This window comes from Haemaphysalis longicornis, unplaced genomic scaffold (genome assembly GCF_048455015.1).
Source record: "Haemaphysalis longicornis isolate Haplotype H1 unplaced genomic scaffold, Haemaphysalis longicornis Haplotype H1 scaffold_6, whole genome shotgun sequence".
Classification (NCBI taxonomy): Eukaryota; Metazoa; Arthropoda; class Arachnida; order Ixodida; family Ixodidae; genus Haemaphysalis; species Haemaphysalis longicornis.
Window position 1 is genome coordinate 156,349,135 of NW_027526407.1, and position 144,179 is coordinate 156,493,313.

At 49.3% G+C, this 144,179-nt stretch overlaps 2 protein-coding genes across 2 annotated transcripts in view; one reads left to right on the plus strand and one right to left on the minus strand.

Annotated features, from left to right (window-relative positions):
* The first annotated feature begins 22,967 nt into the window (after positions 1–22,967).
* Positions 22,968–108,304, plus strand: Krt95d (phosphofurin acidic cluster sorting protein KrT95D). The gene is made up of 19 exons (XM_077672779.1): positions 22,968–23,310; positions 42,970–43,053; positions 50,520–50,609; positions 53,334–53,462; positions 56,914–57,076; positions 60,131–60,270; positions 61,193–61,252; positions 62,670–62,894; positions 63,689–63,709; positions 63,774–63,824; positions 77,741–78,152; positions 88,349–88,529; positions 92,048–92,090; positions 92,593–92,632; positions 92,843–92,966; positions 95,796–95,919; positions 102,782–102,860; positions 107,452–107,565; positions 108,031–108,304. Exons 1-19 carry the CDS (start codon positions 23,197–23,199, stop codon positions 108,147–108,149), a joined length of 2,313 nt encoding a protein of 770 aa, XP_077528905.1. The 5' UTR covers positions 22,968–23,196; the 3' UTR covers positions 108,150–108,304.
* Positions 108,305–141,305: 33,001 nt separating this feature from the next.
* The window catches only part of LOC144142013 (translocator protein-like), a 16,704-nt gene continuing 13,830 nt past the window's right edge, over positions 141,306–144,179 (minus strand). Inside the window, exon 3 of the mRNA XM_077673442.1 lies at positions 141,306–143,064. Within this exon, the coding sequence (XP_077529568.1) occupies positions 142,888–143,064 (177 nt within the window). The 3' untranslated portion in view covers positions 141,306–142,887. The remainder of the gene's footprint in view (positions 143,065–144,179) is intronic.

Consider the following 144,179-nt stretch of genomic DNA (forward strand, 5'->3'; position numbering starts at 1 on the left):
CATCGATATCTGTTCTCGCCAAGTCCTTTTTGCCGTGTTCCACTGCTCGCGCCAACTACTGGAACCTTTTGTTACTTTTGAACTTGGAACTGTGCCACAAGGGGGCACCGCGAGCACTTCTTGCGTATATACATATTTTTTATTTGCTATAAAAAATCAAGCAGCCATGTACCTTCAATTCAACGAACAATGCAAAAATTACTTACGTACGTTACCTCAAATACGCTTAGTAATGTTTTCTTTTTGCTCAACAAAGTTCTAATTCAAATTCAACCTTTATTTCCAAAACGAAGTTGGGGGTCCCCCAGGCGAGATGTGACCGCGACCGCCTAGAGGTGTCTGAGGGCCCGCACTCGCAGCGTAGACAGTAGCAGTAGTCTTTACCTTTTTTTTCCTTCATTATACAGAGTTTGACTCCAAGAGCAGGCGAGGAACAATATACACTGTCATGCGCAGATGAACAATCAAGTATAGCAAGTGCAGTAACACAGGAGCAAGAACAACAGTCGTAAAAATCGAAATATTTCTATACAGGGACACCATAGGCACGAAAAAGCAAAAAGCAAAAAAAAAAAGAAAAAAAGAAGGAAAGGAAAGAAACTAACGACACTTTTGATCAACATATATATAAAAGAACGGTGTGTGTTAACAACTTTTTAAAAAACAATTCCCTCTTTTCTTTTCTGGTGTAGCCACTTAAATTTGTGTTTACAATTTCCCATTTGTTTAGCAGGGAAGGGACAGTACATCTGCAGAGAGTACAGGTACTGCAGAAGATAGTCAGTTCGTCGAGGCGGAACTATAGCCACCTGTCACAACCTCGAGTGCTCGAATCACTCTGTTGCATTTTTAAATCGCACATGTGTTCCAAAAAAGGTCGGTATCTTTAATTTCAAAAGAACAACGAACACAATACAGTCGAGTCCACTTATAACGATACCGTTCATAGCAATATATCGGATATAACGATGAACAGTTATGGCACCGTCAACTTTTGTATTCTTTCCATGGTAAAATAAACCGCTTATTACAATGCTCTAGTGCCACGATACCGGATATAACGATTGAATCAGGTTATATTGTGCACCAAAAGTGACGACTATAATGACTATAATAACAGTGACGACCATAATGACGCGGTTGCTCAGCCTACTCAGATAGTGTCTTCGTAGGAGGCCCAATGCGTGACACAGTCCCTCGGGGACTTTGTTTCCGCCAAGGACATTTACCTCAGCTAGGTGAATCACCTGTAGATGCTCTTGGAAGGTTTGCGCCAGCTTCACACGCGGCAAACAAAGGTGACCGACTGTGGCTTCTTTTCCGCAAATTAGTAGTAGTACGACCTTTCTGGCATGCGAATAAAATGTATTGAGCTTTGGTCCGTCTTTTTATTTCGCAACCCGCTTATAACAATTAGCGGTTATAACGATGGGATTTCCTTGGCACTTCGTTGTTGTTATAAGTAGACTAGACTGTAAACGAAATTCATAAAGGCTCTTGACAGACATTATTTTAAAATGATAGAAGGGAGAATGAGTTGAGTGCGAGTATTGGCGATGTAGCGCAAACCCTTTTTTTCTAAAAGAGTCTTTCAATATTTTCCATGGTAGTGGTGCCCCATATAAGAGTACAGTAATGTAAGTGTGCAGCGAACAGCTCCCAAGCAACCACGGACGTTCATGGGACGTCCGAAATACAACCGAACATCCAAGGCCCAGTTTGGACGGCCACTGTACGTCCATGTTTGGACGGACATTTTCGGACGTACAGTGGACATACATGTACAAGTCCGAATGACATCTGCCAACGGACGTAAAAAGTTACTATGAAGCTTTAAAGGAGTACTGACACCAAATTTTGATACCTAAAAAATGATATAATTGGCTTCAGTAGTTTGTACAGATGCCTCACAGAAATTTTTGCAGCGATCCGAGGCCGGAATCACATCTAAAATCGATTTTGATTTTCCAGGCCGCGAGCTTCCACAAATCGGCAGCACTAGCGCAATCGCTTTCGGCGTGACGAAACATTGGCCTACGTGTCTGGCCGGTTCAGGGTGACGTCATATAGTCGTTTTCAGAACCGGAAACGATATCCTGCGCTGCTGTTGTCGGTGGTATTCGTTTGGGCAGGAGACGTGGGCGTAGCTGTGTGAGCAATGCTTGTAAACGTTGCGTGTTCGACGTCTTTGCTCTTCAGTTCGTTGCCGGAGCATGGTGTTCGGCAATGGTGCCGAAAACGGCGTGGTGCGTGATGTCGACGGGCACCGCGGCGACGCGGCGGTGCGCGTCGCCGAGCTCGCCCAAGTTGTGCTATGGCAAGCTCGCGGTATGCGAAGTACTGCTCGTGGAAGCCTGCCCGAGCAAATCGACGACGACGCCAAGATGCATTATTTTCCACGCGACGACATACAGCGCTAAACGTGGACTTCGTGGAGTTCGTGCACGCCGGCGGCCGCAAGAACTGTCGCCCAAGCCAGCGGGCTCGGGGTTGCACGGGTCACCTTGGGTGTTGGGAACTTAGTATCGTGGCGACTATTTGATCGCTGGTATCTGTACAGCTGCGAATGACCATCCCTTACACAACTTTTCACCACACTATCATCCCCCTTTTCGCATACGAAGCTTTATTTTGGCAATAATTTCCGTTTCTGCGATCGGTGACCAAGACATCTGCCGCGGCCTGTTTTGATAATGATGATGATGATGATGATATTTTGGCTGTACCCTTTGAATCGGGTGGGTGTGCCGCGCACACGATAGCCAGAACAAACAGCAAGAGAAATGCATGACAAACATAACGACAATAACGCGGCCCGAACGAGACACAAACATATGGCACACCAAAAGGAAACACTTAACACTCAGCCACATACGAGAAACCAAGAAAAAAACAAAAAAAAGCATAACATAAAGAAGAATCTGATAATGTACAATTAACGTCCCTGGGCTGCCGTGGCTAGAGGTGTGCGCCGTGTCGGTTTTGACCGGCGGCGGCGTGGTGGTCGTTTTTTGTCGGCGGCGGCGGCGGCGGCGGCGGCGCGGCGCCGGGTATTCATCGGCGGCGGCGCACGGCCAATTTTTGTTGGCGCCGGCGGCGCCGGCGGCGCCGAAACCGGAACCGCAAATTAAAAAAAGGCCAGCCATTAAAAAAATCGTTCCGCTACATCCAACGCGATTTGGACAACATTCAGCTGTGGTGTCACAAGCGGCACATGTCATTAAACCTGAAAAAAACCTGTACACATGTGTTTTACGAAGAAAAGAAATGCCTCGAAAAATTTTTACGCTATAGACGGGTACTCGTTACAAACTGTTGGTGAAAACTGACCAACGACTGTACTGCAGCATTCAGTTCCGAGTCCGCGAGCTCCTCCAGGTCGGAGACCCGGTAGTGCACAGTCTTCACAATGTCACGGCAGTTGACCAGCAAATCGTGGAGTCTTGGGACGCTTCCAAATCCGTCCTTGATGACCAAGTTGTGTAGGCCGTGCCCAACACACAGGAACCACAGGAACCATTCGGAAATAATCTTTGACTGTCGCCGCCTTCTTGCAGTCGTCTTGCAGTTTATGGACATCCATCAAGTGTCTCTGCATGTTCGACGTGCTTACGGTGCTCGCGTAGCGTTTCACGTTGCAGCTGCGGAGGAAACAGGCGATTATTTAAACTCTCACAACTAAACGATTAGGCTGCTCACAACAAACGGTTTGGCAGGCGCCTTGGTAGGCGTTATGAAATTCCGCCCCCCCCACCCCCGGCCCCCTCACCCGAACCCGAAACTATGCTAATTCCTGCGAGGTGATATGCGCGCATTTCACCGTCAATTTCAACGTATGTGAACTCTGAACTCTAGACGGGCGTCCTGATGTACGGTCGCGAAAACGGCAGCCGGTCTCGCGAGCACAACAGCTGAGGAGCGCACTGCACGGTATTAAGTCTCACAAATTTCACAATTCCTACGAGGCGCCAGCCAACGGTTCAGTTACTTAGAGAAACAAAGGAGCGCTACTTACGATTCGAAAGGCTTTGAGTCTTCCTTCTTTGAGGAGTTGGTCAAGCAGCTCTTGCAGTAGTAGTCCGTTCCAACTGTCTTCTGCTTTCCCCCCGTGATGTATGCTAGGCGTCCAAAATGTTTCCAAACAAAACTAGACTTCCCCTTCGAATGCAAAGGAACAATCCGAAAACTTCCAATCGGCATCTTAAACACATCGGGGCCAGGAATTTCTTCCTCGCAACAAGTTGCAGATATGTCGCCGATTCCATCCGCAACCTCAGTACACGCGACCGTCAAGCCGTCATTCCGGCGTTTCGAGGCCGTGGCTACCGTAGCAGAGGCCGCTGCTTCTCGTTGCGCCATTTTGCGCGCGAAAGAGTAGTTAGGCAATCCCACGTTGCTCTGGCTAGAGACGACACGCATGCGCACATGAGCGGAGAGCAGGGTTGCTTTTGTTTTCTGTTGCTTCATTATTCTCCTACGTGACATTGAAAAATGCCCGAGGCATGAAAAAAAATTTGAACAAAACACGAAATCTCAAACAAAGCTGGATTAATTTTTAAAAGTCATTTTTATTCTATATACGTAAATGCCGCGCCGATCACGCCGAAACAATACGTCGGCGGCGGCGGCGGCGGCGCGCCGATCAGTTAGTGTCGGCGGCGGCGGCGCGGCCAGAACAGTCGGCGGCGGCGCGCCGACGTCTCGGCGCACACCTCTAGCCGACCTGACGTTCAGGAACGGTGGACGAGCTCTACCGCGCATGCGCCAACTAGACATCAAAAAACAAAGAAAGCGACTTTTTTTTTTTTGCCGGACGTGACGTCATGGTTTTAAAAAATGGCAGCTGTTGTACGGTTACATGGAGGAAAGAAAAGGTTAGGAGAGGCCCTGACGTCACATTTGTGAAGCCGAGTCCCGCCATGACTTGAGCCCACGGAGCCCAGCACTCTATCCCATCATACTTTGCTGTCTCCGGTTTGATTTGACTAACATGGCGTCGCCCTGCCCTCCCGCTTCGAAGCGAAAACAGCTTCGTCGCTAATTCCTCGCTGCGATATCATGTTCTAAGCTGTTGATTTCGCCTTCAAATTGCCCATTCTAACCCTCACCCAAAGTTTCAATCGAAAAACGGCCTTCGTTTTTGAGATAGAAGGACGATTTTTCAGCTCTTAAGCCTGGCAAAGTAGCGTTTGTCGTTGTCATAGCAACATGCTCGCGGAATGGCGAACGCAGACGCCTCCGACGGCAGAGTTTTCAAACTGGCCTAATTTAAAAACGTTTGTCGTAGCGACTGCGTTGGTTTGCAAGCGTAGCGAGGCAGCGACATACCAAGCGCCTTAAAAATTTGTCCGTTCTATTTGCCCAAATTTGGCCGCCGCAGTTGTAAACGAGTAAGCAACATTGTCCATGGGCTCAAGAAAAATGACGTAACTTCCTTCACACTTTTCGCAATGCATTGGGATGCTAGGGGCCTCTCCTGAGTATTCTTTCCTCCATGTACGGTTACCTCGCTGCGATCTTCTCGCCGAGATTTTTGTCTGCCGTTGCAGCGGTGCACAGGCTTACGATTGTGCGAAGGCACTCTTTAAGAACTTCTGGACAGCACTCACGGTGGTGTGCAGCGTGTGATCGGGACGCTGAGTGTGTGCGACTGCCTAATTTTCGCGTAGTACGTTGCGACGGTGACCACGGGCGCCCTGCATCAGTTCTGCCGCCTCGATTTTCGAGAGTGATGAGTGCGCTCGCGACAGGCTTCTGCGCTGCATTTCATTAGATCACCGTGTTGAGGCCGCTGGGCGTCTCGTCTCCGACGTGCGAGTGCGCGTATGCCTTCAACTTCAAACGGCGGTGCTATCATGGCCAGCCGCGAACGATCGTTCGCACGAAACGACAGTCGCTCACCACACGGTCATTGTCTAAGAAATATCAAGACTGTTGCGACCTACAAAGGTGATTCCTACGCGTCGCTTTGGTTCGTCGAACCCCGTGTCTTGTAATTGCTGCATGCTGTCATAAGCTCCGGGACATTACATTCAGGTGGTCATGGTGCTGCTGCATATTCTCGCTAAAACATTGCAGAGGACTCTTGGCGCGCAGAAATGAAAAGTTTGTAATTATCCACGTTAGTTTCGTTGGTCTCTAGAGGGTTGCTTTCCTGAGGAGCGTATTGATGCGTATGTCGCGGTATGGGAGCTGTACAAATGCGTTGACGGATGTGGAGGGGCACACTTTGTAACTGTTCTTAGGGCGCTGGATATACGAGGAGTTCAAGGGTGTCTCGTCTGGTAGGTGGTTGAGGCGGGAGGTTTGGGAGTGATGGTAAGCTTTGTGCAGTTTAAGGTATTATGTACTTCCAGTTCGACCAACTTGCACGTGGGTGTCGAGAGGGCACCGTTCGGTCTGTGAAAATATTTATTTCGCCCCCACCATATTTGGTGCCCGTTTGTGCTTCTGCTATCAGCCTTCGTCGTGTTCTGCTTGATCCTACACAGTCACAAAGTTTGATAACCGTAGCGGGCCCCGCACGACATGCGGCAGTGGGCCAAATTAACATTCTCAAATGCTATTTACACAGAAACGTTGGGCACCAATTCTTGTAACTTGTTCCTACTGTGACTACACAGCCCTTTCACCATGATGCACAGCATGTACTGCAAGTCACGTGCTTTGTTGTTCGTATTTCAATGTATCTTAATGGTACAAAGGGCAGACAAAGCACTGCCCTAACAGGTGGTGTTGGGAGCATGCCGCATTGCTGACGACTGGAACAGGAACCGATTTTGTGCTCTACTCCAAGACAATGCACGCCAGGTGGCTGCATGCCAGAATTTGATACGACGAGAGTGCTGAAGTTGTATGGCACAAAACAGGAATGAGAAATCTTTGAGGCCTATGTGATAAAGATGGGAGACAGATGCACTATAGATTACTGAATAATTAGTGTGAAGTGTGCAGCAGCTGTAACTGCTTTTTACATGTGGTGTTAAAGCAGTGTCACATGAGGGTTTTGTTTACTTTGTAATCACTCTCAGAGGGAAATGAAGCTTCGTTGATGAAGCTGATTCCTGTCTCTATCCTTTCCTTGAGTCATGCCTGACATTTGACCAAAATTTCCATGAAGTCTCAACTAGCCTGCGTAGCCACCTTCATTCAGTTCACTGTTCTGATGCATATTTAAGCACAAAACCCTGGGACGTCTGCCATTAATCACTCATAAGAAACCCCTGATGCCCGCCAAACTCACCACTTCCACAACTTTGCAAAAAACAGATGCAAGCACAGCCATGACAGATTCCACCGTGCTTCCCAGTAAGCATGTCCCTTTATGAAGAAGGATGCATCACACCTCAAGTACACTACGACGCATACAAAAGCTAGTGATCATCTACCTCATCTGGACATCACGCCTTATTAAACTACAAGGGAATGAGGCGGCACGCACTGCTGCCCTCAAATTTACTAGCCACGGATTCGTAGAAAGCAGAAAAGACCCGCCAGATTCCCTCATCGACCTCTAAGTCCAAAGCCGTTGTAGAGATGCCTACAAACCCACACATACTACAACACAACATATTACCCAACACATGCCCCTATGAATGCCCACCCTGTAAAGGAAGGAAGGAGAGAGAGAACAAACTTTTATTTCTCAGGTACTAATTTGAAAGTTCAATTCACTGGATCCACGTAGTACTCCTGAATGCCTGGTCCTAATTTCAGTATTCAATTCACTGGATCCACGTAGTACTCCTAAATGCCTGTGCGGATCCTGTGCACGTGTTTGTAGAGAGCTTCCTGGGCAGCCTGGATGTTCACTGTCGGCGGGGGAGACAGCCAGAGCTCCCAGGAAGTGATGAAAGCGAGGGATTGGGTAAGAGATGGTGGGGTGTATTCCCCATAAGAATGAGCGTTGGATGGGTAGGAAGAACACCTGGGGAAGGAAGGATGGCCAGGGCGCCGATAGATGCGGTGAAGAATGTGATGGGAGGGGAGTGAAGAGGTTTGAGCCTGTCGAATGAGGCACGCAGCCTCACGAGTTAGACGGGAACTGGGGGGTGGGTACAGGGTGCGTGATAGGCGTTGGGCGTGTAATTGGTAATGGCGGGAAGCGCGGTGTTGAGTACGAACTATCGGTGGGTGGTACAAGGTTGGTCAAAACATGGGCGAACCCGGGAAAGGTACTCGGGTGAGCGCGTCTGCTAAGGCGTTTCCGCACATGCCAGCGTGGCCGGGAACCCAAACCAGTGTGAAGCGTGGCCGAGAATTCGATGCAAGTATCAGAGTGACGAAATCAGTGGTGTGTGGGTGGGTCTCATGGTCAGCGAAATTACGAAGGGCTGACTGACAGTCGGAGAAAATATATATATATATATATATAACATTAAGAGTAGTGTGCTCTATTGCAAGGGCAATAACGTATTCTTCGAGGGAGGTCGAATCCGGTGGAGACAGAAAGGAAAGCATAGCAGTGTCTAAAGAAGGGAGTAGGAGAAATGAAGCCGTGCCCGTTGAGTTTGAGGGGATGTAGGAGGTAGTACAGGGAAGACAGAGAGGTTAACCATCCAATCAACTGCACCCAATGCTTATCAGTGATTTCGAATAAATGCGTCAAACTTGCATGCGGAACACCTTACAGCATTTTTAACTTTCATTCATGGAATTATTTGTATAAACTTGTTGTACACTTATACTGAAGTGACCAGGCAGTATATTTGAAGGTGTGTGAACATTCGCAACTTAGAATACTGTGTGAGTACTTTTTGATATTCGATTTGCAGCTGTTTCAAATATTTGAAATTTACAAATAGTAGAGGAACGAATGTTTGCTCTATCTGAAGACGTGCAAACTTTCAAGCTTCACTACGTGGTACGACCTTGCAAGTTGGTTTCTCTGCATGACACCGAAGCCGTGCCAAAAGCCCAATGTAGATGCCTTGCACCCAACAAGTGTTTGCTAACTGTGGTGTATGTTAGGTCAAGTGCAACATTATGAGAGCAAAATTTATAATCTAAAATAGGTTTCCTATAAATATAATAGTAGGAGTGAGAAATAAAACATTATTGCTGGCTTGTTGGTAAGGTCCCACCGGTAACTAGCATGCCCAGCCTCCTTTCAGTCATTGAGGAGGGTGGGGGGGGGGGGGGACTGCTGCCTATCATATTAAATATACTTAATATGCTTAGTGTGTTCACAGTATTTTGAGGAACCCATATTTCTCCATGGCAATGTATGCAAAATTCTTCTTGCACTGGTTTGCATGTCTATGTTTTATTTTCTGTTACATTAAATTTTTTGTATGTCAAACACAAGTACCTGAACAGAGATGTGTCTAGTTCTGACTGCCCAAGCTGTCTTTTTTGGTGTAGCTATGCTTTATACACTCTAGAAACACCAAAACAAAGATAGTGTGGTTTGAAAATATTCAATTCACAGCCAGCTTTTACTATTCGTATCCAAAAATATTTTATTCAATTCACAGCCAAGTTAACTTCTTGTATTCAATTCACAGATGCAAAGCTGATAATCACACACCTCTAAATATATATACAAAAGGTAAGTTGTCGTTTGTAGCGACAAAAAACGCTCAGCTGCAGTGGCGTCGCTAAGGGGGTGCCGGGGGTCCCTGGGACCCGGGTACCAGCCCCTCGGTAAAGAGGGGGGTGCCACTTGTGCACCTACAATGTGTAATGCTGAAGTCGAAAACTGGAAGACAACTGTAACGAGACCACAGCTTTGGCCTGTTCAATTTACGTCCCCACCAGTCTATTCAAATTTGTTTCCTGGTACAATGAAGAAAGTGAGGAGAATTTTGGCATCCAGGAATGTCGCGGTAGTCGAGGATGGGTGCAGCTTGCGGAGTTAATTGGCTGCAGGGTGAGCGGAGGCAAACAAGGAATGATTCCTGGAGAGGGGGTGTGTCGGTATACGACTGCAATGCTCGGAGGGGTGTAGCGAGTGAGCTTGCTTTTCAATGGGATGACAGGGGGCTAACAAAGCCCTTTCATCACGTCCAGGACCACTTTTGGGGTGACGGACGAGATCAGTAGGTGGGGGGGGGGAGTGAAGGGGGAGGCATCCAAGCCTACGAGACTTTGGTCATGTGTCCTCGGCGGTCTTCTATGTGGCTTTTTTTACGCACATGGGATATTGTGTACGGGCTCGTGGTGAATGCTTAGCATTTTCTGGAGTATTCGCGGTGACGCGCCGGAGACCGTGTACCCCGGTCCGGTTGTCATATTTTCAGAAGGAAACCAAGGTGAAAATGACCTGGAAAAAAAAAATATGGGGAATCTTGAGGAATTGGGGACTGAGAATTAAAACGAAATGAAAGCAAGTGTGAAACATGCAATGAAGGTTGGTGCAGAGGAGCTAACTGTACAAATTAAGCCTGTGTTGGGAGGAGGGGTGGGAGCTCAGGTGTCCAACATTAGGCGAGACAAATGGGTTGTCGCGATTTCCCCTTGGTTGCACCAGATTCCTTCAGTGCTTGCACTAACAAACCAATTTGCAATCCAAGCAATCGCGAAGGATCTGATATCGGGCGTTGAAGCTCATATTTTTTATGTCGTTGACTTTCCTTCATCGTGCCCAGCGACGCAGCCAGCACGTGGCGATTGTACGAAGATGGCATTATATGGAAGGGGCGTATCCCATGTGGCCCGTGTAATTAAACTAGAACAACAACAGACGAGTAGCTTGTCGAACAAATTATGCAAAAAATAGAACAGTTATGTAGGCATTTTTTTTATTTACCTAACTTTTAATGAGGTAAATCTGTTTTTTTATTTTATTCTCCTGTAAGTTAAGAGCAATACAAATGAGTACCTGCATTGCGCATATAAATAAAGCGGATAGCCTTGTGTTCCTCTTCCTTCCATTTTATAATGGTTTTCGTGTGGCTGTCCCAAGGAGTTCTAAGTGAAGAAATACTTGAAGCTGCTGACCTAAATATTTTGCTTTGGTAGGTTCATCTTTCGAGGTGGAGGGTGAAAAAAAAAACAGGACAACGAAATTAAGTGCATAACAAAAAGATAAACACCAGGTACGTCGCCCACTTTCTATCATTAGGCATTCGATCCGCTGAGTGCTCCCATCCCGGTATATGGTCGGGAGACCCCACGATAATTGAGGTGGGAGTGAGGGGCAGTTTCTGTGTTAGTGAAAGCGTTCTGCTGAGTGCTTTGTGAACATTACTAGACAAAAAAAATGTTGAAGACTGTGCGACAAAGGACAGAACGCCCGGTGCTGTATACAAGATTTTTGAGCTGAGTGCCCCTCGCCATGCATTGGGGAGAGGAAAAATCTACTGGAACGACTCGGGCAGCACAACGACGACGTCCGGCTGCAAAACCGTTGCCCAGTACTGCAAAACATCAGAACGCAAAAGAGACTTCGGTGAAACGCTCCAGGAGCGTGACCTACTGGAGGAAAAGATGCAAATAACATAAATCCTTCCCTCCGAATCCTCACCACTTGTGTACACGCGGGCACCGCGCTCCACAGTGAGGCGCTTTGTGAGTGACCGGCGCTACAACGCGACCCCAGTCACCCCTGAAGGAAGAGGGAATCGAGATGGGTCCCAAACGTCTTGTTCTTGGTTATTACTTTTGGTTGGAGAGGGCGATATTATTTCCTCAGCTACTGGGAAAAGGTTGTTTCATCTAGGATCTGCCTTGACCTAGTCGACTGTACGACGACGTCAATGAAATCGTTGTCACCAACATATCGGGATGGGCATGACCGAACGGTTGTGAGCCAGTGTGTGGCGTCGATACACTCGGGCCTGTACAAATCTGATATTTTACTCAAGAGTTCTTTCTTTATCGCTTCGTAACCTCCTTCGATTCAGATTTCCTCCATTGGCTGCTTCACTGGTAAGCCCGAACCTCACATTTTATACTTTATACTGTGTTCATTTTCCCAAGACACCAATGTCAATTAACTTATTTGCAAATGTGTGGTGGAATCTTTTTACAACGTACGAAAGGAAACAACATCGTCGCAGACAAACATCCACACGACTAGCCGTGCACTGGCCGCTTAGACGACTCATGTACGGCCAGTCGTCTCTTTCCCCGCTAAATGTTCCCTTTCTATCTGCTTCCATTCTCAGTAATCACGTAACCATAGAAATAAAGAGACCCGACAATGTATCTATTTCAAACGTACTGAAATTCTCACTTAGAGAAATTTCCAGCATGCAGTTGCATGCTGCCGCAGAGGCTGCCTTTAGTGACAAACGGGCAGGCGCAGGCGGTTTTTCCGAATTTCTGGGGCGGCCGTTTCTTTCACATTTTATACCACTTTTCCTGCACAATACTTGGAAATAGCTTTTTTTTAAGCCCGGCTGTTAATTTGCTGGGACAGCTTCTATTTCTCCCCCAACCGTCTTTCACCAGGCTCCGCCTGTGATCCTTCAAGCGTAATTTGTTCAAGGTGTGTTCCTAGACACAGGAAAATTGATGAGAATGAAGCGACTATTTGCCTTGCATGTGTTGCCTTTAAACAGCCCTATCATTGCTGGCCACCCTCCTCCAGGCCCGCATGACGTCTGCATGATTTAGTCGGCACAGTGGGCTGTGAAGCTTTCCGAACGCCTCTGGCGACCACCTTATAGTGTCGTTTTCTGACGAGGCCCGAGACTCTCTCACACCTCTATTGCTCTTGCAGGCATCCATTTGATAGCTACAGTCGCAAGTGTGAACCAGCCTTCATATGGTCACAATAGAAGAAATTAATATTACCAATAATAACAATAACACTAGTTTTATTATTAATTGTTTTGTATATGTGAGGGGGTGACAAATTTTCTGGGCCCCGGATGCAAGTTTATACCCAGCAATGCCACTGCTTTGCTGCCATTGTCATCACTGCTGGAGAGAGAAATCTCACAAGCAAAACCTTATCCCTGACTAATTTCAGTTTTAAGTTGTAGTGGTACTTTTGTGTTGTTTGACAAGCAATAACTTATTTGCGGAGAAGAGAGCGCGTGGGTCAGGGAACAAACACGTGTTAAGGACATATTAGTAGAAATTAAGAAGAAGAAATGGACGTGGGCAGGGCATGTAATGCGAAGGCAAGATAACCGCTGGTCATTAAGGGTAACAGAGTGGATCCCTAGAGAAGGCAAGCGTTGCAGGGGGCGGCAGAAAGTTAGATGGGCAGATGAGATCAAGAAGTTTGCGGGGATAAATTGGTCACAGTTGGCACAGGACCGAGGTAATTGGAGAATAATGGGAGAGGCCTTTGCCCTGCAGTGGGCTTAGATAGGCTGGTGATGATGATGAACTTATTTGCGGTAAGATTGCTGCAGACACAGCTCAGTCACGCTAAACACAGAAGAAATGAAGTTGAAAGCATTGCACATCATAAGATCTGTTCCTAAAAGCACCAACTTAAATACAATATTGTTCTTCGGCATGTGACAGCACACATCAAGGACATATTGGGTAGTGAACTGTTCAGCGTGTGTTGAATGCATGGCATTATACCAGCTTGAACGTGCCCCAGAAGGGATAATTTTAAAAACGGCAACTTGAGAGGGCCCACGAAAAAAAAAAATGCTTGGAACCAGGGCTAAGTGCAGCTAGTTAATATTTTCTCATTCACTACTTGAGGCCTGGATGTGTATTATTAAGGCTTGGTTCCTACAACTGGTAACAACAACAAAAAAACCTTTGTCCTGTGCGCAGCCCTACCTCCCACCGGGCTGCATGTCCTATTATCAGCTGGCTTAAGGTTTCAGACCAACGAAGTGATTAGCAGACAGATTATTCAGCATGGTAGTTACTACACCTTCGCAATGGTGAACATTACCTGCCTGCCTCACGACTCCGAACATTATACCTTCGCACAGGTTAACTCCGTTATACTGGGACAAAAACACAGCCCTGCGGTCTACGTTTGGAGTGGCTAGCTTGGTTACGATGGGAGTGGTCATGCGCCGTCCCAGTGCCCTCGTCTGACGGCGTTGCTGCCTCTCGCCACAACACGGCGGCGGCGAAACGCCCAGCGGCCTCAACACGGCGCTCTAATAAAACACACCGCAGAAGTTCGTCGGGAACGCACTCATCACTGTCGTAAATCGAGGCGGCAGAACTGATGCAGGGCGCACGTGGTCACCGTCGCAACGTACTACGCTACGCGAACACACTCAGCGTCCAGGTCACACGCTGCACACCACCGTAAGTACTCTCCAGAAGTTCAAGAGCGCCTTCATCACAATCGTAAGCCAAACACCTATGCACCGCTGCAACGGCAGGCAAAAATCACGACGAGAAGAGCGCAGCGAGATAACCGCGCAACAGCTGCCATTGACGTCACATCCGGCAAAAAAAAGTCGCTTTGTTTGTTTTTTGATGTCTAGTTGGCGCATGCGCAGTAAGGCTCGTCCACCGTTCCTGAACGTCAGGTCTCTAGCCGTGGCACACCAGCGTTCCAGGCGGCGCTTTGTACGCGCAACAGCGCGCACGTCCACCACACCGTCGGCGTCCCCGAAGCCGAGTGCTTCCTGCAGGGTCGGAGGCGGACCACTTCCGCGGATATTGTCACAGTGTCCGAGACCTGCACAGCTTAAGATGAAGTGTTCAACGGACTCGTCACCCTCACCACAAGCACGGCACACCACAATGGACACCTGGTCGTCGAACGTTTTCTGGCGCACAAGAGTACGGAGGGCTCCCGCACGAGCGCAGGTGGCGGCGCAGGTGACAGCGCGCAGGTGGCGCCATCTTTCGGCCGCTCGCCGCACCGTGGTGCCGACAGTGCTGGGTCGGAGCGCCGAACGCCCGCTTCCGGTCAGCGCAGGCTTACCATTGCGGCAAATATCTGAACGCCACTTTTAAATTCAGCGCTGATAATAACTCCTAGCACAATTTTCAACACACTAACATCTAGTTTCTCGCATGTAGAGCTTCTTTTTCGTGATCAGATTGATTAGAAGAGTAGCGACAAGCTGTTGCTATCATGTTCTGCGCCGGTTCGAGCCGCAGTGATATTAAAAAAGGGACGACGGCAAAGACATCGCCGGCCTAATCGCCTGGCCAAATAAAGTTGTTCTGCCTGTCGGGTGACAGTGACTCATCCGAGTCTGAAGATTCAGACGACATGTCGACTGCGCAGGCGAGTCGCGGACGATGTGCAATCGTAGCAGGCGATGCGGCGAACGCATGGAGGAAAGAAAAACGTCCCTGACGTCACGGGTGAGACCGTGACGTAAGGCTTCCCGCTTGCAGGCTGGCCTTCGAACGGCCATTTTCCCGCGCGGCGACCAAATTTGAAATTGGTTGCAATGAACGTGCTATAATTAATTCTGTGTTGGCGGCTGACGGCTTTCGGTTCGATTTTCGTAATTACTAGGCCAATAGGTATTCTTTAGAGCATAAAAACTGAAAGCGAGAAATTTCGTGTCAGTACTCCTTTAAAGGGACCCAGAAAAGCCGTTACAAAAGGCCTGTATTGTCGCGTAGCACCAATATAGCCATGCAATGCCGTTGGAATTATTCATCTACATTCAGTATTAGCTGCGCGAGAAGCAATGAAGTGCACCTCTCCCCCCTTGCCGATCGATTCCTCCTCCCTCTCTGCTGCTTTCAAAGCAGCTGGAAACACTGGGAATAGCCACGTGACATTGCGGCGCTCGACTTCCGTTCTTGCTAGCTACATTCCTGCGCCTAGGCACGCGTCAATCGCTGCGGACCCGCCTTTGCCTAGGGATCGCGCAGGAAGGAGGAACAGCAGCCGGAAGCCAATGGCAGTGGCGTTGCCGGCGGCCGACCTCACCGACGATTGGCCGAATCAGGGGGGCAGCTCGCCGTTGCATCAGCCGCGATCGCCGTTGCGTCAACCGCTACCGGCGTTACGTCAGCCGCGGTCGGCTCGCTGCGGCGTCGCGCTCGTCGGCTGAGAACGGCGATCTTCAAAAATCGTTTACAAATTATCCGTACAGCGTATGGGGCTCACACTTGGCTCAAAAATCCCTCGTTATGTGTTCTACCACCTGAATGCATTTGATTGCCACCTTCACAAGGCTTTCTTGGGTCCCTTTAAATAATGGCGTAAATTGAATATAAAAGCGAAAACGAAAAAGCTACTGTGTTTTTCAATTAAAACGATTTTGTACATCAACACCCTGGCTTGTAGACTGCAAGTTTCATTTGCACATTTCTAATATTAAGCATAATTTTTAAAATTTTTTGAAGCACTTCACCAACTCCAACGACGATCTCTTTGGGGAAGGATATATAAGAAATGAGAACCGCTTACGAAACATGTAAAGCAAGTTCGTTTTGCCTCGGTCGTCGTGGGGTGCGGGCGTATTTTTCGTTCTTTCCTGCGTGCTGTGTCGACTAGGGAAGACCGCTCCCACGTCGCGGGTTCTCAGTGAACGGTTCGTTGGTTTCGCCGTGATTGCAGAGGGGCGGCCCTGCGTTTTACGTTGGGGTAGCCCCTTCCTCCTGGATGCCCCTACTGATCATCACCTCTGCCCTAAGGACACGTCATCATGGCGTCTTGGGAGGCTGTTCAGCCCCCGCCCAAGGCCCAGGTCTTCTATTTCGCGGCCCCGAAGGACGTCACCGTGGATGGCCTGGTGAATGCCCTAGAGGGAATCGTAGGCCGTTATGGCCTGGACACCCTGATGCATCAGGGTGGTTTCAAGTTCTGCGCGGTGGCGGCTACGGCTGCTGCTGCTCGCAAGCTAGCCGAAAAAGGAGCCGTTGTCGTGAACGGCGTTTCGTGTCCTGTGGCCTGCATGGCCCCGCAGGTCGTCTAGATGACAGTGTACCGCCTGAACCCCGTTGTAAGTAACGCGGAGCTTGCGGCAGCACTGAGACCGTATGGGAAGGTCCTCAACGTCAGCCAGCCGGCGTGGAGGAGCCTTCAGCATATCAAGACCGGCATGCGACTCGTGAAGATGGAGATGGCGAAGGCCGTCCCCAACTTCATGAAGATTCGAGGGTTCAAGGCCCAGTTTGAATACAAAGGTGTGCGAAGGGTATGTGCCCGCTGCGGCCAGACCGATCATCAATTTAGCGCCCGCAAGACCCCCTGGTGCGGCCGCTGCTCGGAGTACGGCCACGACGACGTCGACTGCAATGCCCAGTGTCGCCGCTGCAAGGGCAACCATGCCACCGCCGACTGCCTGCGGCCCCGCTCCTATGCGGATGCTGCGAGCAATTCCTCTGAGACGCCTCGCGCGCCACCCGGTCAGCAGGCTCTTGAGAGTGCAGGTGACTTTCCCGAGCTACCCCGGGCCTCATTGGGCCAGCCTGCTCAAGAGTCCAGTGGAGGTGCTGCTCTGGGCGTCACCGCGACCGACAGCCAAGAGATGGAACTGGAGAGCTGCCTGTCGCCTTCGGAGGAAGAGCTTGAGCCTGCGGCAGAAGCCACGTCATCGTCAACGACCGATACCTCCCTCTTCACGAGCCTCAGCTCTTCCGAGAGCAGTGATCCCGCGTAGCATGCTCAGCGCGAGCCAGGGCGTGCACTGGAGAAAACCATCGCTCTCCCTGGTTCCTCGAGCGGCTCGAGCAGCCGCCGGAAGGAACGCAGCAAGCCCGGCACGAGCGGCACGGCAGCGGTGGGCCGTCCTAATCACGCCTCTACGTCGCCTGTAGCTGGCCACAGTACGTCCAGTTCCAGTGATCATCCTACGCCAAAGGTTAAGGACTCCCGTCTCGCCAATCCTGTCAGCCAGGTCGCCGATCTGCTGGGTAGCCCATCTCTCCTAGAGCGGCTCGAAGCGTGCACCAAGCAAGGTCAGCCTTCTTCGGCGGACTCAGGTGATGCGGGAGGCACTGACGAGCCTGCTGGCCCCTCCCTCGTTGTGACCGACCCTCGTCTCACCAACCCGATCAACCAGGTGCACGACTTGCTTCCTCCCCGACCCTCTCCACCGGATCGCCTAGATGCATCCAAGCGGGCGTTGCCGTCGTCGGCCGCAGACACCGATGATGCCGACGACAACAAGAAACTGTGCGTCGAAGTCGACGTGCCGTCCGACGATAGTGAGTTTTGAGGATGGGAGGGTTAACGTGGTTTGTGCACTTATCACCTTATGCTGGTGCGTTTTAAATGCAGAGCATTTCAGTAACTCACGATGTCCCCCGCGTTGACGTCCGTAGTCGTAGTCCGCACCGTCGTTGTCCGCACCCCTCCCCGTACACTATATAAAAATATACTATCCGGCGCCTGGTTTCGATCCCTCGACCCTGCGGGCGGAACGCAATGTACATGGTGCTCTACCCACTGCGCCACAAAGCCGACACAGAATGGGAGGCTACGAACGCGCCTTATATCCTTGACCTATTCAAACTACGTCAAGAAGCTGCTGATACAACGCATTCACTACCACCAACTCCCCAAACACTAAACGTTAACGCAATACACCCACCCCCTATGCGACGCATTTACTCGAGTCCCCCTCGCGGGGAGATGGGCCCAATTTTTCACCTTGTCGGACAGGATGGCTTCGGGCGTAGGCGTTGTATTTCTGCGCGAGAGCTTGCGCCGGAAGGCTCATTGTACCTATGGGATAGGAGGGCGCGTGCTTGTAGTTGATTTTTTCTTGCTTGCTCGTCGCGTCCGAGCTGTTGTTGTGTACGCACCCGCGCAACACTCTGACTCTTCCTCTTTTTTCGCATCCCTAGACGCATTCGTGCTCGAACCTTACCCAACATTTTTGGGGGGTGATTTTAATTGTGTAACCGACCCTCAGCGTGATGTACGGGGACGTGGGAAAGGTCGTCCATATAGCGGTGCCCGGGAGTTAAAGGATGCGTGGGTGCAGCTCCACGGCGACATGTTTGTCGCTACTTGGGAAAGGGGACAATCTGGCAGTCGGCTAGATAAGTTTTATTTTCCACCCGAGCTGAGCTGCTACGTGGAATGCTGTGCCGCCCTCTCCTTTCCAACGGGGGCTCGTCGCGTGTCTGATCACCGGCCCGTGTTAGCGACGCTTAACCTTGGCAACTGTGCGCCCCGCCACCAGGCGTGGCGAATGGACGAGCGTGTGCTAACCGACAGGGACAGTTCAGCAGCCCTTAATGCTTCGTTGACTGCTCTGTGCGAGTTCAGTTCTCTGCCTTGGGATGAGTTGAAGGACCACTGGCGCGTGCTTTTAGTAAAGGAGGGTCGTGCGCGCAAGGCGCGCCGGATCGTCCAGAGAGGGGGCACCTTAACCTTCGCGATGCGGGACTATGTTAACCTGCTTAAGGTACGCTACGAGTCCCTCTTACGGCAGTCATCGCAAGCGGCGAGCCGTGCGCAGACCTCAGGCTGGCCCGTCTCGGACCCGTCTGTACTAAGGCATATTAGAGTGGGCTCGCTTGACGAGGGTGGGCTAGCTACTGTTCCAGAGGTTACACTCGCTGACGGGTCGGTTAGCACGAGGGCTGAAGATATAGCCCAGGTCTTCGTGGGACACTTCGCAAACCTATTCTCGAGCGAGAACGCGTCTTGGGATGCAGAGGATTTTGAGGATAAGCTTAGTGCGTTTTGTGGGGGGCTGCCGTGTGTGTTGATTCGCTGTGTGCTCCCGTGGATGCTGACGAGCTCGGCGAGTGTGTTAAAAAAATTTAATGGTGCGTCGGCGCCTGGGCCTGACGGGATTCCTGCTGTGTTTTACAAGAGGTTTTTCCAGGCCATTCAGAGTGCGCTCCTTGACATGGTGAACGGCTTTTTTCTCCATGGAGTAAGGCCAGAATCTTTCCGTGAAGGTCGCGTAGTCTTGATCGAGAAGCCAGGCGGGGATCCTACGCAGCCCCAGGCGTATCGACCGATCACACTCCTCAACACGGACTACAAGATCGTAGCATCTATTTTGGCTAGACGCACAAGTACCGCTTTGCCCGATATTATAGGCCAAGCGCAAACGTGCAGCGTACCAGGTCGCTCAATTTTCTCGTCCCTGGCGTTGACGCGCGATTTGTTCAGTTACGCGACAAAGATTAGCGCTTCAGGGTGCTTCATCTCTCTCGATCAAGCCAAAGCTTTCGACAGAGTGGAACACCGACACTTACCGGGCGTTTTGCGCCATTATGGTTCCGCCAGAGTTTGTGGTTATGCTCGAGCTTTTGTACTTGGACGTGAGCGTTCGAATCCTTGTCAACGGGCTTTTAAGCAGTCCGTCCTCTGTCACCCGTGGGATAAGGCAGGGCTGCCCCTTGTCGCCTTTGCTTTTTGTCATTTGTCTTGACCCACTGCTCCGCCGTGTTGATGCAAGCACTGACATCCGCGGCTTTCCATTGCCAGGCATAGGCCAAGTTAAAGTGTCCGCGTATGCGGACGACGTGTCCCTGTTCATTCGGGAAGAGGGCAGCTACCAAGCGTTAATGGGGGGAGTACGGTGAGCTGTCCGGAGCGCGACTGAACAGGGGAAAAAGTATGGCGGTGCGTTTCGGCGCATTTGCGTCTGGCTTGGCGGGCGACGTAGAATGGGTGACGGGTGTTCGAGTACTTGGCGTGGTTTTCCATTCCTCGGGTGAGGTGGCGCGTAGTACGTGGAAGCGCCTCCTTGAGACTGCAGAGCAGCGTCTTGCAGTTGCAGGAAAGTTCAGGCTTTCCCTCGGAGAGCGAAGCTACATAATTAAGTCGTCCGTCTCGGCGGCGCTTTTTTATGTAGCACGCGTAGCAAAACCGCCGCGCCATTTCACCCGACAGTTGGCCACGAAGTTTGGATCGTTCTTCTGGGCGGGCAAAACAGAAAGTGTCACGAGTGCTGCTGAGGCTGCCCAATAGTATGCCCTGTTTGGAAACCATGCGCAGCGTGCTGGCGGTACGTGCAGTGATCGACCTAGTAGACTCAGACGAGTATCCAAAGGCTGCAGTACTTTCCGGGAACTTCCCGGTCATTACTTTATGACGTGCACATCGCCGGTTCTTCTGCTGAGCAGCCGCCACCATTTTACGCGTATGTTATAAAAAAATTGCGAAATATCTAGTCTTCCTTGCCAAGCCTAAGTTTTAGGGAAAGTACGGCAAGTGAAGTGTGCGAAAAATTGGCAATAACCCAATTAGACAACCAACAGATAGGAAGGTCACGCGGTGTCCTTTGGCATCAGCTGACTTCGGCAGCACTTCCGGCTGATGTTCGGGATTTCGGGTGGTTACGTGGCTGGGAAGTTCTCCCGACGTGTGACCGTCTGGCGAGATTCGGCGTTGTGCGTTCCGCACGGTGTCCACACTGCGGCCACACTGAAACGTTAGAACATGCCTTGTTTCACTATCGTGTAGCGGCAACGTTTTGGACTGTATTAAGCAGGGTGTTTGGACTCACACTTCGAATGAACACTCGTTCAAATGATGTGTTGGTGAATTTTCTGATGTGCGCTGGTGCTTTCGTTTTGTGGAGAAATCGTGGTGCTGCATGTCTTCGAGCCCGGCCGCAGCGGGCAATGTACCCTCTGCTGTGGCGTGTCCGGTCAATTCTCATGAGTCATTTGGAGCATGAGTTGGCAGCTCTAGGGGAAGAAGCCTTCCTTTTGCGTTGGTCTACGCGCTTTATAGTGGTCAGGAGCAACACCCTGAGCATTTCCCCAGTGCCGTACTGAGTTCAGTATAGTTTATGAACTCTTTCTTTGAACGCTGGTGGACTTTGTGTGACTTCATTTGTAGTAGCTTATTGCCCCCGCCAAACATTTTTGCGCAGTGTGTAGAATGACCGCGTTACATGAAAACTGATTGGATAAGTTTCTGTACTTAGGGCAGTGCTGTTATCACTAGTCGCTGCGCCTTGACATGTGGGTTGTAATAAATTCTCTTTAGCCCTGCCGTCTGCCCGGTAGTGCGAATTAGCCTTGCGTGGTGTACTATTCGTTGTAGGAATTCGTTGTAGCTTCTCGTTCTGTGATTCTGCAAATTTTTACTGAACATCCAAAATACAGCCAATTTGGGACGTCCGACTGGACGTACGGGAGTGTTAAAACCGGACGTCCCACGGACGTACATGATACGTCCATCTGCCCCTGAAACGGACGTCATACGGACGTCCGCCAGAGCCGGAATGGAAGTACGGTGTACGGCCGACGGACGTCCGGCGGTTATTTAACGGCGGTTAATTAACGTCGGGCGTTAATTTGTCAAGTATAAACATTGCCACCAGATTTGGTACATCGTTTAAAAAACCTTTTCCTATAGAAACGTATTGTCTCGCTGAAGCAAATCTTTTCCTTTCCCGCATGTGTGCTTGGCGCTTGCTGTCCTCCCCGCTAGGCTACGCCCTTTCCACATCGCTGCGACTGCGTTACCACAATATTTCGCCCCATGAAAGCGATGAAAGCCTCGACCAAGAACAGCTGCGCTGTTAAAAATTCATGCCCAAGTTGGCCGCTAGGAAGACGTAGAGTTTCATATTTACGAGTTTCATTTTGTTAGTTCCCACTGAAGTTGTAAACGTTGCAGCTAGAATTGACATGTCTGCTGCCAACACATGATCACCTACCGAGGGAGTGCACATAATCTACCATAAAACAAATTATACGACAATTAGTCGCTAAGACGACCCTAACGTACATCACGCCGAATTTCATTTACTTTTCAAAACGACGACGCAGTTATTACGTTGTAAATGTGAAAATGCCGCCAGATTCTGCAAGATCTTCTGGCTGCTGCCGGAGGAAAACGAGCAGCCAATCTTTGTCGGCAAGAATAAAACTTCAGTCGTTCCAAGTTTCATTCAGCTAATTAGCTAGGAATCAGTTGCAAAATACAAACGTGTTTTATTTCGTGGTCTCTTTTAACGACTTAAACAACGCACACTTTCTCTGATAATCCTTGTTCACTGAAGGGAATGTAGCTAATTATTATTTTTTTTGAAGGCGCGGCGAATGTACGGTACGTTATTACTAGTAAAGTGACTGGGCAAGAAACACCAGACCAACCCCTACAAAAGAGAAGCTACTAAGCATCATCGTCATCAATCAACTCCGCACAACTTCAGGCCTTTGGCAACGCGAGAGGGCATTCATTTCTCCAGGCACGCAACGCCCCCTTTTCTTTCTGCGAGTATTTTACTTTTCAGTGAGTGCGTTTGTCGCGGTCGCCGCCGCTTGTGTAGTGTGGTGATTGTTGTCGTCGGCTGGCTCTGTTGTTTATCGTGTGCGCTGCGCGTCCAGCCAGAGCCGGCAGTGTTGCTCATGGCATCCCTTAACGCCGGAGCCTGCTGAGGAGTGTCCTCCGAGCCGCCTCCTTCCCCGCGCAGCATGGGCGACAGCGGGAAGACGACGGCGCGGCCGCCGACTACACGGCCGGTGCCCATGAAGCTGTTCGCCGCCTGGGAAGTCGACAAGACGACGCCCAACTGCATACCCAGGCATGTCGCACTTCGCACTGCGCTCCGAGCGTGGCGCCGCTTTTTCTTCGCTTCCACCGCCTCCGGAAGCTGCTCGCATCGGAGGCTGTTCGTCCGAGACATTTCTCGTCGAGCGTTGAGAAAAGCGGTCATCGCGGTTTCGAAACAATCGTGAGAGAAAAAGTCCGGCGCCCACTGTGTTGTTGCACGGGTGATTTGGCCGTCGCTCTGCACCTTTTCGAGACCCGTTCTGCGTATCGGAGCGTGGCCTCCTCCTCCGCTATGCTGTTTTGGCCTCACCGAGCGCCCACTGAGTCACTCCGCGAGCGATTGTGGCAAATGTGGTTATGAACCCGGCGTGACTCACTCGGAAGCACGTGCATGCCGTACTCGCGGGAAGGGTAGGTTCGCGACGCCTGGTCATGTTTACTTTCCGGACGTCTGATGATGTTTACGTTTGTCATGAAAGCTTTCCGCATCATAGAAATGGGCTGAAGGAGTTGAAGTTCCTGACCGTAGTACCGCGGCTGAGAAAAGCAAATTGTTGCGTGTAGTTACGCTACGACGACGACTTATCGGCGATATCTCTTCCTGGGAGAGATGGCCCAGTGTTCCTGTAGTTTGCAATGTTGAAGCTTGCGAAAGTGAAACGAATTTAGAGGTCAGGACTCTGACCCGCTGAACTTGTTGCCGCCTCGTTACCTTAATACACGTTTTGAAGCAATCAAGGCCCATAACTTTGCCGCTGGGGAAGTGGTCGAAGCGGGCGTTTTATGGCCCAAGCATTTCTGCACACGAAGCACTGCTTGCCGTTGTGCCAAATATGACGGAAGTACCTCAAGAACCGTCATGGTACCTTTCCCGTATTTCAGACACACTGTTACGCTGACCTCTTGGGGTTTATGCAATGCGGGGTCTATAATGGGTTCAATACGCTCCCCACTGAGCCTAGAGGGCCCAAATGGTTACCGTGAAGTGCTTAGGGTGTACTAGAAGAGTGAGTGGCTATATGCACGACTTGATTATTTTACGAGATATATGCGGAGGTTTTATGCATGCTGTGTTAGTGGTGGTCTAAATGGCACCACCCCACCCCAGCCCTTTGAAAATACTGCCTAAAAAAATTGAAAAGGGAGTGGCGCGAGTGCAGAGCAGTTGCTCCAGAAGCTCTGTGCCGAAAGTGTTCTAAAACGTGTCACTCCGCTCCATCTGGGAGAAACAATGGTGGGAAATATAACAAATTGTTAGACTCCTTAAGTTGGACGACAAGCCTACCGATCCGAACTCCGCTAAAGACAATGCCCCCTCCCCGGTGACCCCTGCGATGGGATGTGACGACCCCCAGAACCACTGGACGGAGACTGCCCTGAGGCAGGTGGTGCTTCCCTTTTTATCCCTTCTGGCCGACCAGGGGGTGGCAATGCCCGGCCGGTCGGAACTAGTTCTCTGACTCATCCGAACACGTGTTCTATAAACGTGCCCGCACAAGATCCACTGCTTCCGGCCGACGAGGGGGTGACAGTGTCCTGCCGAGTTGAACTAGCTTTCTGACTCATCCAAACATCTGCCATACCAGCCCGCGCGCGATGCGGGCTCCCAAGCACGTGGGACCCGATTGGGAACCTCTCAGGCTACCTCCCTCCTTCGCGAGGCGAATTGAGCGACGCTTCACTAATCACCCACACGCGGTGCCACGTGTTCTCGAGGCGAGGAAGGCGCCATCCAGAATTGGCCGTCCAGGGAAGGCAGCCGCAATGGCGGACATGCCAACGAATATATACTGGTATTCGGGCCAGGCGTTTGTGACACACAAAAAAGAAAAGTACACAAGGACAGGCGAAGTGGAACGTGGCTTACAGGAGGAGGCACACGTTTACCATAGCCAGACGTAAAACACATGTAGTTTAGGACTTGTTGGTGGGCAAGTTGACACGAAGTAAAAAAAAACTTGGCGGGCAGATCTAGCACATATGCTATGGGCCTGCCCGCAGGCGGCTATACCCGCGCGCAGAATCACTCGGGCGGAGCAATGGGAGACAGTGTTGCTCAGCCACGACCCAGCGGATCAAGTCTGGGCCGTCCAGCTGGCCGAAGGCGCTGCTAGAGCCCAAGGGCTCTTGGCCGACGCCTAGGATCACCAGCCTCTCCCAATAAAGTTATTTCTCTCTCTCTCTCTTGGCAAATTCAGACAACCAGAAAAGGAAAGCACGCAAGGAAAGGGTCTGCTCCTGTCCTTGTCTTCTCAATTTGCACAGTTTTTTTACTTTACGTTAAAGATACACCAGCTCACCCACCAACAAATCCTTCTAAACTACTAGAAAGCTGTTGAAGCAATACGGACATTTGGGCACTTTCACTGTCGCAGGATTTTGTTGCTGCCACAAACAAACGTGAGGTGTTGTCGCTCGCCAAAATTGAACGTGGTCTGGGATTGCCCTTCATGTTTGGGTGTCCCAGCTTTCCAGTGCTGGTACATCGATGCTGTCTTTGCCTGGCGAGTCGCGATGGGGACGGTTTGGGAGACAGCACAAGGATTGTCGGACACCCGCCGCGGTGGCTCAGTGGCTAAGGCGTTGTGCTGCTGAGCACGAGGTCGCGGGTGCGATTCCCGGCCGTGGCGGCCGCTTTTTTAATGAAGGCGAAAAGCAAAAATGCCCGTGTCTATGAGATTTCGGCGCACCTTAAAGGAGCCATGAAGACAAAATACAAGTTGGGTTTATTAGAAAGACCGCTTAGTCCCGATAACAATGATACCAATATCATCGCCATCTTTGAACAGATAACGGAGATATGAAAGAAAACGTGTGAAGCAGTCGCGACCCCCTAGGCAATTTCCCGCAACTTTTCTATGACGTCACGGAACCTTGTTTGTGCGATTGGCGGCCGCCTAACTGACCTGTCGCGACGACACAAGACTGGACGTCTGTAAAGGGGCCTCTAGTTCCATTTCACCGCATCACTTGAATGCTAACGTGCAGTTAGTGCACTGAAAATTATTATTTATTGTTGGCCCGTGTGACGTCATTCTTGCTCATAACACGTCACTGTGGCGCAAAATTTGAAAGTTTTTAAATACTTCTTGCTTTTTTTTTCGTTAAAACGCATCTTTTGTGGCTCTAATGGAGCTGAGTGAGATACTGAATCCTAGTTCTTTCAAATTAAACGAAGTTGTATTTTCTCTTCATGGCTCCTTTAAATATCTCGGGTGGTCAAAATTAATCCGGAGCCCTCCACTACGGGGCGCCTCATCGCCTGCGTTGCGTCGGCGCGTTAAACCCTACAATCAATCAAGGACTGCGGGACAAAAGGCTGTGGCTAGCGTTCCGTCCAGACGGAACGATGTACAAGTGTTAAAGTTCTGTCTGGACGGAACGGAGCGCTGCGGACTATCCTTCCGTCCAGACGGAATACAACTGAGAGCTTAGTGTTCCGTCCAGACAGAGCCGGCATGAAATTTGTACAGTTCCGTCCAGACGAAAGCAAAACTGGCTTATTAGACGGTATGCTGAGACTTCAGATTTGGTGTAGAGGTCGCGCCTGGGATAATTGCACTAATCTACTGGGTTCGATTCCCCCCAAACATGCTCTATTTTTTTTTTTTTTTTTTTTTTTTTGCGTGGTTGTGCTAGCGTTCTGCAAAGGCTAACTTCACTTTACAATTGGCGTGGTGAGAGCAGTCGGTCTTGATTTTGCACTCAACCGGCCGCTCCGCTACTGCTCACTAAAGCCAAGGCCGACGTCCCATTGCCAGAGTTCCGATCATGTGTAGTTCGTAATGGTGTTTACTAATTAGCGGTTATTCTGGCTAGTTAGTGGGTGGAAGCGGTTCGTTCGGCTGGGTAAATATCGAGAAAGACCACCCTCGCTGCTTGTTGGCACCTTTTTTTGACGTAAACTTCGCACAAATAAGCTGTATAATTAGGAAAAAAGGGAATGGCCATGTGACCCACTAGCTCATTTCCCACTACAGAACCTATGATGTCGTACCAGCCAGCTCTGTGAGTGGCGGAGGCTGGCAAACGCAAATTAGGCAGAACGTATAAGCTTGCTGAACGAGCTATTTGCACCTAAATTTAGGGCGCATTCTTTTTAAAGCAGCAAGAATGGTGGGACAAGCAGCAGAAGTCGGGAAAGCACACGTAAACATAGAAGTACTGATGCGTACTGCTGTTGGTACTGCGCGCACTATGCTTCGTTTAGATGCAGTGCACTGCGGGGCTTTGGGGTTGTCTCAGACGACGCTGGCCGATTGACGCAAGCAACGGTCTTTTACTTGACCATATTTGTCGAGCGAGCAGCATGTTTCACAAAACGATTTTCTCCATGAACAGAAACAAGCCAGGTTTAAATACAGTCACAAGCAAACCAAAGGCAGAAAACGGCTTGCTGCGGTGTGGTGGCGCCATCTAGGTTGACTAACAGTAAGCAAGTCTCCGCTCCACACCGAGTTTAGTTGAAAGACCTGATATTATGACGTCATTGTAAACGTCGTTTAAACACGTTTTGGCGCGAGAAATAAAATTGTAGCTTAAATTGATTAATTTCGCAGTGAATAAAGCACCGTTTGCTTCCGGGCAAGCGCTGGGGGGCACTATAGAATGTGAAATATTTCGAATAAAACAAACTTGCATTTTGTCTTCATGACCCCTGTAAAGAGGCCATGGCGACAAAATACCTGCTTGGTTCGTTCAACAGATTGCTTGGTCCTGATAACAGCGACACAAATTTTATTTCAAACTTCAAACAGCCAATGCTGATATTAGAGGAAGCACACGAAGCAGTGGCAACTCCCCAGCCAATGTCCGGCCACCCATCCGACGTCGTTGACTCTTATTTGTACGATTGGCAGCCTAGGGTGATTGTATTGGGGTCTCTAATTCCGCTTTATCGTGTCACTTGAATGACCCATTTCCCACGATTCTCCGATCCTGATGAACAAAGTATATTAATTGACCTGCAAGGTTGACCAAGCTTATCACATTACCAAGGCCAGATGATGATGGTGTATTGGTCATGCCCTTTGTAACAGATCATCACTGTGAGTGCTCTGGCCAAATAGATGAAACCGGAATTGCAGTCACATGAACGCCATCTGGAATTTCATTTGTCTACGACCTTGCCTGCTTGTTTTGTTGTCTGCTTATTTATGCGTTTCATATTTTAATCTGCTGCATGATCAGCCTGCGCTTATCTCTTTCTGCTAATGAACTATCAGCTTGATAGGTTTACTAATGCTCGTATTTTTGTACCAATTTGAAGAGATTTATGAGTAGTTGATTCTCCATTTTTCGTGTTTTGTTCTACTTTTTACATTGTGCATGCGGGTGTATTGACAATGTCAAGACAGTGCCAGGGTTTGCCTCCAATTAGCACTGTCACGCAACAAGTGGGGTGCACTAATACCCGTGCCACGCGTACACGAAAAATGACATTAAGTGCTTAATTCCATAAGTTTTAATGCCCTTAATTCGCTGCTACACGAAACAATCTACTGCCATTCGCTCTAATGTCATTTTTGGTTTTAAGAAGTTCCGCACGCCTCATTCGCCTTCGCGAACGCCCTAAACCTGCCTGCTCTTGAACGCAAGGAGCACCAAATGAAACCAACGAAACTCTCAGCACCAGAGTGTTGACGAGGCAACGTAGCTGAACTTCAAAATGAGAATTTTTGGTGGTGAAGTACTCAAGAAGATGAAGTTCACTGAAATTGCGGAAAAGGCAAAACATCGTGTGACCCGTCGTTTTAAAATTTTCCGGATTTGGCTACTGCTGGCAGGCGACGGTAGCTGCTGACGCCACTTTTAGAAACGGCTCACACCATTTTTTTAGAGAACACTATTTCTCACAACGTTTTCTATCACAAAAACATTTTTAACCCTTGTAAGACGTTTTTTTTTTCTACATTAAAAGTTCTTGAAGTATGGGTGCATTTCTCTTTTTGGTCATTATCACCATCGTGCCTAACACAATGAATGCTTTTGCGTTTTCACGTGTAGTACGGCTCACCCAAATAATGTCATTCAGCATCTTAAGGCCTTAAACACTTAAAATTCTATTTTTCGTGTACGTGCGGTGTGGGTATAATGCCTGCATGTTTAAATGTGTAGTACAGGTGCACTTGACCAGCTGTGCATTTTTTAAAAGTAATGTTGGCAAATTAACAAAAGATGAAAATAATTTTGAAATTAATTGAAAAAACAATGTGAACAAAAGGCCGGGGGGGCTTTTTGTTCCTTCCGAAAATTTTACAGTAAGCTGCGAGAAGGAAGGGGTGTATTTAAAAATAAGTTGTTTCTATTTGGTGTTTGCCAGTAGCCAGGCAAAGAGCACAGTGCGTGGGAACGATATTTTTATGTGGTGGCTGGAACAATGGTTGAATGGTTAATGGTTGAACGTGAAGCTCTGTAATCTTCTTCTTCACTTCGTGACTATATTAACAGGATTCCACATCTTGGTGGAGCCCAGTTTGTAAAGCCGAAACATCTTTCAATACTCATGAATGGGTTTCTGGCGTCAAAAAGTGCGTGCAATGATTCTTTTAAACAAATTGGGGGGAATGCGTTCGTGCAATAATTAAACTGGGCTAATCTTGAAAACCTAATCGAATTCCTTACTATTACAGTTTGAAAATTAATCGTGATGCTGCAACTTCCTTCTGCACAGAGTAAAAAAATTAGCAGTGGCTTAGCTCTGCTATGCCAGGATATATGTAGCGTGAGCTAAGGTTCAGCACCCGTACTCCAATTGGATTGGATTTCAATCCAATTTAATCCAAACCAATCCAAATCAAATGCAATCCAAGCTAATCCAATCCCATCCGAACCAATCCAATGCTTCTCACGCTTGCGCAGAACGGCCCTTCACGGCACACGTGAAACTGTGTAGCTCACGCTACAAAAAAAATTCACTGCCCTTCCACTCTGTGAAGAAGGATGACCTGTGAAAGTGGGCACAGTCGAGGAGTGCATGAAACGAAATACGTTTGTTCGTACTTTTGTGATTGAGCTTATACTTCCTAGCCAATTAGTTAAATAAAACATGCCTCCGCGTAGATGACGTATCCGTATACAATGCATGGATGTATGGGCCCCATCATTGTTCCCTCCTAGACTTTACACGCGAAGTGAACATTTTAATGTTCATCTAATCACCTTTCCTCATCGTCAACTCATACCCCGTATCTATGCCCTGTGGCAAAATAAACGCTCTAAAAAAAAGCCAGTTTCATTCAAGCAGGCAAACATGGGGCTGTCCGGCTCCGTCCCGTAGAAGCCAATGTATTGACACCAGACTTTTAATTCCACAGTATTTACAACTTCACTGCGAACAGTGCGAGTATGAAAAGTTGATGGAAGTCTGCGCAATGTTTGAGTCCTCTCAGTGGCTAAATTGTCACACGATTCGTTTCGGGTCAGTTTCGACAAAACAAGAGCTACAGCCATTTTCTGCAACCACGCTTCCTTCGTGGACAGCCACGCATTGACGGAAGGCAACACTGTAATGTTTACAGTCCCACCGTGAACCAACCAATTGTGACAGGTGAGCGAAACTCTGCGTCATGATAGAGTCGTCCTGTCGGCCGACTTCAGTATTATTTCTTCCAAGATGTCAATGTTATATTGAGCATTAGACGGTGCATTCTCCAGGGAGTTGGCTTTCGGGGAGCTGTGGTGGTTATTGACTCATGTTGGCAGCTACGCTGCTGCACGCTTGTTCGATGGCAATGACCGCCTTGATAAAATCCTGAACGATGCATGGTGGGTTAATTGTTACAAGGCCAGCAAACAGGAGCTCCTTGACACCGTGCTTCAGTAGGAAAGCTTCTTTAAAAGCTCCGACATAACAGGATCAACGCAGCGAGAAAGGCACGTCATGGCCTTGGCAAAGTTGGTGATCTTCTCGTTCGGCTCCTGGATTCGCAACTCCGGCATATGCGGCGCTTTGTCTCGACGGTGTATGCTGAAAAATTTAATAGAATGCTTTAGTGGGCGAGTTGGTTAATGGCATCAAAAAAATTAAAATGAGTGCAAAGGATGAGGAAAGAGAAACACGGTAAACTGGACGAGCGCACGTCCAGTCTACTGTGTTTCGCTCTCCTCGTCCTTTGCGCTCGTTTTAATTTTTTGTTGCTGAAAAATGTTTCGCGCCATTGCTGGCAAGAGTCGTTCCAAGTTTTCAAGGTGGACTTCTGATTCTTGTGCCAAGTACAAGTGCAGTCTTCCAATGCGAAGTAGACATTGCTCAGTTTTTAAAGCAAAGCCTTAGTGGTCTCGCTGATGGTGTCTGTGATGGGAATACGCCCCGCAGGAAAGCCAACTTTCTCTGATGATGTTTTTTGTCTTTGTTTTTTTAGTTTTTTTTGTTAGATGACACGTCATCACCCCGCTGCAAAGGGGATACCAATAGCAATCATCGACCATCAGTAGCAATCATCAACATCATCATCATCGGCGATAATTGTTGGTTGAGGGTAGCAAAATAAATGCTTCCTTGCAAAGCTTGGCGACAGCTCCGTTATGCCCCCTCCGCTAAAGGTTGAGATGCATGCAGCAGGGGGAGGAGGTAATGCAGGCGTGCGACAGCGTGATGTAAATAGGCCTAACGTCGTGTTCTGACATGAACATCGACAGCCATCCCCCACAGGCCCAGGTAGGATGAAAATGGCGTTGCATTGCATGCCGTAAGGCTGTTAGCCGCGGGGCGTTAGGCCAAACTTCCCGTGTTGAGGTTTAGGATGGTAGGCCTAACGTCATGTCTTGGGGTTTCACACCTCGAACCAGCACCTCCTCAAAAAATTGCTCACTGAATGCCGAGCAGCAGGTGCCGATTCATGCTGTACACCCCAAACCCAAACTTTAGGCCTACGGAGTGCACACCCGGGAGTTGCTATGGGTGTTCTAGAAAAGTGGTGCATACCACCAGAGTAGAACATACTCGCAGTGTGGGATTAATCAACCAAAGAATCCATCACAAGAAAGCTTTGCGTTCAACCATTGTCAGAGGGGTGCGTGATTTCTTGCCCGTCATCCCACCGGTTTAAATTGGCAGCACGTTGCGATCCAGTCTTCAAGTCCTCGAAGACTTGTGTGTGGAACGTATTCAGGTTGAAAGGCTGGCGAAACGTCCCCTGGGGTGTGGCCTCAGTGGGTGCTTGGTGGCCCAGACGGGTCGGGGTGTTGTGGAAAAGGAATTCAGGAGAGAGACCGAGCCAGCGTCGACTGCTTCGATGGACCGGAATGTCGATGAGATGCGGCCTCTCTGGGTAGCCGCCTGACAGGGATTAGAACTGAGCACTAGAAAAACCTGGCTGCTCCACCATTTTTGTGTCTCAGTAGACTCGGGTGTAGACAGCAGTGCAGTGACACGTTTATTTGTTAGCAGTCGTGTAGCGGCTATATAACGGGTTGGGTCTTGACTGACTCAAGCGCACGAGTGTGCTGGCACGCACTTTTAACACCGTTGTCTATGGGACATGCCACGTATTTCTTGCTGGGAGATTGTACAAATCGAAGGGACCATTTGCTGACATCCCCAAACTGCGGTATATGCCTCAAAAAGGGGATTAATCGGCATAACCGGTATCCATGTGATGGTACAAAAAACAGGAGCAAGAGGCAGGGAGCGCGCATTGGGACATTGAAACAGCAGTGTCGTAGGAGGGTTCAGACTGCAGAACATTCTACACAGGCTACGTGCACGTCGCCACGTGGACGCAGCGCTTCCTTGCACACATCGCTGTGGGTGACGATGCACCAGGCCCTGGTTGGAGGCGGGCAGGACGCGACAGGAGAGGCCAGAGCCGCTTAAACCGCCATCGGGAGGAGTTTCGCTATGGCAAAGGCGAAATGAAAGTTTAACAGCGGGTATAACACAAGGCCTAGCTATGCTTTCGCCTTCACATTTTTGGGAAGCTCTAGGCATCCCGTTTAATTTTTTGTATTGTTTGAGGTGTTGGCCGTTTTGTATGACGTATGTGTGCCACGGTTGCCATCTTTTCGACCCATTGAGTTAAATATCGCATTACCAAGTTGGCGGAGCGGTTTCATGGGAAATCCAATGGGAACAGAACAACTGTGAGGAGCTCTGGTGCTCACCTGGGAAGCGAGCTTTCCCTGCGAGCACACTGCACGTCCTTGCTGCACAAGCCTGTTCTTTCACGCGACCGGTGAAGGACTGCAAAGGGCTTCTTCCACCCTTTGCTTTGACTGCGGCGTGAACCCCCCCTTTTTTTTTTTTACCGAGTTCAACTGGGTTTGTCGCTGCTTATTTTGCTTGCAAAGCCCACATGGCGCACCCTGAATCGCTGTTCTAACTTACTAGGTCAATGCGAAGCACCTGTCTTCTTTCTGGCTATTGCTTTTTGGTGTCTCTAAAGGCGCAGATGCAAAGAAAATCGCATGAATATCCGTGCAGTTGGATCTTGCTAAGGTACAATGTTGGATCGGTCGGTTTGAGTTGAACATCGAACTAGAGAGAAATCACCCCGCCGCACAGCATGTCACTGCCGCTTCCCGGCTGCCAGCTGCCGCAGTGCCATCTGCTACGGAGGTACTTGGAACGCTTCTCAGAGCTAAACAAGAGAGGACAGTAGAACCAGTAGAACCCTGACTATGCAGCGGCCCACATCGATGGACAGGTCACTACAGTATACAAGCTGTGCGTTACGTACCCCCATTGTATAACACACAGTCTGCTTCGTATGGCAGCTCTCACAAGACTGGAAGTGCCCGTAATGGTTAGAAAGGAGAAGCTGACTTCCCTTCCTCACCCACCCTCTCATTCCCTGTCTGTCTTTATCCAACAGTACTGTTCTCTTCAGTGCTCTTTACATGCAGGTCCGTCTCGTTTCTTTTGCTGCCCTTGACGAGGGCGTTCACCATTTCACACCGCCTTTCTCGATCACAGCCAGTCAGTTTATTTGACATCTGACAGTGCAGGTGTCGGGAGTACGCATGGCTGACGGGGCCTGTGCCCCCTGATATGCAAGCTGTATCAATAAGTACATGAATAGACTAGGGGTGAAGAGATTGCATGCATGAATTCGGAATTTTTATACAGGAAATATGACGTTTGGCGGCAGCTTGACACGTAGGAGCGTGCAAAGAACGCACACTCAAGAGCATACGGATTGCAACAGCCTGCGGCAAAAAAAAAAAAAAAACAAGACTTGCGTTACAGAGTGTGAGTGATGCAGAATAAAATATTTAGGCCACAATCCCTGTTTATGTGAGTTGAGCAGTAAAGGCAATGTGTCACACAGCAACTATTTGCAATAACTATCTCTGGCAGGAAACAAAGGAGGTTTTTGCAGGACGTGTATTATGGTGTCATGGGAGGTGAGCGCAGATAAAAAAAAAGCCATAACCGCATTTCTTTGTTTTTTTTTTATGGATCCCTGTTACTGCATGTCCGTGGGTTTGAATGCCGTCCCTTTAAAATTTCTTTTGGTCAGGGTTCATGGGCCCAGTCCAGCTATTAAGTCTGCTTTTATCCCATTGACACCTCCAGATGTATATCTGGGAAATAAACTGATTTTTTGATTGATAGGTGGCAGTGCGTCAGTGTAGGTGTCGTCCATACCATGGACTTTACGTTCTGTGCCTGCCTGTGCTCGTTTCCTGTGTCAGCTGGTGACTGGAGAACAATGCGGAAAGTTGATTTTTATTTTTCCTTGCCAAGCACAATGTCTTGAAAACTGAAGCCACTGATGCTTTATGATAAGATCAGCAATACGTAGAGCGTGTACAAAGGGATAAAAAGGGAAGGAAACCCCTTGCAGCATTGTGTGTGTGGTTGTCCCTATCAACTGAGTTTGTTATACATACTCTACACCTTGGTCTGCACATACATTCAATATACATACGTACGTACGTACATACATACATACATATGCATACATGCATACATACGCATGCATACTACATACATACATACATATGCATGCATACATACATATGCATGTATAGTCTACACATAGTCTACGCCTTCACCAGAAACTTTCTTTTCAAAATCGGACTGGTGGCATCACCTTTGTGTGCCTTCTATGGTGTTGGGGAGTACATGAAGCATGTGTTGTGTTCTTGCCCGTGACGTCAACAACTGTGCGAAGCTTACTACACGTGAGAAATTTTTGCATGAAAGGCTTTTTCGGTGCTTGGAAGGGCAAAGACAGTGTGGTGCGGGGTTTCAAAGCTCTTGTGGGCTTCCTCAAAGCCTTGGTACCACTGGAGGCCAGTTTGTGAATGTCTCTCCTTTTCGTCTATCTGCATGTTTGTGTGTTCACGATTTCTTTTGTGTGTTCACGATTCGTCAATGCCTTATCACATTTTCACCATTCATTCGAAGTAGCAAAGCCAGCATTGTGCAGGGCTGACCTCTTCTGTCTCATTAAAGAATGTTTTCTCTCTCTCTCCCAAGTTTTATTTCGTTGTAGATGTGCTGTTTGTATACATACGTATCAATGGCAGGTCACCTAGCTCAATGCTCAACTTGGGTAAGTATAATCACAATAATCAGAGAGACAAAAAAAAAAAAAAGGCATATCCACGAGGGCCAGCCCGAATCTGGCGCATACCACTCACCGCTTGTATCCTCACCAATAGTACGTGTATCTTCTTACCTTCTTACTTACCTTCTGCTGTTCGACTTCCTTGGCCGTTCCATCCTTCTCGCGTTACCCTGCCTTCCTGAACTTGTCCTGCACGTGCATGGCACACGACCGACAGGTAAACGAAAACGGTGTCGGGACGCACAAAATACAGGCATAATTTTAATGCGAGCACATTGTGAACCATACAGTTCACCATGCACAGCGGACGGTACCAAAAACCAATGCACCAAGACGCAAAGCAAAATATGAATCCCATGGCGGGGATGGGAATTGAACTCGGGGAGACAAGGGGGGGGGGGGGGCAATTCTGATGCCACGCAGATGATGGCTTTTCGGGCATTGTAAATATGAACGAAAGGGTGAAATACGAAATGAGTGCGAGTCCCTCGGGGATGCACAAAGAGATCTTTTGGGCAACCATTAGGAGGTTTAATGGAGGACAAAGGAAGTGCAAGGTAGTACCAGTGAGAAGGATAATTCCAGGAGGCATTTAGGACTACAGTGAAATCTCATTGATACGTTTTTCATGGGAACCGGAAAATGAAGTGTATTATGCAAAAATCTTATTATCTAAAGTGGTTAAAAACAGAAGGAAAATATTCATACTCCATCAGCAAATCACTTTTATTGAGCAACGTTGAAGTTGCTGGCCAATTTGTGCGGCACTTTCTTTTTTTGAACGTCTAGGACTACATTCTTCTGCAACGTAAAAAGGAAGCCAGCGGTATTTTGCGCTTCGCCGAGCGCTGTTTTGTATGGCGATTTGTGTCTCGTCCTAAATCAGCGAATCCAGCCACCAGACGCTTGGAAGCCTTCAGTGTGCAAGACGAGCGCGGATACGTCAACTTTTTCGCGTAGAACTGACCCTTTGACATTGACTCCTGCTGCTCTAACTTCCTCGATGCATGTAAGCAGGACGTCTTCCGGTGCGATTATGATATGCTTCGCAAGCTGGCGCAGTGCATCGCGTGACGTATCATCATTATTGGACGGAGTGGCCATGAATGGCAGCAATGTTTTCGCCGCAAAACAGGGCACTGCCGCGGCCTCAGCGGCTGTGCAGCGTACAGATTGTGCCTTGGTGGAAATCGGTTCGAGCTAGTATAGCGAGGAGTTAACACCAGATTTCTAGAAATGTCAATCAAGATGCACTTTCGCGATCATATTATCCAATTTTTGGCAAAAATGGGATCATATTAAATGCACCAAGATGCATTATTTCTAAGGGACATTGGTCGGGATTAAAAAGGAAAATGTATTAAGCTGAAAAACGTATTATGCCGAATCGTATCAACGAGACTCCTCTGTATTCATGTGCGGGATCCGGATTTTATATCCAGCCATGCAGCCAGGTATGTCCAATGGGGTTTGACACAATTGTGTCATCTTCTGTGGCAGCTGTGATAAATGTGTGTGCGTCATTTTCTTTGCTGTTACTGGGACTGAGAGGCTCGGTCAGTTGCCCTACTTAACCCTATTAGCGAAAGGTGCTTTTGCAATTAGCATGCTTAAAGCGCACACGTGTAGGCCTCCTGTGGTTCAGTTGTGTCATCTCATTACCATTGTCATGATTCACTTGGTTTCAGTTGTTTTCCTCATCTTTTTTTTTTTCACCTACAGAAAGGTTCTTTTTGTTCCTCTTCATCATCTTCATCTCCGTAAGCTCTGCATATTCACTAATTGCGTCAATGAGCTTTGCTACTTCTGCAATCAGCGTGCTGAAACAACCGGTGCAGGCCTCAATACCTGCCTCTGACACACGTTTCTAAAGTTGAAGGCCACAGTGCATTCACTAGGCCCAACTTGTGTTAGCCGAAACCAAGATGGTTCAGGGGAGGCATGTGGGACTTGCGTCCTGTACGACTCTGGCTCGAACCTCAGATTCTTTGCTTTGCTTTCAGTCTGTTTGTGCTGCCTGTCAATTTTCACACCATCTTTGGGCTTGCAGCAGCCAACTGATTGGTCATCGTTCGACACTGTCCTGGGTCAGGGGTAATCCCCGAGACGGATGAACCAGAAGAGCCGAGCAAGAGGAGGGGGAAACTGGAAAATTTAAACTGGCCAGCCACAGAACAAATGGGAGCGGCGGCGGATAGGGCCTGTGGAAGGGCTGAAACACTGGCCAGTTGGACAGTGTACCAGTAGTCGGGAAAAGCGATTCAGTCACAAGGGCAGCTCAACGGAAGAGCAGACTAGGCCGCCGATTAAGCAGGACATCGCATTGGCGTTGCATGCTGGGGCGATGAGTCGTCACTTGCTCTGAACACAGGTAGAGGAAGGTCTGAACTGTGAAAGAGGGGTCACGGGGCCAGTTGGTACGTAATGCTTAAAGAGAAAACAGTGCTAAACACAGGACAAAAGAGGAGGCTAGACACACACAGAGGTAAGGTCGATACTCTGAACCCTGTGCATGCGCATGTGCTCCGAGTACCCACAGAGTGGCGCATACCCACTGTGGGGTATTTATTGGACCTGTCACTCTACGAGCAGGGATGGATGGTGTATATGCGTTTCCTAGTCAGTACAGCCAGCCCTCACCTGAGCTTGCTTATAGGGGTTTATATCGCAGCATAAACATACCTAAAGCGTACAAAATCACCCGAACTGGAATAAATAACAGCCAAAACGGACCTGCGATGGTTGGAAACCACGGTGTAGAAACATATTCAACAGAAATAGCCGAAACCGACCTAAAAACTTCAAGCAAGTTTATTGCCTTCAAGCAGTCATGTTCATCCGGCAACTTACGTATCAGCACGCATCGATCATGCGCATAAAGTCAGGCCCATATTCGCGAAAACTAACAAATACCGAAATTCACCATTACCGCTTAGTATTGCCGAATGGAATCTGTTGCCTGCCAGTGTAACAAACCTAACTGAGTTGTCCTCGTTCCAGAGTGCTCTGTTAGCGTTTTTAGAAAATGAACATCCGCTCTAGTTCTGTATCCATATTCTCTTGTACTATTCTCTTGCACTTTTCTCTTGTACGCCATTTATGTTTTGTACTGGCTTTTCACCCTGCAATCATTTGACACATGTGACTTGTATGCAATTTTTTGGTTGATGTGCAATCTCCCCCTATGTAACGCCTTTTCGACCCTTAGGGTATCTCAATAAAAAATAAAAAAAAAAGGGAAAAACACGCAAGAATGTACAAGAAGCAGTAGCTGAAACTGATCACAAGGCAACCAAAATGTCCGAAATCCTGTTTATGATGCATAAAGATATCATAAATAGATCATATGTGCGATAAAAAATGTCAATATTCAAATATGACAAACCCTTGAAAATGAAAAAAACAGGACTTCAACCCGGGTTAGGATGTTTGCTTCGCAGGAGCGGAACTACTACACTACGAGACCAAGCGGTTGTGAGTGGTTAAATTGAGGGCCAAAAGCTTGTGGACATAGCTTCAAACATGCCCCTGGATGGCACCATGCGTCGCTTGGCTGTGCTGACTAGGAAATGCCTATACGTGGATGGATGTTGCTTTGGCGCAATGTTTCACAGCTGCTGCAGCCACACCTTTCGTCCGTTTTTTAGTGCACAAGCACTTCAGCGGCCACTACTGGGGTTTGTCAACGGCCATGGCGGCGTCGTCGTAATCGAGCGAGCGAAGGCAGGAAGAAAACGGTGGAGAAAATGTGGCGAAAGTACGTGGGGGAGGGCAGTATGCTGAGCCCGCACGAGACGCTCGCGGGAGCGTCTGGCAAAGGTGTGAGGGGGAGGGCGGCACGCGCTGCTATGGCACGGTCTCTCATACTGCATCCCCCTCACGCTTTCGGCAGACGCTAATACTGTCTGCATGCTCATCCACACCACGTGACATTTGTGCGGGAGGTTCAAACACGATTTGCAACAACATGGTTGCTGGCAGCGGCGTGCTGCAAGGTAACAGCACAGGAGCGCGCAATGCCGTGCGTTCGCTGATCATGTGATCACTTGCTGAGACGCAGCAGATATGCACTGTGAGCAGGACGATCACAGTTCGCGCTGTGCACAAATTTCACACTGGCGAGTATAGTAATCGTCAGTGCATTTTTGTCACATCTGCGTGCTGCAGCTAGTTGTAACGTGAACTGCGTCTATCGAGCGCATGTCGTGTTCTCACATAGCCACACACTGCTGGTCTGCCCCCTCTCCCACGCCCGGCCGTCAGTGGCTCGGCAGCTGCCTGTCACAGAAACGCAGTGTGCATTCTGCCGGAAGTGATCCCATAATGCAATGCGAGTCATGCCACTATGCAAGCGAGGGATGGCTGGAAAAACTGCTTGTGACTGGCGCAGTGAACGCCTTGTTTTTGTCGGTTTGTGCCTTTGTTACGGGGAGGGTTTGTGGTTGGTTGGCAATTCCAGTGACAGTGCTTCATGTAGCAGCTCGCTACTGCAGTCTTTAGCTCGGCTTTTGGAGGCGCTGAATACTTGTACAAGGAACAAGGAGACGAACAAACTCTTTGCTGGTGCGCAATCTTGTCGTCGTTTATGCGGAGCTCATTCTTTAACATTGGTACGTGCCCTGGTAATGCAAGGTGCAGTCATGGCGCGAACAAAAACAGATCGCACAAAGTGTCAACTGGTGCACGTGCTGATGAGCTGTCCAATTCGGTCTTTCTCAGCTTTGCGACTTCCCTCGGTAAGTGCCATTGTTGGTGAGCAGAGACGTTTGCCATGTGTCTCTGGTAGCATGTTGGAGATAGGATGCAGGTGGCGTACCCAAGCGGGGGGTGGGAATGGTAGCTGGATGCTGAAGCGGTTACAGTCCATGGTAGGCGCTATTCTTCTGACCGCACTCTGCGCTTGGGCTCCTAAACCCCACGATTTCAGTTGTCCCTTGCACTGTGTCATATTTACCTGATGTGTTCGAACCGGAACTCAACTGGTTTTAGTTTTGTTTCACCTCGCCTGGCTTAAAGTTCATTAGGAAGAAAAAGTGTCATCAAGGCATGTACATAGCACTTGTCTGTTATGAAAAGAAGCAAGGCAAGGCATGTACTTTCACTGTTTATGAACTTCGGGGCTTCTCAGTGTGAGTGGCCATTTTTTTTCTCCCCGCTGCGTCTGTATTTGGGGAAGCCACCGTGTTCTCATATCTAATCAGACGGCGCACTCGCACAACATTACGCCTATTGGGCCGACAAAACAACCCACTTAACCGCAACTGTCTCATTATGTGGGCTATGGACAACACAGTGCTTTTGCGTTGTAGTACAGGAAGTGAGTGGGACTTGCTTTTCTCCGCATTTCACCCAGTTGTGGGCTTTTTTGAATTTTTTGCATTTTTTTTGTCTCTGCAAGTGTCAAATCTGATTTTGCCGAAGTGAGGAGGCTGTAGTCAAAAACAGCAATGTTGGTTCTGTAGCTTTTTTCTTGATGCTGTTATTGTTGGGCAAACAATACCTGTTGCCATTCATCTCGGCTTGTGGAATGACTGCCATAGATAGCAGTGGATTCAGATCTTCAACTGGGTAAATTTGACTTCAACTTCAAATGTTCCGAGAAGGAGCTTGCTTTCGAAGAGTTTGTAATTGAATGAGCAGGCACCCGTTTAATAAGGGAGGAAACTGGTCTTGAGAACCGAAGTTTGCGAAAATAGTAAATTTTATTTTCTATTTTTTTTATAATCCACAGTTTCTAAAGAAAGAAAATAGTCGCAAAATGTTACAGCCCCATCATTCATTACCAACCAAGCTTCCATGCTTTAACATCTCCTGAATGACCATTCCTGCCTGCATTGCTTGATTTCTTTTATATTTTTTATAACAGGGTTTCCGGATATGTTTGCTGTGCAATTATTTCGGGACCTAGGACAGCTAGAGTTGCAATCGTATTTAAAAGCGACACTCAATGTGTAGGGTGTTAATGTTATTTTGTGCTAATAATATTTTCTCACGTGCTAATATTATTTTCTGATTTCCAGTTCTTCCTCTTTATTTCTAAAAACAGTACAAAGGTTTCTAGAATCGTCTTGACACCTCATTGACCCAGAGTAAGTGCATGCTGGGAATCTGTGCAAAAAGCGGAGCAGTGCTGTGAAGGTTCATTAAATTCTGTCAAAAAACAAGACGGCAAGTGTCTTGAAGATTCCCCCTTAACTGCTAGTACTGTGCGAGAGGACAAGAATACACAAGTGCTCGGTGCCAACTGCAACGTTTAATGGGAGTGGCCATGCTGTGTCAAATGGGCCTGTGAGTGCAACAGCTGGTGCCCGGGGTTCGTTTTCGGGTAAAACTTGATTTTACGTGATTTTTAAAACCCCGAACATGTTTCAGAACAATATGGTCTTCTCCCATTTGACTTCTCCCCAAATGGATTCTTTCAAAGTATAGCGATCTGTACAATTGTAGGCTGACGGTCCGCTGTTCTCAACCACTACTTGCTGGAAGCTTGTTCCACAAGAGCAGCTTTCGCACTTGGGGAGTATTGGCCTGACTCTGCCGTTCGCTGCACTGACGCTGTCGTGCTAAATAACGGAAGCTGTGATGCCGAGATAACTTTCTCCCAGCCGAGATACGTTCAACAATCGGACAGTTCTCAAATGGAGGCCGACATGCTGCGCATGTAGATGATGTATGTAAAGAAGGATGTGTAAAAAATCAATGACCACCTTTTGTGAGTAAAATTCCTTTGAACTGATCAATGTGCCTCACTGTCATCATTACTGATTCATTTGCAAAGAAACGGCAAATTTCTGAGAGTACTTGCTAGAAAACCCTCACTTCCCTTCGTTTACCAGCTTGAAACAAACGCCAATTTTAACGCGTTTGAGTTAAGAAGCTCGTGATACTTTCTGATAAAGCGAATAAAGCAAGCTGAGTGGATTACTTAGCACATCAGCAGATTTAACCCGGAAAAACCTGAATTTCGTAACGGTTTTACAAAAAAAACCTGGTTTCTCCCCAAGTATCAGTTTGAAAAAGAGCACCTGATTTTTACCCCCAATTTAAAAAAAAAAATATAAAATCCGAAAACAAACAGCCCCAGGTATGTATTGTTGGTTTGAAACTGTGTGGCTTTGGTGTCCCAGAGATGAGTGACGGCGTGCCCCTTTCCCCTCTCTCCCGATGTGCAGGCAGTGCTCGTTCACGGTGACGCGGCTGCTGCTGCTGCGGCCCCTGGGCGGCGACGTGTCCGCCATCAGCATAGCCGTCCGCATGCAGGTGGGCTCCTCTCCTCCCTCTCTGGGAAAGCACGCACCGACAACGGGGGCCACAGCCAGGGGACCAGAGCTTAATGGAGCCATGAAGACAAAATACAAGTTGGGATTATTAGAAAGACTGCTTAGTACCGATAACAATGATGCCAATATCATCGCAATCTTCGGACAAATAGCGGAGATATTAAAGAAAACGTGTGAAGCAGTCGCGACCCCCTAGCCAATTTCCCGCAGCTTTTCTATGACGTCACGGAACCTTGTTTGTGCGATTGGAGGCCACCTAACTGACCTGTCGCGACGACACATGACTGGACGTCTGTAATGGGGCCTCTAGTTCCATTTGACCACATCACTTGAACGCTAACGTGCAGTTAACGCTCTGAAAATTATCTTTTATTGTTGGCCCGTATGGCGCCATTCTTGCTCATAACACGTCACTGTGGCGTGAAATTTGAAAGTTTTTAAATACTTCTTGCTTTTTATTCGTTAAAAAGACATCTTTTGTGGCTGTAATGGAGCTGAGTGAGATCCTGAATCCTAGTTCTTTCAGATTAAACGAAGTTGCATTTTCTCTTCATGGCTCCTTTAACTCTTTCGCTACCGCGCCTATCAAAATCGATCAATTTGATCGATACTTTTGGGAGCGCCTTTTCATAGCGTTCCAGGCGTTTCTCGAACAAGTAAAGCTGTTCGGAGTTAGATCAGAAAATGGTTTTTCAAAATCAGTTTTGTTTTCATTTTTGCAACGGAAACGTGATTTTTGACACGCTTTTGAATCACCTGGTTGTGGAAAAGGGGCGTGGTCATCGCGCCTCAAGGCTACCAACGAAGAATGCGTGCAACTCGTAATTACTCTGCACCAGCGCTTGTTTTTTGCTATCAGGGCGTGAATGGGGAACTAGCAAACGATTTTCAATCGTCAGGTTCACGCTCTGACAGTAATAATCCCAGAAATCGGCTGAAAATGTCAAGCAGTGCCTGGTTGCAAAGCTACTTTATGATTTTAGGCAGTTTTATTGCCTTTGCGCAAGTTGTCCTAAGAACTCTGGTAGTTCTACTTACCCCAGGACCATTCCCAAACAGTTTACAACAGTTTCGGTTTCGTTTCTGCATCGCGAAATTCATATTTAGCGCAACTACGCAGTTACCCAACTTCAAGGCTAACTGCCATGGCGCCTGAAGCGTCCGCGACTGATCCTCGAACAAAGCACGCCGCTCCTCATTTCCCCCCACCCTAACCCGATTTCTGCGATAAGAACTTCAGATGCAAGTCAAAAGGTCACACCCAGTCGCCAGATATCTGTTCCGCCGAGGACAGCGCTTCAAACCGGCCTTACACTGCCAGCTGTTCGCCTTCCAGTTTCGTTTTCATGCGAGGGTATATCCGGGTGTCTAATGTTGCTGCTTAGTTGAACTGTCTATTCGGACGGAGTCTCTGATAAGTTTTTGTACTGTTTCATTTGAAAAATGTTAGGTGGCGCTGCAATAGAGGAGGCTCGTTGTGCTGATCTTTTTTAGCGCGCGACTGCTACTCGGCCAAAGATCGCAGGGGACGATTCTAGCTCATCGTACCTCATTTTTGCGAGCAAGGCTACAATTGCGAGTAAGAAGATGATAATAAAGCTCAGCTTTATGTTTTGAGAGATAACTGACCGTGAACGACAACAAACATCAGCCACGGCGTTCCGTTTTCAACTTCATGCATGTTTTTTTCTGCATCGCGTGCTTGTCCCAAATATTGTGCTCACTGTAAATGCAAAGTCAGCCATTGACAAGATGTTTTTACGTTATGTGGGGGCAAATTGGTGCCTCTGATAACGTCAAACCGCCAGATTTATTCCAAGGAACCGTCCAAAATCGCACAGTTTGAATTAGAGGTTGGGCTTCACCGCATGACACGAGCACCGTGCGTGCTAACATTTTTTTTTTATATCTGAAAAACTGTTCCGCGCAAGTCGACATTTTTTTAGGGTGTGTTTTTGAAATGTTTCCCTGCAAAATGTATATTCTAATTTTTTTCTACTACCGGTGGTTTGATATACACAACTCCTTTTTTATCATTTTTTTCGACAACTTGACAAAACTTTTGATTTTGATATTTTTTTTTTCACAACTATGATATATGAAAACCTTTAAAAAACTGGTGTTATTGGAAAGGCCGTTAAATAATCTGCATTTTGTGCTCCTGCAATTATGCCTAAATATTTTTTTAGCAGAAAAAAAAAATGTTTTCTTGGACCCCCCAAAATTGGTCAATTTTCTGCGGTAGCGAAAGAGTTAAAGGCCAACTGCACTCAAAATTTTTTTTTGTCCAAATAAGTAGTATATGCTTTTAAAATCACCATGGCGAAATCCTTAGCTTCGTAATCACAGAGAGTGCTAGGTACCGCCGTTCAAAGTACCTCCAAGCAGACGACGTTTGCACCTGGCGGAGAGTCGTCGTAACAAGTTCCGAGCGGCCTGTGACGGAGGTTGGGGAACCTGTCCTGTGAAGCTCGCGCTTCTCCGGCGACTTGCAGGGCGCTCCGGCGAACGCAGGGGGGGCTTCTCTGCTACACCAGCGCGCTGTACCGGCGTCACCATCAAATGTTTAAACTAACCACATAGGCACTAATATTCCCCATTTTTCTCAATTAAAAAAAATGATTAGAAGCCTAAACCTATTCAGGCTCTTGCGAACGTGTTGGAGTTAGCAAAACTCTTTTTACTGGAAAATAATATTTTTACTCAAAGAAAAAAATAGCGCGAAAGGAGCACTTGCCTTAGATTTGTCATTCCTATTGCATTTACCACAGAAAAACAAGATATATTATAAATTATTGATCCCTTGCACTTCCACGTCCAATATTGGCCTCATTTTGGCTGGCCCAACACCACCTCTATCCTTTAGACATTTCCAAAAGTTTTACGACACAAATAGAGTTCTTGTACACGCGGCTATAAACATTTGTGCGACTTTTGTCTCCCTAGCTAAGTGAACCAAAATCAGGCTTTCTCGTAGTAACAAATACACCCGCACAAATATTGGCCGTCGTATTTGGGAAGTGCGAAAACTAAACTGCTCCTCTCCTAAACAATAGATTATATTTTTGTTCGATTCCCAAGTGAAGTATTACTTTGAGCGTTAGATTTAGTTTATTTGAAAGTAAAACGTTTTCAACAGTACCTGTCTCTGGTTAAAGTAGAAAACAGCGGTAGATAGGAAGTGTTTTCGTGTTTTAGTGCGTCATTTAGCTCTGGAGGAGGGCTTATAGTTTCAGATCCCTTTTATAATTCGATTCTCGATGTGCACACAGGGGAAAAAATACTGGGCCGATATTCACGAAGCTGTTTGCATGATAATGTATAGTAGAAATAGTGATTTATCTCCGCCCGCGTGCGATTTGTTCCCTTCAGAGAGGGCGACGTGATAGCCGAGGGGTCGGCTATAATAAAAGCTGCTTTTCAATATCGTATACGAGCAAGTAGCATTGTAAATCAGGGTCCGTTTTTTACTTGCAATGCCGAGCATTGCTATCCCGGCAGTTATTATGATGGAAAAAATTACTGTCGGGCGGTCTTTTTCATCTCGATTGATAGAAACGGGATACCGGAATTGCGCCCAACTCCATTATCATGGGCAAACGTTAGTGGAAGTTCTTCTGTGGAAATAATAAAGCGAAACGCGGCGCTACCACGCTCATTTGAAGGGCTCTGGCGCGGTCGCTTCCGTTCCCTCACGTACGTCACGTCCGGCCGCCGCTATGGCCGCCTTTTCTATTCAGTTTCGGTTCCGAAAACGCGAATGTCGCGAGCCGTTTCGTTGCGCGCATTGATGTTTGAAGCGCAGTATTTTGCATTTCGCACCCTTTTTATATAACTGTTAGGTGACATTATTTTTACGTTGTCGAAAATTTGAGTGCAGTTGGCCTTTAAGAGCGCTGAAGTTGTCCTCTGTCACGAGGTGGGGCTTTCAGACCAACCTCCGTGAGGACCCAGAGTGGGCCTGCACTGTGCTGCACTGAGGGAGCACACGTGCCGCTCCCACTGGGAAAAACAGTTTTCAGTCAAACGCCGCGGAAGTGTTTCACAGGACAGAACCATGCACTTGTCCCAAGCGGTTTCTCGGGTTAAGGGTGGGTACAGTGCTGCGGGTGTTCGTGATGGGCTGCTAACAACCGAGAGTGCACAACACAAGCACCCTGGCACCAAAGAAGCTCTCCTGCAGGAACACTAAGGCATTGTGCTGCAGTGGCTGCTTTTTCAACGGAGGTGAAAAGCGGAACGCCCACGTGTCGAGATGTTGGCACACATCGGAGATGCCCCCCAGCGGTCAAAATTAATCGGCAAGAGCTCTCCACCACACGCGCATCATAACCCGAATGTAGCTACAGCACATCAAACCCCACAGTTGATAAATTGATCCTCACCAGCCCTGTGGGGTAACTGTGTATTTGGTGGGCTGTGGGCGTTTGGAAAGAGTTGGATCACTCTGGCCAGCCATGGGAGATGTGCTCATCTTTATGCGAGGGAAGCCTTTCCCTGCATTCTTCTCGCCTAACTTTGGGGGAGCTTTTAACGAGGGCTGTGAGGATATACGAAACTTCAGATCAAATCGTGCCACATTATTAACATTCAGAGTACTCCAAGTTATCAAACACGTGAGATTTTCAGATAATGGAACAACGCAAGTTGGTTCTGCAACACGCCTCATGAACTGTCGAGCTTCGTCGCACGGCAGGTGGTTCCTGTGTTGGCTTTCTTGCACGACGCCGGAGCAGTGCAAAATAGCCCCTACCGGTGTCTCCGGTAGGGGCTACGCAGCAAAAAGGATCCTGGCAACCATGACCCTAAACCTTACTGTAACTTCTGTTCATTGGCACACAAGAATACAGAAACGTCGTTTACAAAATTATTTAACCCTTTCTTTGTCGGGTGTTTCTAGCCATTACGCACCCCGAGTGTTCGGCTTGGCTTACGGAATATCATGGAAGGAGCATAGTGGTTTATTTGACTACGATAGCATTCGGAGCGTATAACGCATTGACAGGGAAGAGCGTGGGTGAGAAATCTTTCTTCCAGATATTTTCAGCTTGCCTTGCACACTTCCAGGATGACAACCCAATCATTTCAACGTCAGAATTTGATGCTGTGGAACTCGCACCCCTTCCTCGGATGAGAAACTCTCGGAATGTGAATCCGAGCTCGGCTCGTGTTCGGATCAGAATCGGAAGAACCCGTCCACAGTCGAAGGCCCGACGCGGTCAGCCATCTGGAAGTAACTGCACGCATGGACGGAGCAGCCGGCACAACGCACAGAAATAGCGCGTTTCGAAATCACTATAGGAGATAGAGGTAAAGAGTGGATACAACATTGATGCAACAACTTTGTTTGCTGCTGACAGCGGCAAGTGAGGGCGCGGCGAGCGGGCGAAAGCCGCAGTTGAGTCATGTTTTGGTCTATTGAAGAGGCTGGGCTAACGTGGCGCCTCGTAGCGGACGCGGGAACAGAATAATAAAAAAAAAACTTAGAAGCCCCTTGCACCTGTAATCGCATGCGTGCCGCACGGTCACTTACCCCACCAGAGTACAGAGCGACCATGCCCCCCAGCAACCAAGGGCCGGCGTGGTAGCTCCATACTCTTCAATATACCGACCAGAGAGCTTGCGAGTGAAAATACGAGGTACTAGAAAGATTCTACAGAAAGCGCGAACAGTGCAGGCGCACTTAATTTGCGCTATGGCACGAATTTTTGAACGCACAATGGAGAATGTACCGGTACGTCGGTGACACTGCGGAGGGGGTATGCAAAGCCATACCGGTACGTCAGTGACAGCGAGAGGGATAAACTAGAATAGTGGCAAGGGGCCCGCTTATCACTTTTTCTATGCATTGTTCGAGCCTGTGCGCCTAATGGGATTTGGTTTCACTTCAGTAGAGGCCGATGCCTGTCCATGCAGAAAATAATGGCAGTCGGGCAGAGATGGAATGTGGCATTTATTTGATTGGTAAATGCAGGGAGTCACGTCACGGTGATCACACAACACCGCGCCTTTTATTGTCACATCGACAGCGTAACAAGCAAAAATATAGGCACCTAGGTTAGCGTGTTAGGGAGTTAGTATGGCTAGTGCTGCCACCTCTACAACATCAGGCAAATCCAGCGGCTGATAAGGGTGCCAAAATAAACAGACCTTACAACGTGATCTTCAAGAGAAATTTAGGCTTGAACAAAAACACTATTTGTTAAAATGGGATTCATTTAGCGTGGCACATATTGGCACGTGTGATTGAATCCCTCCAAAAATACTCTCTCTGTTCACGGCATGCTGAGAAGGACCACACATTTCTTTACGCCAAATTTCTGTTTCACTCCATTGCTGTCTCCTCTCCTGTTTTGAACTTTTTGGGCAATTTTTTATCCAGGTAAAGCAAAACCATTCATATTGGGAAGTAGTTGGTTCGATGTGCTGTCAGTGTTTACTCTTGGTATCTGACTCGCAGCCCTTAATTTGATGTTGCACACTTGCACATTTACCTTATGATCACCGCTGTTCATCTATTGTGCATAGGTTGTGTCCCAACAAAACCAGTGTCGGTGTGACCCACGACAAAGACAGGTATCAAGGATTAGAAGAGCTTCTAAAAACTGCCTGGTGACATGGCTGCAGTAGTTGGGCTTCTTCCAAAATGCCTTCCTGGCTAGTGAGCCATGAAGCATCCAGGGCCACTAGAGCCACTAAAGCCACTACACTAGAGCCACTAAATAAGCAGCGCTTTACTCGTGGCTGCAGGTTACGCTAGGCCACAGTCGTTCTTTCGCAGCGGGAAGCGAAGCAGGCATATTCCTCTGCCCGTCCGGTTGAAACAGCCCGGTACAGAGCAGCACGGCATCGCTACTCCGCCCAGGGCTTAAAAAGTCCCTCTCAAGTTTCATACAGCCACACTGCGCTCAGAAAATCACAATTTATCGAAGAGCGCGTGCGCGCGGCAACGCAGAGGCACCAAAATGTCAGCGCCCATGGGTCTTCCGGGGTAAACAAATGTCGCGTGATGCGGTTTGACCAATGGCCGCAGTCGGCGGCATACAGCAATGAGAGAAACGAGTGCCGACACTCTGAAACCTGACCTAGTACTGGCTGCGGCGCCAAAGTTAGTCCCAGGGGAGAACGCATTGCTGCAGCTTCTGCAATGAATTCCCAGCTTCTTTAGGGCTGCACTGTCTTGCAGGGTGGCCCTGCTGCCACCTCTTTAGTGCCGGCAGCTTTGCCCTTGCGTGCAGTGCTTGCTGTTTCTCTGATGGAGGCAAGTGTGCTGGGAGTTGCCCGTAACCCCAGTGTGCGCATATTTTGTTGCGTGCAGCCTGTGTGCCACTTGGTGGCAGCTGTATGTACTGTGTCCCAGCCACAGCGGGCTTGGGCAAGTGCTGTCGCTGGTTGTCCCCCTTTGAGTGCAGAGGAGGGCCTTTGTGACGGGTTCCTCTCGTGCAGAGCTCCAAGCGGACCCTGCGCTCCAACGACATCCAGCTGCCCGGCAGTGGGCTGCTGGACACCGAGCTGGACCTGTCCTTCTCCCTGCAGGTGGGTAGGCCTCTTCCTGTGTGCAGTTGTGGGGAGGAGGCTGGTGGGTGGGGGGGCACCTTGCCATCAGTGGCTGTGTCAGAGGGTCCAGTCAATTCCTTCACAATGCTACTCACAACGGGAGCACCGACAAGCTCCTCCTGCAAACCGCCGCCGTAGTGACCTGCTGGTCCCCATCGAAATTGCTACTCGGGAAGGGCCTGCCGACAGTGGGGCAAGTAAGCCACCGCCCCAGCAATGTTGCGTTGGATGGGCTGCAAGCCAGGGGAGCCCATCCGGGAGCCGTGAATGAGGGCGCTGGAGCCAATTCGGACAGCTCGGCAGCACGGTCTGCCCTCGACAACTTCCCCCGAGCAGTGGACCCAGTCTCCCAACGTGGACCACCGAGCCATTCCATGGGGTCCACGGGAACCTTCCCCTGAGCGAGACCTTTGCAGTTGCCTTGGGGGCGAGGCGGGCTCCGAGAGTGCTGCGGTTCGAAGACCACGCTCTGGCTGGGCATTGCATCTGCATTGCACACGAGGGAGCCGCATGGGCTTTGCAACTGTGTGCAGCCAAACGTTCTGGATGCTGCGCAGTGCTGTGAGAGAGACCGTCATGGGGCTGCTCCACTGTGTTCATCGTCGGGAGGAAGCGGGCAGGGAGAAGGGCAGCCCTTGTGGTGCACCTGCATTGAGCTGGAAGCACATCTGCCTCGTTTGTGAATGGCTCTGGTGCCCGAGTGCAAAGGGGGCTTCTTTCCGTGAGGAGGGGGGAGGGGGCAAGCCCGGACACGCGGCGCTCTCCTGACCTTCACCTTGAGCAGCACCGGTGACAACTGGAGCAACTGTGAACCCCGAGCATCGCAGTTAGGCTGTCTGAAACAAAAAAGGAGATGCCGACCAGTCCCAAAAGAGGTGTTCTTTCCCAGAGTTGTCTACAAAACGATATCTTGCACACGCTGCAGCAGTGTTTACATCAGGAAGTCGGGAAACTGCACGAAATGACGGCTGCAGCTCACTCGTGAGGCCAAGAATTACAGCGTTCCACAAGAATGTCCACAGGATCGATTGGGGCAGTGCGAGAATCTTCGATGACAGCATCCCAGCTACATATGCAATCACTAATCATACAAACCACATCCAACACGGTTAATTGTATAAATCGAAATAGTATTAACTTGATCTATGCAGGCTCTTTACAGCGGTTACTCCCCTGTTTGGACAATTGGCGATTCGGACGATTTGGACGAGTCAGTTCTGGTGATGCATTCACTCTGAACAAGGCTTTTCGGATGGAAGGCGAGTAAGGGGTCAAGAACCGTTCTTGTGGAGTGGTTGGGATGTTTCAGATGTGCCTTCCCAGCCAGACGGAGTTCCATCACACTCTCGACTGACCCAATTTATGTGCTCTCGCCAATGCGTTCCCGTGCATGTGTGCGTTTGCATGTGAGACGATCGTTCAGCCAGCCACACTGTCACTGCCCCCCAGCCACAGTGGCCGTCTCGTTTCCTCAATTTCTGTTTCTGTTTCGAAACTGCCCACTTTCTCCTGGTCGCTTGCGGCATGCTAGGGCGAATTTCAGGCAGCGTATTTTGTGGCTCCCAATATATTTGGTCAGCTTTTACGAAAACGGCATTTTCATAAGCCTGAATTTTCCTTTATGCTGATTGGTTGTTGGTGAGCGTACTATGGTTGCACATCGTATGAATATGTATACACACGTTTTCTTTTTTTATTGTTTTGGGTTTCCCAAGCTTAGCTAGCACTAGTCTGCCAGGGACAGTGCGGGCAGCTATCATCAGCTGCTGTGCGGGCAGCTGCGTTCTAAAGTGGACGCATTGCTTCAAGTATGGGAACAATGTTGAGGTCACTGCAGTGTAACGTGGCATTCCGATCGGCGCCAGATGCGTGGTGGAAGTGGCCCTCCTTCAGTGGCCCTCCGTGCTCTCCTTCAGAGATCTGCGAGAGCACGGCAGCAGTGTGTCCAAACCACAGCGATACCCTCCCTGCACACTGTCAGTCATGGGAAAAAGAAGAAAAGAAAAGAAATTGTTCGCGTAAATGTGCACATTGCTTCTTCTGAGGCGTGCTGTAAGCACAAGATGTTCCTGGCTGCCTCCATGCATGTTTAAAGTGTTAGGTGTCTGTGCGTGCGTGTGATTGTGGGTTTGTTTGAAATTGTTTGCTTTGCGTTGGCTTTGATGGGAAAGCCACTGCTCGGAGGGACCTACTACCGTGCCATTGTGTGTTGATAGGGCTGTGAGGCAGACATTTCCATGCTGGCATGTCATTCGTTGCTGATGCGTGTGGCAGGGCTAGGTTTGCCTTGCAGCCAGGGCTTGACCGAACAATTGACGGCCAAGTTAGTTGCAGGCTGGTGGTAGCATTCTCCAAAGGGGGGTTTCTATAGCACCACTGGTTGCGTGCATCACAGCGACACTGCTGTCTCAACAGCCAACCTGAATCAGCGCATACAACTCCCCACGACATTCTCCAGTGGCTGGTTGAGTAAAAGTGACAATAGGTGTTGGGAAGGACTTTCCCATCCCTATTCCTGCCTGGCTGGCGGAATCTTGAGTCCCTCACATTTTCTTTATGCGGCCTTGGTAGGATGTCGTGGGGAGTGATGTGCGCTGGTGCAGGTGGGTCGTTGAGGAGACAACGTGGCTGGTGAAGTAACCTGCCGTGGGCAGCGCTTGGAGAGCAGCACTAATCCTTGTCGTGCTGTCGTACCGCCCACAGTACCCCCACCTTCTGAAGGGGGGCGGTGCCAACCAGCTGCTGGTGACCCTGCAGCGGCGCAAGCGCTACAAGAACCGGGCCATGCTGGGATACAAGACCATTGCCACGGGGGCCATCAACATGGCTGAGGTGGGTGACCGAGGGAGCGGGTTTTGCCGTTCAAACTCCTGCAGCAGAAGGCCAGGAAAAAAGAGTGCAGACAGGAATTATGGGCTTGCTACCCAGGCATGCGCAGGGGAAGCTTAATGCGGTGCATGGCACGCACTGGCTCCCAACCAAGCATGTGGCAAAGCGGCTGGGGATAGTCGAGGAGGCCACTGAGTGCTTCATTGTTAAGGCCTGGTGTGCCCCGTTCTGCGGAAAAGCACTGTTGATGTTGTTGCCTAGTCAAGTCAAAATGGCTGCCATAGTAACGAGGAAACACGTGTGGTCCGATGAGATTTCAACCCGGTCCTGCACATTAGCGGCCCAGTGATTAGCAACCAACTGTGCTATCTCCATACGTTGCCAGTCGTTACTTTCTTCATGGCGCATACACACTTGGGGAACTCGCCTAGAATCCGGAGCTCTGGGGGGCAGTGTGCCTGCTTCACCAAATTCACAAAACTATAAATTTGGAACGTAATTGATTGATTGTAGGGTTCAACGCGCTGACGCAACGCAGGCGATGAGGTGCGCCGTAGTGGAGGGCTCCGGATTAATTTTGAACCCCTGGGGATCTTTAACGTGTGCCGAAATCTCGTGCCCGCGGGCGTTTTCGCTTTTCGCCTCCATCAGAAAAGCGGCCGCCGCGGCCGAGAATCGAACCCGCGACCTCGTGCTCAGCAGCACAACGCCTTAGCCACTGAGTCACCACGGCGGGTAATTTGGAGCGTAAGAGCTGTAGAATAGTGCGCCGCGTGGCATATGAACATCGTGCCACGTAAGTACAACAGCTTCACAGCATCCACACAGAACCCTGATTATAGGGAAGCTGTGGCATGTGCCAACATATTGCCACCAACGTGAAGAAAGAAAAGTGAAGAAAGCATTGCAAATGCACTGTTGCAGCAAATTTATTGTTAATGTCAGCAGGCCTTTGCCTTCAAAAGACATGAGCAGGTGTAGCTGCCCCGAAGAATTTTCACTGTTGGAAGATCATGCTTTAAGTTATTTTGCACATCACATTCTCTCATCGTGTTTCCACTGCTTTCCTTCCCCTCCCCAGAGAAGAAATGCTGGTTGTGCATACTCATGGTGTAGACATTTGCTCATACCCCGCCCTCTCCCGCCATGCGTTCATAAACTGTCCCAGTGAAAGTGCTGGGGCAATTATCGTTTAGATGCGACTGCATCTCATTCACTGCCTTGTCCCTCCATACGGCGTTGTCCGTCCACAACCCTCCCCCTGCACTATAAAAAAAAAAAAAGTTAGCGGCACCCGGTTTTTGATCCCACGACCCTGTGGGCGGAATGCGAGGTACATGGTGCTTTTCCCACTGCGCTACAAAAGCGACACAGAATCAAATGCTGCGAACGCGCCTTATATCCTTGACTCATTCAAACTACGTCAAGAAGCTACTGATACAACGCATGATGGGGCAATGATTAACACTTGCAGTAAAAGAAAAAAAGCTCCCACTTGCAGCAACAATGATGGAGTAAAGGTCGTTGCGACAGCGAAGCCCCAAGCATACCACTTAGAGAGATTGACCAAGATTGGCCAACGAAACATAAAAATAATCATAAAACATAATAATCATACGTGTTCCCGACACGTTTCACGCGATTTCAGAATCAATCCAACGGAAACACCAAGTGAACTCCACGATGTGTCGCATCTACACAGGGTTCCCCTTGCGGGGAGGTGGGCGCAATTTTTGCAGTGGTCGGCAGAGATGTTCGACCAAACTATGCCTGCCACTTGAAACACTCGACAAGCCAGATAGCCCCTGAGTGTGTGATGGATACATTGCACGCTGCTGTTCCAGTGCACGTCAAAGTGCCCTTCGTGTGAACATTGTTACAGTGCGGGAAAAAAGAAAAAAGCACTGCTGTTCTGCAGCCTGTCACTTATCTGATTCGTACATTAATGGCAACCTCTGGTACCAACCGAGAAAGGACCGATCTGCCAGTTTTTTTCCACATAATATTCTTTCATCGTGTTTTTGCGCAGTGGTACAGTTGCAGTGACTGTTTTGTAGCAGGGCTGGGCTGTAAACCCCGCCAAAAGGGAAATTCGGGCCAGTTGGTTTGGAATCGTGATAAACAGCGCAGGGAACGAGGCGAGGAGCAGAAAGAATCATCTTTTAACAAAAGGGACAAATCCAGAAATTGAATTTTCCCGTTCCAAGGAACTTGCAAGTGAATTCCAACCCCTGTCCGGTTTTCCTGAAGCATTTCAAGATGTATCAATCATGTTACCCGTAAAATCAATCTTTTTTAACAAAATCAAATAATCAACGTAATGGAATACCTACAGAACCATTCCATCCAAATCAGCACTGAAAGCCCTCGTCCCGTGTCTTTCTGCTGCTCGTCTCGTCACGATTGTAAACCCCGCCGCCACAGGATGTGAACCAGCTCCTTTGCCCTGGAGTGCCTGCTTTCGACCGTGCCGGTGCCGGCGGATAGGTCCCTGTAGTGGACGTGGGCTGTGGGGCCTGTGGCACTCCATGCCTACTGGACACTGTTGCTCCCTTCACCGCATCCCCACCTATGGGGCCAGGCTGCAGAGCTTCATATCAGATGTGCACCACTAGTGGAGGGAGTTCTGGCTCTAGTGGGCAGGCGAGCCACGCTTCAGCGAGTGCGACATCCCGTACTGGGCAGGGACGTTCCTCTTGTCCTCGGCCCAGCTTGCGAGCAGGCTGGAAGCTTGTCCGTGGCTGCAAAAAGGCAACAGTATTATTGCGAGTGATTATCGAGAGTAGCAAAATGGAGCTCCAAGGGATTCATTAGTCAGGCAGTGGTATTTTGAAGCAAACTTCGTGCAGGATCCACAACACAAAAAAACAAAACGCGTACCCTTTTTTGTGATTCTGGCTTCAGGAGCCAAAATGAGCCACGTGGCCAGCCAAACCGAGTGGGAGAGCAACATTGCTACCTGCAATGGCAGTGCCCGCGGAGGCGCCCGATTTCAGCGACAGATTTCCCTCTAGTGTGTGCCAGTTTGAAGCTGTGTGAGCCAGGTGACCCGCTCACTCCACCTGGCTGACGTGGGGCTCTCGAGTGGGTGGAGGCAGCCCTGAGACCGATCCACAGTCGCTCGGTGTGGGCACTAGTACGCACCCATATCAAAATCCAGCCCACGGTTAGCCTGGGAGGGCAAAAGTTTGCTAACTCGCCATATCTGTCGTCGGGAAGCTGAAGTGGTGCACTCGAGTGCTCGCAGCTGCTGTTCTGAGTCACCGCGGAAGCGTAGGTAAGCACCGCCTAACTGGATGCCCCGTCATTTGGAAACCAAGCTTCGTTTTATCCACTGAGTGCTTGGAAAAGCTCAGCCGTTTCCCGTCGTACACTTTCCCCCGAGCCTCAACGAAGCGGGGGTGCCTTGCACTGCCCAGATTGTGCAGTTTCGCAACTGCTGCGTGCCTGGCAGGTGCTCCAGCGTCCCCTGGGCCGAGAGCTGGAGCTGCAGCCGCAGCCGGGCAGTGGCGGAGGCGCAGGCGGGGAGGAGTCTGGTCCTGCGGTGGCCCGAGTCCAGCTGGACTCCCTCAGCAGCCAGCCCGTGGAGCAGGAGCTCAAGGCCACCGGGCAGCACGGTCAGTGGCGGGAAGGCACGCTCCAAACTGGGGGGGGGGACCCCAACCAGTCCAGGAAAATGGTTCCCAACGAGTACACAATGAGCACGCCTCCTGAACCGGTTTGTCCAAGTGGTTTCGAGTGACTGCTGCAAAGAACATGCACAGATCGCGTTTATATTTCCGTTGTTACAGATAATTGATTGTGTTAGGTGTGGTCTGGATGATTAGTGATTTCAGAAGTAGTCGTGATGCTGTCGTCTTTTTTCTATTGCAATGATTCCCGTTTCAGGCTCCTTGAAGTGTATTTGGCATTCAGTGTTTCCAGAAAGGAGCACATCAGTGACCTTTCCTCCTCAGTGGCATGTTGTGTTTTGGAGATGGAAGTGAATTCTGTGTGCTTGAGGCAAGAATGATGATCCCCAGAAGCGTCCCCAGCTTTACCTCTTTTGTGACCACAGGAAAATTGACCGATTGTTTTTAGGGGTCCAAGAAAACTTTTTTTTTTCTGCTAAAAAATTTGTTAGGCACTAGAAGGGGTGAGATGGCTGCGCATATTGCACAGTCTTCATACAAATTCGTTTTCCTGTGCCAGGTTACTCCAAAAGCTTGGGAATTGCAAAAATTGCACCGAACTGCTCCAAAACAGTCTGAGAGCCAAGGACTTTAACGCTCGTGGCAGATTCAATGGGAAAAATTCTTACTGACTGCATAATTTTCCTGCATTCACAAGGTGATGCTGTTTGTAATGGTTTGATTGATTGATCGTTCAATAAAAAACCCGCATAAAATTGTTCCAGAGATAGTTTTTTGGTACGTCACAATGTCTGGTTGCATATGTTGTATTCTGTGAGTTTAAGTTTTCCCATCGAAAACCATTGCGAAGCCCTGTAGACAAAATACTTGTTTACTTAGGCGACAAACTACTTGTGCAAGCTGATGAAAAAAACGGCAATTTCCGGAGTGCGGTATCTCCGGAACGACAATTCTGGGCGCCGCCATCTTGGTGTGGTGAAGATTGGAAAACATGGCCGCCGGGCGAAGCAGTTGCTTGTTGTCATAGCCTCCTGTATAACTGACTGCGCCCGTTCTATCGCCCCGAAACCCATTGGAGCACTCCATTCCCGCTAAGTTCCCAGGTTTTTTAATGGCCATGCCGATGCGAACTGCTGTTTCAAGCAGAGGTGAACTGAAACGCACCTCGGCGTCGTCTGCTACGCGAAAGCGTCTTCCTGCTACAAAAGTCGACAAAATGGCGTGCTGGGCCTTCATGAGCCAGTGTTAAAGACGGAAGCTTTACGCATGGTGTGGCAGAATTGCCAAACGGCGTTCGCTGCGCTGTTCCCGCCGGCACGCTCGCCATTTTGGGTTCACCACGTTAGTTTCACAACAAAATGTGTACATGTCCTCACGGTTGTCACTGCTGACAAGAGCCAGTCGACTTTTTCTCCCTCCCTATAGGAATCTACAAGGGAGAAAGAATTAGGCTTGATTAAGTTATAAGTGTTTAGTGATAGTTGAGTCATGTGAATATACTTTTTTTTAAACTAGTCGTACCATTTAGCTCCGCTTCTTACTTGCCGTATTTTCACACGGTAATCACGCACCAAAAAGTGCGGAAATTTCAGTGGCAAGGTACGGGTGTGGATAATACGCCGGGTTTTTTCTTTTTAGTGCAGCTTGACGGCAATGCGCATTGTGCTGTGAAGCTTCTACGCAGTAGCACTGACTAAGCCTTCCATGGCAGCGATTGTGCAAAACATACAAGGACAAGGAAGACAAAAACAAGGACAAGTGCGCTTTAACAACTGAATTTTACGCTTTTTCTGTCTACATAGTATGTGAACTGTTGCTTGAGCAGTAGCTTTGGCACAGCCTTTCCTGTATCAGATGTGTAGGCAATACGCAGAAATCGGGTTAGGGTTGGGTGAAATCAAGAGCGGCATGCTCATGCTTTTTTCGACGGTTAGAAGTGGGCGTTCAAGGCGCCATGGCTGGTAGGCTTGAAGTTGTGTAACTGTGTTATATAGTGCTAAATATGAATTTTGCGATGCAGAAACGAAACTGAAACTGCTGTAAACTGTTCGCGAGTGGTCGTGTGGTTAGTAGAACTACAACACAACTTCGAACAACGTGCGCAAAGGCAATATAAAACTGCCTAAAATCATAAAGTAGCTTTGCAAATAGGCACTGCTTGGCATTTTCAGCCGATTTCAGGGATTATTACTGTCGCAGTGTGAACCTGACAATTGGAAACCATTTTTTGATTCTCCATTCATGCCGTGATAACAAAAACCAAACGCTGATGCAGAGTAATGACGAGCGGCACGCATTCTTCGTTGGTAGCGGTGACGCGCAATGACCACCCCACCCCTTTTCCACACCCAGGTGATTCAAACACGTGTCAAAAATCATTTTTTTGTTTCAAAAATGAAAACAAACCTGATTTTGAAAGGGCATTTTCTGAGCTTACTCCAACTAGCTTTACTTGTTCCAGCAATGCCTGGAACTCAGTGAAAAGGGGCTCCCGAGGCATCGTTTTAATTGAACGATTTTGAATAGGCGCGGTCAGGAAAGAGTTCAAGAGTGGAATGTTTTCCCCTGGCAAGTCTTAGGCCTCGAGGTGTCATTCTTGTTGGTCACACGTTAGAAAGAGGGGGGCTGTCTTTGCTCGTCCTTTCAGGCCCAAAGTGCACTTGGAGTCAGCACCATTTCAGGGTCCATTCCCTGGGGCTGTTCCCTCCTTGCCTGTTGGGTCACTGACCAGAAGTGGGGAGAGCTTCATTAAAGGAGCAGTGTTCGTTGGATGGGCTAGTTGGCAGTATTCTGACGTTCTGCGTGCATATCAACAGGACACCGAGAATGGGCACGGACACGGAGCTCACTGACAGCCGGAAGTTTTACTGGAGGCAGTGACCATGCCATCAGTTCCTTGTCCAATAACGCTGCACGTGGCATGCTAACGCAGTTGCAATCAAGCGAATGAATTGCCAAAGCCTCGGTTATTTGTTAGCCTGTGTCCCTTCTGTGCGTCTGTTGAACGTCTTCATCCACGGCTGTGTGTTTCCTGCGTAGATGCGGAGCGGTCGGCGACAGACGAGGAGTCCTCCTCGTCCTCCAACGAAGAAGCCAGCGACAGCGAGGCTGCGGCCGACGAGGCGCACGGGGACGAGGCCCTCCTGCGACACCGCCGGCGGTCCTCGCAGATGCGCAAGGTCTGCTCTCGCACCAGAAGGCCACCCTTTATTTACGGTCACAGTGCCGAGCTAGTCGTGTCCTTCCCTTGCTGTGTTTCTTTGGCAGCTTGATCGGAGGCTTCCAACTGGCCCCACTTTCTTCCCCGCTGCAACTCCATGCATGTGCAAAATCACTGCTGGATTTCATCGCGCTCAAGGTGTTTCCAACAGAAGTGGTGGCCTGCAAATTTTAGCAATTTTTGTTTGAGAGTGATATTTGGCAACTTTCGATGAGAAAGGGGAAATTTACAATTTCACAGTGATGATTCAGTAACAGGCCTGTAAAGAAAAGTGGAGGCTCATTTAAGGGTTCGCAAAATCTTCTTGGACTAAAATAAGCACGAACAAGATATCAGCTGTAGCGGTGGTATGCTGTACTTAGTATGGCACCGCTCTGACCTCGCATGATGGCCTAACCACGAGGGCTTCAGTGTATTGGTGTAATTAGGGTCTGGCTCATTATTCTGGCAGGCTGGGATTCACACACTATTCCCTTGTGAAAATAAAGTCTAAGTGGCAGTTTTATAAACTTTCAGGCCAGTTCAAGAAAAAAATACTCTTATGTGTGGGGCAGTGCAAAACACGAAGAGTTGGCCAGATTCATAGCACACAAATTTTGCTATTAAAAACGCACTTGCGCTGCACACAGACGACTCTGAACTATGGGTTCCACAAACTGGGGGCGGCCACTTCATGTCTAACATAAAAATGTCAAAAGCGTTCTGCACGGAACCTGAGTTGGGAAGCACGAATCCGAGCCAAGCCGCTGCTGAAGCCGCTGATAATCGACTTGGCTGCTCCCAGATGTGCACAGTGCAGTGGTGGCCCTTTTAAAGTGGGGCTGTGCCGCAGCCCCATGGCTGGGCTTGTGACGGGGTGCTGCCGTCCTCCTGTGTTGCAGAGGAACATCAAGCAGAAGTTCATCGCCCTGCTGAAGAAGTTCCGGGTTCCGGACGCCGAGGTGAGTGCCAAAACGGGCTGCTCTGAACCTGTGCGCTTGGGTTCGGGGGTTTCTGTGGAACATCAAGTCCCTGATTTCTTCTCTCTGGCTGAAATGAGTGGCCATTTGGGCTGGGGCATCTGAGCTTGCTATGGCTTAGTAGGACTCTGGTGTAAGTTAGTTGGTTCAGGTTCATGAAAAAAAACCCAACAGCGCGAACAAAACAGGGCCGAGGGACAGAAACGCGTAGAACACAAACAGCGCTGACTACCAACTGTTTGTTTTTCGAGTGTGCGAGCAAATTCACACCAAAAAACATAACAGGTTTCTTTGATAATGAGATAGTGGATGCCACCACTGGTGCCACCAAAGTTTAAAATGAGCTGTAAAATTAGTTCCAAGCGGTGCATCGAAAAACCGATTCTCTTATTGCACTCATAGTGTTGGAAAATGTCAAGATTGCAGTTGTATGACCAACACTTATGTCTATTGTTCCTCCAAAAATGACTAACTATCTCTAATTGTCTTGGTAACTAATTGACCAACTGAAAAAATAATGCTACATTTGAAATCAGTAGAGAAAAAGCAGCAAGACTGACAAGTTTCACAGAGTTTACTTAAAAATTTAAAGTTTTTTTTAAGAGCAGTGTCCCCCCTGAAAGGAGTCATTATGTATGCAAAAAGGAGTGGTTTTCTAGCACTGTGCAGGTAATACCTGGTTGTGGGAAATTTTGGTTCCTCTAGGAGGCTTTCTGTTTGAGCCTGGGCAGATTCCCAAGAGGGGCTCGCGTACTGCTAGTAGTTCACATTGGCACAGCAGCTGCAGAATGTAGGTGGGGGACTTAGACATGATCCTGCGAATACTGTAGGCCAGTGTACCACTGTACGCTCTGCATAAGCTGATGGTTGAACCAGTTCCTTAAGGGGGGGGAGTGTGAGTTCTTTTGAAGGGGCTGCAGATTGCGGCACCTTGCGGTTGACATGACAGGCAGGGGAAAAAAGCTAAAGTGCCGATTGCCACACGCACAAGGAACGCACACGCGCTGTTCAGCCACCGGTAACCGGCTAGCTTAGTCCCAGCTAGAGTCGTGCCGTGAGTCACCATGCTTGCCGGCGCCGGGATGCTTGCGTCTTCCCCACTTACTCCTTGTGGGGGGAGTTTCCTGGTGCCTGCAGATGGTGTCTCCTTTTGTACGTGTTTGTCTTTGCGGAAGGGGAGATGACCATCATAGTGCTCAAGTGTTAATAGCTGAAGTGCTGTGCTGTGCAGGACTGACGTGGCAGCGAGTGGCCACAGAGAAGCGATGAAGGACAGTGCTGTTCTAGGCAGACGGCTTGGCATGTTCTTCATGTCCCTCTGTTCCTTGCCGGGCCATCAATGCTTGTGTGACCCTTGACCCTTCCCCGAGTCCCTGTGACCCGACTTGGTCCCGCGCAGGCGTTTGGTGCGGACCCAGGCCTGGAGCAGGAGCTCCTGGAGAAGCCCGGCCTGCAGGAGCTGCTGCTGGACGAGCTCGGCCTGTCCGAGGAGGAGGAAGACGACGACAGCGGAGGCGGGGGCGCCGGGGACGACGACCTCAGCCTCTGCTCGTCCACCCCCAAGCCCAGCCTGCGGCCCTTCTTCTCCGCCGCCACCCTCGTGCCCCTGGCGGACGAGCCGCCCGTGAGTCCCCCGCTCGGATCGGTAATAGCTGGGAGAATGGAAAAGAGCCAAAACCCGAAATGTGAACTCACCCAACAAAGAGAAAGGGAACCTCCGTTACGAGTCTGCGAAAATCCAGGAAAAGTTCCAACAGAGGAACATGAAACACGGTACAGTGAAACCTTGTTAAACGGTACCTGACGGGGACGCAAAGAAGATACGTACTAACCGGCACTGCATTTTATCCGAATGCACTAGGTTGGAGGGAAACCGAGTCGGGGGATTCGGCTTAACTACGTATAAAAAGAAACTACGGTTTAACAAGATTCCACTGCACTTGCTTGTCGTGAGGGCACAGTCAGGGTGTGCAGCACTGTGCGGCCAGGTGACGCGTTGGGGTAAATGGTGGTGCAGCGTATTCCGATCCCCCGACGGTGTTGCAAACGCAAGTTGTGTTGCCGGGGCTCGGAGGAGACCAGGCGACGCGACTTGCTTACAGAGGGGAAGGTGTAAGGTTTGCCAGTGTGGAAGACCTCTGCGGTGTGGAACTGGTCAGGGGGCACCCAGCTGTCATGCGTCCCGGCCACACTCTAGAGCACCTCTGTTCTTCTTCCTTCACCATGGCAACGCCTCCGCCATCGTCACTGGCAGCACCTAATTGGCCGGCACTTTGCACGAGCTCACGATTTTCTCTCGGGCCCTCGCAGGGTTAGCCCCAGAGGGAAGGACCTTTGCACTGCGTGCCTCGCGTCACTTTTGCCGGCGTGGTTTTCTCTTCACTGTGTGATCCCACCCTGTTGTTGTCCTCGTTGCAGGACTCCGACAGCGGGGGCCAGGTGAGTGCCTCTGCCTCGTGTGAAGTGCGGGCAGCCATGCCACCCCTCTTCCCCCCGCACGCAGGACACCGCAGAAGAGGAGAGCCCGCTGGAGACGGCACCTCCGCGAGAGGAGGTGAGTCGGTTGGGCACCCTTTCTCCCTCCCAGTGGGGGCAGTGGCCCCCACTTATTCAGTGTGCACCAGTTGCGAAACTCCCCATAGACTCCCCCATGTATAAAAAAAAAGTGGTCGATCCCTCTCTCATAGGAATCAGTAAAACACGAAAGTGAGATGTGCCTTCACAGGATCAGTGAAATGTTTATTCTGCATCGATATGAACTTGCACATCGCTATTTATATTTCGTCGGTATGGCACCATCAGACTTATCAATATTAGACACTGGATTGCACGTGCCGGAGAACTGCGTAAACCCGAATGAAACCACATGTGCTCACAAATCATGCAAACGAAACCGAACGGGTTGCCAGTAAATTGTTTGGTGAACTCATGGTCCGCTGCAGCAAAAGAGCATCATTTGCGGGGCTGTCATGTGGGTCTGCTTGGCGAGCGACAATCTGCTGGCGCGTCGCTTTCGCAAATGTGTGACCACTTCGTCCCTGCTCCGTGGAGTGTATGGCAGACGGTTGCATTGCGCCGAGCTCAGCTGGCGCCAACTGCCGGTGCTCATTAGCATCGTGATGCACTACTTCGCTTCACCTCTCTTAGACGGCAGCACCATCGAAATAGAGCAGGTTATAGGAACGATACCGTATTTATTCGAATCTAGGCCGGCCCCGATTCTAAGCCAACCCCCAAAAGTTCGAAGCCACGAAAAAAAAAAAAAATACTTACCTCGAATGAAGGCTGACCAAAAAGGCGAGGTCAGCGTTCACAAAAAGAAAACACGTTTATTGAACATGAAGATGCGGTGCTCATTCTGAGTCATCATCGCTGCTAGCCTCTGAATGCCATCCTCGTTGCAGCGCACGCAAATATCCTCTCCCATTGCGTCCTCCAACAATGGACATTTTTTTCATCCACGCCGAAGTCCCGCCCGGCTTGAACGTTCGACGACAACTTCGCGGCTAAAACAACTTTTCTTTTAAAAGCGGCACTATAGTGGCACCGCTTGTTTGGTGCCATTGCGCTGTCAAAACCAAACGCCACACCCATGAGGAAATAAAACGCCACACAGCACGCAGGCCACTATCCGCACAGTTCAAAATGGCGGCATCGCCCCCAGCTATGGCCCCTTAAGTGGCTACTGGCTCGTCTAGTAATGGCTACAATACTTTCTTTTCTGGGTAGCGCTAGCTGCGCGCCACTTCCCTCAATTTCACTTGGAAATTGGCACGTGTTTCCAAATCCTCAAATCCAAGCCGACCCTGGAGTTTGATATATCAGTAGTTCAAAAAAACTATCGGCTTAGATTCGAATAAATACGGTATATGGTGCGTTCATAAGGCTGTCTGCGCTTCAGCTCGTAGCGTAGTCGGTAACACGCCTGGCACCTCCCGTTGCGGCGACAGAGCACCTGGCTCGAATCCTGGCGCAGCCGCGTTTTTCTGGCGATGTCATTTCTGTGACGGATATGACGTCAGTCAGATCGTGGTGGATCCCGGCATAAAACACTTTCGTGTTAAGATCGGTCCGCAGTCGTGGGGGCGAACAGGGGCCGCCAGCATGGAAGGCGCAAGTTGACCAGCCTGCTATCTGTCAGTGGCGAGTTGAAGGGGTACTCCAGCTCTTGCAGCGGCCGCCATTACTCGTGCAGGAAGGGACAGTGCAAACACAAGTGAACATAGGGGCTCTTCAGTTTGTGGCCTTGGACTCGCCACGGATAGTGCCAGGGTAGTCCGAGGATTCCACACGGCATGCAGATATGTGGGGAAAACAAATGCCGGACTGCTTCTCGGGGAGCCCGAGACTGGAGATCAAATACAGTAGAATCTCGATAAACAGAAATCGCTTAAGGGGACACGCGGGGATCAGATTGTGAAAAGTGACCAAAAAATCGTTTTTTCAGAAGTCACATTTTCGGATTGCACGATTTATATTCTATGCGTTCACAAAGTTTCCCCCCCGCAAACGATCGCGAAGTGCCAAAGAAAAATATTTATATCAGCTGAGGTGGCAAAATATTTCCTCAAACTGACGAAAACACGGCAATTTTCGCAGCACTGTATCTCCGAAACGACGCCACCGTGCGCCGCCATCTTGGTCGCGTTAGATCGGCCGACTCTTTAACTTTCGTTTTCCAGTCGCTCCTTTTGTCATCGCTCGCTCACAAACGCACAAACGGGAGAAAGATAGTGAAACGAAGCAACCAATAGATGGTAACATGCGATTGGCTGTCCGGCCGCGTTTTTTAATACGGCTCTCCTGATTGGGCGTCGCCATGACAGCAAAAACATGGCCGCCGCGCTGCTGCGCATTTTACGTTTACTGTGCTCCGCCGATGTTTTCAAGGTTTCCCGGTCGACTCGGTTGCAGTTTACTCGTTTTATCTGTTGCGGTACTGAACAGTGACATTACTGTTATTGCGGTGATAATGCTTGAGATCGTGTGCCACATAGGGAAGTGTGCGGCTCGAAAGACGCATCGAAAACGTGCCCACGACATCGGCATGGTCTGTCCTTGATTGGGAATCGCGGTCCGTGCGTCTACAATTGCGGTTCGTGAAGCGAACTTTTGGACGCATTGCGAGCATTGCAATGTTGTAAAACGCTGAGTTATAGCTGTGTTTCGCAACGAGCTTGCGAGCTTCGAGAATGGAATGACCGACTCACCAGAAGTTGCGGCGCGCGCTGCATTGGCACGACGCGTTCAGGGAGCGGCCAATAGGCCTCCTGCGCTGTAGTTTTGGCGACATGCAACGCCCCTAGCGGCCGACGCCTCTGGGTAGTACAAAAGCAGACGACCCTCGCCGCCCTCCATGTGTTTTCAATTACAAGCCAGAGTGAAAGTTGGTTGTGGCGCTTTGTGGCGGTTTTAAATGACTGCGTACTGTATGAAATAGCCCTTAATAAAGTAGTTGCAGAGGCTAAACAAAATAATATCCGCTAAAAGAAGCCGATTTGTCGGCTTTCTTTTGAGCGAGCTGTCGCGGTGGTCGCGGCGTGGGACAGTATCGCCAGGTCGGGTGGTTTAACTGTTTGAGAACAGTTACAGTTTTTTCTTCTTGCGTGCGGTCGACAAAGGAAAGTTCACGAGTAGCATAAACACGGAACACTGCTCATCCTATATCCATAGGTAACTGCAAAAGGTTGCTTCAGCGGGAGCATGTGCAAGCGAACGCAAGAATTGCGCGGCCGACTCAGCTGACACTGCTGGCCTGGCACCGCCTTTGGATTGAGTGGAAATTTTGTTTCGTATTTTCGCAAACTAAATGATTCTTGCGTAACGTTTTACGTCGCACGATTTACGAACGGCCGGGTACATGTATACTAGCGAGTAGGTCGGGCAATAGCGCCAAATAAACAAATTAAGCGCTATTAAAGGACGCAAAACATGCACCAAATCACACGCCCGCTGCTTGCAGAGATGTGTAACATCACATAACACAGCATAACATAACACAGCCGCATACACGGCACGGGGCCCCAAATATTTACATACGATCATCACTGACTGTGTTGGCTTTCTAGTGCAGGGGTCGTCGAATCTGAACGTTGACACGCCAGTTTTGACTTCAAATGGAGTTAGACAGCGAGACAAGAACAAAGAATTGGCGTCCTCCAGTTGAATTGCCCCCCCATCTTCACACTTCGCCAGATCATTGTCAAATATTATTAGAAATTCGCTGAATTTTTTCTCTTTGCATTCAAAGCCCCCCTCCTCCTCCCCCTTCGATTTTCCGTCCAGCCCTCCGCCGTGTCGGCTGCATGAAATTCGGCCGCTGCTGACCCTCATCAATAGTGCGAACTGGAAATGTATGCTTCAAGAGCGTAATTAAGTAAAGTGAGAGCAAACAAGAAAAGCGAGCGGCCCCTTAGTTCGCCCGACCACTTTGTTTTACGGCCACTAATTTCGGAATCGCAAAACAGAATTCACGCTTCTGACGGTCGCGGCCTTTTGTCACTGAGACACGCAACAAAATGGCAAGCTAACGCTGCACCATGTATTCGTAACTTCGGCGCAAATGAGCACTGTTTAATGAAAGTGCACGCATAGTGTGCAGGCACGCAAAAGAGCGGCGCACCGCAGCAGGCGAGCCTGCGGTCCGCCAGACTCGCTGGCTTTTTAAAGCGCGATCATCGCCGATTGCGTCACTCTTCTTTTTTGATCGGCTGTTTTTGAGAAGTCTTTGTCACCTGAGTATTAGTTTAAACTAGAAATTTCACTTAAAATTTCACTTCGTACGACCATCGATCGGTGAACCTGCGAGTAGCAGACGCCGTCACGGTCCTGGCACTTTCGTCGGCGCTATAAACGTGTTTAGCGCTGCAAAGCTTTTTCCCCTAATACCAAGTTGATCGCTGAAATGGATGGGACGCATCGGGGATGAGCTGGTGACCACGTCGCAAAATAATCGGGAGCGTCGAGCTCATTTTGCTTCTGTCAACAATGGGATCCTATGGGACCCACGCAGCTTTGTACTACCCGGAAGTACTGCCCGGAAGCCGCTTGCGCTTCCGGAAGCCGCTGCCCCTGGGCAGCGCAGGAGGCCTATAGCGGGATCGGTTGCTATTGCACGCGAGTAATAATAATTGATGTACGCGAAGTGAAATTAAATGGGAAAAGCGAAGGGGCCAACCATAGCAAGGTTGCCTAAATTATGATTGTGGGGAACGTGCGCGTAGGGGATTGATTGTAAGATGGGGGGGGGGTGCAATGAATCGTCACCCAGCTTATTTGAGAAACTTTTGCCGTGGCTCTAAACTAGTTCGTGCAGCGAAGTCTGGGATTACAAAATTATATTGTCAGTGTTAAATAAATTAGAAAAGACGCCGTAAGGCTGCAGCGTTTACACTTCGATATTTTGATTGGGTTTTCTATTTTTGCAATGTTTGCAATTCTGTTGTCTATGTTGCAATGATTGATTCGCCTGAAGGTGAAGAGCATGGTATGCTAATAATAATCAATGTTGTAATTGTGTAAAAGAACTATATTCAATAGCTCATTTTATGCTTGTGATGCCAGGTATGACTTCTTGACACTGAACAGCCTCATGTACTAAGCTGTAGCTTCAGCAAGGTTATGACACCCAGAAATCTGCTGAAAGTCTGCTGGCACATTAATATAAAACGAAACCACTTACTCTTCATTTTGGAGACAGCTATGCATTAGGCATACATCAAGTAAAGTATCGGTACCCTAGTAGCCCATAGTGAACTTTGTGGTACACTAGGTGTAAAACTGGTGCTTCTGCCATCTGAAGGCCTGCACATGAAAACCTTCAATTGGCCAGGAAGGCCTCCCAGCTGCACCAAATCAAAGGGCAGAGGTCTTTGAGGTTGTCACCAAGCAAGGACAGCAAGGACTATGCTGCTGGTGCAGTTTGAAAAATCGTGAAGTCTTCGTAAACTTTAAAAGTGCATTTTATGAGTTCTTCGTTGCTCGTGGAAAGGATAGCATGGCAACCACTGGGCGGATTTTGACACTGTCTGTTTTATTTTGATCCTTGATGAGTTCTGCAGGGTATGACATTCTCGGATTTTGATTTTAGGGCCTAGTTATTTTTTTATGTGACATTTACGGCTGAGTCAGCTGTATACTACTGTGTACAGGTGAAAATATTGTCCCCTGTAAAAAAAAGAATGAAGGGTGTAAAAAAAATTCGAAGAATGTCATACCCTGTAGTGTTCTTTTGACTACAATTGGAAAGTATTCTGAACTTCCTACCATATATCAATACCCTGCTAGGCTTTCCACGAGCGGGCAACATGTACGCCTCTGTAACACAAAAACTACTGAAGGTATCATCCTGGAATTTGAAATTTCACCATTTGGAGTGTTTTTCAATGCACCTACCAAATTTCATTACTCTATGTCAAAAAATAAAAAAGTTTGCTCCGATCCCCACCTCCCCCCTTAAAACGGGGTTGCCACCTAAACGGAACAGCAGCCCATAAGTTGGAAGGTCTTGTATTCATATACATAATGCAAAAACACCTTCGGTAATCGGAACTTAAATTTCCGCGTCGCCGTGTAAACAGAACCAGAAATGGAGCTTCTTGTGAAACCCATTGGCATGACAATCGGCTTTTTACGGTTCCGGCTGTTTCGTTTTTTTTTTTTTTTTCTTCCTCAGTGTTTTCTTTTTAATTTTTTTTAACCTCGTTGGCCTCGTAAGCCTCATCTTGTTAGTGGTCAGCCATCTTGGCACAACGAATGCAACATCGCAGTTCTTGTTCCAGCCGATCGGTCTCTTTTTGAGACGCCGAAATTACAGGGCTCAGCTCCTGCCACCTCGTTCATGCTGTCGTGGCGCTATTCGCACTGCATTACCGCAGGGCCGTCTTCTAAATTCAATGGCTCGTAAGCACTCGCTGTGTTGGGGCCTCTAGCCCCCGTGAAGATGCAGTTGCAAGGACTCAAACAAAAGCAATTGATGCATTTTGTAGTGCACAGTGACTCATTGTTGCCAAATCAACTTTTTGAATGCTGCGCCTAAACCTCTTGTGGTCTTGCTTTCTGAAAAACTACAGTCTACGCTCGTTACAGCGGATCTGGCAACAACGGACTTTCGGTTACAACAGACCATTTCTGTTGGTTTGTCTGGTACCCATGCATTTTAAATGGAGTCCACTCCGCTCATAACGGACCCGGCTAGAGCAGACTATCGGCTACAACAGACTAAATTTTAGGCGAAAATTGTTTCGACTGAATGTTTGTAGCGGACTTCTGCGGGGACAGCACCCGGTGTGCTTTTTCTTTGTTTATTTTGGCAAGAAAACTGTTATGTCTGGCAACGTTGCTGGCAGTCGGGTCGTTGGCGCAGCCAAGCCAAGCCAGTGCCAGTGGCCTTTTTTTTTTTTGTGTGTGTGACCAGCGGCATGAATGGCTGGGTAGCTGATTTCACTGTCGATAAATTAAGCGTAATTAACGCTGTTGAACATGGGGAAAAACAGGCTGACATCGCCAGAAGTACAGGCCTGTCTAAGCGGACGGTCCGCTCTACCGTCAAGAACAAGGCCGCTGCCGATAAACGCGACTTCGGTGGGATTGAAAACAGGGCTATCGAATACTCGAAGTGCTGCACTCGGAGGCGAGTCTGCCCTCGTTCGTTTCGCGCCTAGTTATATTCTTGCTTTATTTGCTCAGCTCATCATGCGTCTTTACACGCTTGACCACAAGCGCTAGGCCTTTTCCAAGTGCCGGTGCTAAGCTTTGTAAACGGTGTTTACGCGATTCTTTGCCCTCGCGGGAACACTGTGCAGAGGTGTTGCAGGCGTTTAGGAAGACCAAAGTGTATGTACTATGCATATGCAATGTCGATCAAAGTATCAAAGTACCCCGATTTTAGGGCTCATACCCCCCCCTCCCCCCCGTCGGATACTGCATACTTCGGCTACAGCGGACGTTTTTTTCCGGATTCAGAGGGTCCGTTGTAATGGGCGTAGACTGTATCAGCTACATTGACCTCGTAGTGCTTGTACGCACATATATTTGCCCTTTCACGCACCCCTCTCAATGAACGGAACTCCTGTTAAATGGAATTAGTTTTTTCAGTCCCTTGAAGTTTCATTTACCGAGAGTCTACCGTACAGTCAATGCTCGTTACAGCAGGTCTGGCAGGAATACTGCTCTCCTTCTCCTCTCGCTTCCTTGTAAGCGGTGCAGTCAGCTTGTTTTCTTAGGGGCCAAAGTAAGGCAAGGTGTATCATGGCTAGCGGTGCATGCCAGCAGCAGCTGGCATTTGCAGTGCACACTAACCAGATTCAATCATTATATCCGATATCGAGGCACTGGAGCGTTGTATTAAGTGGTTTATTTTACCACAGGACGCATACAAAGGTAGACACTGCCACAGTTCATCATTGTATCCACTATATTATTATAAACGGTATTGTTATAAGTGGGCTGAACTGTATGTACTGCACCGGAACCGCAATGATACGTCCAGGGGTGAGACAGCTGCGCATATTGCGCAGTTTTGATACAAATTTGTTTCTCTGCGACAGGCTGCTCCAAAAGCTTGAAAATTGCAAAAATTGCGCCAAACTGCTCCAAAACAGTCTGACAGCCAAGGATTTTAACGCTCCTGTCAGTTTCAGTGGGAAACATTACTGACGGCATAATTTTCTAGCACCTCCAAGATAGTGTTTGTAAAGGTTTAATTGATTAATCGTTCAATAAAACCCCGCATAAAATTGTCCCCGAGATAGTTTTTTCGAAAGCCACAATGTCGGGTTGCACATGTTATATTGTGTGAGTTTTTTAAGTTTCCCAAGCGAAAACTATTACAAAGTCTTGTAGAAAAAACACTTATGTGTACTGAGGCGACAAAGTACTTGTGCAAGTAGATGAAAAAAAAAAAAAAAAAAACCGCCAATTTTCGGAGCGCAGTATCTTCGGAACGACATCACCGGGCGCCGCCATCTTGGTATGGTGAAGATTGGAAAACATGGCCGCCGGGGGAAGCACTAGCTCGCGGTTCAGGCAAAGTGCTCTTCTGCCGTCGCTTTCTGCCGTCGCTTCGGTGATGGGGGGGTAGCTGGGTTTACATTTAGGCATTTAACCTTTTGTGGGAAGTTGCGCGACTCGAAAGGCGGGATTTCAAAAACAGCGTGGTGCCCGCTAATTCGCCGGTTTTCGGCCTTGAGTGTGATGCGCAGTGTGTGCTTGAAGTGAAATTTCGTACTCATTGCGGTGTTATAAAGGGCTGAGTTATTGCTGCCTTTGACAGCGAGCTGCGGGAATGGGACGATCAGCACTGCAGAAGTGGCGGCGCGGCGTAGGCTACATCACCACAAAATGTTCTAGTAGTGTCCGATAGCGGAACGGGCTATTATTGCACGCGGGTAATAAAGGTTCATCTATCTGACATGAAATTTAATGACAAGAGGGAGGTTGCTAAACATACCGACGTTGCGACGAGTGTCAACTCGTTTTGCACAACTTTTGCTGTGACTCTACACTTGTGTGTAAAGCCTGCAGTCTGGGATTGCGAAAATAACAACTTCGGCATTCACATAATAATAAAAATATCTTATAATTGCTTAGTTTTTCAATTCGATATTCTCAACGGCGCTCCACGCTTATCTTTGCGTATAGCCTGAGAATTTAAAATGCTTTGTAAAAATGTAGTGCAGTTCGACCTTGGGATACTCTGGTAGAAAAAATTTTACTGACAGGTGGTTTCAGCAGTGTTATGTACGTTCAAAACCGAATAAAAAGTGCACGTGAGTTGCCAAAAGTTTGAAATTTTGAGCTCCTAAGGTTACATAATAAATGTCAATCTTCTGCTCCAAATCAAGGTTCTTCTGCTCCAAAATCGAGATTTCGCTGCTCCAAAAACTGCTCCCAAATGTGATTCAGCTGTCTCACCCCTGTACGTCCCCCAGCCTAAAGACAACGTGCTGCAGTCCCAGCAAGCTCCCCGTACAAACATTGCATTAAAAATTTCTCCCACCTCCCCTCGCGGGAACCCCTGTGTAGATGCGACGCATAGGGGGTTCCGTTGTTGTTTCCATTAGGTTGATTCTCCCATCGCGTGAAACATGCTGTGAACCCCCTGCTGCGGCTATGACGCAACGTGGCGCGGCTATGACACAACACAATCCAACACAATATATCTACCCTGGCCAAGTGTTCAAATTAGCTGGCTTTTTTTACAGCACAAGCCTTCCTTGTGGTACAGACGGCGTTCCTTCAAAATACTAATGCATTTCCCTGTGGACCTGTTGGTCGAGCGAAGAGCTCTGACGAGATCTCTGAAACGGGGCTTCTGCTGTGTCAAAACGGTTGTGTGAAAATCACGGAACAGGAACGGTTCTGCAGATGAGGCAGTGCTCGCATCAGTCAAGAACACAATAGCACACCTTTTGTATGTAGACCAGAATTCTGCCAGGTAGGCCATTTTGTGGCGACCGGTGTGTCGCCATGCGGGCACTTCTTGGGGCCTGCGGGGCGAGCAGATGACTTGCCGTGCGTGGATGCAGACATCCAAGTGGCATCGAAAATCGGTGTCTCGTATTCGGTATGTCAGCAGCGCCAAAAGTGGCAGTGCTTTAGGGAGAACGTTCAAAGCGTCCGAGAGTTGTCAGGTTTGCCCATAAATTCTGTTCCCAGCCCACCCCACACGCGCTTTGTCCTGAAGAGGGGTGCCTGTTAGGCTACGTTTCGCCACGCCAGCATGATGCGGGACTTTTTCGTACCCATCGATGTCTATTTTCTTAATTCTGGGCAGGGTGCCATTATTGCCTTAGCTCGGTGATCTACAGAAGCTACTCGTTTGGGCGTCATTACGCCGTTGTTGGCTGCACCAACACGCAAAGCGCTCATGCAATAAACGTGTGAAGTGCAACGCAACAAAAGAAGCGTCTGCATGTGCAGAGTCTATTCAAGGCACAAATTTCCTGCATCCCTCGAGTGCCACTGCGAATGGGTTGTCGCGCTTAATCTGAAAGACTTGGAACCCGCGCATTTGCGAGTGCAAGTATGGTCGTGCGGTGCTTTTGGAAGGGCTGTTTATTCACCCTCATGCTCAATCCTTATCGCATGTGTCTGGGCTCCGGAGGAATGTTATATTAATTTCATCGGCGGGACGCCAACAAAAATCAACCTGACACTTGTGCTAAAAATAAGCTGAAGCCGAAATAGTTAGAGCATTGCAGTGGCGGAGCACGCCTGGTCATGTCGAGAAGCGCAAAACTTCTACTGAGCAAGCAAACGGCTGTGAAATCTTCGTGTATCTGACAAGTTGCCCCTGTTTCGGTAGAGGAAATAGTGTTAAGGGGGAGCAAGTGTTGTTAAAACACGTTTTACTTTTATGGGCATGTAAGGCTACGACCTGCACAACTAAAACGAATATTTCAGGGCCTGGTTTAACAACCAACTCGGTATGAGAGCGCATATTAAGGGGGGACACTGGTCTTGAGGACCAAAAATTTGCCAAAGAATCAATTTCCTGTATTAATTTTATTTGCAGTCTATAGGTCCCAAAGAATGTACATGCAAGATATTATAGCTGTACCACCAGTATTTACAAAGCTGTCGCCATTTGAAGTTGGCTAAATGGCCATTTTCCCCTGCATTTCCGAACTTTGTGCCTTGTTTTCTCAAAACCAGTTTTTTTCCCATGAAGTCAACTGTTGGGTACAATACCTTGGGATGTACTGGTCAGATTTGCGTCATTCTTGCTGCATTTGAAAGCTTAAGAACTGAACAGTGCAATAAAACCAGAGAAATATAAAATTTCTTATGCATTTTGTTTTACGAAAGCATTGATAATTGATGACCTGACATTTGATAAGTTGAGAGCAATTGCAGAAAGAGTGATAAAATTGCTGTGGTGTAGTTGCACTCCCTGGTCCTTCGAGAGCACAAAGGAGCAAAAAGTATTCAAGTATATTATAAGCAGATAATTAAAAAATTGCCCGAAATGGAATGACATAACTTGTTGCAAAACTCTGAACTTAGACTATATAGATGAAAACTGACTGCATATTTGTGTTCAGGATCTTAAAACACACTTAATGTGCAAATTTCAAGGAGATTGGTTCAAAAATAACAAAAATGTCTTCAAGACCAGTGTCCCCCCTTAAATGAAAACACCTTTGCGCACCGACATCAGGAGGCCATGCTTAGAAATTTGTGCTACCATGCGATCAAAGGCAGTCGCTGAATGTGCCAACCCACTGACTTCTGGGCATACGTAGGAGGCACGTTTTCTGTTGCGACTGGGCGTGCTCTGCCACTGCGACGCTCTCGCTATTTCGCTTGTGGCTCATCTTTCTCGCGTTGCCAAGCTGCAGCATTAGGCGTCAGGTTGAACAGAAACGTGCAGTAAGGATTGAACATGAGGGTGAATAAACAGCCCTTTTAAAAGCAGTGGCAACCCATTCGCACAAGGGTCTCAGGAAATTTGTGCCGTGAATAGACTCTGCACATGCAGACACTTCTTTTGTCACGTTGCACTTCACACGTTTCTTGCACGAGCGCTTTGCGTGTTGGTGCAGCCAACAATGGCGTAATGACGCCTGGACGAGTAGCTTCTGTAGATCGCCGAGCAAAGGCAGTGATGGCACCCTGCCCAGAAGTAAGAAAATGGACATCGGTTGGTAAGAAAAAGTCAGGCACCCACTTGCAGGACAAGGCGCATCTGGGTGGCCTGCCTCTTTAGCGGGTTGGGAACAGAAGTTATAGGCAAACCTGACAGCTCTCGGACGCTTTGAACGTTCTCCTTAAAGCACTGTTCAACTTGTCGCTGCTGACATGCCAAATAAAGGACACTTACCGATTTTCAATGCAGCTTGGACATCTGATACCCACACACGGAGCAACGGCGTGTGACTGCGACGTCATCTGCTCGCCCCGCAGCCCACAAGAAATGCCCACATGGTGGCGCAACGATCGTTATAATGGCGATGTCCAGTGCATAATGGAAATTCTAGTGTATACATTTAGGCCATTTGTAGATGGTTTTACTTGGAGAGTGAAAAATCGCTGCATGCGTTCATTCTACGTTTGCGATTTGTGTCTTTTGTAGGTTTGACGATCGATTGGACACGCACTTTTAGCGAAAGCTTTGACACACTTATGCAAGGAAGCTTTCCTGCTTCTCTCAACTTTCTTCCGGAAAGAATTGCAGGTAAAATTTTTGCCCACAGGCTTGCGTGGGACGTGGCTGGTGCTGTCTGTATTATCCACAAATTGGAAGGATTTGAAGGTGCAATGACTGAGCTTGCACTTCATTGAGCTTGCACTGAGCTTGCACAACGTTAGTTTGCTTCATTGAGAAGACTGCTTTTTGCCAGTAACGGTGATGCCATTTGTGATGCCAACAGCGATGCCAATAACAGTGATGCCAATAACAGTGATGAAGTTATCGAAGAAATGATGAAAATATAGGGGAGAAGAGACGAATCAGGGGTGACTCCCCATGCACTTTCCAGTGATTTCTCTGTGACATCACTGAATCCTGTTTGTGTGATCGGAAGCCAGTGGCAAGAAGCACCACTGCGTGCCTGTAGTGGGGCCTCTAGTTCTGTTTGATCACAGCACTTAGGTGCTCACGTGCAGTTAGCATGCTCGTCACCGTGTTTTCAGTGCTGGCCCACATTATGTCCTTCCTGCCCAAATTACCGTATTTTCCGGTCTATAAGTCGCACTCTTGTGTAAGTCGCACCGGTCTCAAAGCAACAGTTTTTCTGAAGAAGAAAAAAAAACGTATATAAGTCACACAGGTGTATAAGACGCACCGGTGTACAAAACACACTTGTTAATCAGCTAAACTCATAGAGGACCAGTTCGATAGAAAGTGCGGTGAAAGTACATATGGTTGCAGCGGCCGCCGCCTCTGAACGCATCCCCCGGTAATCAGGGCTAGACACGTGCATCTACCGTCCAAAGTCTAGACAGCACTAACTTCTCAAAAATGGGTTATTGATGCACACAGATGGCATCTACTTACCGACGGTGTTTAGGCTAAGCTATCGAGGCGTTCTTCCTCCGACTCGCTAACAACTAATTCATTCATTTAGACCATAGAGCTGCGCCTCTTTACTTGCGCTTACATGACGCAGCACACAGGCACCTTTTCGAGCGCGAACCACAGGCGGCCGCCACGTACCGTATTTATCCCATACATAAGTCACACCGGTGGATAAGACGCACCAACGAAAATTTAAGGAAAAAAACTTTGACTTATACACCGGAAAATACGGTATGTCAGTGTAGCACGAAATGTGAACTTTTCTCCACATTTTGGCATTTTCTCAGTTAAAAGGAAGGTCTTCTGTGGCTGGAATGCAGCTGGATGAGTTACCCAAGGCGAGTTCTTTTGAGATTGAACAGGGTTGTGTTCTTATGTCTCTTAGTGTCGAAGCGAGAGAGAGAGAGAGACCGTCCCCCTTCCCCCCCTTCTTACCCCCTTCGGTGCAGGTGGGCAAAGAGCAGCAGCAGCAGCGCGTGCAGCTGGAGCAGCAGCTGTCACGGCTGCTGCCCCCCGGCGAGGAGCTGCAGCTTCCCGAGCGGCTGGTGCTGGCCGAGGCCGCCGCCCTGCCCCTCGCCCTGCCGGCCTCGTGGGGGGGCGCGGGGGGTGCGGAGGGCCCCCCCTCGCTGCCCCTGCTCACGGTGGGGGGCGGGGAGGAGCTGCGGGCGGCCCTGGGGGCCCTGGTGGGGCGGCTGCAGCGCTTCTGCCACTGCAACGCCCGGCCGCCGGCCACGGTGCGCGTGGCCGTGCTGGGCTCGGAGGCCTTCCTGGCCGCCCTGGTGCGCCTCTACGTGGAACAGATGTCCGCCAAGCCCCCGGAGTGGCAGGCGTACCTGCGCTTCTTCCCCGTCCCCGCCGCCGGTGAGCACTGGGGGGGCTCAGTGTACACCAGTCGTGAAACTACCCATAGGTCCCCCCCTCCATGCACCAAAAAGAAGTTCCAAGGGGGGTCAAGCATGTTGAAGTACCGTACAAACTGGAATATAGGTATTCCCGCTGTATAGGATCCTACCTTGAAGAGGAAAAAGGTTGACAAAGAAATAATTTGGTGGAGAAGTGCGTGAGAAACACACCCGCAATGTGGACTATTATTCTCAATAACCGCCTGTCGCAGGCACTACGCACTCCCACCCGAGTCACTCGTCTGAGCTGTCAGAGCTGTCCGAGGGTGACTTCATATGTGCCCCCCAGCAGTTTCTGGCAGATCGGCGCTCGCTGGCAAAGAGCAAATCCCTTCCACTTCATAAAATGTCGGACCTTCGACTCCTGCCTGGAGAGGCCATCTTTGCGCACGCATTCAGCCACTTTGCAGGAGATGGCCTTCATAACCGATCATGCAAAGTCAACTACTTCGTTCTTCTACTCAGAGTCCACCACGGGACGTTCCGAGGGCTTCACAATGACAACATATCTTTCTGGCTTTGCCAGTACCGCACACCCTTCCCCGAGGCACTGGGCCACCATATTCTCGGGTCGGTTTCACCTTAAACACAATGGTGGACGGGTACCAAGTTTCGCCTCTCATCTCAAAAGAGACCAATCACAAACACGGGCGTGCGCACACACACAACTGAAAACTTTGAGAAAAGCGAAAAGCACCGTACAGAAGCCCTGGTCGAGAGAGAACAGCCAGTACACAGCGGGTGGTTGGCAGTGGACTATGCGCAGCCTGAATGCAAATGCTTGCACTTTGTCTCCGCCTGCACTTGCAGCTTGTTGCCAGACAGCAATTCGCATTCTGCCAATGACTGCTCTGTGAGACGAGGGGTGACTTTTGTCCTTAGCCTGAGGGGCATGAAGGCTCGACATGTATTTAAGGCGGCCGAGCTCAGACCGGGGTCGTGCCCTAACAGGAAGACGTTGGCAAAACTGTCATTCCAGCAGTTATCCAACAGAGATACCTGTGCGCGTTCCATCAGCCGGAAGCAGGCATCTGACTGGTATGTGTCCTTCATGCCAGGCCCCTTGAGGTCACCAGGTATTTTTGGTGTGTTTCAAGCCTTCAAGCTTCGGGTCGACCTTCGGCCAAGCTTTTTCGGGGGCTTTTCAGTAAGCATGTGCGAATACTCAAATATTTGAATACGAATCAAAGAGTGCCTCTGCGAATAATTTAACTCACGAATAAAATGTCTACTATTTGGTTTTTTGAATAGGTGAGTGGGTTTTCCAAATGTGCCCGGGTCTGCGAAAGTGAAAGCTGTCAGGTAGCTTTATTCTGCCGAAGCTTATTTCTGATGGTTCCCCGCATGTCTAGCAAGTGTGCCTGGCATTTTCCGCCAGTTTCTAACAGTTTCGGTTTCGTTTTCGCATTGCGAAATTCATATTTCGTGTACTACGCAGTTACCCAACTACAGTTTACGCCCGTTACAACGGACCGTCTCAATCCGGAAAAGAACGTCCGCTGTAGCCGAAGTATGCAGTATCCATCCGGAGGGGGGGGGGGGGGGGGGGGGGGGTGGGGTGGGGTGGGTGGGTGGGGTGTGTATAAGCCCTAAAGTGGGTACTTTGACGATATTGCATATGCATAGTACATACACTTTGTTCTTTCTACACGCCTGCAGCACCTCTGCACATTGTTCGCGCAGCAAGGGCAAAGGATCACGTAAACACCGTTTCCGAAGCTTAGCACCGGCCGCGGTGTAGGCACCGTGGCATGCACTGTGGCACCGGCACTTGCAAAAGGCCTAGCGCACACGGTCAAGCGTGTAAAGACGCATGATACGCTGAGCAAATAAAGCAAGAATATAACTAGGCGCAATTATTAACCAGCTATAAAACATCAGTCATGGCAATCTCGTGCAATGTGAATTAGCTAGGCTCTTTTAAATCCCTCCACAACGAGGCAGGTTTTCCCGAAACCGTTCTTCAATCAAACCGGATCGCTGCCTGACGTTCCCCCGAGGCAGCTTCCACATTTTTAACGATTTTAGTCTGGTCATTGAAACAGCTGTAATGAAATAATCTGATGACGGACAGCTGTGAAATCGGAAGATAGACCAGTTGGACTGCGCACGGTTACCTACCGGCAGATTGCACACAATGGATGGAAAACAACCCCCCTACTTGGGGCATTTCTTACCTTTTTCACCGAACGGAACGGGAACGATGCATGCGTGGGAATAATAAAGACCGAACTTCACTGAACCCGGGTTTTTTATTACATAAAAAAACTGACAAGGGCAGACTTGCCTCCGGGTGCACAACGTTGAGTATTCGAGAGCCCTGTTTTCAATCTCACCGGAGTCGCGTTTATCGGCAGCGGCCTTGTTTTTGACGGTAGAGCGGACACTCTGCTTAGACAGGCCTGTACTTCTGGCGATGTTGGCCTGTTTTTCCCCATGTTCAACACCGTTAATTTCACTTCATTTATATCTGACAGTGAAATCAGCTACCCTGCTGCTTATTCCGCTGGTCGCACACACAAAAAAAAAGCCACTGGCACTGGCTTGGCTGCACCAACGACCCGGCTGCCAGCAATGTTGCCAGACATAACAGTATTCTTGCCAAACTAAACAAAGAAAAAGCATATCGGGTGCCGGCCCCGCAGAAGTCCGCTATAAATATTCAGTCAAAACAATTTTCGCCTAAAATTTCGTCTGTTGTAGCCGATAGTCTGCTCTAGCCGGGTCCGTTATGAGCGGAGTGTGCTCCATTTAAAATGCCTGGGGACCAGACAAACCAACAGAAATGGTCTGTTGTAACCGAAAGTCCGTTGTTGCCGGATCCGCTGTAACGAGCGTAGACTGTACAAGCTCATTTGCCATGGCGCCTCCGCTGCCCGCTACTGTTCCTCAAAACAGGCATGCTGCTCGTGCTTCCACTTTACCCGTGCCTTACTTCTGCGATAACAGCTTTCGCTGAAAGTCGAAAGATAGCACAGGGTCGGCGGATACCAGTTCAGACGAGGAGGAAGCCTTCAATTGGCCTGGAACACGGCCAGCTGCTCACCGGCCAGTTTCAGTCTTGTACGAGGGTATTTCTGGAAGTCTAGTGTCGCTTCTTATTGGAACTATCCATTCTGACAAATTTTCCAACAGCCTTGTATTCTTTTCAAAATTGTTAGGTGGTGCTGCAGTGTATCGTAGTGCTGAACTCGTAGTGCTGAACTCTCTGAACTCGCTTGGCGGCTTGGTGAAAGCTTCCTGGGCACGATTCTGGCGCAGCGTACCTTATTCGTGCAAGCAGGGCTACCATAGCGAGGCAGAACATCATAATGAACTAAAAATGAAAGCCCTGACTGATAAGTGATCATCAGAACGTCAACAAATCAACCAAAGAGTTTGGCTCTCGACTCCAAGCGGATTTTTTCGCATCACTTGCTTGCCTTCAATATTTTCTGGCCATAATCATTGACAAGGTGTTTTTACATCCCGTGGAGGCTAATTGGGGCTTTTAATGATGACAAACCAACACATTTCTTCAAGAGAACCATCCAAAATAGCAAAATTTGAAATAGAGGTTGAGCTGCACCACAAGGCACGGGCACCATGCGTGCTAACATTTTCTTTTATATCCGATAAATTGTACTGTGCAACTCATTTTTTTTTCTAGGACGGGTTTTTGAAATGTTTACCTACAAAATGGGTATTCTGCATTTTTTTCTACTACTGGTGGTTTATTATACACAACTTCATATTAAATGCGAATGCATTTCTTAGTCGGGGGTTGTCGTGCGTTGGCCGGCGTGCGCCCCGCAGGTGTTATCTCTCCGCGCCCTAGCAACAGCTGTGGCGCGCCTAGCAACCGGAGCAGGTGGTAGCTCGGGCGGGAGTAGCGGAGGGCAAGGGGAGAGGAGGAGCGCGCTCGGGCGTGTGGGGGCGCTCGCATCGCGGAGCTCGGGCGGGAGTAGCGGAGGGCAAGGGGAGAGGAGGAGCGCGCTCGGGCGTGTGAGGGCGCTCGCATCGAGGAGCTCGGGCGGAGAGAGCAGGCCGCGTGCGGGGCGGGCGTGTTGCGCGGGTCTCTCTCTCCTTTCCGCGCACCCTCTCTCCGCTCGCTGCGCTCGGAAAAATATATATAAATGCAGTGGAGCGCGCGCCTCTCTCCGTGACTGCTTGCCGCAGCGCACTCATCGGTGCACCCAATGCATTCGCATTTCCGCACGATCCCCTTCGGGGAGGTGGGGGGAGTTTTTATTTTCTTCGGCGCCTAGACAAAGGTTTCGAATTTGATAATTTCTTTTGCAATCATTATTTATGAAAACATTATTAAAACTGGTGTCGATGGAAAGCACGTGAAATCATCTGCATTTTATGTCAACATGTATACCACAGAAAAAATATTTCGTTAGACTCCTCAAAATTGGTCAATTTCCGGCTGTAACGAAAGAGTTAAGCGCCTTCAAAATCAGCTAGTTAAAATCATTCGCAAGGCTAAATTAGCATACTACATTAATTTATTTGCACACTACGCAGGGTGATCTGACATTACATGGAAAAAAAAAAAAACACTGCTTTGTCGGACTCGCATGCCTACCGAAATCGAGTCCATCTGTTATAACGGGGAAAATGTGTCTGAATGCCGCCTGGCAAATGTATTTAAAAATTTTTTTGTTAAACAGTTCGACAAACCCCTACTTACCGCAGATATTTCAGAAAAAGCCCTATCAGCTACTGAGCAACAGAGCATGTTTCTGTGTCCAACGGATGACCAGGAAGTTTAGTCTACAATCTTAAATTTAAAAAATAGCAGCATGTGTGACGTAGACGACCTACAAATAGCCCATATCAAATATATTGCTGACGTGATAGCACGTCCCCTAGTGCATATATCAAATCTTTTACTGTCCTTAGGCGTCTTTCCTAAGCACCCCGCCGCGGTGGCTCAGTGGCTAAGGCGTTGTGCTGCTGAGCACGAGGTCGCGGGTTCGATTCCCGGCCGCGGCGGCCGCTTTTCTGATGGAGGCGAAAAGCAAAAACGGCCGTATGTACGAGATTTCGGCGCACGTTAAAGATCCCCAGGTGGTCAAAATTAATCCGGAGCCCTCCACTACGGCGCGCCTCATCGCCTGCGTTGCGTCGGCGCGTTAAACCCTACAATCAATCAATCAATCAATCGTCTTTCCTAAGCAGTTACAAATTGCAAAAGTAAAGCTATTATTCAAAACTCGCTGAAAAATTATAGGCCTATTTCTATCGTGCCGATTTTTTCTAAAATAGAAACACTTGTACATTCCAGGTTGACTACATATTTTTCTAAGCGCGCAATATTACACGATTTTCAACATGGTTTTCGCAAGAGTCATTCTACAGAAACTGCGCTACTGGAGCAAAAAGAAATTATTCTTAAGAATTTTTCAGATCACAATCTAACATTAGGCATTTACGTAGACTTATCCAAGGCATTTGACTCCCTCTGGCATGAAACACTCCTCTGCAAACTGCACTCGTATGGCGTGCGTGGTGTTGCGTATGACTTATTGCTCTGTTACCTAAGTCACTGTCAGCAATACGTATTAATAGGCGAGCATTTTTCTGACCTCAAATCTATAATCACGGGCGTGCCCCAGGGCAGCATTTTGGGGCCTCTTTTATTTTCCGTTTACGTAAATAATTTGCATGCCCTCTTGTCAAGGCCGCAAGTTTCGGTAATCTGTTATGTTCATGACACCACTTTGCTGATCAACGCTAAAACAACTGAAGAAATAGAAAAAATATCGGATACAACACTGTCGACGCTCTTGGCGTGGACTCAGCGCAACTACCTAGTGATAAATGTGGATAAAACAACGGCAGTACTTTTTTGGCCGAAAAGCAAACTCGCTGCTTCACCAAAGGTGTACCTTGTCAGAAGCGTAATCCAGGTGGAGGACAGTGTAAAAGCACCCGCCGCGGTGGCTCAGTGGCTAAGGCGTTGCGCTGCTGAGCACGAGGTCGCGGGTTCGATTCCCGGCCGCGGCGGCCGCTTTTCTGATGGAGGCGAAAAGCAAAAACGCCCGTGTGTTCGAGATTTCGGCGCACGTTAAAGATCCCCAGGTGGTCAAAATTAATCCGGAGCCCTCCACTACGGCGCGCCTCATCGCCTGCGTTGTGTCGGCGCGTTAAACCCCACAATCAATCAGACAGTGTAAAAGCTCTTGGTGTACATTTTTCTCAAAATCTGACCTGAGACTGTCACGTCGAACAAATCTAAAAAGAAAATATGTAGAAAATATGTCATCAATAAATGTAGGCATATATTACCTGAACGTAGTGAGCTGTTATTACAGTTGAACCCCTTTATAAGAGACACGTACCGGGGAGCAGTTTCTGTCTCTTATACGAGATGTCTCTTATAAGCAGGGTACCATGTTTTCACTTGCTAATCAGGCCCTAGTTCAATGTGGGCACCGTATGACTAAAATAAGCTCAAAAGAACGCTACAGCATGTTTCAAAAGATTCATTCTAATTATTGTTTGGTCCCAGAATTTATGAAACTTTGTTTGCTTCATGACTGTATTTGCACTGTTTTTTACAACCGATTCTACAAGCTTTTTTTCCTTGTTTGTGGAAGATGAATCATAGATGTTGGGTTCACAAGCCTGATGAATAACCAGAGCGCACAGCTTCTTCTGCTGTGTGGTCAGGCTATTCATTACGCTTGCAGGACTCAACGTCTGCAGTGCTTCTTGATTGGGAGCTACGCGAGTAGGAGAGCTCGCATGTGTGATCGCGCTCCATCCAATGAATGGCAGTAAGCTTCAACTACTTCTGTCAGTTGCATTTCCATTGGCAGGGCTTCTCATTGTCATTTCATAGCTGACTGAACCACTTTGTGTTTGCTGAAGTTATAATAAATAGCGACTGCACCTGTCTGTCGTCCACCTGTGTTTCCACAATGGAAGCAACTGCAATTAGTGACTGGTGACACTGCATCTGAAGTTAAAATGTCTGTTACAAGCGAGATTATTGATTAAACTTCAAGGATGACTTGTCCCTTATAACCAATCTTCTACATCCAATGTCTGTTATAAAAGAGGTCAATTTAATGGGAAAGATAGGGCAGCCAACCATGTGGGTGAATAGTGTCTCTTATACCCATTTGTCTCTTACATCAGTGTCTCTTATAACGAGGTTCAGCTGTATACAATTCACTACTTTTACCACAACTCACGTATGCACACTTGGTCTGGGGGACGACAACCAACAAGAACCTTAACCAGCTTTTTCTAGTCCAAAAAAAAAAAGTTGCAAGGGTAATAGCGAATGTGCCATGTAATTTCCACACGCCTGAACTCTTAGAGAAGTTTAAAATAATTAAAGTTAGCAATTACTACGAATACTGGTTGGCCCAGTCATACCTTGCAGCTATAAAAAATAACAACCGCTTTTACGAGGGCCTAGCGAAATTAAAGAAAAATATTACAGCATACAACACATGCAATCCAAGCACATGGTATACTCCTACACCCCACAACGACTACGACCGTCAATCCTCAACTTTCACTTTACCCAAATTGCTGAATAACTTTACAAGTAACGCAGTTGAGATCGACTATCTAAATTGGCCTTGAAAGAACATATTTTGTAACGCGTGTTATATATCTGTTGCATTTTTGTTGTTGTAAATACCTGTCACATGTACATGTTGAATTCATTTTGCTGTTTCTGTTACCCTGCTAACCATGACTGTTAAGCACATTTTGTTGCGCTTATTTGACACGTGTTTCAAGTTTTTTTTAGTCTTCTGTATCTTTTGATCTGTTCGACCTCGTTGCTGTCAGTCACATGGTGGGCATTTTTGTGGCTGCTCCTTTCCCTGTAAGGCAAATAAAGTTGATTTGATTGATTGAAATTGGACAACTAGGGCACATGCACAGGCGCTTCTAACAGCTGAAATTTTAACTGAAAAAAGAGACTTTTCACACCCCAAGCACTGTGCACAACAATGCAAGGAAAAATTCGACAGTGTGCACATCAAAATATGTTCAATCGTTAATTACTTGCTGTCCTCATGTATAAAATTAAGGAGAGTGAACGCGTTTTGATGTGTGTTGAATTTTTTTTTTTTCATTTTTTGCGTTGCTTTGAAGAGTGCTTGGGGTACGAAAAGTCTGTTTTTTTGATTAAAACTTCAAGTATTAGTAGCGCCTGTGCATGTGTCCTTGTTGCCCCTGTTTGTGTGCACTATTTGTCGAGATGTGTCAATTCCAACTAGGTCGGCTCCCAGTTGTGCTTCTGTTTGACAGAGGGGGTTTTTCAAAAAAGGTTGTTGCAAACTTGCAGTGCCGAGTGGGGTGCGCACATTTCTCGTGTCATAGCAAAGGCCAGTTTTGCGCAGTCGTAGGCAGGTGCTGTGAGCACAGCACAACTCCAAAAAGCAAAAACGCCCCTGTGTACGAGATTTCGGCGCACGTTAAAGACCCCCAGGTGGTCAAAATTAATCTGGAGCCCTCCACTACGGTGCGCCTCACCGCCTGCGTTCGTCGGCGCATTAAACCCTACACTCAATCAATCAATAAATCGATCGATCAAATTGAGCATCTTGCTGACGGCACAGGTGCTGTGGAGAAATGAACGCAAAGTTCGGCAGTGTTGAAAGTGGAACTGCAGCGGGGTCTGGTAATCCAGAAGCAGTGACAAGAAAAACAAACAGGAAAAAGGCCCGTCACTGGCATTGTGATCAAGTGCAAACATTTCAGTGGTGGTGTTTGCTCACTTGTGTCAGCTTTGTTTGGGCTTCCATTGCAGCGTCGCAACTTGTTTCCTCTTCTTGTGTCCGTGTCATTTCCTTTCCACCGCAGAAATTTGGGCTAGTTGGTGATACGACTTTCACATGGTAAAAAGTGCACTAGACGGCGACACAAGAAAAAGACAGTGACACGGGACGAGCGCTAAACATCAACTGAGGCTTTATTGACAAGAAAGGCTATATACATACACACAAATGCACAGAAACACTAAAAAGGTACATAAGGCGCAGCTTTCACAGAACATGTGATTGACGCTGTAGATAGGCTTTTTCTTTTGTGTGCAAAGCCAGCGACGGAGTGCTCACGCATTCGTTTCCCTTGATAATGCAGAACGCCTCGAAGACTTCTCGCTGTAGTTGCGTCCTAAAGCTGCGCAGGACGCGCGTTTCCTGAAAGTCAGGTGTGCATGTGCACCGCCCGACTTTCTTGTCAGTAAAGCTTGCAACTGCTTTCTTGTCAATAAAGCCTCAGTTGATGTTTAGCACTCGTCTCGTGCCACTGCCTTTTTTTTGTGTCCCCGTCTAGTGTGCTTTTTACCATGTCGAAGTCATTTCCTTCCTCTAACCCAGGGTTCTCAAGCATGTTGGTCCCAGGGAACCCTGCTAAGTTCCGTTAAGTGCCAAGGAACCCCCCCTCCCGCCATTTTTCATTCCGTTCATGCTACATAAACGTGCAATAAATTCAAAAGCAAGCAAGGGTATTGTTTTTTTTTTCCGGTCACTTTTTGCGAATGCGTACGCTAGCGGCACCTATCTCCAAACAGGAGAAATGCGCATGGGGGTAATATAAGACCGAGATTCAAGTGCAATAGTAGTTTAACCACGTGGCCCGTTTTCAGAGTCTGGCTGGCTACAAGCTGCTGGCGAGATTTATTGCGCAGCTCGCGCGTTTCTGTTATGCGCCGAGATGTGCTTACTGACACTCGGGCGTGAGTAATGGAGGTTCCTTAGATCGATCGCACCTCAAGTTCACCATATAAGACTTTGCGACTGCGGAACCAGGAAAAATTTATCAGTGGCTCGCGGAACCCTGAGGAGGGGCCTGCGGAACCCCTAGGTTCCGCGGAACCTACTTTGAGAAACGAAACCATGCTCTAGCCAATTGTGAATTTCCAATGCGCTCGAAAGCAGAGCTGTTCAATATCCAGCGGTTGTGAAACTATGCGTCACAACCCGGGCTGTGTGAGCCCGCCTGCTTCTTCGAAGCTGAAGGGCACCTAGGGTGCCACAGAAACTGAACTCTTTCCCAAGCACTTGCGTAATGACACAACTAGTAACTCAATGAAATGAAGCTTGCTTTTCAAGTTGGGGGTAGTGTTTACACATGCTGTCGTCACTGTGCTTCCCCTGTCACTCGGGGCAGCAGATGCAGCAGCTTTGTTTTCCGCAGGTGGCACAATGGGGCCCGTTCTGCGCCACCTGTGCGCCCTGGACAACTGCTACGCGGCCCAGTTCTCGGACGGCTGGCTGGAGGAGGCGGAGCAGCGGGTGTCGGACTTCCTGTCGGCCGCCAATGCGGTGCTGCAGCTGCCCATCGCCGAGGCCATGATCAACTACCGCCCACACAACAGGCACGCCCTCCTCCCTCCTGAGTGTGCCTTGATACCGTGTTTTCCGATCTATAATTCGCACTCTTGTGTAAGTCGCACCCCTCTCAAAACATCAGTTTTTCTGAAGGAAAAAAAAAACTTATTGAAGTCACACAGGTGTATAAGACGCACTGGTGTACAAAACACACTTTTTAATCACTTGTAGAGGATCAGTTCGTTAGAAAGTGCGGTGAAAGTACATATGGTTGCAGCGGCCGCCACCTCTGAACGCATCCCCCGGTAAGCAGTGCTAGACACGTGCATCTACCATCCAAAGTCCAGACAGAACTACCTTCTCAAAAATGGGTTATTGATACACACAGACAGCACGTACTTACAGATGGTGTTTAGGCTAAGCCATCGAAGCCTTCTTCCTCCGACTCGCTAACAGCTAATTCATTCATTTAGACCACAGAGCTGCGCCTCTTAACGTGCGCTGACATCGTGCAGCACACAGTCACCTTTTCGAGCGCAGACCATGCGCAGCTGCCACGTACCGAATTTATCCCATACATAAGTCGCACCCGGTGGATAAGATGCACCAATGAAAATGTCAGAAAAAAAAAAGGCGACTTATGGGGGCAGTTGGGTCTTTGAGGTTGAAAAATGGTAAAAAAAAAAAGCGTTTTCTGAAAAATGGCATTTTCAACCTCCACGACCATTTTTCTATCAGTCTGTGAATTTCCTCATCAAAAGGCACCATGTTTTGTTGTTATTATATTATAGTAGCATTTTAAAGTGCACTCTACAGCTCAGTTAGCGCAGTATTCGATGGTGAAACGGCATTTTTCTTGCAATGCAAAGCTAGCATTTCATCCTCGCATATCTCGGCACCCAAAGCGGGTACAACTGTAATTCTTTTTGCTTCTGATACCGAAATGTGTGGAGAATACAATGTTGGAAACAAATTTTTCAAATGGAGGCTTCGGAAAATTATTATATTGTGTTCAAATGGCACCACCAGCCATTTCTGGCAGAGCATGGGAGAAGCAAAGTTCACTGCGTTGTAAAACGACCAAAAACTAGCTGACTCAAAAAAGTTCTTCCTACGTTGTATTCTTTAGTCATTTGTCTGTCTAGCCACGTGGTAACTGCCATTCTGTATGGCATGGTTTTTTTGTAACTGTGACCCAAAGTAATGGCAATTAATCATTAACTCAAAATATAATCAACTTACAAAAAATCTAATGGCAGCTTTGAAATCAGCACAAAAAACTGTATAATGCAGTGCAGTTTCATTAAAATTGGTTGGTAAATAAAAAAAAATAGCTCTAAGACCAGTCTGCCATCTTACGCACCGAAAAATACGCTACTTGGTGCACGCGGTGTCCCATAACACCGTCTCATCAGCAGTGCAGTGCGCACACTGGCACTGCAAAAGAACCCACATCTGGGCCAGCTGTTATCATATTGAGGGGCAACGTAGTGGATGATTGCGCGAGAAACGGGAGAAGGCAGGGCAGCAACAGTGCGGATTCAGATGTGGCGTGCACTGCATAGGAGGGTTGGGCGAGTTGGTAATGATGCGTGTACCCGACGCGGTGGTTCAGTGGCTAAGGCGTTGTGCGGCTGAGCACGAGGACGCGGGCTTGATTCCCGGCCATGGCGGCCGTTTTTCTGATGGAGGCGAAAAGCAAAAACGCCTGTGCGCACGAGATTTCGGTGCGCGGTAAAGATCCGCAGGTGGTCGAAGTTAACCCAGAGCCCTCCACTGCGGCGCGCCTCATCGCCTGCGTTGCGTCGGCGCGTTAAACGTAAAAAAAGAAAAAGTAATGATGCATCTCAGAAAAGCAAACTGCGTGCAAATTAACGGGGATGAAAACACATTCAATAGTAAGTGTTTTTTTTTTTAGGTGCACTACAGTTAAACCTCGTTATAACGAGACGGGCTATAACGAAATAATGGATATAACGAGCAAATCGTAATTCCCCTTGAAAGTCCCCATAGAAACCAATGTATTTAAAACCTCGTTTTAACGAGGTAAAATTTCCCCGTTACGGGATATAACGAACAAATTTCGTTGAGAAATCAAATTTTGAGCTAATTTTACAACAGTGCGCAACGTGGATTTGAGACAGTGCGTGACGCGGCAACTGTATTAGCAGTTCAAAACTCCCGCCACGCGCGCGAAGCTAGCTGGCGCGCCATGACGCTGCGCCCGCGAAGCCCCCACCCTCCTTTCGCTGCGCACGGCATGCAGACAATGGGGCCCTTCGATTTACAGTGTCGGACTCACTGCGGGCTCCCCGAGAAGCAGTCGACGTTCGATTTTCCCAGGTATACCTATGGCTTCGGGGAATCTGCGGACTATCCGCGGTGAGCCCGAGAACCCCAATGCACACGGCGCGCGTGGTTGCGTCGCCTCCGTCTCCCTCCTCCTCCTCCCCTGTTCGTATCGCCGACATCGCTGCGTAGTTGTGTGTGCGTGGGTTTTGGCAGTCTTCAGCCTTATCGTTTATCATCGTACTGCCGGCGTGATTCCAACAACGCGAGTGCGACAGGCGGGAAGCGAAAGCGAAAGACTATCACCCTTGAACAGAAGACGGCTATGATAAAAGCCGTCGCATCGGGCGCGACGGAAGGTAAGGTGGTAAGGTGCACTCCGTGGTAAAATGGCAAGAGAATGACGTGTGGACGAGTACGCTGTCCACCATCGTGAACAACCGAGAGTCCATCGTCAGCGCTGTTGCACATGGCTTGAAAAGAAGCGCTAAGGACGGCGTCGGAGGTACTAGATGCGGTGGACGTGCGGCGTCGCTACTTCGGCGCGCACGAGAGCGGCGAAGATGGCGTGAACGTAGCGGCTGCAGCTGAGGGAGCCATCGCTCGCATCAGGAAGGTGCATCAATGTCGAATTACGGACTTGTTCGTAGCCAAGTCTGCTTGAAATACGAGTTTTGAACTGCAATAAAATAGGTTCGTGACTTTTCCTTTTTGCCTCCGGAATGTGTTTATTTTACTGACTATCGCCGTGCAGCAAGATGCTATTTCGCCCGCTTTTTGTTTTAGGTAACTACAATGCATAATATTTGCAGTAAATGTCGGCTACGGCTATAACGAAATATTGGCTATAACGAGCAAATCGCGGCGCCCCTTCAATTTCGTTATAACGAGGTTTAACTGTACATACTTAGATAAGAGGCAGTGGGAAACACATCCAATACCTTGGTGCTCTGTGAGTAGAGCGTTGCCATGTGTTCTTCTGGTTCTTGTGTATTCATCCACGCAACGGCTCCCAAGCTGCCCACCGGCCCCGCCAGGTTGCACGCCTGCCTGCCTGTCAGGTGTCGAGTGTGGACAGGCTCCCGTGGGGCACCAGTGGGGAAGAGCAGACGAAGGTGGGCCCCACCCAGCCAGATGACAGGGGGGACGGGACGCGCAGAGGGCTGCCAGGGCCACACAGCTGTCACTAGAAGAGTCGGGGATGTGCTGGACGGGTAAAGGGGGCGGCCACAGCAGCCCAGTGACACGTGCCCCTCCTCCCCCTCCTCCTGTGCAGCTCTGAGGACGAGTCCAGCCAGGTGTTCGTGCCCTTCATCAGCGTGAGTCTCGGGGCTTCCTGCATGCACAGGATGGCCACCCGTGACTGTTCTCCGAGGGCACTTAGACGCCTCACGGGGTTTCTGGCGTGACCCCCTGCTCACGGGGGCAGCAGTCTGTCCGCTCACTCAACCGCTAGAGTGGCTGCTAATTGTCAACCTCCAGTAGTGCTTGCAGTTGATGGGACGCAGCTTTGGCCACGAGTGTGTCTGGATGAAGCTCTGGCAGCCAAAGCGAGAAGTAGTAACTGTTGTGCTCAGTCAGTGAGCGGACACGTCGTGTGACCGCGGGGGAGAAAACCTTGGTGGACTGTGAGTCAGGGAGACTTGGGAAGGGGCAGATGGGGCGATGCTCGCTAGGCGCTGTTGCCCCCATCCAGATCAGGGTACCAGCAGAGCCTCACTAAGCACTTGGCTGCTGCAGCATGCCTCACTGGTGGCGGCTGGTGTGCCCCTGCCGTGTGCTTGGCTGTAACGGACGTTGGGGCCTTTGTGCACTGTGCAGGACGTGAAGATTGGCATCGCCGAAGGAGCCTCCACCTCGGGTGAGTGCATCTCCCTCACATTGGGTGTCGCCCTCCTCCCAAGACGGGTGTGCAAGTGACACACTGGGCAGGAGTCCCCTCGTTTGATACACGCAAATAACGTACGGGAAGTACTTTAAATCTGCACCTTAGCTCAATTGAACAGCCAAGTGTCGTCGGATGCTTCCTCCTGCCTCCCCCTGATGTGGAGATGTGTGTGTGTGTGTGCAGTGGACCTGGAGGAGTGTCTGGGGAGCTCCCCTCCCGGTGCGGCAGCGGCCGAGAGCACCACGCCCCCGTCTTCACCCAGCATCGGTGGCGCTGCTGCTGCTGCCCACATGGCAGCCCCCACCGGGTGAGTGCTCCAGCCCCTGTGAAAGCCGTGTGGTAGGGCTTCCACGGGCTCTGGGGGAAAGGCCGGCAGCACAGCTGGGCTCTCCTCCCCTGCTCTCACCTTCTTCCTGAAAGGAAGGGGCAGCCAGGCTGGTCCCTCTCGGGCCATCTTAATGCAGTTCCCGGAGGTCGATCATTCGGTGGCCCTACCAGGTGGACAACCATTGTGTGCCCTGTAATCACTCTTTCCTGCACTTGCCGTTGTGCTGACACACCCGCCAGCGTCGGTGCTCCACGTGGACACTTGCAGTCCGCGGCATCTTAGCCTTCAACCCAGCGTCCCGCCTAATTGTGGTCGTAGCGCCAAATCCTCCCCTGGCGAGCCTGGGCGGGCAAAAGTGAGTTGTAATTGCTATAGCAACGTCACCGCCATCTTGAGCTTGGAGGCGTACTAATTGTCATGGCAACACAGCGAGGAGGCGCGAAATTGGGGGGGGGGGGGGGGGGCTGATGCTTTCCTCTCCCCGCTTCTTCCCGCCGCGCCGCCGCTCCGCTGCCGGCCCCGCGCCGCCCGCTAGGCCTCGCCGAAACCGGCGCGCCTCCATGCAGGCGTACGTACGCAGCTGGGACAGTAAGACGGCCGCAGAAATGGCACTTCAACACTTTATTCATGTTACGAAAATACGACCGAGCACAAACGCAACGTGCCGTGATAAGCACTGATGTTCGACACGGCATAACACAAGTTGACATCGAACACCGTACACGTAGTTGTACAGCTCACGACACCGGCGCTATCGTTCAGATGAAATTCACGCTTTACGAACGAGTGTCTCACCTTTTGCTAACACGAAGCAAAATCACTTCTTGCTGCGCTTCCTCCCTGTACATGGGGCATATAACCGCTCTTCTGTGGTCTTCAGAACGCTGTCACGATATTTCCGCTATTCTACGACTCGCACGCGAGCCCCGCGGCTTCTCTCGCGCACCGGCGCCGCTGTTGCTCCGGCAGCTGCAGCGACCGTTACCCCGCTGTCGCGCATGTGCGCCTAAAGTCGCGCCGGGAAGAGGTAGAGTGGGAAAAACAGTGAGAGAAGGAGGAGTGTTTTGCTTGCCCCGCGCCGCTGCGACTTGGAGCGCGTAAATCAAAGAGGAACTAGCAAAAAGTCACCTCGGACTGACACTTGGGCCCTGGCTGTCCCCGGCAGAGACAGGCGGGGTTTCGTCCCGAGTGCCACTGCGGCCAAGCTTGTTCCGTGCCAACAAGCGTCACGGCTGTCACGTGGCAAGGGCTGCTCTTGCTTCCCTAGTAAAATGCCTGTCTTCCCCGGTCTCTCTCTGCTTGCAGTGAACAAACACAAGCTTTGCACAAAAAGGGCAGTACATACGCAAGAACGGGACGTGTTGTCTCTTCCACCCAAAGCCAAAGATGCACCAACTCGCCCAACAAGTGCTGCCTACAGTGGTCACAGGTTACTGCAGTGATCTTTGTTGGCCAGAAATGAAAGGGAAGAAATAGGAAGGGCAGTCCCTCCTTCTCAGCTGTGGTGGCGGCTGCCGGGAGGCTGCACACGTGAGCCAGTGCGCGGGACCTTGCGAGGTGCACAGGGGAGGCTGGCAGAGCCTTCGCGACCAGGCATCGCTTGATTTCGACGGCACACAAACGACAAGAATGGGAAAATAGTTTGTCTAGTGTACGGCACACAGGACTGGAGGTGTTCTTCCTGACTTGCACCTTCCGACAACAGAAGACCGTGGCCTCTGCTCAAGACTCCGGGATGCTGCTGGAGTGAAAAAGTGTATTAGTGCAGGCATGTTGGTACACACTTGAATTCAATTCAGACTGCTGGAGACTGGACTGGTTGTGGAAGATGTGAAGCGCACAGCAGGAACTAAGGTAGTTGTGGCTAGCACTTGTGGCAGAAACGGTGATTGGAGCACTGGTGATGGCACAGTGCATGCACGATGCTCCCCACATTGGCTTCACAGGGACTGCCGGTTCCTGAGAGGTGTGCTCAAACAGGCCTGCTCCCTGATACCTCTGCACACTGCCATCGTGGGAATGCTCATTGCGGCGCAACTGCAATCGCAGATGGAAACGAGGCCGATCCCCGTCAATTTTGGTTTGACTCCCTGATTTCCCCCCAAGCAAGGGCCTCCGCAGAGCTTGTTGAGACGTGAGCAGCCGTCTTCGCAGTTCACTAGCTTGGCACCGAGCAGGCACGTTGCAGCAGAGTACAGTTTGGTGTTTGTGCTGCCGGCATTTCTCGAAAGGCCTGTTGACCAGGGCAAGGCCTACAGGCTGGAACATCGCAGCAATGATGGCGTCCCCCACAACTGCAGCAGAGCACCACACTTTCCAGGGGGGCAAAGGAAGGCATCTTCTCTGCTCTCAGCCGTGCAAGCACTGAATCGCGCTTTCTGTCCAATCATGCTGGAACAGCACTGTGTAAGCACGCACAATTCACACAGCCATGAGGGGCCTCCAAGCCACGTGGCACAGGTGTGCAGGGCATGGAGTAACGCTCTCCTCCCCTTCGAAAGTTCACGTCTAATGACACTCGGTCTTTGGGATGGCTGATGGGCCTTGCAGGTTCCTTTTATTCGAGTGTTTTTGCCTCTCTATTTTGTTTCTGCTGAAAATTAGATGTGTTGCATCAAAATGAAACGGAGTGTCCTCACTGTTATCACTTGTCATTGTTTGGCCCGTGCAAAATGGTCTCCACTTGGAAGAAGCGCAAAACAATCTGGACGAACGGCGGGACGTATCGATGCTGCTTTCTATGCTCGCTGGCGTGCACTGGGCCGGGCTGGGAGTGGGCTTAGTTAAGCGGTGTCCGCCCGTGTGCAGTGGCGGCGGATCGTGGAGCCCCATGGAGGCGATGGAGCTGCAGCTGGACTACTGGACCCTGCAGCGCAAGGGAGGAGCCGAGCCCTGCCGGTTCTCCCTCAAGGGCGCCTTCCGCTCCCTCCAGGTGAGCTCGCATGCCCCTCCTCCTCCTCTTCCTCCTCCGTTCGTGGCTTCATGCTCCCCACTGCCGTGCCGTCTCAACCCACAGCGGCCATTCTCTCAAATGGAGTGCGCACAAATCGACATCGGGGCACGTTGGTATTCGTTTAATGCCTTGAATGAATGAGATGTGGACAACGCTGAACCAGAAAGACCAACTGCACTCAAATTTCACCTCGGCCAAATCTACTTTGTACGACCCCAAAGAATTTAAAGAATCAGCTTTACGTTTAGATGTGACAACATATTTTGAGGCAGTTAGAAAGAAAGGTGTTTTCTCTGGCTTTCCGGCATAAAACCTTTCAGGCTCGCTCGGGACGTTAGCTTGTACATTCAATTTTTTGCGGCCTGTGCGTTTCCGGCTTGGCCCACAAAACTTTGACAAAGACAGTGACAGTGCGTACCACCAAACCGATTGGGACATGTCTGGTAGCCCCGTGAAATGTGTGGTTGATTGGAAGCGTTTAAAACAGCTCTGTCACAAGCGACGGTGCACCTGTTGACGGATCGCATAAACAGCCATGAAGCAAAAGTGACGTTGCGGCCGACCCCGCGCCTTTTCCTACGGCCAGCCAAGAGAACCGGTCGAGCTTTGTTGGGTGCGCTTCTCCCAGGACTTTGGTGAGGGCAATGCATTGCGTGGAGGTTTGCCCTGGCTGGCCGTGTGCTGCCACTCGCTGCAGTCAGACCAATGGACCACCCCCAACTACAACTGCCGCGACACATGGCTCTTCTTCTGGGTGTTTGCTCATGAAGCCGGCATTGCGATTGCGAATGCACAACATGTCAGCATGTGTGTACTCACTTCTTTCTTACATTTGTTTTCCGTCCTACACCCCTTTTACCCCTGGTTAGCCCACAGAGCAATCCTACAGTAAATAAAGCCATTTCACTCATTCGTCCACTCCAGCCTGGCCATAATGGCCGCAGTCGCCTGAATTTACGCGGATACAGGTATTTGTATCTGTCAGTCTTTTTAGGCAGACTACCGTGGAGTCTCGATGATACGATTCTGGGTGATACGAATTTCGGGATGATACGAATTTCTAAACAGTCCCGGCGACATTGCATTGTTTGCAATAGGAAAAATTTCGGCTGTTACAAACGAACCTGCGTGGCCTGGCGTGGATGATACGAACGAGCCGGCGAGGTGCCCGACTGCCGAGCGAGCAAGCGACGGCGACGTGCAGGCTCTCTTTCCCCTCTTTGTCACTCTTTGTCCGAGAAGAGCCGGGCTGTTATTTTCTGCATGTCAAAACGCGCCGCACACACCACGGGCGTGCTGACGGCAGCGCGGAACCACCCACATGCTGCACGGCCGTCGGCGGCAACATGGCAGCAGCTTGAGCCGCGAACTGGTGCGGGGCGCTCAAGCGACCACTTCTAACTGCTCTTTTTAAAATGCCCCTCAAGGCACACACGAAGTTGCTTGTGTGGTAAAGGAGCTCGTAATAATGTGGGCGAAAACGGTACAACAAAACATCATCTGCGCCGCTAGTGAAGTGCCCATGAAATATCTGCCGGGGTGGTGAGCCTAAACATCTCCAGTGCAGCCCGCTGGCTGTCTCGAGTGCTTCGAAACTGCACACGCCTCCCCATTGGTGTAAGGCGTCAGGCTGCTCCCACTGCCGCGCGTGTCGCGGGTCATTTGCTGACTGCCACGGGCGCGGAATCGTTGACGCAGGCGTGAAAAAAACCGCATGTGCAATGCGGACGCGCCCGAATCGCGTGCAAAAACACACCATGCAGTTAACGCCTTGACTGTTGCAGCTTGGGCACCGCGAGTGAGGAGGCAAGTGCGAAGTTTTGCACGCCCCAGAAAGCACTGCTCAGCGACGTGGAGGTTTAAAAAAAAAGCAGAGAAACATCGTGGATTTCTTCACGCGGAAGTAAGAAATAACTATAATGGCAAACTGTTCGCATGGCGACGCAGTGAAACATCCCCCTCGCGAGGGGCACGATCAAATGCAGAGCATTTCCGGGGGCGCACGACGTTAAAGGGGGCCTGAGATGGATTTCATAGTGTTTTTGTTTGTGTCAGAAATCTACTCTATAGTTCTTGTAGAAACAAGTCCCAAAATAGTAAGCATATTCGCTCACGCTAACAAAAGTTATTACCCCGACGAGACAGAACTATTTGTTGGCTGGGCGGCTTGCGATGACGACATAGTCCGACCTCGTCCGAGGCGAAGCACTCATTTCACGGTTGGCCGCCGGAATGTCCGCGATTTTTGACGGCGGCGGTTTGGTTTAGAGCGTCGTCGTTACCATGGTTACTTCAGCGAGTGGGTCGCACATGAGACGACGACGTCCTTTTTTTTTTTTTTTTTTTAAGCTACCTTTTCAGTCTTTACGGACTTTGGGCAGGAGATACTGGTGATTGCGGACCTTGCATGCGCGAAAGTTTCCGTGAACGGTAACTTATTTTTACCGTCGCTACATAGCGATGCAGAGGCTAGAATTTCTACCGGAGCCCCCTGCGCCGGCGAAATGTACGCTCGCGTTTTGATTAGATTACCGGAAAGTTCCGAGTGAACGCCCTCCCCCGGAACATCGCCCACCCCCTTTTACGGGTGAAATATTCAATTTACTGAAAGACGCGCGCCCACCTCGTAAAATCCATGGCTTTAGCGCCGATGAGTGAACAAAACAAACCCGAATCATCTCTTCATGTGTAGATGCGGTCACTTATTCGTCCTTTCCGCAAACGCCCGTGTGTACGAGATTTCGGCGCACGATAAAGATCCCCAGGTGGTCAAAATTAATCCGGAGCCCTCCACTCCGGCGCGCCTCATCGCCTGCGTTGCGTCGGCGCGTTAAACCCCACAATCAATCAATCGTCCTTTCCGCGCTTGACCCGAAATTTCGCCCATCTCGTATTTTTCACTTGATATCACTGTACTTAAATTTGGGTGGGCGTTCTTTCGGAACTTTACGGCACAGCAAATGCGCTGTGCTCTGCGCTTCATGCAAGCAATCTTAGTTGATGTTGTTTACTACATTCTTGCTAAATGATGATCAGGAGCACAATAAATGACAATTTTTTTTAGAATGAGCGAGCAAAATTTCCGCCCCTACTCCAGCTTCCCACGCTTCCAATGGTTCAGATGCCTTTATGAACTAGCATAGCTCTTTTATGCTTTCAAAATCGTCTTGGGCAAGGTAATATACGTAACTGCTGAATCATTACAATATATCTTACTCATTTTATATCGAAATATTTAGCGGTGGCGTGAATTCTGGTTAATGCAATACTTGGTCCTAATTATTCCCACTAGATGGCGGCGTCAACGTCATGTTTTCGATTTTTTAAGCTCTACAGTAGAAGTATACGGCTCTTTTAAAAAAAAAATTATTGTATTGTGAGAGTTCAATCTAAGACGTCTAAGATTCAAGCCATTTCAAGCGTAAGCGAACAGTTCTGGGCAACAAACGTTTGTGTCATTTGCTTTGCGACAAATTCGCCAGATGTCGCTACTCGGCAGAGCCGGTAAGCCGGAATGCAGAAACCGCAGAGTGCAATCCTTTCGTTTTCAGCGGCAAACGGCTACTCTTGCTTCATTTAACACGGTAAACGGTAAAGCGCGCTAAGGACACTAGGCAACAGGTTCATTCAGAAGGCCGGTGCAGCAAACCACACTTTCTGCGATCATGACTTGATGGGAAGCAATGAAATGAAACTCTTTGGCAGTTGTCGTTACGGGATGAGCATGCTCTTGCCCTTGTCGCGACCGCCGCAGAGAATCAGCTGCGACAGCGTTTGGGCTTGAACTGATTTATTCAGCCCGCGTGAGCGCACTTGAGCGTGCGCCTCGTGATCACGAGCAGTGCCCGGCGTCGTCCAAGCGCTGCGTGCGGAGCTCCTCCTTCGTCGTCGGCGCGGCGCTCCCTTGGCGCGCCGTTCGTTACCACCTCTGAAACAACGTCGAGGCTACGCTCGAAACACAGATGGTGCAAAGAATCCTTTCGGGTACAGCGTCCAAGAAAGCAAATGCAAAGAAAACTGATGATACTCTAACACCAGACACGGAGCGCTGAGCGATCACGCTGGCTGCAAGCGTCGTTGCTCCTGCGCTCACTGTATCCTTCCGCCGAGAACGGAGGAGCGTCAAGCCCGGTTTGGCCCGGTGTGTAAGTGCTTTACACTCCGGTATAAAACAAATATGTGTGACTGTGTAAAAGCACCCACACACAAAAGATGTTTTTTGTAGCTTTCTGATGTTTTTACGCTCGTAAAAAATTGATTAAATCAAGAGCGCACAAATACGTCACGATTAGTTCAAGAAATAGCCGTTGCGCTCCGATACCATCGACCCCCCAAAAAGCCCCATCTCAGGGGCCCTTTAAGTAGTTTGCGTTACGTTAATGTTGTTGCACTTGTGGCAACGGCTGACGAGAGAGCGCTCGTCAGCAGTAATTTGAATGAGTCAACGATATAAGGTGCGTTCGTAGCGTCCCATTCTGTGTCGGCTTTGTGGCGCAGTGGGTAGAGCACCATGTACATTGCGTTCCTCCCGCAGGGTCGAGGGATCGAAAACAGGCGCCAGACAGTATTTTTTTTTATATAGTGTAGGGGGAGGAGTGCGGACTACGACTACGGACGTCAACGCGGGTGACATCGTGAGTTAATGAAATGCTCTGCATTTAAAAAAATAAACGAAAACTTTTTTTTAGTGCTCTCTTTTTTGGTGTGTGTTGGTTCATAGGAATTTTGGATGATACGAATATTTCTTGTGGTGCCACGAGATTCGTATCATCGAAATTTTGAGTGCAGTTGGCCTTTAGCCTGAAGCGTTGTCCCGGCTTCTCGCTTGTCTCGTTTGTGTGTCTACTACATTGCCTCTCAATATGTTTCCCGGTAGAGGCCAAAAATGATGTTGACCCACATTAAAGATCTCCTGCAGGCGGTGGAAATTAATCCGGAGCCCTCCACTACAGCACACCTCATAGCCTAGGCATAGCTTCACTGCATTAACTCCCCGAATTTCTTCATTATTTGTTGTATTTTATTTGCCGGTCCTGAGCAGTTCCTGGGTGGTGCGCAAGTGCGTTCCTGGGTGGTGCGCTCACCGTTGAATTTCTATGGGCAAATAAAATTACACACTGATAACCATATTTTCTGTGTTTCCTCTATTGTGTCGATGCTGATGCCATGTAGTACAAGATTTGACAGCTTTTGCTTATCTCGTACCTTCCCTGGGTTTAAAAAGCCGTCTTCCATCGGTGGAATGTAGTTGCGCGAGTCACCGAGGGCTTGTAGTTTCCTACTAAAGAAAGTTCAGCGTTGTCCTCAAGGCTTCCTTAAATTGCTGTGGCGTGTGCTGTCTTGTGCCAAGAAAAGAGAAGGCTGGCAATGCAAAGAGTTTCAAGTATCAGGACGGATTAAATTGCAGACCACCAGAGCCCAGGGGTAACAGACAACCTTGATTCGATTTCAACCTAGGCGTGTTCTGTTCATTGCGGGAGCAGGCCTAAACATGTGCTACATTAGAACCTGAGTGTAACAGTCTCCGGTGTGGCAAATCTAAATTACCTAGTGTGTATTGTCACCCGCTGAATTTGAGGCGTGAAGGAAGCAAGTGTGGGAAAATGCAAGTGGCTCGAACAGTGTTGTTGCAGCACCAGCAGCAGCCTGTGTTTAGGCGACGGAGAAAGATGCATTTGAGGAAGGGAATCCGCTGGGCTGGGACGTCACTGTCTCGCGAGGAGGAAATGCAGCTTGCGGAGCAGCACAACAGACGACGTGTCAAGCGCGTTGCCATAATTTACACATCCTTCTACGGACATGACGCACAAAAATCGTTATACAGTCCATTCCGGATATATCGAACTCCAAGGGGATCGCAAATGAGTTCGATATATCGATAATTCGATATATAAAATATTTGCTTTCGCATAGGATTTCCAAGGGGATTTTGGACTGTTTCATATATGCAATAATTCGAATATATCTGGGTTCGATATATCCGGGATCGACTGTATCACCGAATATATTGTGCAAATTGCCGGATTTCCTTCTGTAAAATACTACATAAAGAGAAGTGCTGGATATTCTAGCAGCAGTTATTAATAAATACTGCCCTAGTTAGAAGTCGTACCATGCTTGAAACGAAGCACTAGAAGGAATCCTGGAGCAGACGTCTGCCGACACCACCCTCCCGCCATGAGTGGTTCACTCTCGCCGCTCTCACCTTTCGCAGGGTTCTCAGATTAGCGCGTGCTTTTCATGTTGCGCAGGCAGGGCGGCAAAATTTGGACAGTCTAAGTATGAACTAATGGCATAGAGGATAAGAACCATCATTCACTGGAACTAATCATACCTAGATTCTCAACCACATGTAGGTCTCGTGTTCTAAAAAAAAATCAAAGCCCCTTCGTCTTACGACAACCATGCTTGAAATGCGAAGATTTCTTCCGTCGCAAACCGACTCCAATGAAAGTCCAGTCGCGCATGGGAGTCGTCGGTGTCGGCTGACTGACCTTGAACCGGTGAGCCTTTTCCCTTTGGCGCCTCACGACAGAGGGTGCGTTGGTGCCGTGCCCGGTGCCCGTACCCTATAATGTGCCCGGCGCTGTGACTTTATTGTGCTGCCAGAGCACGCCCTGTTGCACTTGCTCAATCATTCTTGCTCCGTGGTATAGGCCCTTTTTGGCTGGGGAGAAAGAAATTGCATGTTCCCTGACCGACTGGCTAGGCATCCTTCGTGCTCCAGCTGGACACAGGTGCGCTTGGCGGTCTGTCGGGAAGTGTCGCCTGCCGCAGCACTCAGCAAGGCACATTGTGGGAGGCTGTGGTTGGCAGCTGTTGCCGTTTCCCCTAACTGCAGGTGTGGCGGCTGGCGGTCACCGAGCTGGTGGGCCCCTGCCTCAGCCTCAACTACGTCACGCGGGAGAAGAAGCAGAAGAGTGCGTACCCTCCCTCCCTCTGCCACGCATGCGCCACTCCGCACTGTGTCCCGAATTGGTGCAGTGCGCCAGCGGGCCCTGCTGCAAGCTCTCCTGTCGGTGGGGCCGCATGCCTGGGGCTCCTCGAGTCACTGTTCGGCTGGGCAGTTGAGGTTTTAGTTTCACTATCTTCATTCCTGACACGGGGGGAGCCACAAGGCTAGAAACCTGACAGAGGCCTATCCCCCAGCAGCAGTGATGCTCAGCTCGGCACGTTACTCGGTGAACACGACGTACAAAGAACACACAGCGTGTGTCCCATTGTGAGCCAGAAACATGCAATTCTATTACGCTGCACGGAAAGCAATGAAAGAGGGTTGCAAGCTTGGTACATGAGTGAAGCGTGTCGGTAAATTCCACCACACTTGCTACAGATGTACAGTATGAAAGATTAGGAGAAGAACCTACACTTACTTTGATGCTTATTCTGTACTTACCTTGGTCTTGTATCGCTGAAGTCGATGAAGTGGCCAACGTTATTTTTTAAAAGTGTGGAAACTTGGCACTCAGTTTGTTGCCCAGCATAATTGGATCTAATGACTGGTCTCTTAATTTGTGGTTTATGGGGAGTGCAATGCAGGGTTTGGGTTGTTCACATTAAATCATGTTTTGTAAAAGTGGATTAGTGAGTAGACTTCAAAGTCGGCATATATATCCTTCAAATAGTCTTAAATCTGGAGTGTAATTAGTATTCTCCTGGACTTTCTGCTGGTGGTCATTCCCAGTCTAATATACACCAACTTAGAATAGAAGAGTGTGATACAGACTTCTTTGACCATACAGGAGTAAGAGAGGGCAGTTTGTACTAGCTACCAATTAATTTTCCTATGTTGTGTGGCTGCTTCGTCAATACATGTATGCTCCAAGACAACAGGCGCGTACTAAATACTGCGAGAAAAAATGGGGATATAGACGACAGGCAAACAGGACAAGCACTGATTTACAACTTTGTTCCTGTATGAAATAACAACACACCTACGTAGTACCTCCTGCCAGCATCACCCGCAAGCCAATCAACAGCCGCGGCACCCCCTTCAGTGCTACCTAAGTATAGCTATAGGATACTAAGTAGTATAGAGCTACTACATACGCTTCTTAGGAGTGAGATGTGTAATGTCATCCCACAGTGACTTGGAGTCATTAGTTAATTTTGGAAAATCATTTTTGATAATACGATTTCATTTTTTCTTTTCTTATCTCAACATTTTGTTGATTTCTAAATTTTTCTGGAGGGAATGAATTTATGCGCATGGCGAGTTTTTACAGAGAAACGATAGGTGCTATTTTTTATTTTTATTTAATGAATCTGCGCTTTCGTAGTTGACAAACGCCTGCTCTACCTCACTCGAGAGGGAAGAATGTAACAGGAGAGAAGTTGGTTCTCGGAGAACATTGAGCAGGTTCACCTGCTCAACTGTTTTACAGGTTTACATAGTAACTGTACCAGGAAATACCGTTGCAGTTAATTTCTTTTTTATAAAAAGATTATCCAACAGCAGCGCTCATCAAAAGCCAATGTACAGTTTGCATTTTCCACTCTTTCGAGATTTCCTTTTTCCCATAACCCCTTCACCTTCCACCTCTCCGTGACACGGCTCCCCTCGCAGTTTAGGGGGGAGGTCGCCAAGAGGGCTGTCTTCCCTGCAGAAGACCGAGGTCGGTCTTTAAGGTGGTTTTTAAAACTCCTCCGCCTTCAGTAGAGCGGAAAATATAACTGGCAGTTAGACCTTTGCTGAGGAGGCAGCTGGCCTGCCCTCGTAAAGAAAGACCACTGCTCCCCGAGAACAGGGCTCCCATAATCTTACCAAGGGTGACCTCAACATAATGGGGCGGAGACAACGATTGTTGGTGTTGAGCTTGAGTGTGCCTCCTTTTACGTTCCCTTCGTCTAGGTTTTTATCACATGCTATTTTGACTAGCTGCATACCTTCATACATTTCTAATAAGTAAACTCTATCGTTTGGTTTGGATCTAGTATGTACTTAATCTGATCCAGTAATGGGAAAGTAAAGATGTTACTTTTTCACAGTAGCTGTAAAAATAGCAGAGTTGCTTTTTTAGGTTAGGTAATTGTAACTGAAACACTGGTACTTTTTACCAGTAACGTTGCAGTGGTAGTGCACTCAGCTCCTAGTTTGTTCAGTTCACAAAGTTACGCTTTACAGTGGTGGCCATTCTCTGTACCTGACAACAACAATGCACGTTTTTTTGCACGTTTTTTTGCCTCAAAGAAAAAGAACGCGAACTGAACTGATCCCTTAAGGCAGCCTTCCACAGCACTTGCATCAACTGGGTCCCTCGGTGGCCGGTCCGCCTAGAGAACATTAGGCATAGCAATGTTTGATTACAGCTTTCGCTACCATTATAAATGGCAGTCCGTGGCATAATGTTTTCCTGTACCATCGTACCCTTTCCCGCATGCGTGGCTTTGTTTCCACCCTCACTTGCAGTCTGGCGAGGGGCCGTAGGATAGCTGCACCATGCGGGCAAGTTGGGGTGCATGCAGATTGCTTTTGCTTGCAGAAAATGCTTCATTCCCTTCAGCTTTATCAATCCCTTGCGAACAATGTGCGAAGCCTACAAACTGAGTGAAGCAATCATCATAGTTCGTAATAGTATTGATCAGGAAAAAAATGGTTAAGGTAGGTGAGCTAACGTGAGGTGACGTGTCGGAACTGATAAGGAAGTGAAAAGGGTGGCCTGAAGTGCAAGTTTGTTCTCTGGAACAAAGTAAGGAGCTGGAAAGATGAGTGGTTCGAGAGATAGATATGTGTGCAGGAAACACTTGCAGGCAAAGTTGCTTGTTAGGAGGAGCGACAGTAAACGTGGCCGGCTTCTGCGTAGTGGTAGCTCAGTGGATGTTGACTGCGAATCCTCCACGGGTTGGCCTTCCTCGGGGTGGTGGGCTGTCGTAGGACAGGCCACAGTGGATGGCAGTGCGAGGGGGCGTCAAACAGCAGCTCATTGCAGACGTCCCCGATTGCATCATGTAGGAGCTCTGTCGTTACGCTAACGCCATCAACGATGTCCGCTGCTAATGCGCTAAGTCGTAATGCCTCGAGTGCAGTTGGGCCTCTGCTTCGTTATGGCCACCTTCGAGAGGAATTCAGCAGTGTTGTTTAACGAGGCCAGCAAAAAGTTCCTGTCTTACTTCCAGCATCAGGAAACAGCAGTTTTCTTCTTTTCTCTTGTGAGCGTCAGCAAACGGAAACAACCGCTTCATTTCCTCAACGAATACCTCGGTACTTTCAGGGCGAGAGCTTTAGGTGGTTATTATTCAGTGATCTGTCCACCCCTGTGAAGAGTAAATGAGCACAGGCGTGACCAGGTGGGATTTGAACCCGTGTACCCACAGTGCTGTCTCCGCATGTTGCCAATGGTGGAACAAGAGTTGTCGTCGTTGCTGTTGTTCCTTTCTTCGTGGCACATGCCCGCTCGCGGGAATGGCTAGTAATGGGGGCTTCCAGCGGCTACGTGCCTGCCTCACCGAATTCGCAAAACTGTGAATCGGAACCGTACAAGTTGTGGATTAGTGCATGTCACCTCGCACCAGAACGTGATGGCACGCGAGGGAAACAGGTGTTCACCAGCTGCATGGAACCCTGATTCTACAGGGAAGATGTGTGTACGTGCCAGTCTGCTTCCCGACGTAATTCGCATTGGAGGACAGCGAAGAGAGTGGCTCAGATAAGATGTTGTCACAAGGAAGTCGTTAATGAGTATTGCCATAGGTACGCAAGCAGACTTCAGTGCCCAGAGGAATTTTCTTTTACCGAGGCATTGCGTGTGAATCTGCAGCGACACGACCGTGTGGGATGTCTGGAGGAACTCTCTCCCGAGTACAGTGCAGGTCTTCAAGGAGCCCTCCTGGTTTTCAAACAGTGCGAGCAGGTGTTCTGAGGTGGACGCTGCCGTTGGTGTGTCCTTGCTCCAGTCACTCTTCTGGCACTATTTGTGGTGTCGATCACACGGCATCCTGTCTTTTCAGTTTCTCTGGCAGCGGTCCAAACTTGGGTCGAACGCCTCGGTGTCAGCAGGTGGCACGACTCGGGCATGCTTGGCAAATTGCTTGGGGATGGTTAGGGCTTGGGGTGCGTGGGCCGCACACCTACACCAGAAGTCGCATAGCCAAGAACAGCGCCAGGTTTTTGTAGAAATTAAGTCACTGGAGCACAAGTGTTGAAGAAGCGGTCGGGTCACGGTGACGTGCGCAGCTGGTGAATCGAATCCTGCGACGACGTTTAGTCTGTGAAAGCGGAGCCCAGTCCTCTAGAGAACACTATCAAATTAGGTCTCTTATTCTGAGCCGCTCCGTATTTTGTTTTTCCTCGCAACGTCTATGGCGGGAGCAGCCTTGGGCTGCCCAGGGATTTTCCTGGCCACGCAAATGAGAGAGAGTCTGCAATGTCTGAACCAGTGAAGGGAGTTGCCGTTGTGCGGAAGCTGTTCTGCTGGGCCTGGTAGGCCAGCATTTCCAGGGGTGCCTTGCAGCAGGCCTCGCTGGCAACCTGTGAGGGTGTGCCCTGAGCTTCCCCCCTCTCCCTCTCCCCAGTCATGCGGCTGGGAAAGAAGAAGGAGGGCGAGCGGGAGGCCCGGCGCTGCCAGCAGGTGGAGGGCGTCCAGCGGCTCATCTGCTCCTGCCGCAACCTCCAGCCACCGCTCAGGGGTGAGCCATGTCCCTGTCTCTCATCCTGCCTAACTAGAGGCCCACATTCCCGCTCCTCGGCCACATCCATTTTGAACGGGCACCACCAAATCCACTGGGGCAGGGCTGGTAACCCTCAGAAGCGCTTAAAGTAACTCCGCAGCAGACGAGAAATCATGCCAACAGCCATGGAGCGAGAACTGGTCAAGCTCTGCTGCGAGCGCCTCTCTCATTTGCTGCCACATGCGAACAGAGATCTAGGTTGTGCGCAGGCTTGGCCAAGCTCACGTCAGTTGTCATTACCAAAATCAACAATTCTTGCTGATCGCTTGCAGCTTGCATGCACTTTACTTGAGCTGTCATATGTTGCATCCTGCTGTAATTTAGGCAGGCTATACAAAAACAGGGTTTAGAAGAGCCTTCAGTGCAGTTGTCCTGTAGTCCTCGGCAGCCTTGCGTGAGAGTGTGCCCTTGCTGCCCCCGCAGTGTCCGTGGACGGCATGGAGTGGACGGGGGTCAAGTTTTTCCAGCTGAGCGCCCAGTGGCAGACGCACATCAAGTACTTCCCCATCGGCCTCTACGCTGCCCCCGAGACCAGCCACTGACTGTGTATTTATTACCGCCCCCTGCCCTATTTATTACTGCCCCACCCCCACTGTTGCCCCATAGCTGTGTGTCGTTGTGTGTGTTTTGTACAGTACTGTGATGATGATGGAGGAGCGCTAGCGGCCGAAGAATAAAGCAAGGACGACCCTGTGCACCCCTGCCTCTCTCCTCACTGCTGGGCAGGGGGGAAGAAGGAAAGCCCCGATCTGCTTCATCGGGTCACAAGGTTTCTTGTTTCCAAGAAACATTAGCGCCTAGTTATCACTGCCTGCTACCTAAACTCTTTCGTTACTACGCCTATTCGAATCGATCACCGGTGATCGATGATCTATACTGGCCGTGTTGTAATGCAGCCAGTGGTTAGTCTAGGCACTGCACTTTTAGAATCACTTCAAATTTCCCCACTCTGGTGGCATTGAAATTTTTGACGGCGTTTTTTGCGAGCTGAGGTGCGTGTGTTTTTGAGGAAGGGGGCATGGCTGCTGCACTTGACAGTAAAGGATGCAGATCATGGTTAGGCTGCATAGCCATATTTTTTTAATCAAAATGCTCCTGGCAAGTCAAGTACCAAATAATGTTTCCAGCTTTGTAATCCGACAGCGTTGAGGGGTAACAATTACTTGAAAATGACACCAGCTGTTCACTAGTGATCTTTGGTTCGGAGAAAGGGTCGCTTTATTCTGCCAAAGCTTATTTCTGATGGTCCCCCACATGTCTAGCAAGTGTGTCTGGCATTTTCAGCCAGTTACCAGCAGTTTCGGTTCCATTTTTGCGTTGCAAAATTGCGTTGTAAAATAATACAACAGCAAAGTGGAAAATACGGCCAAGAAGAAGAGCGGAAAAACACCAAGTCTCTCGTTTTGCAATAAAAAAAACATTCCCCTCGCAAAGGGCACGATCAAATGCAGAGCATTTCCGGGGGTGCACGACGTTAAGTAGTTTGCGTTACGTTAATGTTGTTGCACTTGTTGCTGTTGGTTGTTGTATTGTAATTAAATGAGGAGACGTAATTACGTGGTCACGTGACATCATTTATTAGCAGGTGGGTATGATTATTATTCTTCTCTTCTCTTCTCTCTCTTTTCTTCTCTGGCTGTTGTTGTTGCGTCGTCGACGTCTAGATGCTGCTGGTTGAGTTAGTCCCCCCATTCGAGGGAGTCGATGGGAGACGTCATTGTTGAAGTTGTTCTTGTTCTTGCTGCTGCTGTATCAGCAGCTTCTTGACGTAGTTTGAATGAGTCAAGGATATAAGGCGCGTTCGTAGCCCTCCATTCTGTGTCGGCTTTGTGGCGTAGTGGGTAGAGCACCATGTACCTTGCGTTCCACCCGCAGGGTCGTGGGATCGAAATCAGGCGCCGGTAAGTATTATCTTTTTAAATAGTGTAGGGGGAGGGGTGAGTGAAGGACATAAGGCGCGTTCGTAGCCCTCCATTCTGTGTCGGCTTTGTGGCGCAGTGGCTAGAGCACCATGTACCTTGCGTTCCGCCCGCAGGGTCGTGGGATCGAAACCAGGCGCCGGTAAGTATTATTTTTTTTTATATAGTGTAGGGGGAGGGGTGCGGACTACGATGGACAACTAGAACGGGTGACATCGTGAGTTAAAGAAATGCTCTGCATTTAAAAACAATGTAACGAGATATCAATACTTTCCAGATGACATATATTGCGATATATCTGGTATGCCTCCAAAGTATGCCACTACCAAGATCACGTTACCCTAGCACCACAATAGTGTCCAGCCCTGCCCTACAGTGCGTTTATTTTCCACCTTACCATTTCGCAGCGGAGCTGTTATAGGTAAGGTTCTTGCCAAAGCTGCGTGTGTCGACAGAAAGTGTGCCAACAAATCTGACAGCAGAGCCAACTTTCTGGTGAACGCTGTCTAGTGCTCAATCCAGTGTAGATACCTTGAGAGAAAAAGAAACATACTGAAATTGGCGGCCGGGATTAGTTTATCGTTATATCAAGGATCCATTTACTTGTCATAAGCATTAAAGAATTCCCAGCTGCTGTCAGTGGCCGTCTATGGAGGGAGCATGGTTTCAGGAAATGGCTCTTGTTTTCTTGATATTACTGAAACAAATCGCATGACGATTGGCCGCCAAGATGCAAATGTAACATTACGCTGAGTTTTATTCGCATTTCAGCAGTTTACAGTGAAGTCTCAAATATTCCCAAATCGCCGGCTGGTGTCAGTACATGGGTTTACAGTCTCCCTTTGGCCACTTGTCTGCCTCCGGCGCTTCATGCGTTCTGATGGAGGCGAAAAGCAAAAATGCCCGTGTGTACAAGATTTCGGCGCACGTTAAAGATCCCCAGGTGGTCAAACTTAATCCGGAGCCCTCCACTACAGCACGCCTCATCACCTGCGTTGCATCGGCGTGTTAAACCTTACAATCAATCAATCGGCGCTTCATGTTTTGATATAAGAAGGCACATGCTTCCCATGGAAAAATGTCTTCAGTGCAGTAGTCAGAAATATTTTTCGTTGGGTATTATGCCCTGCTGGTACAAAAATTTAAATATAGTCGCGCACAAACAGCATCTTATTTTCGTTTTCTTATCTTATCATTTGTACATTTAAATTATAAGTGGGTACAAAGGATGGGCAAAACAAGAAATGGCTGACAAGGGAGATGTGGCACATTGAATTTTGGGGGCTGTTCCGACACTGACATAACCCCCCTGGCTACGGCCTTGTCTTGCCAGCAGTACACTTGTGTTCAAAATGAAGCTACTTGAATGCAGCACAAATAGGTTCAGCCCACGTTTTTCGTTTTCCATCACGTTATTCATGAGCACATACAAAGATACTTGAGTGCAACGCTAATGCGTTCCGTCTGCACGTAAGAAGAAATATACAGGGTTCTGAAAACGTTTGGGCAACTGTCGAGCGCCAACAGACATCCGACGACGCAGCCGGCGCCATCGAAGGGACGGTTAGGAGGTTGCAGAGATGACTAGAGTTCCTGTATATGCTCCCTACGGGAGCAGAGTTGCGCTATAGTGTACTAGAATTGATTCTAGTACACTATACGCCTCGAGATTCGCGATCGCTGCGCCGCCTGCCGCCGCTTCTCCGCGGCGTTTGCGGGATTAGCGCTGCGTGGCTGATAGGTGGTCATGCAGTGTTTTGGTTCTCTTTCGCTTCTTTTTGCCTTTCCGCGCACTAAACAACTTGTTATGGTGACGTCTGTAAGCTAACTGCACGTTTAGGGCACTTAAAAAAAAAAAAAAAACAGCTGCGCCTTGGTAGAGCGCTCTAACGCCAACAAGAGCTGCCCGGGGAGGCGGTTCTGCGCGCTTCTTGGCCGCTCTTGCGGGCGTCGGCGACGGCAGCAGCATATCACCGCTGTCACCTTCGAACACGTCAGCACAAGTGAATTCTATTTATTGTCGCCTCGTTTAGACCTGATATTGGCACTGTAAGAGGTTGATTCGTTTTGCAGCGCAGACAACAAATGCGGCTTTGCTTCGAATATGCACGTCGTAGAAAAATATGTTTCGGGGATGTGATAACCCAATAGCTGACAAAAACTTGCGTCTTTTATGGGAGTATAAGCCACGCGAAAATGTTAAGTACACTCAAAGGCTGTGCGTTGTCAGATATGTGCCCACTCATGTCTTATAGTAAGAACCCAGGTATATGTTAATGAAACCACGGGAAAATGAATGGTCTGCAAGTCAGGAATAAATAGAATAGTCGTACGGGAATAAAAAAAAACCGAGTGCAGCCTCTGAAAGGCTAAAAACGTTTGTTTGAGCAAGGTAGTATTCACCAGACCAACTAGATGCGAAATGCACTATTTCGCTAGACATGGGGGGGGGGGGGGGGGGGGGGGGGGGGGTGAGGAGGAGGACGCTCAACTATCGTTGTTTACAAATGCAGAGCGAAATCAACGAATGAACGTTTTAGTAATCACACACACACAAGCTGCATGCGTGTTCACTTTTCGTTTGTTTTTCGCCTTCAACGAACGGCTGATCACTCGGCCGACGCATTTTTTGAATACAGGTTAGGCAGTTTACAAGCGATACGAGGTGTCGTAGGAAGAGTTGATTGATTGATTGCAGGGTTTAACGCGCCGACGAAACGGAGGCGATGAGGCACGCCGTAGTGGAGGGCTCCGGATTAATTTTGACCACCTGGAGATCCTTAACGTGCGCCGAAATCTCGTGCACACGGGCTCGTTGGAAGAGTGTCGTATCTGATAAGTCTCTGATTTCGGTTTATGCTATAGATTCTGCAGTCTCCCTGTGTCATATGACGATGTTTCGAAGAAGAGTTTGGTCACGGACGCGGATTACTCTATAAGCCCATCTTCGCGCTTCTGTGGAGGATAAATGTAACAGATGAATCTTTGCGAGCGCTCACCTCGGGACAAGACGACGCAGCATTAAATTTGTCGTCGTGTGCTGACTCCGGAGTGTAATTTTGCATTATCCATCGTACTTCTTTGGTACAATGTTTGTGAAATTTATGCCGCATTGGCTTGTTCATGGTACTGATCAATATCTGATATGTGATATTGGCAGGCGTAACTTGCGTGCTGTCAGGTATAAGTGCTACGCTGGATTTTCTAAGTGCACAAAGTCGATTTACATCATAGTGTGTATGGCCGCTACATGACCATCGGAGGAAACACTGCTTACGGAGACACTGCCACTAAATTTCAGGTCAGCGGAATTGCAATCAGCTGCATGCAAATGCTGGCTTCGGGACGCCGGCCTGTGACACATGCCCGGCGCTCATATACATCTCACTAAGATCGCGTCATAAACGTTTATACTCCCGTGAACACACCACGCTTGCAAACAGAGTGCCTGCTCCACGTTATTCGGTATTTCGAACGCGGACAAACGGTAAATCGCTGTCTTGAACGAGCCCCAAAAGCAACGGCAACAGAAGGGAGCGGGCCGGGGACTCCGGGGACTCCCGCGCCTGCTTTCGAAACGGGCCGCTAGGGGGATTTCAGTGGCGCCCCTACAGGCCGCGCTCGAGGCGTATAGTTGCGCCTTTGATTTCCATTCGCCGCTCACGACCCTATTCGCTGATCGCCGTCACGTGCACAAAAAGCATCCACGCACCGCAGAGAAGCCGGCGATGCGGCTGCAACGCTGCTGCTGCCCTCTGCTGTCGGCGTCTTTCGTACATTTTGCGCAGCTGCCATGTCGCATTCGTAGTTCGTAGCGCGAGAGCGACAAGCCGCAACACGCTAGTACATGAAGAGTATCTTTTTTGCACAACTTCAGTACGCGGTCAAGCCGACAGCCCCGAAGGCCTAGAATTTGTTTTGGTCTTCCATTTTCGCTGTTGTCGGTTATTAGCAGCTGACTGTTCTTTTTGTTCGAATGCTTACATGAGAAGCTGACGCCTAGCTCTATTTTGCACAGCCATATCTTCCCGATATTCGGATATGCGTTATAGGAAAACTGCACTCAAGAGGAGGAGGAGGAGTAAGGGGAGGAGGGGAAAACTTTGTTTAACAATTACATCGATCTGGTTAGTGAGCCGGGTCCTCAGTCCAGGACAAGAGAGTAAAAGTAATTTTCTTAAAATCATAGAACGCCATCCCGAGTAGAATAGGATTTGTTCTTCGCGCATGGAAGGGTTGAAACACGCCGTGTGGCAAGAGAGAGACCTGCAATTTTTGAATACCCTTATACACTGCATGCTTCGCTCCTCCCCAGGCTAACCAGATCGATTTAATTGTTAAACAAAGTTTTCCCATCCTCCCCTTACTCCTCCTCCTCCTCTTGAGTGCAGTTTTCCTATAACGCATATCCGAATACCGGATGGCTGTGCAAAATGTTCCGAAATATCCCTCCAGGTCTTAACAAACATATATGTGTTACTATAGATTTAACGAAGACGTGACTCGTTTTGCTCAATAAACCTCCATACTGGTTAGATGCCTGGTCACATCACTTTACGTTGTCAAGGCATGAAAGTTTGCCGACTTGCACTATAGACTGCAAAAACTGTAGGTTGAGTTCCAAATAACCCAGTGTGTATATACGCGCGTGCTGATTTTATACCAGGCATCTAACCAGTATGGAGGTTTATTGAGCAAAACGAGTCACGTCTTCGTTAAATTTATAGTAACACATATATGTTTGTTAAGACCTGGAGGGACATTTCGGAACATTTTGCACAGCCATATCTTCCCGATATTAAGATATGCGTTATAGGAAAACACCCCTAATGATAAAGCAAAGCGCGCGTTACAAAAAAAAAAAAAAAAAAAACAGCGACGTCGGAGCGCGCTTACGCTCCCCTCGCGCCGTGCGCACGACTCCTTCAAGCCCGACGGTTGGCTTTCCCACGCTGCTTTGGATGCTCGGCGGTCAAGATGGCGGACCTATGCGCAACTCTGCTCCCGTAGATGACGCGCACGCAGTGACAGCTGGTGAAGCCGACGCCTGCAAGCAGTCATCTCGAAATGCTGCGACTCTAGCGCTGCACCCCTTCGGCCCGGGGTGCAACCTCTCCCTTTCCCATTTCGTTGGTGATGCACAACGTTACTAGAATAAGCTCAGTTTCGGAGCTCCGCATCCCCGCCAGCGGAGGAGGGTGGCCCGAACCAACGTTTATAGAACCAAGGTCAGTTGTAAAACTTCGAAGTGTTTCCCGGCGCCGCCGCACCATGCCGCATTGATGGCGCTGCAGTCGCACCCGGCTCCCGCGCGGAGCACCGGGTGGCTGAGGTCAGCACGTTCTGAGGGATACACCTGCCGTTGTGCGGCTAGCGTCTCCGCGCGTGCGTGCGCGTGCGTGCGTGCGCACTCCGGTTGTAGATGGTTAGGCGAGCACTATGCCGGCCTGTTGTGTTCCCAGTTGCACGGGTTGTTACAGGGGAAACCAAACTCAAAGGCAAGGCGCTTTTCTCGCACTTCAAGTTACTTCGGCCTTCGTGTAGATATATGGTACCGTGCCAATGCGTGTCTCGACCGAAACCTCTCAGCCAAATCGCGCGTGTGGCGTGAATTTTTACCCTGAGGACATAGCAAAGAGCTACAACCACTTCATTAACAGTGAAAAAGTAGAAACTGAGTGAGGAAAGTGGAGCCTCGTCGAAAAAGTCGTCCCGAAAATATTTCCAAACCTGCTTCCTTACCTATCCAAACCGCCGGCAAATAGAAAGAAATTTCCACGCCGAAACATTCAGATTGTTGCACAGACCTCGTCTGCACAGAAAGCCAAAACAAGCGCTAACGGTGCAGCCGAAGAAAGTGCTGCAAATTTAGACGTGCTGGCAGCGAGCAGTAAACCTTCGTTGAGAGACATTGAAGGAGTTCGTTTTCCATTGGCGAGCTGGCGAAAGAATGTTGGCAGAGATTACAATAGAAGTTATGTTTTTTTTTTGTTGTTGTTGTTGTTCAGAAAATAGAGGGATAGCTTCTTTTCGTTTAAAAGTGTATCAATCAGGGAAGAAGTAACTTTCGGTCAGCTGCTGTCTCCGCTGCAGTACCTAGAAGCTCTGTCAATAGCGTAAATACAGTTACTATGATCTCATTTACCGGCATGAAGGAATGACACGAAGTAGAGGAGATTATAATAGCGGTATTTGCACTATTTACAGAGCTACTAGACACTGCAGCGGAGACACAGAGATACGGTTTGTGCCGGGCGCACTGCGATCGTCGTCTTCGTCTTGATTTCCTTCTCGGCCCCATCACCACGCGAAGCTGATACTTGACATCCTATTCTTTTCGCCAAGAGGGATATCCTGTGAAAATATCTCCTTACCTTGAAACTAAAAAAAATATCCACTTTTTGGTTCTTTTATTAAACCGATAAAGCTTTTTTAACGAAATGATGACAATGTTTGCCAGCCTTCACTAATGTCTGCATAACGCACCAGCCACATTTCCTGCCTGGAGGGTTAGAATATGCTGCCGCCTCAACAAGAAACGTAAATTATGTAATGTGAAATGGCAGACGATGCTCTAAACGAACGCGGAAGTGCAGCCGCAAAGCCGCGCGGCCTTTGAAATGCAAGCGGCTACTGCGCAATGGTTGTCGCTGATTGAGCGCCGTAGCTCCGGTGACATGTGGCTAGAGTTACCACTTACAAGCGTAAATAAAAGGTTATAAACACGGTGATCGGCATATTTCGCGATAACGCTCGCAACGACAGTATAGATGCGGCCGCGCTGCTTTCGCTCGGGCTTCCCCAGCGGCTGAAGGGAGCCGGTTGCGACGGCGACGCCACCTGGCGCTGTGGGTCGCTCAGGCGCCGTATTGCTGGTATGGCGGAGGCGGAGAGTTTTAAAACTGACCTTGGTTCTATAAACGTTGGCCCGAACGGCGGTCGCGAGAACTACACTCGGTTACAACCAACGTTTGGTTACAACTCAAGAACGGCATCACCTCATGTAGTGTATACTCCGCCAAAGCCCGTGACGTCAGTGCGCGCGCGTTTTGAAAGGGGTTTGCTATGAATGCGTGATATCGTCTGCCTTGTCTCACGCAGTTTGTTTGTCGTCACTGGAGTCGTTTATAAGCATATTAGGTCCAAAAAATCACGGGAACGGCTCGCGCCATGTTCAAAATATCCCCAGTAACGCCCTACTTGCGCCGCGCGGAGAAACATCCGTCTACGGTAATAAGGCACAGCGGCAACTTCCGGTTGCCGCTTCCGCTTCCGGCTCACCTCCGGGACCTAGAAGCCCCACCTGTCATAGACAACTTTGTCTGGGAAGGTTGCAACAGGACCACAAAAATGAAGAGAGGGGGAGGTGTTGGCATGTTCAATAAAAAAGGGACCGACTGGCAGAGAGTGCATGCATAAAAGCTGTAAAGAGCATCTATGGGTTAGAGGCACCATAGAAGAGAAAAATAGATGGTTAGGAGTGGTGTATCTGTGGATCGGACGTAGCGCTAGGGAGGAAAATGAGGAAATGGTAAGCTGTTTGAGAAAAGATATAAACGATTTCACAGATTCGGGTGAAATAATCTTAGTTGGAGATACGAATACCCGCATAGAAGGTTTGGATGGATACACAGGCCACAACGGTTCTATAGTGATAGATCAATGTCAGGAAAACCGGCTTGTAATAGTAAACACGAAAAACAAGTGTGACGGACAAATAACGTGGGAAAGCGGTAACAGACAGTTCATCATAGACTATAGTTTAGTATCCGAGACAATATACGAAATGTTGCGGGAAATGAGGATAGATGAAAATGGAACGGACAGCCTAGGAAGCGACCACAAGCGGCTTAGCTTGCACTTTGGAGGCGCAACCCGGACAAATGTAGAAATAGGTACAATAGGGGGAACTAATTTGAATAATGAGCAGTTAAAGATAATCGCTGATAGATTGGAAGATGAAATCAATAAATACCCAGGCGAAAATTGGGATTACGATGAAATGTATTGCGTTCATAAAGGGCAAGATCAATGAAGCAAAGCAACGAAACCGGTGGAAAGGGAAGAGAAAGCCGAGAAGCTGGTGGAATAAGGAAATAAAAGAGGCTATTGAGCGAAGAAAGGCGTCGAGAGAACATAGAGAAGCAAAAAGAACTGGTATGGAAGCGGAGGTAGGGAAGGAGAAATGGGATATCTACCGTGGGAAAAAGCTAGAAGTGCAGAAAATGGTGCAAGCAAAGATCAAGCAGAAAAGCGAACAATGGATGGCAGAAATACGGAAGAAGGACAAAAGCGCATCCAAGAAGTTTTGGAACCATGTAAAAAATATAAGCTCAAAAAACGATAACCATCAAAAATTCCTGATTGATGAGGAGGGGGAACATTTAGGAGAGCACGTGTTGGCATATATTCATCGGGTGATTAGTGAGAAGTTTAGGACGATAGTGGTAGGGAAACCTGCACCGATAATATCAGCACCACAGAAGACTGCGGAAAGGGAAATAAGTTTGAGCAACCTTTATTGGAAAAAAGCAGAGCAAAAGGTTTCCCCCCAGACAGCAGTGGGCCCGGATGGAATACCAATGCAACTCATAAACCTGCTTGGACCTAAAAGTAAGGAATCGTTTATGAGGGCAATAGATAAGGTGATAGAAACCAAACAAATACCAGAGGACTGGTGTAAGGTCTCCTTATGAGATTAGCGGCCAGGCGCCCGGGCTGCGCGTGGGAACCCGCCATTCTGTCTGGTGGCCCAGCACTGTAGACTCTACGCTGCAGCCGCCGCCAATTCGTCACGGCGGGCACGGGAGACGGATTGTCTGGCCCACCGCATACCACAGGGATAATCCCCCATTGAGAAAGCAGACAGCGCCGCCGGATTCCAGGAACCGTCTGCGTGACGTGCGGAGGTGGTGGGATTACCGGCGTCGAAGCGCGCGCCGCGCAAGACACAGTGCATTGTCGCCGCCTTTCGCTCTCACCCCGCGGGGTCGCACGCACCTGCTCGTCTGCGAGCGTGCCGTTGACCCAAAGATGGCGGCGCCTCATTGAATATTCCGTGGCGTGCTGAGTGACAGCTGTCTACGTGAATTTGGGCACTCCCTTACGCGTGTGCGAAAGCTACAGGGGCGTTCCAGAGAGAGGGTGATCTCGAGGTTTTATAAGGCCGAACTTGGCCGTTGGAAATCGTTCTTGTCTGAGCGCCGAGCTGGGCAGTTCGCGGCGGGACAAGGAGTCTCGACCGTTAAAGCTAGGTTGGAATTTGTGAGCCCCCTAGGCCAGAGGTTCAGATCGCGTCGGAGGTTTAGGGTACAGCGCCGTACCGGGCAACTAGACGGATCTTGCGGCGAGACAGAGTCTCGGCCGTCGTTTCTCGAGCGGTTTGTGTACGCTCCTAGAATAGGAGAGTTAGACGAAGTTGAGGAGCTCGAGCGATTTGCGCGTAGGCCTACTCGGAGCTAGCGTCTAGCTTCAGTTTGAAGTTTTTCTTTTTACTACTCATGTACCCAGTTATCCTACTGTAAATAGCTGTATATAAACTTTCGTTTCACTTAATCAACTTCAACGCCTCGAGTTCGTCAATTCGACCGCCATCTCCAAGAACTTCCACACCATCGCCCCGCCAGCCTCCTGCATATCAACCGGAGCCCGTGCGATTGGATTCCTGATCGACAGCGGACTTCGGGGAAACGAACCACAAACCATCTTTACTACTGGTTAGAAAGTAGGATGAATTTAATATATAAAGGCAGAGGAGACAAAGCCAATATTGATTCATGCAGATCACTCGCAGTAACGTCAGTGGTGTATAGATTCGTAATGCAGGCGATAAAATCAGAAATTCAAGCATGGATGAAAGAAAATGACATACTTGGGGAACTGCAGAATAGATTTAGACAAGACAGGCGACTGGATGACAATTTGTTCGGGATAACGCAATGCATTGAAATTGCGAAAGCACAGAATAGACCACTATGGATTACGTTCTTGGACATTAAAGGGGCATATGACAACGTAAACAGAGAACCGCTGTGGAGAATGCTGAAACTCCAGGGATTAGATGACGAGTTAGTACAGTTCCTTATAGCAATCTATAAAAACAATAGAGAGCACCTTACTTGGGAAGGACAGAAACGCGCACAGCAGGTCAACATCCATCGAGGACGGAAACAGGGATGCCCTTTGAGCCCAATACTGTTCATGCTTTACATGGCAGGGTTAGAAAAGAAACTCGAAGAAAGTCAAGTAGGGTTTAGCCTAACCCATATGCTGCAAGGCGAAGTGGTACAATAGCATATTCCGGGAATGTTATACGCAGACGACATTGTTCTTTTAGCTGATAACCAAACCGATATGCAGCGGCTAATAAATATTAGCGGCCAGGACGCCACCGACCTCGGGTTAAATTTCAGTGCAGAAAAATCAGGAATAATGGTTTTCAATGACGCTACCACTGATGTAGTGTCTATCCAGCAAGGCGAATTACCTATAGTGAAGGAATGTAAATATTGGGAGTGTGGATAAACGAAGGGGATAACTACTTAAGAACTCACGAGGAGCAACTTAAGGTTAAGGGAAAGCGAAACGCAGCTATAATGAAGCATAGAGCTCTGTGGGGGTATAACAAATATGAAGTAGTAAGAGGAATGTGAAAAGGAGTAATGGTTCCGGGTCTCACGTTTGCGAATGCTGTACTCTGCTTAAAATCAGACGTTCTATCAGGCCTTGAAGTAAACCAGAGAACGGTAGGACGTATGGCCCTAGGCGCGCATGGAAAAACAACTAACGAAGCAGTTCAGGGATATATGGGCTGGGCGTCGTTTGAAGTTAGAGAAGCTCAGAGTAAAATATGCTTTGAGATGAGTTTGAGGGCAATGTATCAACGAAGGTGGGCAGCTAAGGTTTTTTAGGTACCTATACTTGAAAAGCGTGGACACGCAGTGGTTAAGAAAGACTAGAAGGCTAACGATGAAATACGGAAAGAACAGTGGAGAATCCAAAACGTCCAAGGCAACCAAAAAAGAGGCAAGGCGGATTGAAACGAATAAATGGAGGGAAAAAATGGAAGCTAAAACGTCGTTAGAGATGTACAGGGCGGAGAAATTGAACATAAGAAAGAAAAATTTCTATGATAATTCCCAGGGCAGTGCTTTGCTTTTTGAGGCTAGAGCAGGTTGCTTGCGAACTAAGAGTTTTGAGGGGAAGTATTCACAAAATGATGGGGTATGCGTGGTCTGCGGAAAAGAAAAACTATGCGGCACATAGTGTTAGAATGTGAGGGTATCCATCGAAATCTACATGAAGGGAATATTGGGCTTCCAGAAGCCCTAGGATTTAAGGGTATCACAGAGGAAGTTAACTTCAAGGCTGTCGAGGGGACGAAAAGCATGGAGGGGAATATTGCCTAGGACAGTTACCACCTGTCACAGGCAAAAAAAAAGTATTTCGTGCCTAATAAGCTTTAGTGTCTGCCCTAAGCAGCGCTAGTATTAAACCAAGTGTGTAAAACATGGGCATATTAGTCCTTTTTGGTAAGATGACATGTCATCACCCCGCTTCAAAGGGGCAACCAATAGCAATCATCATCATCATCATCGGTGCCGAACCAATGCATTAGGTCACCTGTATGCACTGACCTGCACACGTTGCTCATTGGCTGGCTAAGAATCGGCGGTCGGCTTATATCTGAACTGCCTACATTGCGTTTAACTTCCATGTACGGTAGTTTCTAAGCGAATTAGCATTTTCAGCGTAGTTTTTATAACTACTGAGCCGTCTTACCTCGACCAAAAACGACCCAGCACGTTTGTGAAAGCAGTGCTGCCCACGTCTTGCAGACGCAAGGTTGTGGGATATGTGAGAGGTTCCTCGGAGGCTTTGCCAGCCCTCTGGGGTAGGCCCCCACGCTAGCTCCGCCGTGTCAACCACGCGGGCTTCGCCGATACGAGAACACAGTAGACAGTAGTGCCGAAGCACAGCCGTTTATTTAGGGAATCCAAAAGCATGCGAGCACAAGGCTCGACGGCGTTCGCGAATCATGCCGTCCGGGTCGTGACCCCGAACGGGAGGCAGGCACTCACGGCGCGCGACAAAGTTCCCACCTGAGATGCATGCGTCCGCACCGCCGCGCTGTTCCGCCGATCTCGCCGCGACCGAGACTCTCCCCAGTCCCGACTCCCGCGCGCACACGTCCGCGTCGCCCGCGCCCGCGCGCCTATGCCCGCACATATCGGTGGTGCAATCTCTCGGGGGACGCCGACGAACCAGCGGAGCGCCGGACCGGTTTCAGCGCACAAGTCTCTCCCGAAGCGCGCGCCTGCTCGGGATCGCGGGTCGAGGTTCTCCATGATTTCCACAAGTTAATATGAAACAGGAATTCAACAAATAAAAGCAGGGTAAAACAAATCGCAAATATAACATCTTTGTAGCAATCACATAAATTTATTAGGGGTATAATCCCACAACACGCTATTGCACTATCCTTTCAAACCGCATGGGCCATGGCCCTTCGGAAATAAGAGACCGCTGCAAGCATATGTCCTCTCTAAATTACGAACAAAAAAAGAACCAAAAACATTTGATCAGCGTAGTGCAAGCTAGGCTGCTCTTGCAATTACACACACAAAAACATCACGTGCAGCGGCTTAAGAAACATCAAGACCGAGCGTGAACCACTCAACAGCAGCATAGCGGCAAGGCGCGCCGCCTCGGGATCTCCTCGGGCGGGGCACACCAGAGTCACGCGCGGCGGTTAACATGGTCGGCTTCAAGGGGGCTATGGGGAGAAGGCGGTGATTTTTCCACTACCGAAGTATTCTAGTTCACTATAGCGTCGCGGTCCAGGCGTCCGGGAACAATCACGGCGCCATGGTGACGCCTCCGTGGATGGGTCCCGAGAAGTTGGTCGCGCGTGGAGCACGAGCACTGCTTACGGTAGAGCTCCCGCAGACTGGTCTACTGCCACTGGTACGCTAGGCCACCGTCAGTAGATCATCCGCCGGCAGGCCTCGATCTGTTCTCGATATTTCGTGCGCTCGCTGCGTCTCCTTTTCCGCGTTTTCTCGTTGTTTGTCCCAAGCTGAGCGGCACCTCATGACATCACCCCACCCCACCACACAAAAAAATCGGTGCAGCCTGCACTCGTGGTGCAAGGCTGGAGAAACAGCCGAGCTGGCGGCCCATCTCTTAGTCGGAGACCCGGCTGTTGCACCTCACATGGGTTTCCGAACTTGCCGCTGAAAGTTCTCCATGACTGGCAGGCCCGGATCGTTTCGTCCCCAGGCTTTCATATCTCTCCCAAAGTGGACCGCGTCGCGCCAGAACCCGCGGAAAGCGGTTTCACGAGCTCGGCGTCTGTAGCGCGGACTCGGAGTCTGTGCTTCCCATTTAAGAGATATCGGCCTCTGGTCGGCAGCTCAGTGGATACGATCTCCTCGACAGAAAGCCGGACAACTGCTCCACCTTGTTCGCCGCATCTCTCAGAAGTCTGGCGGCGCCTGCTGGACGATGGCCCGTGTCCTAGTGCGTTCTGTACTACAGCCAAGGCTCGTGTACCAGGCACAGTTCCAGCACATGACGCGAGGGGACTGGCACCGGCTGGAGGCTATTAACAGGTTCGCCACGAGCACTATTACTGGACTCCCCCGCCTAACACCAATTCCACAGCTCCAAGCAGAAGCCCAGCTAAACAAGCTTGATGAACTCATTCATCAGCGTCGTTCCGCCCACCTGCTGAAACGTGGACTGGTTCAGAGGCAGCAGCTCTCGCCGCGTACATGGGCCAGTTGCCGAATACGATGCCAGCCTTTTCCGCCACAAAGCCACCCTGGCTGTTCCATCAGGTGACGGACAACAAGCCTCTGACAAGGCTACACGTCCGTACCTCGGGCCTTCACCAGCCTCCAGATGCCGTCCTTCATGTCCCTGACTGGGCGCCTGAGACGCAACCGCTGGTTCTCCAGACTTTTGTGGACGCCGGGGCGTATACGACTGCTTCGTCACCACGGCCTTGACGTGTCCCTCCTACCCTGCCCTAAAACAAAGCTGCGCGTACGAGTCACTCCGTGCACTCCCAAGCCTGCTAGCAGAACTTACTGCCATTAGGGATGGCCTGCAGGCGCTTGCATCGACTTTGACTACTGGGGACAAGCTGGAACTTTACACGGACTCAATGGCAGCGATTCGGGATTTCCGTTGAGTTGTGCGTTGTACAAGCCTGGCCGCGCGCATTCACGAGATTATAGACACTTATCCATGCCCTGTCTGCGTTTCATGGATTCGCCGGGACACGCTTCCTGCCCACACTGTGGCAGATCGCGCTTGCCACCGAAGAGACCTCCCACGGCCATTACCACTACTTCGAGTGTCTACCCTAGAAAAACTGTTCGTGCAAAAAGAGAACCTCCGCCGCGCCACGCGTGCTTTATTTCCACCGCGTGGAACTGACCTCCCCAGTGGGCTCGCTCGCTGGGAGGAGGTCTTGCTGGGGAGGCTTCGAGTTGGGGTGGCGTTATCCCGAGCAGCTATTCACGCTTGGCCTGCCCGATACCACGCCCCGTTTGCGGACACCTGCCCCTTCTGTGTGACTCCTGCGCCAGAAGCTGACGTTGAACACCTGTTGTGGACTTGTTCAGGTCTTAGAAACGCCAGAATACAACACCTCCGAGGCACAGGGCTCCATCCTGGGAGACCCTCCTATCTAAAGCGTTGAATATGGGCACCCCAGTACCGGTCTCTTCTTGGCTTTCTGCGTTCAACTGGTGCAATGTTGTACCTATAAACTTCCCTGCTATGCCGTATGGCAATCTATCGCATTAAAAAATGCACGTGAACTGGCTAGGAGAACAGCGTGCAAGAGACCACGCCACGAACGTTGGCCAGAGTGTTCACGAAGTCGAGCTGGACGACGCCGGGCGCTCCTCACGAGGCGCACGTGAGCGTGCGCTCGGCATTCTTCGTGGCATTTCTTGCGAACTCTTCACGCGGCTTAAGCCCACGTGCAAGCGTGGCCGACTCCGGGCGCTCCCCACGAGGCACACGCTAACATGCGTTCGGCTGGGCTGACCGTTCTGGTAACGGTCTAAGTCGGAACTAAACGCTTAAACAGCTCTGCTGTTAGAAAGTTGGCGGATGAAAACACGCGCGCTTTCACAACATCCCGAGGACATTTTAAAAAAGCAAATATGGTGCTACAAAAGAGTCTGGTGCCTAAACTCGACTCAAAATCTGTCCCTGCCATCTCGCATCCCTTAACGTGGTGGGCGACGTGGTGGACGGTGAATGAATACTCCTGCAAACGCAGGCACGCGGTTGTTCAAGTGCTTGGCAGTCTGAAGGTAGAGCAGGGGCTGATGGTCCGTTTGCAGGACGAATTCCTTCCCAAATGTTGTACTTCCGGACGTCCCACACAAGAGTATATGCATTCGCGCTCAATCGTTCAGTAACGACTGTCCCGTGGAGAAAGCATTCGGCTGGCGTAAGGAACTGAGTGCAGCTGGCCGCTGTATACTTCTGAAGCAATGCTACTTCAAGGCGCTTGTCCGATGCGTCTGTCCAAATAACGAGCTGCTGGGTTGTGTCGGTTTGGTGCACATGCAATTGGCGCGGACGGAAAGTTTAAATTTGCTGCATGGTGCAGAAAGGTAGCCCGTTGTCCTCGTTCCATTCAATCACGTATTTAGCACCCTTGCGAGTCAACTCGGTCAGTGGTTTCACTATTTTAGTGCAGTCCGCAATGAAGTCTCGCTAGCAGCCTGTAAGGCCAAGGAAGGACCGAACTTCCTTTTTGGTGTGTGGTCTTTTCGAGCCTAATATTTTGTCCGGGGTCTTGTCCGCTGGTCGCACCATGCCATTGCCTATTGTTGCGACCGGGCGGGGGCACCCGATCCGTGTTCCGTGGCCTCCAACATACGATGGGTAGCGTGTATGATGCGAGCTGCCAGCCGCTGTTGCAGCCGAAGAGAAGTCCAGAGCAGTAGGATAACGTAACTGTTTACTTCATAGCGAGAGGTGAGTCGAAGCCAAAAAAACATACAATGCCCTGACGGGCGAGGTTACAATACAGGACTCGAGCAGAGCGACCGCATGGATTCGCTGCTCAGACAGGAATGAATATCAGCTTTTGGGCGGCTTCAATTTATACCCAAAAGCAACAAAGGTCAAACGCGAACAAATAGCCACACGCCACGAACACCACAGACACACCCAACGCTCTTTCCACAGTTTGTGAGTCATTCATCGCCTCGCCGCACGTGGCGTCCGAGAGAGGGGAGAGAGTGTCCTTGAAAGGTGCTGGGGTCGCGCTATCGAATGTTGATCGCGCCGATAGCGAAACGTCTGAGCCGGGTATGTCGAGGCGTGACTTACCGCCACGCGGGTGCCTGAAGGGTGTGGCGAATGTCGTGGCTTCGCACGTGGAAGCTGATGCGGGAAAACACGTGGCGGCTGATGCGGGAGAACACCTGGCGTTGGCCGATTCGTAACAGCTAAACACGTGGCGTTGGCCTATTCGTAACAGCTAAACACGTGGCGTTGGCCGATTCGTGACACTATCCTGTGACCCAGAAAGCTGACAGTCTGTGGCGCCATCTCACACTTTTTAGATTTCACGGTCATTTTCGCAGCCCGGACCCGCTGGAAAACGTCCCGCAATTGCATAATGTGATCCCGCCACGTTTCAATTGCGACGAGGACGTGGTCGGAGTAGGGACTTGCGGTCTCGTCCTCGAAAACTCTACGCATGGGTCGAGTGTAGACCGCTGGGGCTGCCTTAATTCCCCAAGGCATGTTCTTAAATTTGTACACACCGGACTTGGTACCAAACGCAGTCTGTTCCCGACTGTCACGTGCCATCGGTACCTGCTGTAGCTACCAGTGCGCCAAGGACCCGTCGCACCGAGACGACGACGACGACGAAGGCGGGAGCTCTTACGGGGCGCACGCCTGGACGACACCGGGCACTCCTCTCGAACGCTGAAAAAAATAGTTCGAACCCAAACGCAGTCGTGGCTGGTTTTCTCTGCGCCGGTCGCGACACTGCCGAATTTAGGAAAGAACTTCTTTGGACACACGCGAGCTAGGAGGACGTCAATTCGAGGGATCTGTTCGCTGTCGGAAACTAGTCGTTTATTTATCTCCCTGCCGTCCACACAAGGGCGGATGGTGTTGTGCGGTTTCGTTACAGGCAAGGGTGGTGCGCCGTATGGGGTCCGATTTCTCAACCACTCCTAGGAGAAGCACGTCTTGCACCTCTGCTTTGATGGCCTCCTCCAAGGGAAGGGGGTGTGATGCAGAAGGCGCGTATTTTTGATTTCGTCAGCTCATTTTTGGGCAATTTGTATTTTACTAATAGGTGCGGAGTACCTTAGCACCGCACAATGTCCGTCCGCGTCCGTGCGCATAGCATTTATAATCGCAAAAAATCACACAGGCACCGGCAGGATTCTAGCCTGTGTCTGGTCGCCCAGACAGAGTTAGTGTCAGTCGTCTTACCCACTGAGTAAGTGAGTTAGTACCCGAGAGTCAAACGGCTTACTCCCTCGCCTGTATAACGGTGCGGAGTACCACAGGACATCCCAATGTCCGTCCGCGTCCACGCGTGCGCACACCACCAAGCGAAAATCAAGCGAAATTCCATTTGAGCTGTGAGTTCAAGTTTCATTGAGGGAATAATCATGGTGTAACTCACGGCTCAAATCGAATGACGGTCGGGGCGCAAATCGTGGATGTCACTCGGGGCGCAACTTGGATGTCATTTCGAGTCCCCGTACTCCGCACCCTCGCCATCATCCACGGAGTGGAGATGCTGCCATTTTTCCGTTTTTGTGGGATTTCAAAATTATGTTATACCAATTATCTACCTACCTTTACTGTTACAACTATAAATGTGTTATTTCCGTCACTTCTGCGTTTTTGTGCAAATGCAGGGAGGCAGACGGTTTGCCCATTTTCGCTGTTTTTAATGGTATTTCAACGTTATTTTCGACGATTTTTTAGTCTAGTCTTCGTTTCATAGAGATGTATAAAATGCATATTTGTGATTTCTATATATTTTTTCGTATGCGCTGCTGAGCACGAGGTCGCGGGTTCGATTCCCGGCCGCGGCGGCCGCTTTTCTGATGGAGGCGAAAAGCAAAAACGCCCGTGTGTACGAGATTTCGGCGCACGATAAAGACCCCCAGGTGGTCAAAATTAATCCGGAGCCCTCCACTACGGCGCGCCTCATCGCCTGCGTTGCGTCGGCGCGTTAAACCCCTCAATCAATCAAAACTATATTTTTTCGTAATATCTTTTCTATTTACTTTATCTTTAGTATTTCAATATTTTGTTCCACCAATTATCTCCGTTTACGTTATTATAACGATGTTACTTCCGACAGTTATGCGTTTTTCTGAAAATGCAGGGCGTTACACGGTTTGTTCATCGCTATATTTTTATTATTAGATGCGACGCTGAGAGGAGCATCTCTTGCCGGCGGCCCTGTCCTGCGTGCGTCCGTCGTCCGCGTCCGCACAGCTGTGTCTCTCCTCCGCTCGCCTCCTCTCCCCTCTCCGATAACGAACCTCTCTCCCAACATCTGCGGTCGCGCTACGCGCGGCTGTGCACTTTGCGCATGTGCAGCACTCTCTCTCTCCGCGGTCTCCTCTCCTTCGGGCGCGCTGCGCATAGAAGTGGAGTGCCGCGCTCTGGCCGGTCTCTCAGTCGACGGTCGTCCGCGCTTGCGCTTGCGCTTGCTCTCTTGCCGTACGTCCGACGATTGCTTGATGCGACGCCTATGGAACCCCCTTCAGCGTCGCATCACACCAGGGTTCCCGCGAGGGGAGGTGGGCGTAATTTTTTTTCCATCGTTCTTTTCCCGGCGTCTTCGTTTTTAGAGATGTCCGAGATGCGATTTATGATTCGTCAATAGATTTTTGTAAAATTTTTCTATAAAGAAATTCGAAAAACCGAAAAATAAAAAAATATAATATTCTATTTTACTTATTTGCCGGTTTTTCGAATTTTTTTTTGGGGGGGGGGTCAGTTTATCTTCATTTACGCTATTGTAACGATTAAGTGTGTTACTTCCGCCAATTCTGCATTTCTGTGCAAATGCAGTACGTTACACGGTCCTGGCTGGGGGGGGGGGGTGCTCGGCAAAGAATGCTACGCATTTAAAAGCACGTACATTACCTGTGCAGCAAGTGGCCAGAATGGGAGTGCTAGCTGCTTTTAGGCTAATATAATAGAGGGCGCGCTCACACATCGATCACGGTGCCTCCGAATGTGGAAGGCCTCTATCAGTTCTCTAGTGCTTTTGACTCTCTGGTTCTCTAGTATTTTTGACGCGAAACAAACAATGGGAAAAATGGTCGTAACAAAGTACTGCGCGTCCAGGGATGGCGGCCATGTTTACACTCGGACGGAATGTTGAGGACGGAAAGTTAAGCTAATTGGTTATGGGATGCTGAGTACCTTGTACTAGCGTTATAGGACGGGACGAAGAGAAGTACTCGGGACAAGCGTTCGTAGCGTGTAGTTCTTGTTGAGGAATGCCAATGACGATATCAATAAAGAGGCCGCCGGCACGGGAACGACGGGGGCACGGGCCCAGCTCGCGCCTCGGGGCCGCGGCAGCTGCTTGTGACCAGCCCAGCGAACGGGCGACCGGCGGTCAGACTCCCTTCTTGCGTCGATATATCTGCGACAGTTCTTCCTTGGTCCCGTCCTGTATAGCGCTAAAACAGTGTGCCCTTTGATGGTCGCCGTTCCGAGTTCCATCTGCGGGCGTAGCTTTCTTTCCTGTCGCTCTGACGTGGTGGCGGGTACATGTCGAAACGTGAGCATGTCACGCGGCGGTAATCGTCCACGCGTATGCATAATAGTTATGAGGCAATCATGTGTCGGCGTACTTTTCGTCAGGATGACCATCGATGAAGACAATGAATGAATTCGTAACTACGTTCAAAATTTCGTGCCACCTCAGTTTTGCTGATCACCGAGTGGATTGGCTCATGATTTTTAAAGCGCAGAGCACTTGATGGGCTCGCCTTGTCGTCTTAGGCGATGCTACTGCTGGAATCAGGAGGCGCAGCGAGATAACGGATAGAGCCTTCTGTCAGGGAGTCACGCTTGGGCTTCGAAAACCACGCGGTTTAAATATTCATAAGCTTTCGAAACTCGTGAACCGCTGGCGCTTGTCATACATCTCCCCGTTATTTAGCGCGAAGAAAACTGCAGGTACATTTCAGGCAAAATCTGTGTATATAACCAGCAGCCCCCGAGTTCATTTTAGGAACGCTCGTTGGGTTGAGAGAGAGAGAGAGAGAAAAACTTTTATTCTGTTGAGCCCCTTGCGGGAGGCCCAGCAGCCAAGGCGTTGGAGTCTCAGCGGTGGGCCTCAGCCGGTGCCTATGTTGCCAAGCTCCCTCACCTCAGCGACCCGTGTGAGAACGGCCAAGTCCCCCGGGTCCCGCACGCCCCGACACCCCGGTGCCCTCGTGAGATCGGGGCACCGGTGCCGGCGCGTCCAGAGCCAGGCGGACCAGCCGCAGTTGGATCTCCGGGTCGTTGCTGCGCAGAGCTGTCTCCCAGTCGTGATGACTCTTAATGAAAGTCGGTGGTGCCTGCGGGCAAGCCCAGATTATGTTTGGGAGTGTGGCTTTATCAATCTTGCATCTTGGACATTGGTCGGTATAAGTCTCTGGGTATATGCGGCTGAACAGTTTGGGGTGAGGGTATGTATTCGTTTGTATGAGTCTGAGTGTGGTAGTCTGTTGTCGGGTAAACTGGCGGGAGGGGTTAGGATATTGTTGACGAGTTTCGAAGTAGTAGTGAAGAATGTCGCTGTATGTGAGAAGCGGGTGGCAGTGCAAGTCGGGAGAGACGGGTCGATCGACTGGGTCCTGGTTCGTGCATTCACAAGCCCAGTCGTGGGCCGCCTCATTGCCCTCCAGCCCAGCATGTGCCGGTGCCCATATGAGGTTGATTTGCGGAAGTGGGTGCATATCATGGATCGTCCGTAAAACTGCGAGCGTGTGAGGGCTTCCCAGGCCGTTCGATATAGTGCGATAGGCGTCCTGGCTGTCCGTGAGGATGGTTCCTGGGGTTCCGGAGGCCGTTATCCGCACTATGGCCAGGGCAATGGCACATTCCTCAGCAGCCGCTATATTCGGTGTTGGAACGGTGCAAGCCGTGAAGCTGGTCTCTGGATAGTTGCAGGCGACCGCGCAGCAGCCGGGTCGTTGGGTATACCGCGTAGCGTCAGTGTACCATACGTTGGACTGCTGGCGGAGTGTTTTTGTTAGCTGCCGAACTCGTGCTTGCCTTCTCTCTGGATGTAGATCCGGGTTGATGTTGCGAGGTAGCGGGGTCGCGTGTATGCAGTTGTCGGTAAGGAGCGAACGTCAGGGGTTCGTAGCGGTATGGTGATCCTCAAACGCGTGAGAAGCGTGCGACCTCCAGGAGATTTCGCTAGACGCTGAATGTGCGCTGTACGCACTGCTTCTGTAATTTCAGCAATCGTATTGTGAGCTCCAAGAGCTGAGAATAACGCCGTGGAAGTGGTGGGAGGGAGTCCAAGGGCCTGCTTATAAGCTTTGCGGAGCAGGGCATCGACTTTGTGTCTCCAGCTTTGAGAGTTCAAGGTAGGGTAGCGCGTACGCAAATTTCGCAACTATAAATGTGCGCACCAGTCGGAGAAGTGTCGACTCAGGCATTCCCTGGCGCCGGTTGGCCACCCGGGCAAGCATTCGCCCTACCTGCTGGGAGAAGTGTGACAGGGTCTCAATCGTAGTCGTGTTACGCCCGTTGGCCTGGATTGTCAGACCAAGTATACGGAGTGTAGTCACTCTGGGAATGGGATGCCCTCGGGCTGCATATACTTGGATGAGTTGCGATCCCGAAGGTTGGCGTCGTCCAGAATGTATGGTAAGCAATGCCGATTTTTGTGGCGAGCAGGTAAGTCCTTTAGCTGTTACCAGAGTTTCAATAGCGAGCATGCCCTTCTGAAGCGCCTCCTGGATATTTCCATCCGAGCCCCCCGCCATCCATAGAGTGATATCATCAGCGTAGAGGCTGTGCCGGAGCTGCGGGATACGCTGGAGTGCTGGAGGTATGTCTCGCAGAGCTAGGTTAAATAAGAAAGGGGATAGCACAGATCCTTGCGGTGTTCCCCTAGTACCCAGTGACATAACGTCAGACCTAAGATCTCCCAAGGTTATGCACGCTGTGCGACCAGTGAGAAATGCTTGAACATAATTGAAGGTGCGGAGGCCGACATTGATGTCAGTGAGTCCTTGGTAGATGGCGGCGTGGTGAACATTGTCAAACGCCCCTTTAAGGTCGAGGCTGAGTATAGCTCTTGTGTCTCGGGGTGACACTCCGGTGCCTTTGACTATGTCATGATGGAGTTGGAACAGGACATCCTGAGTTGATTTGCCCTTCCTAAATACATATATGGTCTCCGGTATGAGATGGTTGTCTTCCACGTAGGTGGTAAGTCGATGAAGTACCATATGCTCAAAAAGCTTGCCCAGACAAGAAGTAATTGAAATAGGGCGGAGATTCTCTTGATCAATAGGTTTTCCAGGTTTAGGAATGAGAGCGGTCTGAGCCGTTTTCCATTCCTGTGGGAGCGTGCCCTGTGTCTAGTGATAGTTGAAAAGCTGAGTTAGTTGCTGGATAGAGAGGTCGTCGAGATTGCGCAGGAGTTTGTTGGTTATGCCGTCGGGGCCGGGTGTCGTGCTGGTTTTAAGGGCCATTAAGGCCCGCCGAGTCTCTGCCGCCGTAAAGAGGTCATCGAGCCGAGAGTTGGGGGCTCCCTGATATGCAGGCGGATCGATTGGCGGGGACGTATTGAGGTATCGTTCAGCCAAAGCTCGAAGGAGGTATCGCGGATTTCTCTCGCTGTTGTGAATAAGCTTCGCAATTTGATTGCGCTGCGCCGTCTTGGTGGTGTTTTCGTTGAGGAGGTGTCGAAGGATGTTCCACGCCTTGCGAGTAGTGAGCTGATTGCCTAGCTCTTGGCAGAAAGAATACCACTGCTGGTCTGAGAGTCGCGCCGCGTGTTCCTCAAGAGTTCGTTGCACTTGCGCAATCTTTCGACGAAGCGAACGATTGCGAGGATGCGACTTCAATCGGTACGAAGACTCCGGAGTGCTTCCCAGAGGCCAGCCAGGCGGGCATCCGCCTCCGGTATATTGGCTTCCTCTGGAACCAGTGTGGTGTGCTGTCGCACGTCCTGGTGTAGTTCACGCACCCATGTATCTAAGTCACTCAATGATCGTGGTGATGCCTCGCGGGCCTGCCGGAAGGCGTACCAATTCGTAATGCGATGCTCTCGGCCACCCGTGGAAGTTCCCGGCATCACATCGAGTTTCGTCTGGAGTATGTAGTGGTCACTGTTTATATTCACGTGCAAATTGGCCCAGCGATGCGTGCGCTGTAGGATATTCTTGAGAAAGGTGAGATCGGGTGTCGTGTCTCTGCATTTAACAGTCCCTAGACGAGTAGGCTGTGTAGGGTCGGTAAGTAGGGTGAACTGTTCTTGCTGCACCGCCACCCAAAGCCGTTGGCCTTTCGCCGAGTTTTTACGGTAGCCCCAGGCGGTGTGTGGAGCGTTAAAATCCCCCACCACCACTAACGGACTCTGTTTACCCGCTTTTGTTGCGGCAACTTTGAGGAGACAGGAGAAAGAGTGGTTCTCCCAAGGGCTGCTATACAGGGTGTCCCAGCTATCATGCACCAACATTTAAAAAAAGAGTAAAGGCGTAACTCGAAAGAAACCAGGTGCATAATGTTTGCAGTACTGTGAAGAAGCGGACAGTATTTTTTTCTTTAATGATACTTAATTAATTAATTATAATTAATTATCTAACTCGAGAAATACTGTCCTAATCACTAAAGTGTCAATGAGGCACTTGTAGGTAACCACGAGGGGCATCTAACTGCGGTATTTTTAGCGATGAACTAATTGCGTACACATTTATTCTGACTGATAAAGGAAACCCGCGAAATATGAAAAATACCACGTGACGGCGCCTCCGCGCGCACCGTAAAGCAACGCCCTCGAACAGGCTGCCTCTGAGTTAGCCAGAATGAAATAGACAAAATAAAGAAAGAAGAAATCGCGACCGAGTTCGTTCCTTATCTGCACACGCGTCCCGCGAATCTTGCTGCTGCTGCTCCTTCCATGCATGCTATTATCAAGGTGATGCGCTGTCTCTTCGGGCGGGTAACACGCGAAGCAGTTGCTTTCAATCAGCTTTGTTTGGGGACGCTGCTTTACAATGCGCGCGTAAGCGTCGTCACGTGGTATTTTTCATATTTCGCGGGTTTCCTTTATCAGTCAGAATAAATGAGTACGAAATTAGTTCGTCGCTGAAAATAGCGCAGTTAGATGTCCCTCGTGGTTACCTACAAGTGCCTCATTGACACTTTAGTGATTAGGACAGTATTTCTCGAGTTAGATAATTAATTACAATTAATTAGTTAAGTCTCATTAACGAAAAAATTACTCTCCGCTTCTTCACAGTACTGCAAACATTATGCACTAGGTTTTCTTGGAGTTACGCAATTTCTCTTTTTTTAAATCTTGGTGCATGATAGCTGGGACACCCTGTATAGATTGAGAACAAATACACTGCATCGCCGCTTACCCCTCGTTAGAATAATAGCTGGTGTTCTGGACCAGTAATGCCAGTATCATGTACTTCCGTTGGGATGTTCCGGCGGACCAGAAAGTCAGCTGCGGGATTTCAATGGCTTGCGGGGTGTACGCGCTGTAACCAGGAAGTTTAGCAATTCCGTGGGTTTCGTGAAGGGCTAGGACGTCCGGCCGTTGGTTCTGAGTAAGATTGAGTATGTGCTGATGTAATAAATGCCGTTTATTAGAGTAACTGCGACAGTTCCATTGCCAGATTCGGAGGGGCTCCGAGGGTGTCCTCGTTTTGTTGGCCATTGCTAGTTGGTATGAGTGATTGCCGTCGTCGTATTTCCATTATGAATGTTGCGAGTTGATTCCGCTGCCGGACGAGTGTAGGGCTTGTGTTTCAGTGGACCTCCTCCTGAGGATGAAGCGGAGAGTCGTTGGTTGGTCTCCAGTTCACTCAGGCGATTTTAGTACTTCTCAAATTGTTTGCTTATATAGTCTGTAAGTTCTTTAATCATGGTCTTCACGTCGGCGAAGTCAGTCTTAATTTGGCCGTCAAGCTTTGTTTCTAGTTGCTCAAGCTTGGAATCTACTGATTGATCCAGCTTAGTTTGAAGTATCTGTGCTCTTTCGTCAATGAGTGTGCGGGTGCGGCTCCCCCGTCGGCGTTTCGTTGGAGAGGTAGTATCTCCCGCTGGGGATGTGTTTGTGGGTATGTCGCCTTGCTCATCATGTTTGTGTGTTTGCTCTGTACTAATGGCCATTATTTCAGTCTCCGACGTTTGGTTGGTTTTGGTGAAAGAGGCAATCTGTTGCCGTAGTTTCGCGTTTTCTTCCATTAATAGTTCGATCATTTGTTTCATTTCAGCAAATTCCGTTTGTTGTTTGTCTAGCGTGTGTTGCCTGATATTGGACGGGGAGACAGTCTCTGCCCAGCTTACCTGAGGTGAGGTCGCCGTTGTGGAGCTCGTGTCCAGGTACGAGGTCCCCGTCACTTTCTGGAACCGGGGAGTTGGGCTTCGACGTCTGACGCCCCCTTCTCGAGACGTTTCACGACGGCCCGGGATCCTGCCTGCACGATTTTGGCTCTTGCCACTGGTCGGAGGACGGCGGTTCCGTGAAAGAGGTCTTCCGGAACGGGCTGGGGAAGCCCCAGTCTGTTGGAGTGCCTGGCTGGGTGGTGCCTTTTCCTGGGACGATCCCGTGGTCTGGTGACGGCGTTCACGTGACCGGGATTGACGAGCTGACGATTGCACGGGAGGAAGCCGGGGGTACGACTGCGATCGGTCTCTGCAACCAGTACGAAGGATGCTTCTCGATGTCGTGGCACGTTCTTGGCACCGACGGCGGTGAGATAGTTTGCGTCCCATCTTCTACGCTGCACTAAGTAGGGAGTGCGATATTTCTGTTTGCACTCTCGGTCTCCTGTTTTGTGTCCTTGGCCACATATGGCCCACCGAGGTTCACAGGGATGTCCCGGCCCAGGGTTACGCATACCACACGTGAAACACTGTTCCGGCACGTAGTCACAGGGTTTGGGACACACGTCGACCCGATGCCCATACTGTCCACAACGCTCGCATATTTCGTGACATTTGTTTATGCAGATTTCAATTCAATTTCAATTTCAATTTCAATTTATTCAGCATTCTCAACAGAGAACAACAAGAATGCTAGGGCAAGAACAAAAAGCCGCCATACAGCAGCTTGACAAAGGTCCTTGCCCCTGAGTTTGACAATGGGCACATTGGCAACGAGCACTGAACACACAAGAAATGAAACCAAAAATTTCTAAATAGACAACTAGCAACTAAATATACAGGAATACATAGTTCTACATAAACAAGGATACCAGGATATACAAGTACAAAAGGATTTCACATCAATTTCCTCAAACAGAAATTACACAAACTCTAAAGACTGGCGACAAACAAAATTAACGCTTTAACATCACGCAGAACGCAATGTGCAATATATTAGAGTATCGTTAGCCAAATACTCTAGAAAAAATGGTTATAGGTTACAAAAATAATTCCTCAATTCTTTAAGGTTGTAATTTGTTATATGTTTATATTCATTAAAAGTGTGTGGCAAGTTGTGCTGCAGTGACTGCAATTTATAGTTATTACGAAATTTAGGTATGGACCAGATATCACTATTCCGCGTACATAACGTGCTTGTTCTATGCTTAAGGGAGGCTATGGTCGTCAAAAAATGTTTAAGAGAATCGGAACTAAAATAAAATGCGCGTAAAATTCGAAACCGGTACATGTGTTCTACTTTGACTAAATTGAGGTCTTTGAAGGCTGTGTCGGTTGAAGCGAGATATTCCAGGTTAGCAATGGCGGACAATTTTCTTTTGAAACATAAAAATTTTGTTAATATTCGTTTTGCTTGTCGTTGCCCATACCAAACTGCAATAGTTAATATGCGACATAAACAAAGCATGGTAAATTTGAATCTTCGCCTTCACAGGCAAAAGCCGTCTACAGCGAGATAACACTCCGGTAACTTGAGCGAGCTTTTTACAGATAGTTACTACATGTGAATCCCAGTTCAGATGAGAAGTAAAATTAATTCCAAGAATTTTGTGTTCATGGGTAATGCAAATTTCATTTCCATCGTATTCAAGGACATGATTAAGTTGTACTGGTTTATTCTTTGCCCGAAATATCATAACTTTTGTTAGCACTAATGTACTCGCACTATGTACTCGCTCCCTCGGTAATAGACGAAGTAGGGCACTTCACCATGATCGAAGGCTATAATCACCGAGTGCGTGGTGCCTAGGCGACGTGCCTGTAGGATAGTTGTGTTGCGGGAGTTCACCAAGCTTCTAGTTATGGTCTCCTCGTCGTCTGTGTCCGGAACGTTATGAATGACGCCTTTCGCCGTGCCTTCGGGGGGTGCGATGTACGCACTGATTCCATGAGCAGAGGTGCCGATCGTAATCTGCGTGATGCTGTCGTACATCTTCGCTCTGGCAATGCTTGGGGTGCTCACCACAAGCACGTCGTGGAGAGTGTTGATGCGTGAAGTGTCTTCTGCCGCCGTCTCACAAGGGATGCCAGGCATTGCCAGCTGTGGAACAGATGCTATCGAAGAGCGTCGCCTGGCTGGTCTTGTTCAAGTCAAGATTATTCTTAGGGCGCATAACTACTTTTATGTCAGTAGGAGGAAGCTCTGGGGCCTTTCGAACTCGTCGGCGCGCTCGGTTGAGTGATGACGGTACGTCGCCTGGGCCCTTCCCGCCAAGAGCTGCGGTGCCGGCGCCATGTTTTCCTTTGTTCTCAGCTGCTAGGTTTAGCTCGAGAAGAGCTTTTTGGCTTCGCCGGAGAAAGCAGTCCATCCAACCCACGCCATTGTGATACTCTTCGGGAGAAATGGACTCACCGGGAACTTCAACGGTACTCATGTTGCTGGAGGTAGAAGGGGAGCTGCCGGCAGCCGCGCGTCGCCCCGCGCTGGCCCGCCCGGTGAGCCGATCTCCTGGCGAGGCTTAGCGGCGGAGTGCTGGCGCGTCCAAGAAGATAACTCGCCGGTGGCATTTGGAGAGGCACAGGAACGTAAAACTGGTATCCCGTGAAAGCGGAAAAGTTCACGGATCGGATACGGAGGTGATTTACCTCGGTGGAGCAGTTATAAAACCACACGGTCGATAAATTACGGAGCTGACGTAGAATGCATTTGCATCGCTCGGCCCCCTAGCGGAGGACTCGTTGGGTTGGTTTTGCTATAATAAGCGAAAAAGGCGGCCGCGCAAGAAAGAAATGGCGCGTTCGAAATGGCGCAGAAAGGCTCCAGCCGCGCAAGAAAAAAATTACGTGTTCGAAATGACGCAAAAGAGCTCCAGCATACGAAATTAAAGCAACCGCAAAAATAACAGAACTCCCGCTGGCGCAGATTCACTGCGAAGGCGGGGAATTTTAAATGCGGCAGTCAGCGGATAACGGCGCTGCAGCCCATTACGGCGAATCACTGCTCTGCACTTCCGAAAGCTTTTCCATGAGTGAAACGGCTTTAAAGGAGCCATGAAGAGCAAATACAACTTCATTTAATTTGAAAGAACTAGGATTCAGTATCTCACTCAGCTGCATTACAGCCACAAAAAATGTTTTTTTAACGAAAAAAAAGCAAGAACTATTAAAATTCAAATTTTGTGCCACAGTGACGTGTATGAGCAAGAATGACGTCACACGGGCCAACAATAAAACATAATTTTCAGTGCGTTAACTGCACGTTAGCATTCTAGTGATGCGGTCAAATGGAACTAGAGGCCCCATTACAGACGTCCAGTCATGATGTCTCGTCGCGACAGGTCAGTTAGGCGGCCGCCAATAGCACAAACAAGGTTCCGTGAAGTCATAGAAAAGTTGCGGGAAATTGGCTAGAGGGTCGCGACTGCTTCACACGTTTTCTTTAATATTTCCATTATTTGTTCGAAGATTTCGATGATATTGGTGTCATTGTTATCGGAACTAAGCAGTCTTTCTAATACACCCAACTTGTATTTTGTCTTCATGGCTCCTTTAACTTTATTTCCTTTGGTAGCCCGATTGCAAAACTCAGTCTAGACCCACATTTCGTGAAGAAATCCACGTCTCCTAGGAAGAAGTTGTCCTAGAGCCACTAGATAAGCTAGTAACTCTAGATTGTCCCCGGAAAATGACCACAGCACGCCGTCATGAGAAAAACGCTGGAGCAGCAAGCGGTAAACCTGCTTCCGACCCCGCACAAAGCTAGCCTTATATAGCAGCTTCACTCCCCTACATGCCATCTACGCTTTACTCGCCGCCGTCATTTCTGCCGCACAACTTTTCCTCGGGGTGATGGTGGTAAACATTATTGGGACTGGTGAGTTGAATGACGGGCCGTTGTTCTTCACCAAGGGTTCTTAGCATCCTGCTAGGGCTAACAGGTCACTGCATTGCATGACAACACCTGCTAGTCAGGGCCAAGAATAAGAACTATGACAAGGCAATGTACCATTTGTTACTGTCGGGGAGAATAGAGAGAGGGGGAGGGAGAGAGAGAGAGAAGATGAAGAATGACCTGTATTAAGGAAGATGCCCTGGTGTGGGTTAGGGGGAAAAGAAAAGGGGAAGACCGGTATTACAAATAATGATCACATGACGTTTTAATCGTTTAGAGTTTATGTTCCGGTTAGCTGCACGCACGGTTTGAGTGTTCGCATAGGCACAAAAAAGTTGATTCTCTCTCTACCTTCCACATACCAACGACCAGAGAGAGAGAGAGATAGTCAACTTTTACTGAGCCAAATCAACGCACCGCATGAACCGGACGGAGTGTCCCCGTCTTCTCGGGTCCCATAAGCGTCTGGCAGCTCTTGGCCCCTGGCTGACAGGAAACGAGGCTCTTGATGATATGATGCGCAGCTGTTCCTCTTGATGATCCCCATCCTACTCGAGATGACACGCCACTAGATGATATGATAGGGACGTGTTAGAGAATGGTTTAGCTGACGGGAAAATGGAGCGGAGCTTTTCGTGGGAGACAGATTAGTTGAAAACATTAGGGGTGTGCGAATATCAATTTTTTAATTTCGAAGCGAATTCGAATAATAAAAACAACGTTCGAATCGAATCGAATATTTTTCGAATATTTTTCGAATACGAATACTTATTGTTTTTTGTAAAATTAATGTTTTCACCATCTAGAGACACAAAAACTGCAACTTTATTGCACAACAAATCACACAAAGTAAAATTAGGAATTACACAATACCATTGCACTCAACAGGTTAAGGTCTGCACTCAAATGTTAACATGGAGAAAGGTTAACTGCTTGTCATGTTCGGGGAGCAGTGACAACCTCCTGCTCGTCACCACTTTACCAGATGCCCGAGCCCGTGCACATTGCCGCGCGCTGATACAGTAAAATCTCTATGATACTAATCTCGCGGGACCGCGAAAAATATTCGTATCATCCGAAATTCGTATGAACCAACACAGACCAAAAAATTTAGCGCTGAAAAAAGTTTTCGTTTATTTCTTTTCCTACTTTCGCGTGAAGAAATTCGCGATTTTTTCTGCTTTTTTTAACCCTCGTGTCGCAAAGCAGTCCTTTCTGGAGCACGTAAAGCTTCGCGCACGTCTCCTCACTGCCCAAGCTCGCTACACGCCGCAACAGCCAAGCGTGAACCGCATGGTGCGTTTTTGCACGCGGTTCGCTCGCCTCGGCTCTGCGAGCGCTGTATTTTCACGCCCACATCGACGATTTCGCGCCCGCGGTAGCGCCTACCTCTGTCAGAAAATGACGCACGACGCGCGCGGCAGAATGGAGGAGCCTGACTACTTGCGATGAGATCGAGACAGCCGGCTTGGCTCCGCCGGAGATGGTTAGGCTTAGCACCCCGGCAAATATTTTATGGGCGCTTTCACTAGCGACGCGGATGATGTTTTATAGTACCGTTTTCGCATGCATTATCAGCTCCTTTACCGCACAAGCAACTTCGTATGTGCCTCGAGCCGCATTTTAAAGAGCGGTTAGAAGCGGTCGCTCGAGCGCCCGCGCCACTTCGCGGCTGGAGCCGACGCCATGTTGACGCCGCCGGCCGCGCCGCGCGCAGCGTGGGGGTGGTTTCGCCGGTTTCGCGGCGGTGTCAGCGCGTTGGGCGTGCGCAGAGCGTTTTCGCGAGCAGAAAACAACAGCCCGGCCGTTTCTGGAGAAAGAGTGACAAACAGGGGAGCGAGAGCCGTCACTTGCTCGTTCGGCAGTCGGGTGCCTCGCCGGCTCGTTCGTATCTTCCGCCGGGCCGCGCAGGTCCGTTCGTAACAGCCGAAATTTTTCCCATTGCAAACGATGCAATTTCGCCGGGACTTTTCGGAAATTCGTATCATCCCGAAATTCGCACCCCCAGAATCGTATCATCGAGAGTCCACTGTAAATAAACACCAATGCAGACACGCTCTGAATTTTTTTTTTAGTTTTGGGTGGTTCGAATATTTCGAACAATAAAAGTGTCGTTCGAATCGAATCGAATACCAAAAAATTCGAATCGAATATTCGAAGTTTCGAATATTCGCACACCCCTAGAAAACATGCCTTTTAAAGATATCAAGTGAGGAGAAACAGGCATTTCATGGCACTGACGTCCTTGCCCGATCCACATTCAGGAGAGGCTTGCGGTTGTTGTGACTGCTTGTACAGGGATACGCCATCGAGCCCAACAAACAACCAATTTTTGTAGACTGCATGTACTCCAGTTCATATGAAATCCAGCGTTTTGTATACTGTGGTAACCTCAAGGAATTTCTAAAAAAATAGGCTGAAATAATTTTAATTTCGCACAAAATTTCTGAGGTGGTGTTACAAATGTTAAACCTGTGGTGTTAGACGTAACACTACCATACGTTTCCAAACAATGACGTTGCTTTCAACGCGGGATTCAAAAGCTTGCACATTATTGCTCTTTTAACCGGGACCGAGTTTTTAAATACCCTTTTAATCTCGCGTGCAATCAAAAGTATGTTTGAGCGCAGCTCACTGTCATGGTTGCCAGCATTCCTTTTGTCGGGCACAAATGGCGGGTTGATTTAAAAATTGCGATTTCAAAATTTCTAGGGCGATATAAGCAAAGTCATTTCGCGTTAAAGCGTTTCAGGTGATGCCCTTTCACTTGCGGTAGAGAAAATATACTCGACAAAAATCGGTTGTCCGTCCGTTTGAAAACTGCACTGAAAGGGAATCCCGAATTTTTTTCTGGATCCTTCCGTCAGCGCGTTCGTCTTGTCGCTGCTAGGCTTCGCTGTCTTCGAGAGGGCCCACTTCATGCCGCTGTAAATGAAGAGCCCGATGAAGTGTTTCCTTCTGTGCAGTACATCTCCCGAGAAACGCCTCGCATCGCTGACCCGCGATACGTGCTTATAGCCGGCAAACAAGCTCGAATGGTGTTTGAACCCTCGATGCCCTTTCTACATCGGGCATGGCAAGAAGCAGGGCGACGTGCAGGCTTGTCTGCGTGGATATGCTTTTCGCGCGTGAAATTCCTGTCATCTGCAATGATTTAAGCTGACAGTGCGCCGTATATACTTGTGAACATCCACGTTTTAGTTGTCGCCACTCTTGCAGTGTGCAGTCGGCCAAATCTTTAACTAGCGTGCGCCAGCTGCCAATTTTCAGTCTTATGACGCTCTTAGGAAGGAACAGCCTAGCAGACAACGGGCCTGTTGGCAACCTGGCTTGCGACCTGCTTGGCAATCGACCTGTTTGCAACATGGCTTCCGTCAAACGCCGCTGACGCACGAAACGTCCCCACTCGCGAACGCTAGTTAAAGATTTGGCCGACATGAAGCCGTTTGGGATGGCGAAAGCACCACGTTCAAGCGTACGAGCGGCACCAGATCGGGAAGAAAGAAAAAAATCAGATGTAAACCGCATTCTGCGAAAGAACACTTGAATTCTCTGAAAGGCGCCTCGCCGTCTGACTCACTGGCCAATTTTCGTTACGAAGTCTCCGCAGTGCACATCGGAAGCGCGCGCTTGTTCGAGCGAGTATATCACGAGCTCAACCGTCTTTTTGAGTCAGCCAAAAGGGATCGCGCAGTTTTGAAGTGTATGACCAGCTGCCCTGCCGTCAGAGGCGTCCACCAGAGTGCAGCAGGCGACCTTCAGGGGAACTGCCACTGTTCCTCCCAGCAAGCAGCACTCGGGTGAGGGCCTTCGGGAAGGAGGGAGGGAGGGCAGAAGAAGCAGCAAAAGCGGCTAATTCGGTCAGGCGCTGCTCTGGCGGCGGCGGCTGTAGCGCCACACGCGGAAGTTGAAGGTGGCCACGAAGAGCGTCCAGGCGAGGCAGGGCAGCATCAGCTTGGCGGCCCGCTGGCTGATGGGGAAGTAGAGGCGCGCCAGCAGCGCCATCACGCCGCACAGGAGCCCCATGTCCACCAGGGCCTGCAGCAGGGAGAGAGTGCGGACACGCAGTGGCTAAAGAAGAGTGGTATACTAACGATGACATACGGAAAGAACAATGGCGAATCCAAGAAAGAGGCAAGGCAGATAAAAAACGAATAAATGGAGAGCTAGAACGTCGCTAGAGATGTACAGGGCTGAGAAATTGGATGTTAGAAAGGAAAATTTCCACGATAATTCCAAGGGCAGCGCTTTTCTTTTTGAGGCTAGAACAGGTTGCTTGCAAACTAAGAGCTTTCTGGGGAAGAATACACAAAATGATGGGGTATGCGTGGTGTACGGAAAGAAACGAAGTATGCGGCACATAGTGTTAGAATGCGAGGGTATCCCTCCAAATCTACCACAGGGAAATATTCGGCTTCGAGAAGCCTCAGGATTTGAGGGTAGCGCAGAGGGAGTTTGCTAAGCTTTGCTAAGTTTTCTTTGGGGTTGCGATGTTCTTGCTTTAGGCTACGCTAAATGCTGAGGGGTGAGACCAAGTGTAGCCGGGTTGTAGCCAAGTTTAGCCAAATGTAGCCGGATGAGGCCAACTGTAGCCAAATGTGTCCCGTACACTGACCGCGGATCCAAAGGGAAACAAGCCAGGTCGACTCCCAGCTCCCTTGTTTCTACAGCCTTGCACCACTAGTGGAAGCGGCGCCAATATTTTTGCGTTTTCTTATCCCAAAAGGACTATATTACATTTTAAATGATGCAATAAGATGTACGCATACGCATGCGACCCTTGTGCTCACTCGAACATGCTCGAAAGCCGGCTTTAGTCTGTGGCTTTATTCTGTGGCTTGGAGCAGCAACGGCCTTGCTTGGCAGATGTGTTTGAGTGGTTTTCTTACCAGAGTCCTTCAATGCTTTTGAAGGATTCTGCTTTTACCTCTCTTCGTCCCGTCGTTCGCGCTGTTTTTCTTAGTCTAACAATGTACCAACTGGCCCGTCAGCATACCCTATCCGGCTTCGCTGTTATTACACCCTATCTGTACCCGTTACAGGCGGCGCACTTCTTTCGATGTCTGGCTTTTTCGGTGTTTTCGTAATTATGTGGACCTCGGCCGACACTTGTTTTCACTTCTCCGTCATCTTCAACCATAATCTCCGCAATC

What these genes read in the sequence shown, in the direction of transcription:
- Krt95d (XM_077672779.1), top strand. Translation starts at nt 23,197, where the DNA reads ATGGGCGACAGCGGGAAGACGACGGCGCGGCCGCCGACTACACGGCCG. An exon ending in ACTCCGACAGCGGGGGCCAG is followed by an intron (nt 63,710 to 63,773) that starts GTGAGTGCCTCT and finishes CCCCGCACGCAG; the next exon opens with GACACCGCAGAAGAGGAGAG. An exon ending in CTTCCCCGTCCCCGCCGCCG is followed by an intron (nt 78,153 to 88,348) that starts GTGAGCACTGGG and finishes TGTTTTCCGCAG; the next exon opens with GTGGCACAATGGGGCCCGTT.